The sequence below is a fragment of the Doryrhamphus excisus genome, chromosome 14 (genome assembly GCF_030265055.1).
Source record: "Doryrhamphus excisus isolate RoL2022-K1 chromosome 14, RoL_Dexc_1.0, whole genome shotgun sequence".
Taxonomy (NCBI): Eukaryota; Metazoa; Chordata; class Actinopteri; order Syngnathiformes; family Syngnathidae; genus Doryrhamphus; species Doryrhamphus excisus.
Window position 1 is genome coordinate 6006291 of NC_080479.1, and position 128011 is coordinate 6134301.

Here is a 128011-nt window from a genome sequence, read left to right on the forward strand (position 1 = left end):
ATATAGTACTACCTACTGTATATAGTACTACCTACTGTATAGTACTACCTACTGTATATAGTACTTCCTACTGTATAGTACTACCTATTGTATAGTACTACCTACTGTATATGGTACTACCTACTGCATAGTACTACCTACTGTATAGTACTACCTACTGTATATAGTACTACCTACTGTATAGTACTACCTACTGTATAGTACTACCTACTGTATATAGTACTACCTACTGTATATAGACTACCTCCTGTATAGTACTACCTACTGTATATAATACTACCTACTATATAGTACTACCTACTGTATAGTAATACCTACTGTATAGTACTACCTACTGTATATAGTACTACCTACTGTATAGTACTACCTACTGTATATAGTACTTCCTACTGTATAGTACTACCTACTGTATAGTACTACCTACTGTATATGGTACTACCTACTGCATAGTACTACCTACTGTATATAGTACTACCTACTGTATAGTACTACCTACTGTATAGTACTACCTACTGTATATAGTACTACCTACTGTATATAGACTACCTACTGTATATAGTACTACCTACTGTATAGTACTACCTACTGTATATAGTACTACCTACTGTATAGTATTACCTACTGTATAGAGTACTACCTACTGTATATAGTACTACCTACTGTATAGTATTACCTACTGTATAGAGTACTACCTACCGTATAGTACTACCTACTGTCTATATAGTACTACCTACTGTATAGTACTACCTAATGTATAGTATTACCTACTGTGTAGTACTACCTACCCTATAGTACTACCTAGTGTATAGTACTACCTACTGTATATAGTACTACCTACTGTATGTACTATCCACTGTATATAGTACTACCTACTGTATTTAGTACTACCTACTGTGTATAATAATACCTACTGTATATAGTACTACCTACTGTATATAGTACTACCTACTGTATATAGTACTACCTACTGTATTTAGTACTACTTACTGTGTATAGTAATACCTACTGTATATAGTACTAAATACTGTATATAGTACTACCTACTGTATATAGTACTACCTACTGTATTTAGTACTACTTACTGTGTATAGTAATACCTACTGTATATAGTACTAAATACTGTATATAGTACTACCTACTGTATATAGTACTACCTACTGTATTTAGTACTACTTACTGTGTATAGTAATACCTATTGTATATAGTACTACCAACTGTATATAGTACTACATCCTGTATCGTAATACCTACTGTATATAGTACTACCTACTGTATAGTACTACCTACTGTAAAGTACTACCTACTGTATATAGAACTACCTACTGTAAAGTACTACCTATTGTATATAGAACTACCTACTGTATATAGTACTACTTACTGTATAGTACTACCTACTGTATAGTATTACTTACTGTACATAGAACTACCTACTGTGTATAGTACTACATCCTGTATCGTAATACCTACTGTATATAGTACTACCTACTGTATAGTACTACTTACTGTATAGTACTACCTACTGCATATAGTACTACCTACTGTACACAGAACTACCTACTGTATATAGTACTACCTACTGTATTTAGTACTGTCTACTGTAAAGTACTACCTACTGTATATAGTACTACCTACTGTATTTAGTACTGTCTACTGTAAAGTACTTCCTACTGTATATAGACCTACCTACTGTATATAGTACTACCTACTGTATAGTACTATCTACACTTACAATGCCACCTTTAGGTGACCTTTACAATGCCACCTTTAGGTGACCTTTACAATGCCACCTTCGGGTGACCTTTACAATGCCACCTTCAGGTGACCTTTACAATGCCACCTTCAGGTGACCTTTACAATGCCACCTTCAGGTGACCTTTACAATGCCACCTTCAGGTGACCTTTACAATGCCACCTTTAGGTGACCTTTACAATGCCACCTTTAGGTGACCTTTACAATGCCACCTTTATGTGACCTTTACAATGCCACCTTTAGGTGACCTTTACAATGCCACCTTTATGTGACCTTTACAATGCCACCTTTAGATGACCTTTACAATGCCACCTTTAGGTGACCTTTACAATGCCACCTTTAGGTGACCTTTACAATGCCACCTTTAGGTGACCTTTACAATGTCACCTACTGAGCTTCCACTTGGGGCCACATGACAGGAAGTAGTGGATGACCCTGGCACGGATCTGGTACCTACGATTGTCCCTGCAGCTGCTCTCTCATTAGCTGCTTTAAGCTGTTGTAGCTACCTACTGTATAGTACTACCTACTGTATAGTACTACCTACTGTATAGTACTACCTACTGTATATAATACTACCTACTATATAGTACTACCTACTGTATAGTACTACCTACTGTATATAGTACTACCTACTGTATATAGTACTACCTACTGTATAGTACTACCTACTGTATATAGTACTTCCTACTGTATAGTACTACCTATTGTATAGTACTACCTACTGTATATGGTACTACCTACTGCATAGTACTACCTACTGTATAGTACTACCTACTGTATATAGTACTACCTACTGTATAGTACTACCTACTGTATAGTACTACCTACTGTATATAGTACTACCTACTGTATATAGACTACCTCCTGTATAGTACTACCTACTGTATATAATACTACCTACTATATAGTACTACCTACTGTATAGTAATACCTACTGTATAGTACTACCTACTGTATATAGTACTACCTACTGTATAGTACTACCTACTGTATATAGTACTTCCTACTGTATAGTACTACCTACTGTATAGTACTACCTACTGTATATGGTACTACCTACTGCATAGTACTACCTACTGTATATAGTACTACCTACTGTATAGTACTACCTACTGTATAGTACTACCTACTGTATATAGTACTACCTACTGTATATAGACTACCTACTGTATATAGTACTACCTACTGTATAGTACTACCTACTGTATATAGTACTACCTACTGTATAGTATTACCTACTGTATAGAGTACTACCTACTGTATATAGTACTACCTACTGTATAGTATTACCTACTGTATAGAGTACTACCTACCGTATAGTACTACCTACTGTCTATATAGTACTACCTACTGTATAGTACTACCTAATGTATAGTATTACCTACTGTGTAGTACTACCTACCCTATAGTACTACCTAGTGTATAGTACTACCTACTGTATATAGTACTACCTACTGTATGTACTATCCACTGTATATAGTACTACCTACTGTATTTAGTACTACCTACTGTGTATAATAATACCTACTGTATATAGTACTACCTACTGTATATAGTACTACCTACTGTATATAGTACTACCTACTGTATTTAGTACTACTTACTGTGTATAGTAATACCTACTGTATATAGTACTAAATACTGTATATAGTACTACCTACTGTATATAGTACTACCTACTGTATTTAGTACTACTTACTGTGTATAGTAATACCTACTGTATATAGTACTAAATACTGTATATAGTACTACCTACTGTATATAGTACTACCTACTGTATTTAGTACTACTTACTGTGTATAGTAATACCTATTGTATATAGTACTACCAACTGTATATAGTACTACATCCTGTATCGTAATACCTACTGTATATAGTACTACCTACTGTATAGTACTACCTACTGTAAAGTACTACCTACTGTATATAGAACTACCTACTGTAAAGTACTACCTATTGTATATAGAACTACCTACTGTATATAGTACTACTTACTGTATAGTACTACCTACTGTATAGTATTACTTACTGTACATAGAACTACCTACTGTGTATAGTACTACATCCTGTATCGTAATACCTACTGTATATAGTACTACCTACTGTATAGTACTACTTACTGTATAGTACTACCTACTGCATATAGTACTACCTACTGTACACAGAACTACCTACTGTATATAGTACTACCTACTGTATTTAGTACTGTCTACTGTAAAGTACTACCTACTGTATATAGTACTACCTACTGTATTTAGTACTGTCTACTGTAAAGTACTTCCTACTGTATATAGACCTACCTACTGTATATAGTACTACCTACTGTATAGTACTATCTACTGTATATAGTATTACCTACTGTACATAAAACTACCTACTGTATATAGTATTACTTACAGTATATAGTACTACCTACTGGATATAGTGATACCTAGTATATATAATACTACCTACTGTGTATAGTAATACCTAGTATATATAGACCTACCTACTGTATATAGTACTACATGCTGTTTATATAGTATATACTATACTGTACTACTATACTACTATACTATATATAGTATTACTTACATTATATAGTACTACCTACTGTAAATAGTATACTGCAAATATATAGTGCTACCTACTGTATATAGTACATAGTATATAGTTAGTTATAGAGTTGTGGAGTATCTCCAACAGATGATGAGTTTTTCAGGTCTTGTGTTGCTTTCTGCCATCTAGTGGTGAAGTCAGGGACAGCAGCCTTGGCTAGCAGGTAGCTGCTATCCTATTCATGTTTATGTTAGCTATGGCGTCTCCAAGCATCTTTGACCTTTGACACTTGGTTCACTTGCTTCTTCCTTCTGCCGCTTTGTACGCCATGATGATAGTTTTCGCCTGGTTTGTTCTCAGCAGTCACATTTGGCTCTGACGGCGGTAGAAATCTGTTAGTTAGCTTTAGACGGGTGCGGCAAGTCTACCACAAGAGTCTTTCCAGAGTCTTGGGAAAGAACCAGGATCGTTGCGGTTGGACGTGAGTTTTATCACCCTTTCCTTTGGAGGGAATTGTGGACGTCTTACCACTGGATTCCACCGGGAGCGTTTCATGACGTCCCGTCCTGCCGAGATCAGCTTTCACAGGGAGACTTTGTTTGGATGGCTCCTCTGGACATGTTGAGAGTTGTAGTCTCGGGCTCATCAGAACAATCAACAAAAATGATTCAAAAAGGCTTGTTTCACTTCACAGACAAGGAATTGCAAACGTGGTAGAAGTGTGTAGACGTCTATGTGAGGAAATTGGACACTGCACATAAAGTGTCTGCAGCCATCAAACCAGAAAGCCACCCGGAAGATCTTCCTGTGGGAGGAGGTTTTTGGTAATGGTAATGGTTTTATTTCATTTGAACATGCATCAGATTCCAATTGAGTGCATCCCATAATCAGTTCCCAGTTCCACATGTCCAAAAGGAGTAGGAAGAAGCAAAGCTTATTAAATCCTTCCCTTCCATCTGGTACTTTTACAATCAGTAACTGTTACATTTGTTCACTTCCTGCTTTCCATAACACAGTTTAAGGTTTTTGTTTTGTTTTGGGTTTTTTTGTCCCGTACCGGAGTACGAGGTGATATGAGCATACAATGACATTATGTGTACCATAGTAACTGTCCTGTTTTTCATTGTTACTACATTGTTACTTTTTCATAGCTACTAGCATGCCAGACTGGTTGGTCTGGAGGTGCTCACCAGTCCTTACTGGCAGCATGCAGCCACTAGAGGACCTCATTCTCCACAACAAGGTCAGGTTTACTGCTGCTACTCCAGTCCAATACCAGAACTAGACTGGGAGTCAACAGCAAATGGTGAAGCTACCTGAAATAAAACAATCATATACGTCCACATATGATGAACCACCTGAGGTGATGTAAGGCAGCCTGGTCCAGACCGTAGTACAGTACGTACCGGTCCAATCGTGAACAGTCCTAGCAACAAAGACAATACATCATACCAATACATAATAGCATGTGTGGAGTATAAATCTATCCCCCCGAGAGCCATCTTTCTACGCCCTTTATGGGCATTATTTATTTTCCCAGCGTTACAAATTAGTAGGAAATACAATAAAAACTTTGTTTATAAAGTGCTTTGACTGCATAAAGTATGAAAATATGCAACACAAGTGCCTGACCGAGTTAAAAGCAAACTTCTCGACAAAATAGCACCATTCTCCACGGGAAGGATGGAGGTCGCCTGATGGCAGACAGGCCACTGTCCTTTGTGGGGGCAGGCTTTATGAAATTAATATGCCGCGTGTTGCGTTTGATCGGGGCTGCAAAGCAAGGCACCATGGAGCCCAGGAACATTGCAAGTGGCAGGATTTGATCAGATCGAATTACATCCCAGACGTCCGTGTTCATCTCGCCGCCAATCATGTCTTTGGCACCAGTTTTTCATGAAAGTAGAAGTAACCTGAAACGTTCACTCGTCCCTTCCGTTCTTCAGTTCTATGCATTTTCAATCCTTTGACTTCATGTTTTTTCAGACTGTGCTTGCAAAGAACTACAGAGATCAGTGTGGAGCAGCTTGCAGCATGCGGCGTATTAATAACACGACAAGACGCGGGCCATATTGTACAATAACTGTTGGACCTTTTCCACGTTGAGTGAAAAACAGGCTTACGCTAACCTTCAGGACCAGACTCAGCCGCCCTGAAAGACAAACATCACTCTTTCCAGGACAGCAATGGGCCAGAGAACCCTAACCCTAAAGGGGGGAGGAGGGCCACCTCAGACAAACAGGGGGGTTCCTTATTAAAATCTAAAAGGCAGGAGGGCCCAACATGACTTGTTTTTCATGGGGCCCAGAAATGCCCCCGCTATTGGCTGTATGACATGATAAAGGGAAACCTTCATTGAAATAAAAACATATTTGACTGACGTAGTATATCAATGGTAGTAGTAGTATATCAGTAGTATATCAATGGTAGTAGTAGTATATCAGTAGTATATCAATGGTGAAACCTCCAGAGGATGTGAGAGTACATTGGTGGAGCTCTAGCAGGACTTCCAGGGAACACGGACTAGAGCTATCCATGTGTTAGTCCCACCTCGCCATTGGGCGTGAACCGACAAATGTCGGCCAAATGTCTTCTACGACAACCTCAACCATCCATCAGTTGACATCCAGTCAATAAACTGATAAATAAACTGTCGAGAAACATGATATCTATTCATTTATATTGATTTACTTCATTTATATTGATTTATTTCATTTATATTGATTTTTTCATTTGTATTGATTTTACTTACCATACAGACTGAACTGGGAAGTGAAACAAACAAGCAGTGAAGCACGCAAGGTATTCAACAAACTTATACATGTCGGCAGGTCAGGTCCCCCCCATTTGAGAAGCACTGGGCTTGGGTAACTCTGTACTTATGTGATGTCATAAACCTCCACCCAACCACCCATGCACCCATCCATCCTCCCACCCACCGACCCATCCACCCATCCACCCAATCTATCTATCCATCCATCCACCCACCCAAGTCCACCCATCCTCCCGTCCACCCATCCTCCCACCCACTGACCCATCCACTCATCCACCCATCCATCCACCCATATATCCACCCACCCATCCATCCACCCACGCATCCACCCAAGCATCCACCCATCCATCCACCCATCCATCCACCCACGCATCCACCCCCCCTCCTCCCACCCATCTATCCACCCACCCATCCATCCATCCACCCACCCATCCATGCACCCACGCATCCACCCCCCCATCCTCCCACTCATCCATCCACCCACCCACCCATCCATTCATCCATCCACCCACGCATCCACCCACCCAAGTCCACCATTCCTTCCGTCCACCCATCCTCCCACCCACTGACCCATCCACTCATCCACCCATCCATCCACCCACCCACCCATCCATCCATCCACCCACGCATCCACCCACCCATCCATCCACCCACGCATCCACCCCCCATCCTCCCACCCATCCATCCATCCACCGACCCAATCCTCCCACTCATCCATCCACCCACCCACCCACCCATCCATTCATCCACCCACCCACCCACCCACGCATCCACCCATCCACCCACCCATCCTCCCAGTCACCCACCAGGAAGTACATATATAGATGATTAGATGGAAGGCGGGTAGACATCAAGGAAAGCACCCCCATTGTGTCACAGGAAAGAAGCTGAACTGGATGGCTACACACTCCTGTTTTTCAAGTTCAAATGAACACACCAACATTTTTATATTAGCGCTGTGTTACACAATGTTCTTGCATGGAGGACAGGGCTGGGCAAACACATCCAGCCTGCCACTTGCTTCCAAACTACGTAATATCTTGTGTTTGCCATACAAGCTGTCTGGTCACATTGAAGCCGAGACCACCTCGTGATGGTTGAAGGAGCTTTTTACGTGTCAGCATGCGGCCAGACAACACAAACACAAGTCAACACACGAGTGGACATACACTCTGTCTGGGAAGTTCAGAAGAGGAGGGACATTCACATCCGTGTTTCATCCTTCATACTTCATATTTATATCACATTTCATGCAATATTTACTTGGATTATTTGATTTTAAAGTGCTCCTGAAAAAATGAGCAAAAAAAAGCACATCAAGAAGATTAGACTTTTCACTTTACACCTTACACCTAAAATAAGACAAGTCATTCCAGGTGGACTATTTTTAATTTCTATAAATATGCAATTCTCACGACCAGTCCAGGCCTTTCGCCCGAAGACAGCTGGGATAGGCTCCAGCACCCTAATCCTCATCCAAATCTTAAGAACAGATGAAAAATGTCAAGCATGTACATCATAATGACCAAATGTTGGATCATAAGGAGGTTGGAGAGTAGATCTGGAAAATGAACTGAAAAACATGAGCAGCCTGGACATGTTCAAGATAGGGGTCAATCTTTTCCATGAAGAAATGAAAGTCAGAAAGGTAAGTGGTTTCAGCAACGCCCACTAGGTTGTTCACTGAAACCTCTTGATGGCTCCACATGAAACAATCAAACGTGAACGCCCTGGTGAAACATGTAACCGTTCACGAAACAATTAAGACGTGGTTAGAAATGTTGCTTGACCAGATTCTCCTTTGTAAGGAAACTCGACCTGAACATTAACACCAATTAGCCGCTGAGGACAATAAATAGTCATTCAATAATTGAGTTCTTACCTGCATGAAGGCGTGGCAAGAGTTGATCTCAGGCTATTCATGAAGGCGGCGTGTAATGCTAAGACTGGGGGACCGAAGGCGCGTCACTCCCATCTGGAATCCATCAACAGACGTCATTCAGTGTCGTAAGGCTGTTCTTCATCTTGAATTCCAATATAAAGGTGCGTGTTTGAAAATGTATTGTGCGTCATCGTGGACACCGAGGCATGGTACTTTTGGACTTATGTGGACTATGTCACCATGAGGCTTGTAGAATAAAGATTAGAAGACTATTAAACTGGATGTACTTTGAGATGATTTGCAGCCATCTTTGTTCAGCTTGAGTCTGATTCACTATGGTTTTATGTGGAAGCTCTAACCATCCATGAAAATGTCCTTTCATGGATTTCAGAAGGAACATTTTTCTTGACCAGAAGTTCCAGTGGAGACAGCCAGCTCAGTCCTGGAGGACCAAAGGGTTTCAGTGACACACAATGATGTAACATCACACTGGTAGAGCAAAACATGATCAGTCGTCCTCCTGAGCTCTGACCAACAGGACACCGTCCCCTGATGGACGCCACTTTCTATATGCCATTCAATGTTCCTTCTCCCTGTCTTGTAGGTAAGTCATCAAACACCCCACAAGATGTGGAATATCAAACTATATACTGAGACTCCAGAACTACATACTGATATCTGACTCCATGCTGATATAGGAATACATACTGATATAGGAATATATAGGAATACATACTGATATAGGAATATATAGGAATACATGCTGATATAGGAATATACGTATAGGAATACATGCTGATATAGGAATATACGTATAGGAATACATACTGATATAGGAATATATAGGAATACATACTGATATAGGAACATATAGGAATACATACTGATATAGGAATATATAGGAATACATGCTGATATAGGAATATACGTATAGGAATACATGCTGATATAGGAATATATAGGAATACATGCTGATATAGGAATACGTGCTGATATAGGAATATATAGGAATACATACTGATATAGGAATATATAGGAATACATACTGATATAGGAATATATAGGAATACATACAGATATAGGAATACATACTGATATAGGAATATATAGGAATACATACTGATATAGGAATATATAGGAATACATACTGATATAGGAATATATATAGGAATACATACTGATATAGGAATATATAGGAATACATACTGATATAGGAATATATAGGAATACATACTGATATAGGAATATATAGGAATACATGCTGATATAGGAATATATAGGAATACATACTGATATAGGAATATATAGGAATACATACTGATATAGGAATATATAGGAATACATACTGATATAGGAATATATAGGAATACATACTGATATAGGAATATATAGGAATACATACTGATATAGGAATATATAGGAATACATGCTGATATAGGAATACATACTGATATAGGAATATATAGGAATACATACTTGTCACGATCAGGCTTCTCCCCTTCATGACAGCTTAGTTTTCCTCTGTTCCTCGTCCGTGCCCTTATTTAGTATTCACTTCCTCTGTTGCTCTGTTCTGTTTTCCATTCCTTTCAATTATCTCCAGCACCTGTTTCCTATTTTCTGTTGCCTATTTAGTTCAGGTGCGCGCTTCCCTTTGTTGTCGGTTCATTGCCATTGCTGATTTGGTCATGCCGTTGCGTCGTTCTGCTACATAGCGAAAATAAATATATTTTTACCTGCATTTGGGTCCTTATCTCTGCACCCTGGGGTCGAACCGTAAAACTCACAAGCCGCAACGTGACAATACTGACATAGGAATATATAGGAATACATACTGACATAGGAATATATAGGAATACATACTGACATAGGAATATATAGGAATACATACTGATATAGGAATATATACTGACATGGGAATATATAGGAATACATACTGATATAGGAATATATACTGACATGGGAATATATAGGAATACATACTGATATAAGAATATACGTATACTGACATAGGAATATACAGGAATACATACTGATATAGGAATATATAGGAATACATACTGATATAGGAATATATAGGAATACATGCTGATATAGGAATATATAGGAATACATACTGACATAGGAATTTACAGGAATACATACTGATATAGGAATATATAGGAATACATACTGATATAGGAATATATAGGAATACATGCTGATATAGGAATATATAGGAATACATACTGATATAGGAATACATACTGATATAGGAATATATAGGAATACATACTGATATAGGAATATATAGGAATACATGCTGATATAGGAACATATAGGAATACATACTGATATAGGAATATATAGGAATACATACTGATATAGGAATACATTCCTTTAAAACAGGAACTAAGAGTGTGCAAGCAAAGACTCCAGATGACATGGATGGAGCAGTTGATGTAACAGGAGATGTAACAGGAGATGGAGCAGGTGATGGAACAGGAGATGGAGCAGACCATGTAACAGGAGATGGAGCAGACCATGTAACAGGAGATGGAGCAGGCCATGTAACAGGAGATGGAGCAGGCCATGTAACAGGAGATGGAGCAGGCCATATAACAGTAGATGGAGCAGGCCATGTAACAGGAGATGTAACGGGCGATGTAACAGGAGATGGAGCAGGCCATGTAACAGGAGATGGAGCGACCCAGCAAAGCAGGTTGTTTCTTTGGATGAAGACCAGCAGCTTTGGGTTGGGTTGAGTCCAGGCACATTGGGGCACCACATTGCTATTCATGTTTTGGATGATGTCGTGAAACTTTTTGTGGCCTGCGATACTATGTCCTCCAGTTGTGTCAGAAGTGATCAGTCTTTGAGATGAACTATGTTATTAACTTGACATTTATTTCCTGTTCCACCTGTCTGTCATCAATCACTGACGTCCTGGGGAAGTGTGTTGGTTAGTGATGAAGATGCCAAATAACGGCTAAATGGTAATGCTGGACTATTTTTAATTTCTATAAATATGTAATTCTCACGACCAGTCCAGGCCTTTCGCCCGAAGACAGCTGGGATAGGCTCCAGCACCCCAATCCTCATCCAAATCTTAAGAACAGATGAAAAATGTCAAGCATGTACATCATAATGACCAAATGTTGGATCATAAGGAGGTTGGAGAGTAGAGCTGGAAAATGAACTGAAAAACATGAGCAGCCTGGACATGTTCAAGATAGGGGTCAATCTTTTCCATGAAGAAATGAAAGTCAGAAAGGTAAGTGGTTTCAGCCACGCCCACTAGGTTGTTCACTGAAACCTCTTGATGGCTCCACATGAAACAATCAAACGTGAACGCGAGTCCAGCTACCCTACGGAGGAAACTCATTTCAGCCGCTAGTATCCACCATCTCAATCATTCTTTCCGTCTGTTGACCTCACGGTCCCACCTTCCCTCACTCATGAACAAGACCCCGAGATACTTAAACTCCTCCACCTGGAGCAGGACCTCATTCCCAACCCGGAGGGCGCACGCCACCCTTTTCCAAACTGAGAACAATGATCATCTGCAAATAGCAGAGATGAGATCCTAAGGCCCCGGAACCAGACTCCCTCAACGCATTGGCTGCGCCTAAAACTCTGTCCATGAAAATTGTCAACAGAATGGGTGACAAAGGGCAACCTTGGCAGAGGCCAACGTTCACCGGAAACAGGCTGGACTTACTGCTGGCAATGCCAACCAAGCTCCTCCCCCGTTTGTGCAAGGACCGGCTGGCACGTTGTAGCGTGGCACCAATCCTGTACTCCCAGAGCACCCCCAAAAGGGTGCCGCGAGGGACAGGGTCGAATCCCTTTTCCAAGTTCACAGCACATGTGAAATGGCTAATGCTAGCAGGCCTTAATGTATGGTGAATAGCATTAAGCAGGCTAATGTCAACAGTGTTACTGATATTATTGTACTAAAGATATGTGAAAAGTATACATTGGCTGTGGACATTGTCACTAGATTGACATGAGAAGACAAAGTCTTAACATCACAAATGCTACTGTATGGTAATGGTAATGGTAATGGTAATGGTAATGGTAATGGTAATGGTAATGGTAATGGTAATGGTTTTATTTCATTTGAACATGCATCAGATTCCAATTGAGTGCATCCCATAATCAGTTCCCAGTTCCACATGTCCAAAAGAAGTAGGAAGAAGCAAAGCTTATTAAATCCTACCCCTCCATCTGGTACTTTTACAATCACTAACTGTTACATTTGTTCACTTCCTGTCAATATAGTGATATATATAGCACATCATGACTGGTTCAAGACTCTTCATCCTTGTATTTAGCAAACATCAACTGCTTGTATTGTTTCTTGAATTGGCTCATCGTGCATTGTTTGATTTCCTTACTCAATCCATTCCATAGTTTGATTCCACATACTGAAATGCTATGGCTAGCATAACGTAGTCCTAGCATAGAAGTGTTTCAAATGTACTTCTTCCCTGAGATCATATTTCTCCTCTCTTGTAGAGAAGTATTGGATGACATTTTTAGCTAATTGCTTATTTTTAGCCTTATGCATTATTTTAGCTGTTTGAAGATGAACTATATGTCAGGTTTAAACCCCAACACTTGTAAAAAAAAAACACTGCCTGTACAAAGGAAGACACAGAGAGGTGAGTTTCTTTTTACTTGCAAGGAGAGTGATGGAGACTGCACAGTTACAATCCTCCTACCAACTCTGAAACAGTCACCTTTCTCCTCGCTATTTATTGAATCAGGAACGCCCTAGTTACACGTGGTTTCAACTGTTAAGGGAAGGGGGGTCTAACTATTCCAGTTGAAAGTGCTTCTTTGTACAACATGTTATTCACAGTGTGTAGGTATTTCCCCCTTTAGCATGTTATCTTCTGGACATACTCACACACACACACACACATACATTCTGAGTCACATGCAGCTATTTCCTCTTCACGAGGGTAGGATCTAATGAGAGAACGTTTTGTCACGTTCTGTTTTCTCTAATCATGATATACACCAAATGTGCAAGCGTCACAGCATTAATCTTACTTTTGCCACGTGAGTGATATGAAATGCTTGTAGGTCATAAGAAAATAGGTCATAAGAATATAGTAAAAATAGAATAACTTTATGTACAATTCTTCCAACACTATATCAGCAAGTTGAAGTATTTATGATTTTACAAATAAGGAGTTAGTATGTTCTCTGTAGGCGGCATTATGAATTATCCTTACTGACCTTTTTTGCAGTACATTTAGCCAGTGAAGATTGCTTTTATAGTTATTAGCCCATATTTCCACACAATAAGTAAGATATGGTAGAACCAGAGAGCAATAAAGAGTGTGGAGTGATTTCTGATTGAGGACAAATTTTTTGACCCTTTCAATGTCTACATCGTCTATTTGTATTTGTTGGTACGTGTCCTTTCTGCTGCTACCAAACAGCATGATTTTAGTTTTATTTAGGTTCAAGGACAATCTATTATCATCAAACCATCTTTTTAGTGGGACCATTTCTTCTCTGACCTTTCTAATGATTTTGTCTGTACTCCCTCCGTAACAAAAAGCAGTGGTATCACCCGCCAATAATACCAGCTTTAAGTCTTTTGTGACTTTGGAGATATCATTGATGTACAAGTTGAACAGTTTTGGCCTCGGTATTGACCCCTGGGGACCTCCGCATGTAATATATGAACTTGCAGATGTGTATTCTCCTAGCTGTACGTATTGCTTCCTGTCAGCTAAGTAGCTTTTGACCCAGTTCAGAACTAATGCTCTTATTCTGTACCTTTCTAATGTAGTTATTAGGATGTCATGATTGATTGTATCAAAGGCTTTTGTCAGATCCATGAATACTGCGACTGCACACTTCCTATGATCTATAGCGTTAGTCATTTCCTCCCTAATTTGGATCATCTAATTTGGTGGTCGCCAGCCAATCACAGGGCACATCCTTCAGGTTCCGGTTCCGGTTGAGTGAACGCTGGCGCGACTGGCTGCCGCTACTCTCCCGTAACTTTTAAGTGATTTATGGTTTTATTGCCTCAATATGGCCTAACTATGACTATTGTGTTAGCACTCTGTGTGAGCTGAAGTGTTTTTCCTGCGTTCGATTATCGATCCAGCCACTGCTCCTGTGTTTTTATGTGCCTCCTTGCCAACTTCTCGCCTACCTGCTGGAAGTTAGCACCTGGCCACAGACACTCTGTGGGCCAACAAGCTTGTCACCTGGTCTGCTCTTTTCTGGACTTTCTGTCGTTCTGCCACCACCCAATGGCAGAACCGATCCGGTACACAGCTGCTGAGCTCCTCTAGATACGCTGGCATCTGCCCGTGCCCTCACCGCCACCGCCGGTACTTTGCCGCCACCTGGACATCGCTGTCCTCCCTCATTGGAAATACACCCATCGTGGGTCTCGCAGGAACTTCAATCACGACAACTCCTCCACAGCAATACATTCCATCTGGTCTACCACTCGTCGTCCTCCCAGAAACTCCGACAGGGTAGCGGATAGCAGTGTATTAGCTCGCCCGGTTAGGACGGCTAATGCTAACGCTACCGCTAAGCACGACAATGCCACTGTTCGCTTCGGTCTGCTCAACATCCGCTCTCTCACGAGCAAGGGTCCACTCCTCCAGGATCTACTCACAGACCGTAAGCTCGATTTTTTGTGTTTAACAGAAACATGGCAACAGCCGAATGACTTTTCCACCCTCAACAAATCCACACCGGCTGGCTTTGTTTACATCTGTCATCCCCGTGGCAACGGTCGCGGCGGAGGTCTCGCGGTAATTCACCGCGAGAAGTGGAAAGTCCTGCCGGTGACGGTCTCTGCATTCAGTTCATTTGAATGCACTGTTTTTATGCTCCCTGGACGCTCTCCCACTGTCATCGCCCTAAGCCCCACACTGAATTTTTAACTGACTTTGCCACCCTCCTTACACATGTCTCCACTCTGTCACATAACTTAATACTGCTGGGAGATTTTAACATACACATAGACAATAAAACTCTCCCACTCACCAGAGACTTTCTATTATGCCTTGACAGTTTTGGACTCCACCAATACATTGACTTCCCGACACATACCAAAGGACACACACTGGATCTACTCTGCTGCTCTGGCCTCACCCCCTCCAACTGCACCGCCGACGAACTTCCAATAACGGACCACTTCCTCCTCTCATTCAGCACTACACTCTGCCTCTCCTCAATCAAACCTCCATGTCTCATCTCCTTCAGGAACCTAAAGGACATTAATGTTGACACTCTCCGCTCCGAAATTTCCTGTATCCCAATCCCGGATTTTCTTCCTAACCCCGAAGATCTCACAGCTCTCTACAACACTGGTCTAAACAATATCCTGAACTCTCTTGCCCCACTGAAAACTCGGACTTCTTTTTCATCATCTGCACCTTGGTACACCCCAGCTGACGCCGGTTCACTTTCTATTCTCATCCTCCTTGACCTGAGTGCGGCCTTTGACACCATCTCACACCCCATCCTCCTCAGCAGACTCTCCGAAATTGGCATCTCCCACACCCCCCTCCACTGGTTCCACTCTTATCTCACAGACCGCACTCAGTTCATTCAGCTTAAGTCTTTCTCCTCTGATCCCTCCCCAGTCACCACAGGTGTGCCCCAGGGCTCTGTCCTGGGGCCCCTTCTTTTCATAACCTACCTTCTCCCCCTCGGCCATATCTTCCGTAAATTTAACATTCACTTCCACTGCTTCGCGGATGACACCCAGCTCTACCTCTCTTCCAAACCTAACCCTACACTCCCACCCCCCTCCCTCACCTCCTGTCTCTCTGAAATAAAATCATGGTTCACCTCCAACTTTCTGAAACTTAATAGCAATAAAACTGAATTCTTACTCATTGGCACCAAATCCACGTTATCTAAAGTTGACTCCTTCTCTCTCTCCATCGACAGCTCCTTAGTGTCCCCCTCCCCCCAGGTCAAGAGTCTGGGTGTCATCCTCGACAGCACTCTATCTTTCCAATCCCACATCAATAACGTCACCACGTCAGCTTACTTCCATCTGCGCTCCATTAATCGTCCATTAAACCATTTTCAAGTCTAAACTCAAAACCCATCTGTTCAAACTTGCCTATTCCCTTTAACAGCTTCACATGGTCCCCCCTCTCCCGATTTATTGTATGCTCTTATTTATTGTTTGTTGTCTTTTATCTTGTATTTTATATTGGTGTTTTTATCTCCTGTACAGCGACCTTGGGTGTCCTGAAAGGCGCTTTTAAATAAAATGTATTATTATTATTATTATTATTATTATTATTATTATTATTATTATTATTATTATTATTATTATTATTATTATTATTATTATTATTATTATCAGTGGCATGGAGGTAGAAATGCTAGCTCTGTATCTGTACTGACTTTCTGATAGTAATTCGTTCGCATTAATAAATTCATACAGCCTATTAGAATAGAATTGTGGTAGTAAGGAGACTGGCCGATAGACTGACTATTCAAATATATATAAAAAATATATATAATGCTGGAAACAAATGGGCAACTGTTGGTGTCGTCATTTTATTAGATCTGAAGTTATTGTTCTCAGAGGATACTAAATCCTGCTGGTGATTACACATCAAGTCATTGTGGATTGTCTTCCTTCATTCATTCCACAGGATTTCAGTTCATACCCCTCTCCAGGCTGTGGAGGGGCAACATCCGCAAAGGACATGTAGACCGGTTGGGCAAACTCCCATGCACCCTCCAGCACCCTAGTGAGGGTGTCGAGCTGGTCCAGTGTTTCGCAACCAGGACAAAAACCGCATTGGACCTCTTGTATCAAAGGTTTCGACCAACGGTCGTACCCTTCTCTCCAGCACCATGGAATAGACTTTCCCAGGAAGGCTGAGGAGTGTGATCCCTCTATAGTTGGACCACATCCTCCGGTCACCCTTCTTAAAGAGAAGAGCGGGGCAACCACCCCGGCCTGCCAATCCAAAGGTACTGTTCTTGACTTCCACATAATGTTGAAGAGACGTGTCAGCCAAGATAGTCCCTTAACATCCGGAGCTTTTTGGAAATGCGGGCGCAACTCGTCCACCCCCAGAGCTTTGCCACTGAGGAGCATTTTGACCACCCCAGATACCTCAGCCTCGGTGATGGAACTGCCCGCGTGTCCTCAGACTCTGCTTCCTCTATGGAAGGTATGTTAGTGGGATTGAGAAGGGCCTCAAAGAATTCCTTCCACCATCCAACTACATCCTCAGTCTAGGTCAGCAGGCCCCCGTCCCCACTGTAAACCGCGTGGACCGGGCACTGCTTCCCTTTTCTGAGGCTCCGGACGGTTTGCCAGAACATCTTCGAGGCCGACCGAAAGTTGTGCTCCATTGACTCACCAAATTCTCCCACACCTGAAGTTTTGCCTCGACAACTGCCAAAGCCATGTGCCGCTCGGACTGACGGCACCTGTCAGCTGTTTCAGGATTCCCACAAGCCAGAAGCCATCCATGCTTGATAGGACTCCTTCTTCAGCTTGACCTCTGGTGTCCACCATTGGGTTCGGGGCCTGTTGCCATGACTGGCACCGACCACCTTGTGGCACCAACAACAGTTCCCTCAACCCCCCCTCGGCTGACTCGCTGTCCCCCAACCCTCTCCCATTTCACACCCATCTCACCCGCGTAACTCACTGAAATAGTAACTGGTATCAAGACTCCAACCGGCTACCTGGATCCTATCCCTTCTTTATTCATCAAACCCCGCCTCCACATAATCGCTCCGCTGATTATAATAATTAGAAACTCCTCCCTTACCACTGGTTCCATCCCACAGTCTCTCAAGCTGGCAGCAATCACCCCCACACTCAAAAAGTCTGGTCTTGATTCCGATAACCTCTCCAATTTCCGTCCCATATCCAACCTCCCCTTCCTGTCCAAAATCCTTGAACGTGTCATAGCTGCTCAACTACAAACTCACCTCAACTCCAACAGCCTGTTTGAATCCTTCCAGTCCCAAATATAGCACTGAAACTTCTTAAAATAACTTCTTAAAATATTCTTCTCTCTTCCGACTCTGGCCATCTTACCATCCTCATCCTCCAAGACCTCACCGCAGCTTTTGACACCATCAGCCACTCTGTCCTCGTGTCCCGCCTCAAAACCAGCCTGAACATCACCGACTCTGCCCTGGCCTGGCTCCAATCATACCTCACCAATCATCAACAGTTCGTGCACATCAACAGCTGCTCTTCCTCCATAGCCCCTTTACCTCAAGGTGTTCCCCAAGGTTTGGTGCTTGGCCCTCTTCTCTTCATCCTCTACATCCTCCCACTTGGCAATATCATCTGTTGTCATGGCCTCAGTTTCCACAGCTACGCCAATGATATTCAGTTGTACATCTCCAATATCTAGTCCACCCTTGCCAACCGTTTAACCAACATCAAAACTTGGATGGAACACACTTCCTTAAACTCAACAGTGACAAAAGATGACTACACCATTATCATCATTGGCCCCAAAAACATCACAACATCCACCCATAACTTCTGTCTCCAACTGGATAGCGCCACCCCCATTCCATCTTCTGTCATCCCTAACCTTGGCCTCCTCCTCGACCCTACTCTATAGTAGTATAATAGACCCTATTGAACCCCACGTCAAACAATTAACCCAGACTGCATTTTTTAAATCCTTTTTAATGTCTAACTTTTTATACCCGACTTTTTATACCTTGTTTTTAGCTCTGAATGAATGACCTTCCAGAATCGGATCGCCTTGGATGGACTGCTTGCGCATCAGCAGGGAGTATGCTCCATGTTTGGCGACCAATGTTGCACGTTCATCCCCAACAATACAGATTGTATTGTTATTATTATATTATATATATAGATTATTATAGCGTTAGTTATCACCCGTATATCCGTTTGCTTAGACAATAGAAAGAGTGTTTGAGTGTTTTGAAGCAGGAATGTTCCGTAACCCTGATCAGCAACTCCCAGCGCCACAGGTCTTGGAGGTGCCTGGGAACGCCAGCAGTGACCTTGCAGATGTTCCTGCTCATCATGCAAAAATGTGCCAAGATAAGAACACATGCACAAAAAAGTAATTACTCTCACATACACACACACAGACACACACACATAGACGAACAAGTACAGCTCGTGCAACTGCTTGCTCCATCCTCGCCCCCCTTAGAGTTGCACGACCATGTAGTAGGGACCTCCAAAAAAATAAAAAGAGAGGAGCGTGAACTGCATATTCAGAGTGGAGCTGCATGCAAGTAACTTTGAATTTAGTTGTCTGTCTGTCTGTTTTTAAGTGTCACAGGAGTTTGAACCTGACAGGAGCTTAGGCCACCTGGTCTTTGGCGGCCAAATCTGGTTCTTCGGACATAATAATAAATAATAATAATACTGTCACGAGGTGTCAAGGGTTGGGCCCCAGATGCAGAGGAAGGCCAACAGGAGTTGCAGCTTAAGTCCTTTAATAGGCAAAGTCCAAGAAAAAACTGCCCAGAGGGCAACACAAGATGGTGGCGAGGTAAGACTGTCACAATCTGCATCGCCTCCTGTGTGACAGTTTTGTTTTTCACGTTGTTTGCCTTAGTTCCGGTTTTCATGCTCTTATTTTGTTGTTTTTCCTGTGTTGGTCTGCCCTGTGTCCCGTCACTTTTACTTTCCCTTCTACGCGCACCTGTTTGTAATTTGATTGCCTTATTTAGTTCAGCCGGGTGCGTTTGTCTTTTGTTGGTGCATTGTTGTTTGTTCTTGGTTCTTTGCTACGTGTTGGATGACAGTGCTGATTTTGCCTGTTCTAAAGATAAAGCTAAGCTTTTTCCTCCACCATTCGCTTCATCTATCCATCCTGGGGTCGCATCGCAACACCCGCATGCCGAACCGTGACAAAGACAAGGTGACAAACCAAATAATCTCGCCACTGAGCACAGCTAACAAAAACTATAATATAGTACAGCGGGAGGCTGGCTGGACGGCTAGGGAGTGCTGGGTAGACCGAAGCACCAGTAGGCTAGCAGGATTCAACAACGAGGAACCAGCGACTCCCGCTGCAAGCGGCGGCCTTAAATGGGCAGTTGATTTGATGGGCTTCAGGTGTGCCCAGTCCTCCCGCCTCCAGCCCGCTCCAGGACATCTGGAAAACATGGAAAAGCAAACCAGGAGAAGGCAGGGACTAGCAAGCTGGAGGCAGGAGCAGAACTGTGACAAATACATTTTATTTGTATAGCGCTTTTCAGAGTACTCAAAGACGCTTTACAGTAGAGAAAAAAGAAATAAAAATAGAGTTGAGTAAAAACAGAGTAAACGATGCATTAAAATACAATATCCATACATTCATTCACAGCTAAGACAAGGCTAAAAACGGGGCGCAGAAGTCAGGTATAAAAAGTTATACATTAAAAACGGATTTAAACAGGTGGGTTTTGAGTTGTTTTTTGAAGGTGGGAAGGTCGGGGCAAGCACGTAGTGAATGGGGCAAAGAGTTCCAGAGGGTGGGGGCAGCGATGGAAAATGCTCTGTCTCCCCAGGTTCGGAGCTTGGTCTTACAGGCGAGTGCCAAGAGGTTGGAGTCTGAGGAGCAAGGGGGACGTGGGGGATTGTGTGGAATATATATCCGTTGAGGCAGCGGGGGAGGCTGGATGAGTGGTTGATTCGGACCGTGGAGATGGGAGACGGAAGGTGATGGTGTCCATTAAGAGCTCAGCCTCGCGGACCCTGCACATGGTAGAAATGCGCTCCGCCAACTCATGGATTTTTCCCAGGAGGATCGAGCAGTCGGGGCAGCCGGAAGTAGAGGTGAGTGGGGCCATGGTGGGTAAGGTTGCTGAAAAACAGGCAGACGGCCAGTACAAGGCTGAAAGTGCACAAATCTGCTTACGGCAGGCAGCAGTGGAGTAGTAGCGTGGTGGTTAGCCAAGACAGGGACTTACACGCAAGGGCTCCAATGGAGCCCACTGTGTAGATACGGCGTTGTGTTAGCAACTAAAAGTAGCTACAGTGCAGGATAGGAAGGAGCGAGACTTAGAAGCCCTTTCTGGAGCCAGAAAGGGGCCCAACTGAGAGTACACTTCTGAGATCCACGGAAAGACATTCCGACTAGATATAGTCAGACTCACCTCGACCCACAGTTTGGGTTCCGGAACCCAACTCCTCGAGAGGGGCTGGACCTTGTTCTACTCTGGAGTTGCTCCAGGGGAGAGGCAGCGAGCTGGTGTGGGCTTATTAATAGCCCTCCGGCTTGGTGCCTCTGTGTTGGAGTCATCCCCGGTGAATGAGAGGGTCATTTCCCTACGCCTTCAGGCTGGGGAAAGGTCCTGACTGTTGTTTGTGCGTACACGCCAAACGGCAGCTCAGAGTACTCTGCCTTCTTCGAGTTCTTGGAGGGGCGTGCTGGAGAGCACCCCAGCTGGTGACTCCATCGTTCAACTTGGAGACTTCAACGCCCATGTGGGCAATGACGGTGTGCTGGAGGGGCGTGATTGGGAGGAACAGCTTCCCTGATCTGAACCTGTACGGTGTGATGTTACTGGGCTTCTGTGCGAGCCACAGTTTGTCCATAACTAACACCAAGTTCGAATATAGGGATCCATAAGTGCACTTGGCACCAGGACACCCTAGGCTGCAGGTCTATGATCGACTTTGTCGTCGTATCATCACACCTGCGTCCGCATGTTCTGGACACACGGGTGAAGAGAGGGGCTGAGCTGTCAACTGATCACCAGTTGAAAGTGGTGATGAGCTGGATTAGATGGTGGTGGGGGGGGGGGGGTGCTGGACAGGCCTGGGAGACCCAAACAGGCTGTATGGGTGTGCTGGGAATGTCTGGCAGAGTCTCCCTTTCATCGAGTCTTCAATTCTCACCTCCGGCAGAGCTTCTCCTGCATCCCCGGGGGAGGACCAGGATATTGAGTCTGAATGGGCCATATTCCGTGCCTCCATTGCTGTGGCAGCTGATCGGAGCTGCGGCCGCATGGTGGTTGGTGCCAGTCCTGGCGGCAGGCCCTGAACCCAATGGTGGACACCAGAGGTCTGGGCTGAAGAAGGAGTCCTATCGAGAATAGATGGCTTGTGGGACTCCTGAAGCAGCTGACAGGTACCATCAGGCCAAGGAGCACGCGGCTTTGGCGGTTGTCGAGGCAAAAACTCGGGTGTGGGAGGACTTTCGGTCAGCCTCAAAGATGTTCTGGCAAACCATCCGGCGCCTCAGAAAAGGGAAGTAATAGTAGAATAATAGCATACCAATAGCATATAGACATCAGGGATAAGATGGTAGATTGTGTAGAGAAGCACCCATGTGCTGTGAGGGCGCATATGGAGGTGTGTACTTCTGTTGGTGTGCATATTCATATATGTGTGCATAAGTGTGCTCATATGTGTGAATGCGTGTGTGTGAATGTGTAATTGTCACTGAGAATGACAAAAGGAGAGGGACTGCCTTCTACCACCCAGTAAACCCCGCCCCCGCGCAGCCAGGTCAAGCTCTCACCGCCAGAGATCCACCGGCCCCGTGGGTGCGGACAAAGCCAGGGCCGACTCCCCAAGAAGCATCGCTCCAACGAGACCGGCAAGAGGCCATGGAGGAGCAATCCCGACCAGCAACAGGGCGGCAGGCCGGAGGAGAGCCACACCCCCGAGACCGGTGGGAGACCATACCCCACTAGGGCAGAAGGGCATCAAGGGCCACACACCAGCGGGCACAAGGGCGCCCCCGCCAACTGGAAGGGAGCCTGCCCACGGCCGGAGGCGCCGCTTCCAAGCCCAAGGAGACACGGACCACCAAGGGATAGCACCCCGACCCCGTCGTCGGGGCTATAGCAATGAGGCAGACAAAGGTGCGGCCGAGGCTGGGAGGCCTGCATATGAGCAACCGGAGGGGGCATGCAGGCAAACAGCAAGACAACCCACCATGCCAGCCAACACCCACCGGGCAGCGCACCCCCAGAGAGGAAGTGCCACAACTCCAAGCCATGGGGAGGCCAAGCACCAGAGCCAAGGCGTCAAGACCAGTGCTAGGCCACCAACGGACCCCAATATCCACCGGGAGGCCCGACCCAACCCAACCCCAGAAGCAGCAGCGCACCACCCACGTACCGAAGAACCATCCCCGAAGACAGACCGGGGATGGGCAAAGACAAGGAAAGCGATGCAGCAGAGTATATAGACCAGTGGTAGCAGACACCCAAACGCCCGGGAGAGCATCACCCCCCCAGTAGGCCCGACCCCGAGGCGCATGCCTCCCACTCGCCACACGCCACCCTGGCCCCCGTCCCCACGAGCGAGATCAGGCCCCATCCCAACACACAGCCCGGTCCCCGCAGCAGCCACGACAGCGCAGCAACCCCAAGCCACCACCGCAGACTTCAGGCCACCAGCAGCATGGACCCCACTGCCCGTAGCCCGCTGAATGCCCCCCCAAGGGCACGGAGGTGCCCATGACCCAGGACAGACCAAGGGAGGTACCGCCAACCGTGCCCCTAAGGCAAGCCCCAGCATCAGCTGGTTCCAGCGGGAGTGCATGGGAGTTTGCCCAACTGATCTACATGTGCTTTGTAGACTTGGAAAAGGCATTCGACCGTGTCCCTCGCTGCGTCCTTTGGGGGGTGCTCCAGGAGTACAGGATTGGTGGACGCGCTACTACGTGCCATCCGGTCCTTGTACAAACAGGCAGGAGTTTGGTTCGCATTGCCAGTTGTAAATCGAGCCTGTTTCCGGTGAATTTTGGCCTCAGCCAAGGTGTTGAGGGAGTCAGGGCCTTCGGATCTCATCTCTGCTGTTTGCAGATGATGTGGTGCTGATGGCCTCTTTGGGCTGCGACCTTCAGCGTTTACTGGGACCGTTTGCATCTGAGTGTGAAGCTTCTGGGATGAGACTCAGAACATCCAAATCAGAGGCCATGGTTCTCAGTCAGAAAAGGGTGGAGCGCTCCCTCTGGATTGGGAATTAGGTCTTGCCCCAGGTGGAGGAGTTTATGTATCTCGGGGTCTTTTTCACAAGTGAGGGAAGGTGGGAGTGTAACTATTGTTGTCCATTGTATTTCACACCTCGATCCGAGGTACCTGAGCTGGCAGGTATGCTAGTTTGTGGGTGAAACCTTCCCCTTGGACCTAGGCATTGTTGTGGTTGCTAGGCAACGCCATCGCCCGTAAGCTCGCCTTTACGGCTGTCTTTGGTGTTTAATGTTTGTTGTTATAGCGAATATTGTCTCTCACCACTCGTTGTTACAGCCCGGGAAGTCTCCACAAAGATTCCATGATGTTATGGAGGTCATGGTAGGAGCAGCCACAAGCCATGCTAGCTGGCTAGCCTTGTAACGGCTCTCGGCTCCTTACAGTTCGTTGATGTGGTGAGTTCAGACCTCGCTTGTCCTGAATTAAGACAAAGTTGTCACAGTCCCCCAGAGGTGCTGACAAGTAATGGTTGGGAATTTTCCCAACAAAAGCTTCAAAACTCCGGTAGCAAAGTCCGAGCTCCTGCCATGTATTTCTAACTACATTTATAGGTCAGAGAGTGGAAAAAGCATCATTGAATAAAGAAACCAGAAACGAATGAAATCAAGCCAAAAAATCATTTGGAACTTGTAATTTAAATTATTATAATAGTGAAATGTGTTTTTTCACCTGATCAAAAATTTAAGACCACAGGCTCTAAAAGTCAAAATCTGCTCCAAATGGTCAGCCCCCTGATGGCTAAAGCTAAGAAGCTTTCTCTTCCTGAACATGGTGGGATGGTGGAGCTCCATCAGCCAGGCCTCTGGCAGCATGCCTTTGCTGCTGAGCTTGGACGCAGGAAGACAGTCATTCCACTTTTTGGAAAGATCCTCAGTATTACCGGAGAATAAAGTCAAGCGCTAGTCCTCCAAAAAATGACACCTGCACCGAGCCAAAGGATCCGATGGGCTGTCCGTCAACACATGGGGCGGTCCTGGACCCAAATGAAAGTGTCACAGTACGGCATGTCGGTGTTGCGATGCGACCCCAGGATGCAGAGAGGACAGGTAAAAGAGAGGTGCAGGTAAAAGCTTAGCTTTATTTTAAAAAAAACTATTGCAGCACTGGCATACAACACGTCAACAAGTCAATGCACCAACATGGGGAACACGCACCCGGCTGAACTAAATACAAATCAACAAATTACCAACAGGTGCGTGTAGGAGAGAAAGTGACGGAACACAGGAAATAGTACAAAATAAGAGCATGAGAGTAGGAACTAAGACTGTCACACAAGCAACGGTGTAGATTGTGACAGTAACCCCCCACCCCCTCAAGGACGGATCCCAGACGTCCAAAAAGAGTCCACAAACAAAAAGGGAAGGGAGGTGGGAGGACTGGAGTTGGGTTGCTGGCAAGACCTCTCTGGAGGTCGGCCGGGACGACAAGCCTTGCGGAGCCAGCAGGGCCCCCACGAGATGCAGGGGAAAGGGCTAGGCCGGTGGGGGTGGCCGGGCCACCCTGGAGGGCGGCCTGAATGGTGAGCGGGCCGACGGAGGCGGGACTCCTCTGGAGGTCTCCCAAAACGGCACCTGAATTTCATTCTTCTTTTCAATACACAACTTTTCTAAGTGTTTTTTGTCACACTCACCCTTCATAGTAGAATTCATTCATTCATATGCTGCCACTTTTCCGAAGGTTTCGGGGGTGCTGGAGCCTATCGAGGCGGGGTCCACCCTGGACTGGTGGCCAGCCAATCACAGGGCACATATAGACAAACAACCATTCACTCGACAATTTGGAGTGGCCAATGAACCAAACATGTTTTTGGAATGTGGGAGGAAACCGGAGTACCCGGAGAAAACCCACGCGTGCACGGGGAGAACATGCAAACTCCACACAAAGATGGCTGAGGGTGGAATTGAACCCTGGTCTCCTAGCTGTGAGGTCTGTGCACCAACCACTCATCCGCCGTGCAGCCCCATAGTAGAATTAATAAGAAAAATCATAGGTGAAATGACAATATATACGAAAAATGCTTTGATAAAACCCAAGTCAAAGTAAAAGAATGCTATTTGGTGACACTTGGGTGCAATACCAATAGACAGCGTAGACACTGACAGAGTGAACCAGAATACATTTTTAGGTGTTATAATAGAAAACTGCTTGGGCTGGACTTGTGTATCGCGATCCCGGAGATACTGGATCCGCATTTCGGATCACTTCCCAGTGCTGTTCATTATTTCACTGCACTGTTCTGTGGAGAAGCCCCCTGTTCCAGGGCGCCACAGAAGAACCTTCAACATCCTAACAGTGTCACAATTTTCTGTTACTTTCAATGACACTGCAATGTTTAACACCTGTTCTGAGAGTGTTCTGGACTTGGCTGATGATTTTAACTCAACTTGAAGGGATGAGCTATACCATGATCTGTATCTGTTCTTCTTCGTCTTTCTCTTTGGGCTTTTCCCTTCAGGGGTCGCCACAGCAAGCCAATCTCCTCCATCCAACCCTGTCTTCTGCATCTGTTTCTCTCTCACCAACTACCCTCATGTCCTCCTTCACTACATCCATAAACCTCCTCTTTGGTCTTCCTCTACGCCTCCTACCTGGCAGCATCCTTCTACCAATATATTCACTATCTCCTCCTCCAACCATCTCAGTCTGGCCGATAACTGACTTTATCTCCAAGGCCTCTAACATGTAATGTCCCTCTGATGTACGTACACCTTCCTGATCCTATCCATCCCGGTCACTCCCAATGAGAACCTCAGCATCCTCATCTCTGCTACCTCCAGTTCTGCTTCCTGTCTTTTCCTCAGTGGCACTGTCTCTAGACCAAACAACATGGCTGGTCTCACCACAGTTTTGTATACTATTTTAGCTGAAACTCTATCACACATCACACCTGATCCTTTCCTCCACCCGTTCCATCCTGCCTGCACACACTTCTTCACCTCCTTTTCACAATCTCCATTGTTCTGGACTGTTGACCCTAAGTACTTAAAATGATCCACCTTCTGTATCTCTTCTCGCTGTAACCTCACTCTTCCACTTGGGCCCCTCTCATTCGCACACATTCACACACACTCAGGCCGCCATGCATACTGTTGTTGTCTGACCCCTTTGTCTTGCAAAGGTTATCAAAACTGTTCTGTATTTATTTCAGCCCTTCTCTTTCCTAGTTAGGATGATACAATCTTTGTACACACATCACTCATTGACATGGTTTGGCATCAAAGTTGCCACGGAACAGAGTAAGTCATGTCTTACTTACATATAACCACGTAAACACGATGCCACCATAGTGACAAGCATCCAAAACATACGTTAGAAAACAGCCATATTTTGACGGGGGGGGGCAGGAGAACTTCCGGTGTTGTGCCGCTAGCTGCAAACCCAACTTTATTGAGTTGATCATTCTATTCATCTATTCAAAAGCCGCAACACCGCCTTCAAATCAGGGGACAGGGCCAGCGTGGCCAGGTCTGACCTGAAAAGAGGCGTCAGAGAGGCCAAAGCAGCCTACAAGAGGAAAATAGAGGACCACTTCACTGCAAATGACCCCAGGAGGATGTGGCAGGGAATAAATCACATCACCAACTACAGAAGCAGCATCCTGGTGAGTGCGGAGGCTGATGCCTCGCTGGCAGACAGACCCCCAGCAGTCACTCTACTCACCATCTACTACACCTACTCAACATCTTCCAGCACTATCACACTGACACTTCAAGAGCACAAAGTGAGACGTGTGCTGAAGTCTGTGAACCCCAGGAAGGCGGCTGGCCCTGATGGTGTACCTGGCAAGGTACTCAAAGCGTGTGCTGACCAACTGGCAGGAGTTTTCACCTACATTTTCAACCTGTCTCTGTCACAGGCCATCATACCATCCTGCCTCAAAGCCTCCACCATCATCCCTGTCCCCAAAATGTCAGCAGTGGAGAGCCTTAACGACTACGAGCCTGTTGCACTTACACCTGTGGTCATGGAGTGCTTTGAGCGTCTGGTCTGACAACACATCAGGACCTGTCTGCATGCCTCCCACTCTGGACCCCCACCAGTTGCTATATGCGGATGCTATAACCATAGCACTCCTGGAGGACCTAGGAAGCTACATGAGGATGCTCTTCCTGGACTTCAGCTCAGCCTTCAACCACATCATACCAGAGATCCTTGTCCAGAAACTGTCCCATCTGGCATCTCCATCCCTATCTGCCAGTGGATTGAAGACTTCCTGATGGAGCGCCCTCAGTCCGTCAAACTTGGCCCCTACCTCTCCTCCACCATCACACTCAGCACTGGTTCCCCTGGTTGTGTCTTGAGCCCCCTCCTGTTCACTCTTTACATGCACGACTGCTCTCCGACTCATCTCCATCATAAAGTTTGCGGATGACACCACCGTGGTCGGGCTCATCTCAGGGGGGGACGAGTCGAACTACAGAGGTGAAGTCAACAGACTGACAGCGTGGAGTTCAGCAAACAACCTGCCACTGAACACCACAAAAACAAAAGAGTTAATACTGGACTTTAGGAAGAGCAGAGCCGACCCAGCCCCTCTTTACATCCAGGGGGACTGTGTGGAAAGGGTCAACTCCCATCAGATTCCTGGGCGTGCAGCTCTCTGCCCAGCAGCGACTCCACTTCCTGAGGGTGCTTAGGAGGAACAACCTGAACAACCTGAGTGATCAACACGGCACAGAAGATCACTGGCTGCTCTCTGCCCAGCCTGGAGGACGTTGCCAGCTCTCGCTACCTCAGCAGAGCTGCCGGCATCCCCGATCCGATCCAAAGTAGAAACTGGACAGCCCCAAGTTTCTCAGGAAAATAGTTGGAGTCTCAATGGTAAATAGCTTTAGCATATTAGCATGAGTGAATGTGAGTGTGAATGGTTGTTTGTCTATATGTGCCCTGTGATTGGCTGGCCACCAGTCCAGGGTGTACCCCGCCTCTCACCCAATGACTGCTTGGATAGGCTCCAGCACCCCCACGACCCTCGTGAGGATAAGCGGTATAAAATGAATGAATGAATGAATATTAGCGTTAGGTTTTCTTCAATATCTGTAATGTATAATAAGTGTAATGTGGTAATTAAAAGTTTATTGCAGGATTATCAGTGTTTAAAAAACTCGGGTAGAGCCACTGATTGTGGTGGGAAAAGGCTATTAGCAACACCTTCCTGTATGCACACTCTATAATGCTACACAGACAAGCCCTTCTGCTCCATGACTTCCCCAAAATAAAGACAGTTAGGACCCTGATAAACTGCTACTGACTGCTGACCCTTCTGACCCTTCCACCCTACCAAGTAACGTTGGGAAGGCGTAGGCCTTTAGCAAGTTTGTGGGCTAGTCCAGCTGCATAGTGGCCCATGTTCACTAAACAGTCCAGTGTGAAATGCCCTTGACAGATGAAAATGCATTTCTTTTGCTGGTAGGGAATCAGGAACTCCAACCACTTGTGTCTGACGGTGGCGTCTTTCCCTTTAACCCAAAGAAACATTTCCTGGGTGATATTGCTAACACAGGTGGCACGGCGGTCTAGTGGTTAGCGCGCAGACCCCACAGCTAGGAGACCAGGGTTCAATTCCACCCTCGGCCATCTCTGTGTGGAGTTTGCATGTTCTCCCCGTGCATGCGTGGCTTTTCTCCGGGTACTCCGGTTTCCTCCCACATTCCAAACACATGCTAGGTTAATTGGCGACTCCAAATTGTCCATAGGTATGAATGTGAGTGTGAATGGTTGTTTGTCTATATGTGCCCTGTCATTGGCTGGCCACCAGTCCAGGGTGTACCCCGCCTCTCGCCCGAAGACAGCTGGGATAGGCTCCAGCACCCCCCGCGACCCTCGTGAGGATAAGCGGTAGAAAATGAATGAATGAATGAATATTGCTAACACCATAAACATAGACGCAGTTCTTTTTTGGGGGTGGCGGGCGGAGCTTGGGGGAGGGAAGGGAGCGTATCTGTCCTACAGCCACGCCCATATACGTAAGCCCGCCCATCTGTGCCATCACACACACCTCCTCTGAAACTGAGCATTTAGAACCATCCCAAACGTCTTTCAGGGCTCACTTCCAAATGTACAAACCTCATTATCGGAAACTTCTGCTTTAACACCAGAACACAACATTCTAACTACACGTATAGGTCAGAAAGGGGGAAGAGCATCACAGGTCCCCTTTAAAACGTGAATTGAAGGATAAGCAACTCCGGGGTCATTTCTACTTACCATTTTGTGTTTGAAGCCGACCAAGCTTCATCTGCATGTCTTTGTTATCTCAGCATCAGACATTTAGTCCCATCATCGGTGGTTGGCTTAATTCTATGTTCTCCAAGAAACTTTCCACAAGTGTCAGTCAATAAAATGTTGACAAATCAAATCAGAAAGTAGACTGAGAGCAGTCACACCCACTGGGCTGTTTAATGAGATTGTGCAACAATAACACGGTGAGACATGTAATCATTCATGAAGCAATACTTTAGGAAATGCTGCATGGCAAGATTCCCCTTTTAGTAGTAAGGAACGCACCATGGCATTAACACCAATTAGACAACAAAAAGTACTAATTAAATAATTATGTCCTCTGAGATGACGCCTTTATTGAAGCAGCATATAAAAGTTGGACCAGGACGGAGACCGAAACACTGAGAGTCAAGTCAACCTCCAGTGTGGGTTCTATCAACAGACTTTGCTCAGTGTGGTAAGTCCTTTCTTTGTCAGCGTAAAGATGAGTGTTTGGAAGTGTATTGTGTGTCATCATGGACACACTGGACCATGGCACTTTTGGACATTGTTGGACTTGTAGAATAAAGAGCAATGAAACCAGATGTCCGTCATGGCCTATTTCAAATGGGACTGTGCTTGTACTTGCGCTTGGTGCATTTTCACGTGGAAGCACTAACGAGGGTTGGTGAGAAAATGTCCTTTCATGGATCTCAGAACAGTTGAGTCCAGTCCAAGTTTGGACATCCAACCATGTCCTGCTCACCAAAGCAGGAACATTTTTCTTGACCGGAAGTTCCAGTGGAGACAGCCAGCTCAGTCCTGGAGGACCAAAGGGTTTCAGTGACACACAATGATGTAACGTCACACTGGTAGAGCAAAACATGAACAGGAGGAGAGAGATGTCAGTCGAACCAACAGGACATCATCACTTTCTATATGCCATTCAATGTTCCTTCTCCCTGTCTTACAGGAAGCCATCTGACTTTATCTTGGACATCAGAGGACACAAAGACAACGCAATGATGATCAAGACTTTCATTCTTGTATTTCTGCTCGTAGGTAAGTCATCAAACACTCGACAACACGTGAAATATCAAACTATATACTCAGACTCCAGAACTACACGAGCACTGCCAGGAATTACGGGCGCCATTTTCAAAAAAATCACCCTGGGACCAACCCCTGGGGGGCAGCTGTTGTTACCCACATCTCTAGACTCTAGAGAAAACTACGGCCCGGGGGCCACATTTGGCCCGCCAGTTGCTTCCAAAGCATTTCATTTAAGCTTTGAACATAAAAGCTGGCAACAGGCTTGCAAGTAGTCAGTCAGTCAGTCTGAGATAGCTTTCACATGCGCGACCTCAGCCACGGTGGCCAACACACACAAGTCAACAAATACTTCATCTACCCACTGGACTGTCGAGAAGTCAAAAAGGAGGGACGTTTACCCTTTTTTGTTCAAGTTTTTCTTTAATCATCAATGTTTTATTCTTCATAGTTCATATTGTATGTCACACATCCTTTATTCATGTAATTCCAGATCAAATAAACCTGTCAAATTCAAGTTTATTTGATGCGCTGTAGTATTCGAGCTAACTTTTCCAGTTAAAATGAGACAAATAAATTCAGGTGGATTCTAAGAGTGCCATGTATGAAATAGTCAATAGAAATTTTGAGGCCATATTTTTCAACATCATTTTTATTTTGAAACCCGAATCTGCATTTTCCTCATATGAATCATTTGTTTGGGATATTGGCATAGAGAAACAAATATAAAATGTTTCAATGATAATTTCAAAACGAAAAAGGTAACAAAAGAAAATGTCACCTGCCAAACACAAAGTGCCAACATTCAAAACGGCGTGGAGGCACCTGCCTGGTGTTTCCGGGCGGGAGTTGTCACTGTCTCTCACCCCGGGCACAGTCTATGGTCAACAGAGCCTGTGGCGTCGTGGCGTTCATGCGGGTTTCTGATGGCAGCGTGGGAACAGCCCATACGCCCGGCTATATCACTGTGGCTCAAACCCGCCTCCACCGTGTCGGTGACCGGAGACGTTGTTCACTTGGCACGACGCCGTTCACTGGACTAACAATGCTGGCCTTTTTTGGGCTGCTGTATATACTTCCAAAACCAACACTCAAATGATGCACACACCCGTTGACTATTGCGCAATTTGTCCACTTTTGCTCCACATGGGCCAAGCCATGTGCAATGAACTCCTCACTACCTCAACTACCCCGGCACTAAGTCAGCAATAAATCCACACGGCAGAATGACAACCCGCCTACCAGTACACATGAATACACTTCTCCCGAAAAGTTGCTATTGACAATTCACCAGTTCATGCAACAGAACATAACAGATGTGCTTTTACAGTCTCACTGTTATTTGAATTGGACAATTCCAAATTGTTATTAACATTGATGAAAGATATATCGTGATATTTTACTCCATTTCTTTCAAACAGGAACCAAGACTCTGCCTACTCAAGCAATTGTTGTTACAACTCCAGATGATAATCCCACGACACCACCCACGCCGCCTCCCACGACACCTCCCACGACACCACCCACACCGCCTCCCACGACGCCTCCCACGACACCACCCACACCAACTCCCACGGAGCCTCCCACGACACCTCCCACGACACCACCCACGCCGCCTCCCACGACACCACCCACGCCGCCTCCCAAGACATTACCCACTGATATTGAAGTAACATGTTTAGAGCTAGGCGATATACTCAAGTTTAAGCTTCCCAATCCGATTCCTGCCTATTACTTTGCGGTTGAAGACAACTATATCATCTTTAAGGTGCTCACTCCGCCAACTAAACCCCCAACTAAACCCCCAACAACACCCCCAACAACCCCACCAACTCCTCCCCCAACAACCCCACCAACTCCTCCTCCAACCTCCTCACCAACTCCTCCTCCAAGCTCCTCACCAACTCCTCCTCCAACAACTCCTGAACCAACAACCCCAGACGATGTCTAGCCTCTGGCCTGAATTTGAACTGCAGCGTTATTACTTTGACATTTATTTATCTGCTTATGTTCCTGTTCTACCTTTTAACTGTCATTTTATCACTGACCACTAGGGGAGGTGTGGTGGGGAAGAAGCCACTATAGCACGAGGCGTTGTGTTGTTCCTGAAGAAAATGCCAAATGGCGGATAAAGACTAGTGCGTGCAGCGCTAATGTGCTTGGAGTTGTTATATTTTCTCATATATTTTTAACATCAAGAGAAAGAGGAGGAAGGTGGCCCCACTTTGGTTGAGAAGCTCACTGGTGAAAGGTATAAAGAATATCATGAATATTTTCTGCTCTCTGCTTTTTCTGTCAGCAACCAATCATTAAAAATCTCTGATCAAACTTACAGTTATTACTTATAGTTATTACTTGTAGTTATTACTACATTTATGGCCTGATCCAACCACATGAATCGTGTGTATTGTAATGTGGGGAAGGGTTGGGGCTGGTTTAGGTAAGCCCTCGTGTAAAAGTAACACTTTTGAATTCAAGAAATACCCATCCATCACTTATCCATCAATGGAGGGGTTGTCAGGGCAGCAAACCCAGACGTCCCTCTCCTCAGCTACTTTGTCCAAATCCTCCTGGAGGATCCTGAGGCGTCCCCAGGCCAGCTGAGAGACATAGTCTCTCAGTGTGTCCTGGGCCTCCTCCCGATCGGACGTGTCCTGAACACCTCCCCAGGCAGGCATCCTGACCAGATGGCCGAGCAACCTCATCCGGTTCCTCTCAATGCAGAGTTTCTCCTGAATGCCAGTGCTTCTCACCTGATCTATATGGGAGAAAACCGCTTGTCCTTTGCTCATGACCGTAGATGAGGGTAGGAACATACTTGACCACATCACCACAAGGACTGAGTGTCCAGTGTCGCATCCCTGCAGACACCGCACCAATCCCCCTGTCCATCACACGTTCCCTCCTGCCCTCACTGGTGAACAAGACCTCGAGGTACTTGAACTCCTCCATGTTAACGACGTGTTAACGGAAGTTTCCATTAACGGCGGTATTCTTTTGACAGCTGATTAACGTACGTTCCTCCTGTTTTAACTCTGTGGCCCCAAGCCGGAAAAAAGAGTAGTTTGATTGGTAAAGTTAGCTTCAAAGCCTTAGCAGATGGCTCTTGTAGCAAGACCAAAGTTATTTGGATCTACTGTGGCTGTGTTTGACTTATCACGGATTCCATGGCCTGCCGGAGACTGGAGCAGTGCAGGTATTGTTTTTATTGTCATATCCAGCACCACCTTGGCATAAGAGTGGCCCAACTAACCAGTGCTTTTCACATTTTGACATCTCTCTGATGATTTTGGCATTGAACTGACGGCTAAATTGGAGTTCCAACTTCTATTGGCTGAAGTCTGGTGTTTTGCTTGTGTTAGCCATTTAGCATGGAACTACCACAATGATGCACATTAGCACTCAAAGTCATCAAAACTTACCTTTATGGGTTCCCACATAGTATCAGCATTCAGGAACAAGTATGAGGTGAAAGAAAAAGGGGGGAAATCCATCCAAATACATCCATACAGTCCTCTTTGCATCGGACAAATCACAGCTTACGTTACACATTCAAATACTGGGGAAAATAGTGAGAGTATTGTAATAAAATAATATTTACTGTAATATAACGATGAATTTCTATGGATTTTAATTTGGGCAGCAAGGATGATTCAGATCATTCCAATACCACAATTTTTCCACGTTTTTAAAAATCACCTACGTCACCAACATGCGTATCTCACCCAAGCGGAGCGGGTGTTTGAAGACACGGGAAGATTAAAGCGCCGAGAAAAAATGGCAAGACGACAAAGGGGAAGTAAAAGTAAATGTAAGAAAATGTGGCAAAACAGCAAGTGGACAATGTGACGTCTATCAGTTTTAACGCCGCACTTCACCACCGCCGCCGCACCAACAATGAAATCCCGCGGTTGCTGGTGTGGTTGATGGATAAAACAACTCAGCAGTAAGATGCACACTCCTTTCACCATTGCCACTCGTCGTATTTGAAGCCGCTATGTTGTGTGGAAAATGACTTGTTTGGTTGCGTCGTTCGTGCCATGAACGCCATTGTGATCATGGATTTTTCTCATGGACTTGTTATTTAATAATAATAATAATTATAAATTGTCTGTGATTGGCTGGCGACCAGTCCAGGGTGTACCCCGCCTCTCGCCCAAAGACAGCTGGGATAGGCTCCAGCACCCCCCGCGACCCTCGTGAGGAAAAAGCGGTAGCAAATGAATGAATGAATTATAAATTGTATTTATATTGCACTTTACATCACAGCAATGTGCAGTGATTCCAGGATGGGGGTGATATGATGGTATTTCCGCACCCTCATCAGGATCCTAGCCGCGCTGTTCTGGATGTATTGGAGCTTGTGAATGCTCTTGCTCGGGATCCCGATGAGGAGAGCATTACAATAATCCAGCCTGGAAGAGACAAAGGCGTGTACCAGGTTTTCAGCATCGGGCAGAGAAAGTGTGGGGCGGAGCTTGGCAATGTTCCCAAGGTGGTAGAAGGAGTTCTTACACAGATGCTTGATGTGGGTGTCAAATGTCATGCGGGGAGTCGGCCCTGGCTTTGCCCGCACCCGCGGGGCTGGTGGTTCTCTGGCGGTGGGGGCTTGACCTGGCTGCGCGGGGCGGGGTTTGCTGGGTGGTAGAAGGCAGTCTCTCTCCTTTTGTCATTCTCAGTGACAATTACACATTCACACACACGCATTCACACACACAAGCACACTTACGCACACATATATGAATATATACACAGAACACACCTCCATATGGACACTCACAGCACATGGGTGCTATCTTATCAATTACTGTAACTGTATGGCTGTAATTGTGTTTACTATCATGGTTCATGTCTTCATTGTTACTATTGCTACTGGTAAGTTGGACTGTTTCATTTCACTGATATCATCTCCATTGTGACCCTTAGCCATCATTGACATTTAACTGTTGCAGTCCTGTTTGTCACTGTTGTTGTTATGGGAATTGTTGTTGCTGCAGTTTTTGTCTGTCTCTCTACTGTTCTTCTTCTTGCTCCGGTCCGGTCGCTCCAAATTCGCATAATAGAAACATCAAATAACGGCAAATACAATTTTATAGTACAGGGAAGTTGTAGCTTACATCTTTCCTGACACAGAGCAAATCTGTCTAGCATGTAAGGGCATTTAGATCAACAATACTATCTGCCCCAATGGCTGGACGGGACAAAAAAAAAAAAAAACAAGAAGTCACTGGATGTCATAATAAATTGGACTTTTGGTAAATAAATACTCTAATGCCATCCTGCAGTATGCTCGAGTTTAAGTAGCATTAGCTAATTAGATTAGATTCAACTTTATTGTTATTGCTCATGTCACTAGTAGGGCAACAAAATGCAGTAAGTAAATGTTATTTGCGGGTGATACCACTGCTTTTTGTTCTGGAGGGAGTACAGACGAAATCATTAGAAAGGTCAGAGAAGAAATGGTCCCACTAAAAAGATGGTTTGATGATTATAGATTGTCCTTGAACCTAAGTAAAACTAAAATCATGCTGTTTGGTAACAGCAGAAAGGACACGTACCAACAAATACAAATAGACGATGTAGACATTGAAAGGGTGAAGGAAAATACATTTCTGGGGATCACAATAGATGAAAATATGAGCAAATAAGCCGCAAATAATGCCGCCTACAGAGAACATACTAACTCCTTATTTGTAAAATGACAAATACTTCAACTTGCTGATATAGTTCATCTTTAAACAGCTAAAATAATGCATAAGGCTAAAAAATAAGCAATTAGCTAAAAATGTCATCCAATACTTCTCTACAAGAGAGGAGAAATATGATCTCAGGGAAGAAGTACATTTGAAACACTTCTATGCTAGGACTACGTTATGCTAGCCATAGCATTTCAGTATGTGGAATCAAACTATGGAATGGATTGAGTAAGGAAATCAAACAATGCACAACGATGAGCCAATTCAAGAAACAATACAAGCAGTTGATGTTTGCTAAATACAAGGATGAAGAGTCTTGAACCAGTCATGATGTGCTATATATATCACTATATTGACACGCACTATGGTACCCATTATGGCATTGGATGCTCATATCACCGAGTACTTTGGTACGGGACAAAAAAATTAATTCATTCATTCATTTTCTACCGCTTTTTCCTCACGAGGGTCGCGGGGGGTGCTGGAGCCTATCCCAGCTGTCTTCGGGCAAGAGGCGGGGTACACCCTATACTGGTGGCCAGCCAATCACAGGGCACATATAGACAAACAACCATTCACACTCACATTCATACCTATGGACAATTTGGGGTGGCCAATTAACCTAGCATGTTTTTGGAATGTGGGAGGAAACCGGAGTACCCGGAGAAAACCCACGCATGCACGGGGAGAACATGCAAATGCCACACAGAGATGGCCGAGGGTGGAATTGAACCCTGGTCTCCGAGCTGTGAGGTCTGCGCGCTAACCACTAGACCGCCGTGCCGCCAGGACAAATAAATTACAAAATTTAAAAATAAAAAATAAAAAAAACTTAAACCCTTAAACTGTATTATGGAAAGCAGGAAGTGAACAAATGTAACAGTTAGTGATTGTAAAAGTACCAGATGGAGGGGTAGGATTTAATAAGCTTTGCTTCTTCCTACTCCTTTTGGACATGTGGAACTGGGAACTGATTATGGGATGCACTCAATTGGAATCTGATGAAATGAATGAGGGGAGGGGAATAGCATCCTGCTGGTCTTACACCAGCAGGTTGGTAATGGGGGCAGCGGGGCACGGGTGTGCCCCCTGGAGTGTGTAGGTACATCCACATGCTGTGTTAGATGTCCAGCAGTTGTAGCAACTCAGATGCAGAGTGGCAGGAGGGAGTGTCCACGTGAATATTCATGTCTCCCAGAATAACCATGTTGGTGGATGTTGAGCAGAGTGTGGTAAGGAGGTCATGCAACTCTGGGACAAAGGCTGAGTTTGGTTTGGGAGGTCGGTAAATGACCAGTATTGGCACGGAACGGGAGGGTTGCACTTCGCGGCAAGGCACTCAAATGAGGAGAATTTTGGCAGAGGGAGGGGGGTCAGTTCCATTTCATCACGGCGTAAATTGGCCAGACCACCACCACGGCCAGTGCTGCTGGCTTTCTCATGATAGATGTAGCCGGGGTGTCACAATTGGGCTTCACCCCCTCATGACAGCTCTTAGTTTTCCTTTTTTCCTGAGTTCCTAGTTGCCCTTATTTTGTATTTACTCCCTGTGTGGCTCTGTTCCGTTTTCAGTTGCGTTCAATTATCTCCCGCACCTGTTTCCTATTGTGTTGCCTATTTACTTCAGGTGCGCGCTTCCCTTCTTTGTCGGGTCATTTGTGAGTTGGTCATGCTAGTGCATTGTTCTGCTCCATAGCCATCCATCCATCCATCCATCCATCCATCCATTTTCCTCCGCTTATCTGGGTCTGGGTCGCGGGGGCAGCAGTCTTGCCTAGGTCTGCTCCCGGCTGGGCATGCCCGGAACACGTCACCAGGGATGCATCCGGACTAGATGCCCGAGCCCCCTCAACTGACTCCTCTCGATGTGAAGGAGAAGCGGCTCTACTCTGAGCCCCTCCCGGATGACTGAGCTCCTCACCCTATCTCTTAGGGTGAGTCCAGCTACCCTACGGAGGAAACTCATTTCAGCCGCCAGTATCCGCAATCTCATTCTTTCGGTCATGACCCAAAGCTCATGACCATAGGTGAGGGTGGGAACAAAGATCGACCGGTAAATTGAGAGCTTTGCCCTCCGGCTCAACTCTCTTTTCACCATGACGGTCCGGTACAGCGACCGCATTACTGCCGAGGCTGCACCAATCCGTCTGTCAACCTCACACTCTCACCTCTCACCCCGAGATACTTAAACTCCTCCACCTGGGGCAGGACCTCATTCCCAACCCGGAGGGAGCACTCCACCATTTTCCGACTGAGAATCATGGCCTCGGATTTGGAGGTACTGAGTCTCATCCCAGACGCTTCACACTCAGATGCAAACCGTCCCAGTAAACACTGAAGGTCTCAGCCCGAAGAAGCCATAAGAACCACATCATCTGCAAATAGCAGAGATGAGATTCTAAGGCCCCCGAACTGGACTCCCTCAACACCTTGGCTGCGCCTAGAAATTCTGTCCATGAAAATTGTGAACAGAATCGGTGACAAAGGGCAGCCTTGGCGGAGACCAACGTTTACCTGAAACAGGCTTGACTTACTACTGGCAATGCGAACCAGACTCCTGCCCCGTTTGTACAAGGACCGGATAGCACGTAGTAGCGCGCCACCAATCCCATACTCCCGGAGCACCCCCCAAAGGACGCTACGAGGGACACAAAGCACATGTAGACTGGTTGGGCAAACTCCCATGCACCCTCAAGCACCCTCGTGAGGGTGTAGAGCTGGTCCAGTCTGGGAAAAACGTCTTCCACGACCAAGACGAAAACCGCATTGGACCGTGATCTCTCCAGCACCCTGGAATAGACTTTCCCAGGAGGCTGAGGAGTGTGATCTCCCTGTAGTTGGAACACACCCTCCGGCCACCCTTCTTGAAAAGGGTGACCACCACCCCGGTCTGCCAATCCAAAGGTACTGTTCCCGACTTCCATGCAATGTTGAAGAGACGTGTCAGCCAAGACAGTCCCTCAACATCTAGAGCCTTGAGGAATTCTGGGCGGTTCTCGTCCACCCCCGGAGCTTTGCCACTGAGGAGCGTTTTAACCACCCCAGATACCTCAGCCACGGTGATGGCACTGTCCACGTATGTGTCCTCAGACTCTGCTTCCTCTATGGAAGGTATGTCAGTGGGATTGAGAAGGGCCTCAAAAGTATTCCTTCCACCATCCGACTACATCCCCAGTCGAGGTCAGCAGGCCCCTGTCTCCACTGTAAACAGTGTGGACTGGGCACTGCTTCCCTTTTCTGAGGCGCCGGATGGTTTGCCAGAACCTCTTCGAGGCCGACCGAAAGTCGTGCTCCATGGCCTCACCGAATTCCTCCCAGACCCGAGTTTTTGCCTCGACAACCGCCGAAGCCGCAAACCGTTTGGCCTGACGGTACCTGTCAGCTGCTTCCGGAGTCCCACAAGCCATCAATGCTCGATAGGACTCCTTCTTCTTCTTAATCTTAATATCTTAATCTTAATCTTATGTCCATTTAAGACATATAGTATATATGTTATATAAACATAACCACCACTTACACTATGTACTATGTCCATTTAAGACATATAGTATATATGTTATATAAACATAACCACCACTTACACTATGTACTATGTCCATTTAAGACATAAAACATTCCATTAGCTCCATCATTCAACCAATTGCTCCTTCATTACTCAAATGTTTGATTTTTTTATTCTCAATTTATTATTTCTCTTTAAACAAAAAAATATATTTTTTTTCTGATGACTCCATTTTTGTAATATTAGTAGGTACACCACTATCTGTATCTGTCTGTATCTGTTCAGCCATCTAAATCATCTCTATCCATATCTGTACTCTGAGTGGGTGGGGTATAAAACTGAGGTGGGCATGGTTTAACCGGAAATGGGAGGTGGGGCTTAAATGTACATGATGAAGTTTGAAATGGACATTGACCTATCAGTAGTTGCTACATGTATTGTTTATTATTCAGCTATATGTGTACTGTGAATGTGTGTCAGTGACCCTTGATGCTTTCGTTATTTTTAATGAAGTTGGTGACTCGTGCAAACAGGGAAATAATCTGTTAGCCTTGTTGACTGTATTTTTCTCAAGAGCAAAAGCAATTTTCCAACTGATTTCATATCAGCAGCCAAACCAGCCCAAGCGAGCTGACAAAAAAAACAGGTTATCGTTACCACTGTCTGTGTACTGAAAGTCAAAATGCACAACATTGTTATATTATAGGTAGCAAGCCTGCTTTATAATGACTTCATGGAATAAGGAAAAAGACATTTGAAAGGGAAAAAGCGCTCATGCTACCCCAGTTGAGTTGTTGAGTGTCTGCATAGCGCTGTGCACCATGTACGTTACGGAGCAATTTTACTAAGTAACTTTAGTAACTTTGGACACAAACCCAAAGAGAGGCCAGCTGAAGAAAACCTAATAAAGTGGAGGCATTGTGACACCGTCCCAATTGTTCCGTATAGGTCAGGGGTCGGGAACCTTTTTGGCTAAGAGAGCCATGAAGACCAGATATTTTAAAATGTGTATCTGTGAGAGCCATATACATTTTGAATGCAATAAAATGTGTGCATTTTTATGTAAGACCAACAGTTTTAGATATAACAGGCTCTAATTATGTAGACCAGACACACTACCCCACGCCAAGGGGGTGTGGCCAGCACACTTTCGTGAGCAGCGCAGTGTCCAATAATAAATCAAATACTTGCTGCCATTAATGCAACTTCTGCTGCTGCATGGTTTTGCACCATACTCCGTACATGTATTTCTTTCTTTTGGCCATCTTCGTCAGAAGGCTTGGTTCTGCAGCTTTAGCTAGGTGACTATTTGACTAAAGGAGGAAAGTTTATATTTACATGTTGACATCTCAATGACCGAGGAAGACTACCGCATTACCCAGTAATAATCGCGTTTTGGTGTTTGACCTGGAAAATATCATCAGGAAAGATGGATATGGTTGGCCGTATTGCAGTAGAAAATAGATGGACGGATTAAAATGCATAAGAAAGTTGTTGATTTTGAATATTATTTTCAACAGTCATTTCTGTGATGGTTTACTTTAAAATGCTAGCAAAAATACATTTTTATTGTGGTAAGAAATGCTTGAGAGCCAGATACAGTCATCAAAAGAGCCCTACCTGGCTCCCGAGCCATAGGTTCCCTACCTCTGGTATAGGTGAATGAGACACCACCCAGCTGGTCTAAGGGAGAGGCGCTCGCTCTGTGTGACTGACCAATCACAGACACGTTTCCTTTAAACACCAATAATGAACCATAATGACCAAATGCTGGTTTCGTACTCGCATCATCCGTATCATGAAGCAGAAATCAGGTCTGCCAAGAAAAACATTCTGGCTCATCCCTCGTTAATACCATGAAAATAAAGGAAATACAAACGTGTCCAAAAACTACCTACCTACGCTTTACAAGAAACAAAACAAACAACAGGCTCGGGATTTTCCTGAAATGAACACATAAACCAAAACATTCTATTATTCTATTCTAAATGTTATAATAAATGTTTTTTCACAAGCACTGCCTACCACCACCTACCTGGCTCAGCAGTAGCGTGGATGGCCACCAAAGAGCAAGAGAAGATGAGGCTGACGCTACCTTGGCGGGATGGCATCGGTGTCTCCCCGCCCTGTAAGGGTTCTGGTTCATCCCTCAGTCCACCGTGACCATGTTGAAGAATCCTGAACCCCCATTACCCCCAATGCTGTGTGATCAGGAGCCGAATGGGATTTGAAGGACCAAATAGGTAAGTACTCAAGTGGCAGCCCATTTACTGCGTGAGGGCTCGAGCGCTTATGCACCACGTAACATGTTCGCTGCCAGCTAATGATAGCCATTTGGCAAAGTTTTGCTGCTAACGTTATCTGTATAGCCTCATAAGCGCACAATGACTCCAAGTTGTGCGTGGCATCTCTGCTTTCCTGTACGCCATCAGGCCGCCATCAGGCCGCCATCAGACCGCCATCAGTCAACTCATGGGATTGCTGTGATGTCATTTTCAGCGAGACAAGAACTTTCCCACAGGAACGGTCTCATGGAATGCACCTATGAAGGTCCAATCATGTGAGAACAACAGAGGGTGTGGATTACATGTCCGTGCCCTGACTAAGTCACACTGGTCTTATCCAAAACAAAGACGATACCACTCTATCAAATCTGACATTGAATGACATTTGTAATTCCATTCATTTTATTTGGTAAAAGACCTCAAGCCCATGTCTTCATGGCATGACTTGTCTGACCTTGACCTGAGGATGTTGTCTTCTCAGCACACTGATTGGATAGCCGCTGTCTTAGAAGACGTTTGGCTTCATTGATTCATGTTCAACGACTGGGAGGGTCAGCTCTCGTCTGACTAGATAGGACAGCTCCGGTCTGTTGTCTCTTGTTGCTGGGACAACTTCAGAGAAGCGAGGTATTTGTGCAAACGCCCATTCACATGTCCTATAATGTCCCCTTGTCTGTGAAATGACTAACCGGTGAACGCTGAATCATCCTAATTAAAAGACACTTTACATCTGTTGTGCCACCACTGCGAGGCGTGTTCTTTTAATTATTGGCATTGTTTTGGACAAATGGCTAGCAATGTTACGTGACAAGGTTTGCATTTTTATTCATCAGTCCAGCTGACACTCCAGAGATTCAAAAGAAGACTGTCGAAGCCACCAAGTGAAGGAGGGACCTTTCCGTGTTCATATAAAGTTGGAGCAGGACCCGAAGACCCAAGTCAACCTCCAGTTTTGGGATTTAACAAGGGATCTCATTCAGAGCGGTGAGTCCTTTATTCTTCTCTCAATTGCTAGCCGAAAGATGCTTTTTTTTTCCTGCACCGAGCCCGGTCGTACGGGTGTTCCTGTCCTACCCTGGACCTGCATGTCCATCACTCTTCTCCCTGCATATGACTTGTCTCTTTGCATCCGTGACTGGACCTTCTTCAGTGTCTCCACTACTTTTGTGTTCCTCTTACCCTGGCATACACACTTGTTGGTCTTTTCCAATACTAATACTGCCTCGTGATAACCATTTCAGAAGCTGGAATCCGTGGACTATTTTTCATTCCCACAATAATACGGGGCAAAGCGTCACTTTTCAGCCCATTACCGGACGCAAATACGGGAGAATAATGTTGGCAACGATGTTGTCATTGTGTCATCACATTATGTCTTTTGGTGCAGGAAGGCACCGGCTTTAAACAGGCAACATGACATTGGTTGCCGGCGAAGATGGATGATAGTGGTGTCACTTGGCCAACCGACAGAGATGCCACAGCCCGATTCTTAACTAGACTATATGGTGCATCCTGGGACGTGGTAAAAACCTCCTCCGCCACATACACACGCCCGGTGGCGGTTCTAGCGATGGGCCGTATGGGAAACCGCCTTGGGGGGCATTCTCTTGGGGGGTGCAGAGGGTTCAGCGCTGATCAAGTTAGGATGTGTGGCAGATGGGCGCCCTCCACATGTGGGATATTTGTGCCCCCATGCTGTTCAGACGTGACCAAACCAAATGGAGTATGGGAGGGGCTCACATCGCTGTGCCTCAGGTTAATGATATAGTTTAAAAATTCTACTACAAGCATAATTGCTCAAACATGGGTCAAACATGACTGATGCATCGCAGTAGCGATGTTTTCATTTGAGAATCATTTTTACAGCCTAAAGATCTGGTATCGGAGGTGTCGATACTTCAGTGTGGATCCACACATCACTACTACAGAGAGGTACTAGCACTTTTACCCTCATTTAGAACACATAGAAAAGCTAATTCATTTCCCACATAAGGATTGTGGATGATGGGCAAAATGCCCCCCAAAAAGTCATTCATTCATTTTCTACCGCTTATCCTCACGAGGGTTGCGGGCGTGCTGGAGCCTATCCCAGCTGTCTTCAGGCAAGAGGTACACCCTGGTACACCCTGGACTGGTGGCCAGCCAATCCCAGGGCACATATAGACAAACAACCATTCCCACTCACATTCATACCTATGGACAATTTGGAGTGGCCAATTAACCTAGCATGTTTTTGGAATGTGGGAGGAAACCGGAGTACCCGGAGAAAACCCACGCATGCACGGGGAGAACATGCAAACTCCACAAAAAGATGCCAGAGGGGGGAATCGAAATCGGGACTACTGTGTGGTCTGTGCGCTAACCACTCGTCTGCCCTGCAGCTCTAACATCATTCATTTCTCAAATTATTCATTCATTCATTTTCTACCGCTTATCCTCACAAGGGTTGCGGGCGTGCTGGAGCCTATCCCAGCTGTCTTCAGGCGAGAGGCGGGGTACACCCTGGACTGGTGGCCAGCCAATCCCAGGGCACATATAGACAAACAACCATTCACACTCACATTCATACCTATGGACAATTTGGAGTGGCCAATTAACCTAGCATGTTTTTGGAATGTGGGAGGAAACCGGAGTACCCGGAGAAAACCCACGCATGCACGGGGAGAACATGCAAACTCCACAAAAAGATGCCAGAGGGGGGAATCGAAATCGGGACTACTGTGTGGTCTGTGCGCTAACCACTCGTCTGCCCTGCAGCCCTAACATCATTCATTTCTCAAATTATTCATTCATTCATTTTCTACCGCTTATCCTCACAAGGGTTGCGGGCGTGCTGGAGCCTATCCCAGCTGTCTTCAGGCGAGAGGCGGGGTACACCCTGGACTGGTGGCCAGCCAATCCCAGGGCACATATAGACAAACAACCATTCACACTCACATTCATACCTATGGACAATTTGGAGTGGCCAATTAACCTAGCATGTTTTTGGAATGTGGGAGGAAACCAGAGTACCCGGAGAAAACCCACGCATGCACGGGGAGAACATGCAAACTCCACAAAAAGATGCCAGAGGGGGGAATCGAAATCGGGACTACTGTGTGGTCTGTGCGCTAACCACTCGTCTGCCCTGCAGCCCTAACATCATTCATTTCTCAAATTATTCATTCATTCATTTTCTACCGCTTATCCTCACAAGGGTTGCGGGCGTGCTGGAGCCTATCCCAGCTGTCTTCAGGCGAGAGGCGGGGTACACCCTGGACTGGTGGCCAGCCAATCCCAGGGCACATATAGACAAACAACCATTCACACTCACATTCATACCTATGGACAATTTGGAGTGGCCAATTAACCTAGCATGTTTTTGGAATGTGGGAGGAAACCAGAGTACCCGGAGAAAACCCACGCATGCACGGGGAGAACATGCACACTGCGCACAGAGAAGGCCGAGGGTGGTAAATTAATTATTGATTTACTTCATTAATTAAGTGTCGTAATGTCGTTTACCGCAATGATATCGGATACACAACCTTTTAAAATTTGTCAGACACATTAGTTGAAATTGCAGAAATATTTTTTTTTACTTGTGATAGGATCAGAATCAGACATCGTGGCACATGACTACAATAATGTTTAAATAGAGCATCACACTCTGCGTGCCTTGCACAATATCTCCTTCACGCACTTGTTGCAGGTGGCTGCAGGCAGGAACATTTTTATTGACCAGACGTTCCAGTGGAGACAGCCAGCTCAGTCCTGGAGGACCAAAGGGTTTCAGTGACACACAATGATGTAACATCACACTGGTAGAGCAAAACATGAACAGGAGGAGAGAGATGTCAGTCATCCTCCTGAGCTCTGACCAACAGGACACCGTCCCCTGATGGACGCCACTTTCTATATGCCATTCAATGTTCCTTCTCCCTGTCTTACAGGAAGCCATCTGACTTTATCTTGGAAATCAGAGGACACAAAGACAACACAATGATGATCAAGACTTTCATTCTTGTATTTGTGCTCGTAGGTAAGTCATCAAATACTCGAAATATAAACCACAGTATGTACTTCTGTACAACTACATACTGCGAGATATGAATGCTTACTGATATATGACTATGTTACTTCAAACAGGAACCAAGAGTCTGCCTACTCAAGCACAACATTACACTGCTTCAATGACTGGAACCACTCGAACCAATAAAACCCTTGATCCCGCTGATGAATTCTGTTTGCGGCCCGGACACTTCAAATTCAAGTTTCCTGAAGAAACTCACTTGAGATTGAAGATAATAGAAAACTACCTATTTATTGACGTACTACCTGGTACAAATCCTAAACCTACAGATATGACTCCTCCAGAAAACGACACGACAGTTAGCAACCCAACAGATGGCACTCCTGCAGGAAACGGCACTACAGTTAGCGACCCAACAGACGGCACTCCTGAGATAGATGACACTACAGATAGCAACCCAACTGACGACACTCCTGATGGAGATGCCACTCCAGATAGCAACCCAACAGACAACACTCCTGATGGAGATGCCACTCCAGATAGCAACCCAACAGACGACACTCCTGCCGGAGACGCCACTACAGATAGCAACCCAACAGACGACACTCCTGCCGGAGACGCCACTACAGATAGCAACCCAACTGACGACACTCCTGAGGAAAACACCACTACAGATAGCAACCCAACTGACGACACTCCTGAGGAAAACACCACTACAGATAGCAACCCAACTGACGACACTCCTGACGGAGACGCCACTACAGATAGCAACCCAACAGACGACACTCCTGCCGGAGACGCCACTACAGATAGCAACCCAACAGACGACACTCCTGCCGGAGACGCCACTACAGATAGCAACCCAACTGACGACACTCCTGAGGAAAACACCACTACAGATAGCAACCCAACTGACGACACTCCTGCCGGAGACGCCACTACAGATAGCGACCCAGCAGACAACACTCCTGACGAAAACGCCACTACAGATAGCAACCCAACTGACAACACTCCTGACGGAGACGCCACTACAGATAGCAACCCAACTGACGACACTCCTGCCGGAGACACCACTACAGATAGCAACCCAACAGACGACACTCCTGCCGGAGACGCCACTACAGATAGCAACCCAACAGACGACACTCCTGCCGGAGACGCCACTACAGATAGCAACCCAACTGACAACACTCCTGCCGGAGACGCCACTACAGATAGCAACCCAACTGACAACACTCCTGACGGAGACGCCACTACAGATAGCAACCCAACTGACGACACTCCTGCCGGAGACGCCACTACAGATAGCAACCCAACAGACAACACTCCTGACGAAAACGCCACTACAGATAGCAACCCAACTGACGACACTCCTGAGGAAAACACCACTACAGATAGCAACCCAACTGACGACACTCCTGCCGGAGACGCCACTACAGATAGCAACCCAACAGACGACACTCCTGCCGGAGACGCCACTACAGATAGCGACCCAACAGACGACACTCCTGCCGGAGACGCCACTACAGATAGCGACCCAACAGACAACACTCCTGACGAAAACGCCACTACAGATAGCAACCCAACTGACGACACTCCTGAGGAAAACACCACTACAGATAGCAACCCAACTGACGACACTCCTGAGGAAAACACCACTACAGATAGCAACCCAACTGACGACACTCCTGCCGGAGACGCCACTACAGATAGCGACCCAGCAGACAACACTCCTGACGAAAACGCCACTACAGATAGCAACCCAACTGACAACACTCCTGACGGAGACGCCACTACAGATAGCAACCCAACAGACGACACTCCTGCCGGAGACGCCACTACAGATAGCGACCCAACAGACGACACTCCTGCCGGAGACGCCACTACAGATAGCGACCCAACAGACAACACTCCTGACGAAAACGCCACTACAGATAGCAACCCAACTGACGACACTCCTGAGGAAAACACCACTACAGATAGCAACCCAACTGACGACACTCCTGCCGGAGACGCCACTACAGATAGCAACCCAACAGACAACACTCCTGACGAAAACGCCACTACAGATAGCAACCCAACTGACAACACTCCTGACGGAGACGCCACTACAGATAGCAACCCAACTGACGACACTCCTGCCGGAGACGCCACTACAGATAGCAACCCAACAGATGACACTCCTGCCGGAGACGCCACTACAGATAGCGACCCAACAGACGACACTCCTGCCGGAGACGCCACTACAGATAGCGACCCAACAGACAACACTCCTGACGAAAACGCCACTACAGATAGCAACCCAACTGACGACACTCCTGAGGAAAACACCACTACAGATAGCAACCCAACTGACGACACTCCTGAGGAAAACACCACTACAGATAGCAACCCAACTGACGACACTCCTGCCGGAGACGCCACTACAGATAGCGACCCAGCAGACAACACTCCTGACGAAAACGCCACTACAGATAGCAACCCAACTGACAACACTCCTGAGGAAAACACCACTACAGATAGCAACCCAACTGACGACACTCCTGACGGAGACGCCACTACAGATAGCAACCCAACAGACGACACTCCTGCCGGAGACGCCACTACAGATAGCGACCCAACAGACGACACTCCTGCCGGAGACGCCACTACAGATAGCGACCCAACAGACAACACTCCTGACGAAAACGCCACTACAGATAGCAACCCAACTGACGACACTCCTGAGGAAAACACCACTACAGATAGCAACCCAACTGACGACACTCCTGAGGAAAACACCACTACAGATAGCAACCCAACTGACAACACTCCTGACGGAGACGCCACTACAGATAGCAACCCAACTGACGACACTCCTGCCGGAGACGCCACTACAGATAGCAACCCAACAGATGACACTCCTGCCGGAGACGCCACTACAGATAGCGACCCAACAGACGACACTCCTGCCGGAGACGCCACTACAGATAGCGACCCAGCAGGCAACACTCCTGACGAAAACGCCACTACAGATAGCAACCCAACTGACAACACTCCTGACGGAGACGCCACTACAGATAGCAACCCAACAGACGACACTCCTGCCGGAGACGCCACTACAGATAGCGACCCAACAGACGACACTCCTGCCGGAGACGCCACTACAGATAGCGACCCAACAGACAACACTCCTGACGAAAACGCCACTACAGATAGCAACCCAACTGACGACACTCCTGAGGAAAACACCACTACAGATAGCAACCCAACTGACGACACTCCTGAGGAAAACACCACTACAGATAGCAACCCAACTGACGACACTCCTGCCGGAGACGCCACTACAGATAGCGACCCAGCAGACAACACTCCTGACGAAAACGCCACTACAGATAGCAACCCAACAGACAACACTCCTGACGGAGACGCCACTACAGATAGCAACCCAACTGACGACACTCCTGCCGGAGACGCCACTACAGATAGCAACCCAACAGACGACACTCCTGCCGGAGACGCCACTACAGATAGCAACCCAACAGACGACACTCCTGCCGGAGACGCCACTACAGATAGCAACCCAACTGACAACACTCCTGACGAAAACGCCACTACAGATAGCAACCCAACTGACGACACTCCTGAGGAAAACACCACTACAGATAGCAACCCAACTGACGACACTCCTGAGGAAAACACCACTACAGATAGCAACCCAACTGACGACACTCCTGCCGGAGACGCCACTACAGATAGCAACCCAACAGACGACACTCCTGCCGGAGACGCCACTACAGATAGCAACCCAACTGACGACACTCCTGCCGGAGACGCCACTACAGATAGCGACCCAACAGACAACACTCCTGACGGAGACGCCACTACAGATAGCAACCCAACAGACGACACTCCTGCCGGAGACGCCACTACAGATAGCAACCCAACTGACAACACTCCTGAGGAAAACACCACTACAGATAGCAACCCAACAGACACCACTCCTGAGGAAAACACCACTACAGTTACCCCCACTACTACTAAATACTACTACTACTACAAAAAAAAGCACCCCTATAAATACTTCTACTACAAAAAGTACTCCATGGATACTACTCCCACTGATAATACTACTGTTTACTACTCGCACTGATGGTACCCCACCCCCCCAGAGTAAATGCCACAAGCAGTAGTAGTAGTAGTAGATAGTAGTCCTGCATGTACTATGCATAGTTGGGACTTTTCAACCTTGATGGTTATGGTATGGGTATGTAGTTACAGTTTGCAGTACATGTATTCTGTGTATTGTGGACCTTGTTCGGACTATTCTTGCTAGGGTTGCCAAAATAAAAATGTGCATTCAAGTCTGTTGATTTTTTTTGTTTTTTTTTGTTTTTTTGCTGAAGGTAGAAATGTAAGGCGCTGTTTGCATGGTTGCCTTTTGCAAACACAAATCCTGGGAATGTGCCAATCAGTACTAGTCATACATTAGAAATACTACAATCCTTCATTGGCAATTATTATCTATATAAGACCTGATCAAAGGGTTAGGCTTATGGGACCTATGATGCTCATTTTTGGGATCTTTGTATTGAGTTGTGGACTGCTATAGACCAGCTACACACCATAACCAGCACACAAAACTTAGTAGATCTTCCAGAATCTGCACCTATTCCAGTTGTATTTCTTTGGATTCCGTGCTTGCTGCAAAAACGTTTCAAGTCTGCTTCATGTACTGTGCCAATGATCACCTCCAGGCACGTTTAAACTAACAAAGTCATCCTTGATTCCACCTTGAAAATGATTTAGCTGAGCTTATATGATCTAAAACTGTACCAACTCTTCGGACTGCGACCTTCAGCGTTTGCATCTGAGTATGAAGCTTCTGGGATGAGACTCAAATCAGAGGCCATGGTTCTCAGTCGGAAAAGGGTGGAGTGCTCCCTATTGGTTGAGAATGAGGTCCTGCTCTAGTATCTCGGGGTCTTGTTCACGAGTGAGGGAAGGTGGGAGCGTGAGGTCGACAGACGGATCGGCGCAGCCTCGGCAGTAATGTGGTCGCTGTACCGGACCGTCGTGGGGAAAAGAGAGCTGGGCCGGAAGGCAAAGCTTTCAATTTACCGGTCGATCTATGTGCCCACCCCCACCTATGGTCATGAGCTTTGGGTCATGACCGAAAGAATGAGATGGCGGATACAGGCGGCTGAAATGAGTTTCCTCCGTAGGGTAGCTCAGCCATCCGGGAGGGGCTCAGAGTTGAGCCGCTACTCCTTCACATTGAGAGGAGTCAGCTGAGGTGGCTCGGGCATCTAGTCCGGATGGCTCCCTGATGCCTCCCTGGTGAAGTGTTCCGGGCATGCCCAGCCGGGAAAAGGCCCCGGGGCAGATCTAGGACACGCTGGAGGGATTATGTCTCACAGCTGGCCTGGGAACGCCTTGGTGTCCTCCCGGTGGAGCTGGAGGAGGTGGCCGGGGATCGGGAAGTCTGGGCTTCCCAACTGAGACTTCTGCCCCCGTGACCTGGACCCGGATAAGCGTAGGAAAATGGATGGACGGATTCTGCGCTCTATCTTTACAAGCCTTCCAGGTCCGGCTGCTGAGAAACATCCCCACAGCTTGATGCTGCCACCACTATGCTACCGTGGGGATGGTGTGTTTTTGGTGACGTGCAGTGTTTGGTTTCTACCAGACATAACGTCCTGTCGGATGGCCAAAAAGCTCCATTTTGCTCCATCAGACCAAAGAATCTTTTTCCACTTGACCGTGGAGTCTTCCACATGCTTCTCTTCAACAGTGGCTTCCCTTTGCCACCTTCCCATGAAGCTTTGACCAGCGAAGAACCCGGGCAGCAGTTGCTATATGCCATCTCTCCCACCTCAGCAGCTGAAGCTTGTCACTGCTTCAGAGTCTTCGTATGGGTCTTGGTGGCGTCTCTCACTAGTCTCCTACTTGCACGGTCCCTCAGTTTACGAGGGTGGTCTGATCTAGGCAGATTCACACAAGCCATATTCCTTCCATTCTTGATGATTGATTTCACGGAACTCCGGGGAACATTCAATGAACTGGAAACGTTTTTGTGTCCATCCCCTGAATTGTACTTCCAATAACTCTTCCCCTGAGTCTCTGGACCCTTCAGATGCTGGTGTTTGATACCCCAATCACTTGAAACACCCTCACACCACTCAGGTCATCTTCATTTCAGAATTGTGAGACTATTGGCAACAATTTATGGACCTCTATTGAATTAGACCAGGGGTGCTCACACTTTTTCAGCATGCGAGCTACTTTTAAAATGGCCGAGTCAAAATGATGTACCCACTACAAAAATGCAAAACATCTATTTATTTTCAAATGTATTGAGGATTATTTGTACGTACAATGTATGTTGATGTACCTTACATAACCAAATGAGCCAATATTGCAAAACACACATAATTAACTATTAACATTTTTTGTAATTACCTCCACATTACTCCACATTTCCCTTCTTTGGTACTGCGATGGTAGAATGGCATATGAGGCAAACGCACTTCGAAAAAGACATTGTGGAAAAAAAAGTCCACCTCCCATTCCGTATGGAAGTGATATGTTTTTGCCTTTTTACTTGGTCCAGTTTTTGCCTTTTTACTTGGTCCAGCTCCTTCACTCATTTTAGTGACCATAAACTTTAGCGAGGGCTTGAAATCTGACGCAATTCGCCGACTAGCTTAGCACTTTGCATCGTTGTTTACGCATGAGCGGTGACCTAAAGGTCAAAATTCAGTTGTCATCTGACTGGTTGTCCTGTATGTCAATCAAGTAACGGGGATGGATGATAGGCTGACATCGTAAGTTCTGCTGCACTTAGAGACGTTGTTTGATTTGATTGGTCGCCCGAAGGGCAACATTCAGTTGTCATCTGAATGGCTGCCCTGTATGTCAATCAAGTGACGGCATTGATGCTGGGATGATATTTTTTTAATGTCACGCCGCGGTCGACCAGCGATCGACCAGTACCACCTCCGCGATCGACCGGTAGCTCGCGATCGACTTAATGAGCACCCCTGAATTAGACCATTCAATTCAAAAGGGGGTGAATAATTATGCAAACAATGATATTTCTTTGTATATTTTTATTTCTTTGACATTACATGACATTACGGAGTACCCGGAGAAAACCCACGCATGCACGGGGAGAACATGCAAACTCCACACAGAGATGCCCGAAGGTGGGATTGAACCCTGGTCTCCTAGCTGTGAGGTCTGCGCGCTAACCCTGTGCCGCCCTTGGCAACAATTTATGGACCTCTATTGAATTAGACCATTCAATTCAAAAGGGGGTGAATAATTATGCAAACAATGATATTTCTTTGTATATTTTTATTTCTTTGACATTACTTTGTAGAAGTCTGTTTTCACTTTGACACTAAAGAGTTTTTTTCCAATACATTTTTGTGTAAAAAAAGCCAAATAGTTTTGACCATGGTTGATTTATGAAAGCAATAAGTGTTCAACATCCAAGGGGGTGAGGCAGGGGGAGATAGTCAGGCCTAATGCAAACAGGCTCTTGTTGCAGCAAAAAACTTTCATTCATTCATTTTCTACCGCTTATCCTCACGAGGGTCGCGGGGGTGCTGGAGCCTATCCCAGCTGTCTTTGGGCGAGAGGCGGGGTACACCCTGGACTGGTGGCCAGCCAATCCCAGGGCACATATAGACAAACAACCATTCACACTCACATTCATACCTATGGACAATTTGGAGTCAATGAAGCTAACATGTTTTTGGAATGTGGAGGAAACCGGAGTACCCGGAGAAAACCCACACATAGACGGGGAGAACATGCAATGGAATTGAACTCGGGTCTCCTAGCTGTGAGGCCTGTGCGTTAACCACTCGTCATGCAGCCCTAGCATTGACCATTCATGGTAAAATGTGGGCGTGTTGAGTGTCCAGGGCGGGATGAGAGGTGAATCCACCTGCACAATCTCCCGGGGGGGATTTAGGAAAGGGAAAATTGGGCGTGAAGCCCCAGATGGCCGAGCCACCTCATCTGGCTCCTCTCAAGCACTTGGGCTTTTGAGTTTCTCCCAGATGAGCGTGCTAGCCATCGAGCCTAGCCATCCCATAGACCAGTGGTTTCAACCTGTTTTGAGCCACAGCACATTTTTTACATTGGAAAAAATTGACGGGACACCACTAACCAAAAATGTTACAAAATGACACTTTTACAGTATTTAATTATTAAGTAATTATAATATAATTTCTCAATTTCTTTATACTCAGTGTGGAACCCGGGCCTGTTTAGATGGCAGGAATAGAAGCAAGATATTTTTTAAAAGTGATATTGGATCCGGAACACGCACGGGGAGAACATGCAAACTCCACAGAGATGCCCAAGTGGAGGTTGGAACCCAGGTCTTCCCATCTCCTGACTGTGTGGCCTTCATGCTAACCACTCATCCACCGTGCAGACCCATCATTGGTTGTTTCAATACAAGGGGAATTTTTTCTTAATTCTTGGTGTCCCCTAGAGACCAGGGTGCATTTGAACCGGGGCCTATATTGCCTAGTGGACCAGCCCACTGTCCACCTTGCATGGAAAAGCAGAACTGCATGATGCAGAGACTTGAGACGTTGAAGCCACATCTGTACTTCTTTCCATCTGCTAGCATTGAAAGTACTTCATAGCTTAAGTATTACTCAAGCTCATCTCACTTGAGGCGTATTAGCATTTTCCACATGACATTGGTGCTTGTGCTTAATGACACTAAAGTGCTATCTGGTCAAACTGGCTGCTGCCAGGTAGGAGGCGTAGAGGAAGACCAAAGAGGAGGTTTATGGAGGTAGTGAAGGAGGACATGAGGGAGACAGATGAAGAAAGGGTTGGATGGAGGAGATTGGTTTGCTGTGGCGGCCCCTGAAGGCAAAAGCCCAAAGAGAAAGGTCAAACTAGATTAAAAAGGCTGCAACCATAACCCAGTCCAGTTAGCCGTGCTAGCTGGGGCGCCAGACCTGACAGATGCCCAGCAAACGCGTCCCTGTAAGAAAGGCTCCATAAGTCATGAGCAGGGTTTCTTCTGCAGCAGTGGAGTGTTTGCAATGAAACCCCGCCAGAAACCACGATGCAAGACTTAAATCCCCGTTACGGGATGACTAGTGATGTTACAAGAGGCGCCGGGGCTTCAAAGCGTGTGTCGATAATCGAGTGGGCACTTCCGCGAACCGTGTACCGAGGCTTGATTCATTGGGGGGGGGGGTCGGACTTGATGACGTCCAAAGCCTCGCTGCCCGGATGTACCACGTGACGGCTTCGGGAAAAGGTTCAGAATTTGCCGCGATGTATGCCTATCACTCAGCGAAATATGTATCACATGATACATGGCATTTATGGACAACAAAACATTCAGTATTTTATACATACTGTATATTTTATCTTACGCTTTGTAGATTAATCATTTGCTGATACAATTTTTTGGTAGTGCATAATCATTTCCTAGAGCCAAAACAGATCAGCATTCAGTGCATCACATGAAGATCCAGCCGTCTGTAATTCTATCCAAAGCCAGCAGGTGGTTTCGTGTGTACATGAAGCTTCAAGAATTGAATCAATTCTCTAACCAGTTGACTGAAATGGTTCAAAACCTCATGGGGCTTCATCTCACCATCACTAGGGATGACACTAGCTTTGTGCGGTGCAGCTGGGTCTCCGGCAGCACAACAGAAAGAACATTTGGGGTCCAACTTATTTTTCAGATGCCGACGCAGGAGCTCACCACAGTGTCTATCAGAGTCTGTGTGAGTCCGGATTCAGTGTGGTCAGGTCAAGGTGCCTTCACTTCCATTTGGTAGAACAAATGGCGTTTGGCTGATTCCTTGTACAGCGCGTGCTTTTAAAAAACCACCAAGACGAGCCTGACGCGTTCCATCGCTGTAGTGTTGGCAGGTGCGGAAGAATCACAATGAAAGAAGTGAATGTGGTTTATTGAAAGCAAAGGATGCTGGGAGTTTACTTCTTCTTGGACACACCCACAGTGCGACCACGGCGCCCGGTGGTCTTGGTGTGCTGACCACGCACACGCAGGCTGGAAGAGGAGAGACGGGATGTTAAAGATGACCATGTTAGAGACGACAGTCAACACCTCAGTGCTCGGCTCACCCCCAGAAGTGTCTGAGACCACGATGGGCTCTGATCTTCTTCAGCCTCTCCAGGTCTTCTCTCAGTTTGTTGTCGAGGCCGTTAGCAAGCACCTGGAAGCAGCGCATGGTCGTCAGTGTGCAATTTACCAGAACCGCTCCGTCCTTTCCTTGCATGTCAACAAGTCAGACATCAGCGTTCACCCACCTGACTGAATTTACCGTCCTTGACGTCCTTCTGCCTGTTTAGGAACCAGTCTGGGATTTTGTACTGGCGAGGGTTCTGCATGATTGTGACCACACGCTCCACCTGCAACCAGGACCCACAGCATGAGGTTACTTTGGGGAGCGATGGGTCAAGAAGGCCGAACACCAACCTCAGCTTGCCAATAATTTGGTTTGGGGCAAGATTTTGCCAACAAAATACCACCAGTGTTCTTTGTGGGTTATTGTACAATAAGAGCAGCGCTATATTGAGTCAAGTACCACAATAAACACGAAAGCCAGTGACAACTAGTCATTTAGTCACAATAAGGAACAAACAAACACGTCTCCTTTCCATCCAACCGCCACAAGATAGCGGCTTCAAATACTGCTTTTATCCATCAGCCACACCGGCAAGTGCTGAGAATTCATTGTGGCCGCACATCGTCGACAGCCAATCAGGATGCTATTGTGGATGTAAGCGGCACGTTCCAATGGATACACATCAGTGTTTCGCCATGTTTTTTTTTTTACTTGTTTTCCTGCTTTCATTGCCTTGTTGCCTGCCTCTTCAAACTACCCGCGTCTTTAAACACCCGCTTCCTTCGTCCTCTGCGTGGGTGACGCACGCTCGGTCACGAAAGCGATTCTTCGAAGCAGAAAAATAACTAATCGTTTTTGTAATCGAGGTGCTCAAATTATTCGAATCATCATTGCAGCTCTGATATTGTGTAACCAAGTGTTGGATTTGACATCATATGGTATTAGTAAAAGTCATGACCATACAGCCAGCGTTGCTTGTTTATTGTCCTTCAGGTGATACTTGGTGTACGCAACAACACAGTATCCTTCAGGTGATACTTGGTGTACGCAACAACACAGTATCCTTCAGGTGATACTCGGTGTACGCAACAACACACTATCCTTCAGGTGATACTCTGTGTACGCAACAACACAGTATCCTTCAGGTGATACTCGGTGTACGCAACAACACAGTATCCTTCAGGTGATACTCTGTGTACGCAACAACACAGTATCCTTCAGGTGATACTCGGTGTACGCAACAACACAGTATCCTTCAGGTGATACTCGGTGTACGCAACACCACCGTATCCTTCAGGTGATACTCGGTGTACGCAACACCACCGTATCCTTCAGGTGATACTCGGTGTACGCAACACCACCGTATCCTTCAGGTGATACTCGGTGTACGCAACACCACCGTATCCTTCAGGTGATACTCGGTGTACGCAACACCACCGTATCCTTCAGGTGATACTCGGTGTACGCAACAACACAGTATCCTTCAGGTGATACTCGGTGTACGCAACAACACAGTATCCTTCAGGTGATACTCGGTGTACGCAACAACACAGTATCCTTCAGGTGATACTCGGTGTACGCAACAACACAGTATCCTTCAGGTGATACTCGGTGTACGCAACAACACAGTATCCTTCAGGTGATACTCTGTGTACGCAACAATACACTATCCTTCAGGTGATACTCGGTGTACACAACAACACAGTATCCTTCAGGTGATACTCTGTGTACACAACAACACACTATCCTTCAGGTGATACTCTGTGTACACAACAACACACTATCCTTCAGGTGATACTCTGTGTACACAACACAGTATCCTTCAGGTGATACTCGGTGTACACAACACAGTATCCTTCAGGTGATACTCGGTGTACACAACACAGTATCCTTCAGGTGATACTCGGTGTACACAACACAGTATCCTTCAGGTACATCCAACATCCTGGCCAAGGGAGACGCAATGGTCCTGTCAGATAAGGGTGCTAAATCACCAATCACGGAAGATGTCCACAAGTTGTTGGTGTGAATCCTCCTCCTCATCGTCGTCGTCGTCGTCGTCTCCCCCAATGAGATTGTTCAATAGAGGTTACTTCATCCGTGTTAGTCATATATCATTTGCTTAAGTGAATGGAAAAACTAATTACGTATGTTGCATAATCAGCGGCCTCCAATGTTGTCTTGTGAGAACTACTTTTACGAAATGAAAACGGCAAAGAGGCACTCCTTTTAGGAACCTTTGCATAGCCTGTTTCAACCCAGGCATTTAGCACAATGACTGCTAAATGCTGCTATTCACAACTGACTATGCCTTTCCTAATCCATTTCCTGTGCTCAAAATACTGACAGAACATGTGGGCACAAATGGGACTCCAAAGACCACGTCTCGGGACATGTGGGCACAAATGGGACTCCAAAGACTACGTCTCGGGACATGTGGGCACTTATGGACTCCAAAGACTAAGTGTGAGTACGTAAACGCACCAAGGCGCCACCAAAGATCTTGCGAGCACCCTGCTTACCTCCTCCTCAGTCAGCTCCCCAGCCCTCTTGTTGAGGTCGATGTCCGCCTTCCTCAGGACCACGTGGGCGTACCGCCTGCCGACACCCTGAGACAGGAACAAACAGGGGCTACACAAAAGCACGATAAAACAAGATGGCAAATCCTCAGCTTCTTTTATTTACCTTTATGGCAGTAATGGCGAAGGCAATCTTTCTCCTTCCATCAATGTTCGTGTTGAGAACACGCAGAATGTGCTGGAACTTCTCAGGGATGACCAGAGACTGCAGAAATAACAAATAAACAATAATTGGTCTTAAGTGACATGGCAGCAGCCCTCACAAAGAATGGCCAGGTGAACGTTGTCGGTGTCAACTGTGACGCTCCTCACGATTCCAAGCTGCAAACGGGACGATGCAACATCTGAGCGCACCGGGACATCGCCAACGCTGCTGAGGCTAACGACGCTACATTAGCTTCCACGCTAAGTGGAAGGGTTTATAATCCAGGCGCTTGTCAAAACAGCATAACGTACAAGTCGGTATGGAAAAGGTGCTTTAGACTCTCTTGACACCAAATAAAGGCGAACATTGACGACTTGTTACGGGCTTCGAAGGACCGGCGCCGACTCGAAGACACCTTTATATATCCATTAATGACCCTTACTTGCCATCAATTCTGCGTTTGAGCGCTCACACACGATGTGCATGTTTCATAAAACGTCCAAAGAAAAGAATTGATACACGCTTGCGCCAGATGAGGACAGATATCAATAACATGCCGGGTTGCTAGACAAGGTACTCACCATCTTGGAAGCTTGTTCAGCGCAGAAAGGAAGTGGGCGAGATCTCGCGATAGTTTGACAGTGCCGAGGGCGGAAGTCATTCCAGTACTTTAAACGTGTCCGACAAGAAACGAATGGCCAATTTTACTATATGTGAAACACCAAATAAGAACGACATTACCCAAGAGGTACAACTTGTTTAGAATCTAGGGTAAATCATGGCTACAGGGACGTTTTCCGGTAGAACTTGACTGTGTGCTTTCAACGTTGGCGAAAAGAAATTGCATTTTTAAGAGGACGCTGACGTCACCTGAGCAATGGCGGAGGCGGCTTTAGTCTCCTCTTGTGTGGATGTCAACATTGCTGAGACTCCGACACAACTCGCCATGGCCTACTTTCAAGACGAGGTGAGATTTGTTAGTATCGTTGTTTGTGTGGCTACCCTTGTCCGTGTTCACAAGCTTTCTTTTCGCTCTTTTCCCCCGAAACGCATTAGCATTAGCATTCCGTTGCACTTACAAATAATGACGTGACCAACGAATGTCCGTATCTACGTATGTTTGTACCCCTTCGCTGGCGGGATGGATGGATGGTCAATTGTGTGTCTCATGCTGACAGAAAGGAATACGCAATGAAAATGATTCAGACAGAATGTGTTTTTGCCTGAGCAATGTTGACGTGAAGATAGGTTCCTATTTCCTGCATCCTACATCCTGGCTATTGTGTAACTCTCAGATGAATGATGGGGAAAGTGCCCAGCTCAACCTGGGAGAACTGGACCTGACCACTGATGAGTTCATCTTGGACGAAGTGGACCGTAAGACTCCTTCATCTATTCCTGATCAGTCCCTTGTGCACAAGCAACGGATGGCGAGGTGTCATGGTGACCGTGTGATGTGTTGTTCCTCTAGTGCACATCCAGGCCAATCTGGAAGACGACCTTGTCAAGGAGGCCCTTAAAACTGTGAGCGCCAACATCAGACAGAGGAAGGTGGACTGAATTCAGTTTGTGGATCTCCATCCCGATTGTCATCTCTTGTGATTCCAGGGTGTTGACCTGCGTCAGTACTCCAAACAGGTGGAGGCAGAGCTTCAAAAGATCGAACAGGCCTCTATCAAAGACTGTATCCTCTATGTCTTGTTTTGTTTTTCTCTCCTGATGTCATGTAACGTCCTATGTGCGTGGATGCGTGGATGGCTCAGCGGGAGCGTGGCTGCGCTACTGCAGAATAAAAGACGGCCAGATGGCACAGCCAATTAGGATGTCCACACAGGAGGCTCATGTGTCGGCGTGAAGTAAGGAAAAGGTTCTCAAGTTGCAGTGGGACTTGCACACTTTCCTTTTCCTGAGCGCTAATGTGTCAGACATTAAGGAGAGCCAGAACATCGCTCTGCTGCACCAGCAGATCAGCGCTTGTGATGCCATCCTGGAGGTGGGAAGATCCTCAAAAGTTTGCTTTGTTCTATGTCTGAACCTGCGTGTGTTCCCCACCAGAGGATGGAGGAGATGCTGAGCGGCTTCCAGAGCGACCTGTCGTCCATCAGCAGCGAGATCCACACGTTGCAGCAGCAGTCCCTCAGCATGAATGTCCGTCTAAAGAACCGCCAGGCGGTCCGCAGCAACCTCAGCCAGTTGGTGGACGAGCTGCTTGTGCCCGCCGCCATGATCTCGTACGCCCGCACAGCTTTCATCATCCTGTTGTTTCTTTGTCGCAGACAAACTAGCGCCTCATGGAAACCCGTGTGACGTCTTTTTCAGAATCATCCTGGAGAGTCCAGTGACGGAGCAGGACTTCTTGGAGCAGCTCCACGAGCTCAACAACAAGATCAACTTGGCCAAGGAGCTCAGCTTCCGAGAGACGTTGGCCTGCTCTGACATCCAGGACATCGTGGACCGCCTCAAGGTCAAGGTGGGGTCACGAGTGAGCAACATGAGTTTGTTACACTTCAATGTTTCAGATCATCAAACTAATCTTGAAATTAGGCAATGACAACACAACTCAACACTTGATGCAGTTTTTCAAATAAACCTTTATGATGGAGAAAACGTGCAAAACTACATGCCCCTGAGTGCCCCCCCAAACATAACTGAGATGTATTGAGATGCGTCAGTGTGGAAAAAGTTCCAAAGCCATTTCTAAAGCTTTGGGACTCCGCCCAACTACAGTGAGAGCCATTAGCCACAATTAGCCCAAACATGGAGCAGTGGTGAACCTTCCTAGGTGTGGCCGTAGAGTCTGCTCATGCTCTTCTTGTAGACGGCATTGCTGTTGTCCTTCCAGTCCAGTCTGCCGTTCATGTGGACTCCCAAGTACTCCAGCTCCTTGGTCTTGTCCACATTCAGGAGCAGGCGGTTTACCTGGGATCAGTCTACAAAGTCGGCAATCACTGTCCTGTACTCTACCTCCGGTCCATCTCTGATACACCCGACCACTGCGCAGTCGTCAGAGAACATCTCCGGAGACTGGCGTGACCATAACCATCTTGTTTTAAATGTGAACGAGACCGAGGAAATGGTGGTTGACTGCTCGGGTGCAGTCATACAAGTATCCAGGTGTCTTCATTGACGACACACTCACCTGAAGTACACACGGCGACAGCATTTGCTGCAGGTTACAACAACAGTCGCATTTCCTTCGTCGTCTTTGAGTCCATGGCGATGATCAAAATTCATGTTACATGCCACGATGAAAGAGAATACGTAGATGATTGGAATGGATGCACACCTTGCATCAGATGTTTTTCCATGGGGGTTAAACAGCAGCTTGCTACTTGTTGATGTCCAAGCAGAAGCTGTAGTCCTTCTACGTGTCATCAACTTCCCTTCAAGATCTGTCAGATTAACTCATGTAGATGTTGGGATCAGAGCACTTTCATTCCAGCTGATGACATTTGGCTCAGCGCCAACTTCCCTCTGCTTCCAACACACCCCAAAGATCCATGGGACAATGGAGTGACATGCTGACTATATTTAGCAAGTAAGGGTGTGTGCATGAAGTGTTTATTGGCTCATTAAGAACAAGCCATCAGAGGTGAAGAATCTGCCGAGCCGGTGCACAAAGTAGAGCAACCAGGCTTGTTATTGCTGTAATATTCAGACGTTATTGCCCTTGTCATAACCTCCTTTCTTTGTTTCCCGTATTGCAACTATTAAAGGTAATGTCATTTTCTTTCATGCAACGAGAATGATGTTGTTTTTACTCATATTAATATCTATTTATATTATTCATACATGTTATTGTAAAAGTTTTTTTCTTCATATTTGGACTTTATTCCAAAGAAATGTTTTTTCATGTGTGTTTCAGCTTTATTCCAGCATGACGTCAGGGTTTCACTTCATCTTGGAACATTTTCTGCAACCTCATTTTAAAAATGACAGCTTTGGTTTGTTTCTCATAATGTTATGACTTCATAAAAAACAGTGTTAATATTAGGCCGTTATTCTTGTCAATTGTGACTTTGGCTTTCCATGGCTGCTGTGGTGGTGGTCTATCATTCTAAGGCTGCTTTCTCCACGCCAGGCAGTGTCAAAGATCCGAGAGTTCATTCTGCAGAAGATCTACTCCTTCAGGAAGCCCATGACCAACTACCAGATCCCACAGAACACGCTACTCAAGTCCAGGTGCGCCCCGCTCCCACCCCCTCTTCCGCCCCCCCTCCACTTAACACCCGCCCCGTGACTGTGGTGGTGCTCCAGGTTCTTCTACCAGTTCCTGCTGGCCAACGAGAGAACGGCAGCCAAAGAGGTGCGTGACGAGTATGTGGACACCATGAGTAAGATCTACTACAGTTACTTCAAGTCGTACAGCGGTCGGCTGCTGAAAGTGCAGGTGAGGGCGCAGCCTCTGTGACTCAGTGGGACACACCCAGCAACATGCTAATTAGCAAATGACTTGTACATGGGTACATTGTGTATACACAACACAAAGCATGGAACCACTGGTGGATTCCAGAAGACTGACGGTGACTCTGCAAAGTCATATGCAGGTTTTCCATGCGCTATGAAAATATTCCATTTATTAACATTGAATCCTACTTGGCAGAAATGCACCAATTCACTAACTGATAAATGGGGGGGGGGCGTACCCCCAGGCAGCATTGTCACGTGTGTGTGTGGTTGCAGTACGAAGAAGTCGCAGACAAGGATGACCTGATGGGGGTGGAAGATACCGCCAAGAAAGGTATGTTGTGTCCTTGTGTGTGTGTGTGTCACACGCATCCGCCCTCTTTTAATGAGTCTGGGTGTTGGAGTCAAGGACCACACCTTCATGGGTGGCAGTGCAGGTGTGGCTGCTGTGAAAGTGCCGTGTCACCCTGCTGAGGCATTTCCATGGCCACAAACATCACAGCTCAAACGGGCTCCTTCCTGAAAGAACAACAAGTACTCATTCATCATGTCGTGAGAATAATTCATGCACGACGGCCGAGTGGTTAGCAGCTAGGAGACCCGAGTGTGGAGTTTGCATGTTCTCCCCGTGCATGCGTGGCTTTTCTCCGGGTACTCCGGTTTCCTCCCCCATTCCAAAAACATGCTAGGTTAATTGGCCACTCCAAATTGTCCATAGGTATGAATGTGAGTGTGAATGGTTGTTTGTCTATATGTGCCCTGTGATTGGCTGGCCACCAGTCCAGGGTGAACCCCGCCTCTCGTCCAGACAGCTGGGATAGGCTCCAGCACCCCGGTGACCCTCGTGAGGATAAGCGGTAGAAAATGAACGAATGAATGGCTCACTTGGTTTCAGCAAATAATACTCCATCCATCCACCCATCCTCTGTGGCGAGGGTCACAGGGCCATGCCGGAGCCTATGCCAGCTGCATTTGGGCGAGAGGCGGGTGCAGATGATCGTCAATAATAATGTCAAAATTTGCTAACCATCTTCAGATACTTGAATGCCTTTGTGCTTGGTCCCCGCAGGTTTCTTCTCCAAGCCGTCTCTGAAGAGCAGGAACACCATCTTCACACTCGGCCAGAGGGGGGCGATACTAAGTCCCCCAGAGCTAGAGGGCCCCATTCTGGTTCCTCACACGGCTCAGAGAGGCGACAGCAGGGTGAGGCCGGCTGGTTCTTCTGTCAAGTGGCGACACCTAGTGGCGTGTGGTGCCCCGTCAGGAACGTTCTAGTAACCAAGCTGTCCTCCCTCAGTACCCTTATGAGACGTTGTTCCGCAGCCAACACTATGCCTTGCTGGACAACGGCTGCAGAGAGCACCTCTTCCTGTCCGACTTCTTCATGGTGGCCGGAAACTCCGCCCTCGACCTGTTCAACAGCATCATGGGAAAGACGCTCAGCATGTTCCTGGTGGGCTCTGTTCCACTGCTCGCGTAGAACACGCACAGCTTCCCCATGTGGCAAAAAAATTCAGTGTGCGTGTGTGTGTGTGTGTGTGTGCACAGAGGAGCATGTCTACGTACGTGTCTGACTGCTACGACAGCATCGCCATCTTCCTGTGCATCCACGTCATCCTCCGCTTCCGAGCTATCACCACCAAGAGGAACATTCCCGCTCTTGACAAGTCAGTGTCAGTCAGTCAGTGTACGCAAGGGCATACGTCTGTGACAGTGTGTGTGTGTGTGTGTGTGTGTGTGTGTGTGTGTGTGTCAGGTACTGGGAGGCCGTGCTGGAACTGCTGTGGCCTCGCTTTGAGCTCATCCTGGAAATGAACATCCACAGCATCAGAAACACAGACCCTCAGAAACTGGGAGTGCTGGACACCAGACCCCATTATGTATGTCACACACACACACACACACACACACACACACACAAGCACCTACATGCTGTGTGTTGGGGTTTCAGATCACACGTCGTTATGCTGAGTTCTCTTCAGCCATCGTCAGCATCAACCAGACGTTCCCCAGTGAGAGAACCAACGCTCTGCTGGCTCAACTTCAGGTAACATTCCCCTCTCTGCCCCCTTTCCTTTCCATGTCCACCAACCACCACGCTTGCCGACACGTTCTGGAAAGTACACCCGCCGACATTGCAGGCAGTTTGGAGGCCAAAAGGTGGATGGGGACGTTTGCTATGAATTCACAGCACAAATCTTCTCCCATTTGACACCCTGTTAGTACCTGTACTTCCACGGTAACACCCCCTCACTTTGGGCAAGCCACACCCTGCTCCTAAATGCTCCCTACACATCTCCTGGCCCCCTTTCCTACACGACACCTTGCCCCCTCCTGCCCTCCTTTCCTACACATCTTCTAGCCCCCTTTCCTACACATCTCCTCGCCCCCTTTCCTACACGACACCCTGCCCTCCTTTCCTACACATCTCCTGGCCCCCTTTCCTACACGACACCTTGCCCCCTCCTGCCCTCCTTTCCTACACATCTCCTAGCCCCCTATCCTGTACATCTACTAGCCCCCTTCCCTACACTCCATTTCAGGACTAGGTGAGCTGTATAGAAGTCATTTGAGAGTAGAACCAGATGATGATGATGATGATGGAGGCGCAGAGGCTACCGGTCGTTTATATTCTGCTTGAGCACAAGCGTGTGATTGGTCCAGCCATCGCTTCTTGGTGACCTTTCAGGTGGAGGTGGAAAACTTTGTGCTGAAGATGGCGGCAGAGTTTCCGTCCCGGAGAGACCAACTCATCTTCCTCATCAACAACTACGACATGATGCTCAGCGTCCTCATGGTAAGCCCCGCCCACAAACACTGTCCATCTTCAAAGGGAGGGAGGATGCCAACGTCCTGCCAGCATTGTGTCCCGCTCCCTTCCTGCTCTCCTTATACTCACGTGACACGCACTTGTTAGGTTTGCAGTTGGTCATTATGTAAGATATGCTAGCTGCCGCTGGCGTTCTGATGTTGGTAGTCGCTACGTTCCCTTGAAGCGCAGGAAGTTGATGGCTGTGTTTGTGCAGGAGAGGGCAGCGGATGACAGCAAAGAGGTGGAAGGTTTCCAGCAGCTGCTGCTGGCCAGGACGCAGGTGAGAACTTCCTGTGTGCGTTGGCAGCTTCCATTGTGAAATACTGGCAGGATAATACAACAACAATACAACCCCCTCCCCACAGGAGTTTATTGAGGAGATCTTGTCACCGCCCTTCGGAGGGATGATCTCCTTTGTGAAGGAGGCCGAGGCACTGGTGGAGAAAGGGCAGCTGGAGCGACTGAAGAACGAGGAAGGTGACAACGTCCATTTTGGTCCACTTACACCAGTGCTTCTCAAATATTTGGGGGGGGGGTCAGTTCAATGCCGCCCTGCCAACATGTACACATGTTGACTCCTGCTCGTATGCTCTTCCCTGCTTCCACCTTCAGTGTGTCCCAGGGTTGGGTGACATCTTTTCTAGAGCGCTTTAGATTCCTCCATCATAAGAAAATGGCTTGATGACCGTGTGCCGTGGCGCATATATAAGATGAATGAATTGCATTGGTGTGAGGAAGTATTTACTCAGTTGTGGCACCAGATCATTCTAAACACAGAACAACCCCCACCCCACAGCTGAATCTCCTCTCCCAGAGCGTGAATGGAAGCTAGCAGGGTTAGCGTGGATGAGTATATTTCCACCGGCTTGTGATTTCGGGCTATAACGTAAGGAAGGTTTTACACTGCCCTGTGACCACGTGGAAGTCCTCTGTAAAAAAATATGAAAAGCATGTTTATTTTTTTACGTAGCTCATCTTAGCCGTGAATACACATTCTCCACACACAGGACACTTCCTTGACCATTCTTCAAAATAAGAGCGTGTGACGAAACCATTTCCATATGCAGATGGAATGGCATGGTTGGTTGGAGATGTAGTAGCAACAGTTAGCCACTTACCAATAAATGCTTGTGCTTTACCATTGGTCACATGGTGATGTATGCTAAGGCCCATATCACCAACCCTCGTCTGTACAGTACAGATCAATGAATAAATATGATCACTTCCGCTAGTATTTCTAATCAACGTTCCAGAAGAAGCACTGGTCTATCACACAGTAATGCAAGACATTTTCATCAGGATTTTATAGCCCAGGCTGTGCATTAGTGACCATGTAGCCACGCCAGGAAGAAACCTCCTCACTGAAGGGAAAAACCTGCTCCGTGTTTTTGTGCTTCAGCTCGGATCTGTCAGCTGGTCCGAGGATTCTCCAGCTCGTGGAAACAGTCAGTGGAGGCCATGAGTCAGGACGTCATGCGGTCCTTCACCAACTTCAAGAACGGTACCAGCATCATCCAGGTGAGGTTGCGGGGAATCCATCACCTTCCTGGTTCCGACACACATGGTGACTCCTCCTCTTCCCGCCTGCAGGGCGCCCTCACCCAGCTCATCCAGTACTACCACGGCTTCCATAAGATCCTCAACCAGCCCACCTTCCGGAGCCTGCCGGTCCGCTCCGAGCTCATCAACCTGCACCATCTCATGGTGGAGGTCAAGAAGCACAAGCCCAACTTCTAATCGGCATCTCTTCTCATCTTCTTCCACCTGGAAAGTTGCTGTGGACAATGAAGAACGTTGCATTTGATTTTCCAGCTCTTTCCAACTTGTCCGTGAGACCCCTTAAAAGTAAAAGTGGTGATTCCAAGCAGAAGTTCTTCTTCTACTTTGTGCTGACCGCCAGCTCCTGCGCCGGCACATGCGTCAGCGTAAGGACAGCAGGCATGTGGCCGGCACACTTGTGTCTCTTCAGCTGCGAGCTCCAGGAGAAGGCCCTGTTGCAGACGCTGCAGTGAAACGGCTTCTCCCCCGTGTGGGTCACCATGTGCGTGCTGAGGCCGCCCTTTCGAGAGAAGCTCTTCCCGCAGAGGGAGCAGTCGAAGGGTTTCTCCTGCGTGTGCGTCCTCACGTGCTGCTCCAGCGTGTGGCGCAGCGTGAAGCGGCACTGGCACACCGGGCAGGCGAAGGGCTTGATGCCGGAGTGCTTCTTCATGTGCTGCAGCAGCGCCGGGTGGCGCGTGAAGCTGGCCTCGCAGCTCGAGCAGCTGAAAGGTTTTTCTCCCGTGTGCGTGCGCAAGTGCGCGTCCACAGCCGAGCGGTGCCGGAAGGTCCTGGTGCATAGCGAGCAGCTGAAAGGTTTCTCCTGGCTGTGCACCTCCATGTGGCGCCTGAGGTGGTACTGGTCGTAGAAGGCCTTGGCGCACACGGAGCACGCAAAGGATTTGGCGCGCTCGTGCGTGGCCACGTGTCGCAGCAGGCTGTCGTGCTGAGTGAAGGAGGAGCCGCACACGGAGCAGCTGAAAGGTTTCAGGCCGCTGTGAGTGCTCACGTGTCGGCTCATGTTCTCTTTCCGGGAGAACCTCTTCCCGCACAGCGAGCAGCCGAACGGCTTCTCTCCCGTGTGGATCTTCTTGTGCAAGTTCAGGTTGGACTTGGAGTAAAAGGTCTTTCCGCACTGCGAGCATGTGGTGGACGTGTCGCGGGCTGCCTGTGCTCCTCCACGGCGGTCTCCATCAGCCTCGCCTGGAGCGTCGTCTTCGCCCCCTGCCGCCACCCGGACCTCTGTCGCGTCCTCCTCCTTGATGCGGGGGGTCTCCGGCCGGGGCGGTGCACCTACAATCACCTTGAAGACGTCTGACGGCAACACTGCAACGCAACATTCATCGTGACGGCTAGAAGCAGTGGCAGTACTTCCAATAATCAACTCTTACATAGCCGCCATTCTGGGCAGGGTTTTCAGGTAAGCACGTCACGGCAAAAAGCCCTCCAAAAACCAGTCCTGACTTGGAAGCCCCCTTGGAGCCTCCAGTGAGGACACTAATACCACAAAGACTTGCATTCACCTTTGAGGCAAAGAAGCTTAGCAGCTAGCTGACGCTAATGTTAGCCAACAATCAGATCACCAACCTTCCGCTTTCGTCGCGGTTTCGTTCCGCTGTTCCATCGCTCCTGGATGTAGACACGTCCCGGTGAGGGTGATCCGTCTGCCTACTTTGTTTAGGTCTAGAGTAAGCCAACCTTCGGCTTCCTTCGCGTTTTCCTGCTCGTCATTGGCAGACAAAAGTGGCTGCGAGTCGTATACAGCCCCCTAGTGGACTGGAGTTTGCAAACGGGGTCTCCCTGTGACGTTGAACACCTGTGATCTTGGATCAAGCCTAAATGACGTGTGCAATATATCAGGCAATAATTAGAAACATAGCATAGATGGACGTGCACACAGCAGAGCCATAAATGTAATCAATGACGGTGTTAGCTTAGCGGCCATGACACCTGGGTTCCCTCTTTTCACGGTGAGGCTTTTTCAAAATAATAGCAGAATATGGATGGTGGTGATGCACAGCAGCTGCCGGTCCTCATGGAAGGCCTTTATTGACAGGGACAGGCACAAGAACCACAAGACACTCCACAGTAGAGCTTTAGAACTTTGCCCACGTGGACTCAAACATGGAAAGGGAAAGTCATTGGTCGGGCGGCGCCCTTCCGGCACACTTGTGACTCAGCAGGTTGACCTTCTGAGTGAAGCCTTTGTCGCAGACGCTGCAGCTGAAGGGCTTCTCCCCCGTGTGCGTCCTCATGTGGATCCTGACGTTGCCCTTCACCGAGAAGCTCTTGTCGCAGATGGAGCAGGAGTACGGCTTGTGTCCCGTGTGGACTCTCATGTGGGACGTCATGTTCACCCTCTGCCGGAAACTCTTTCCGCAGAAGGGACAGGAGAAGGGCTTCTCTCCCGTGTGTCTCCTCATGTGCGTCTTCAAGTAGTCCTTGCGGGCGAAGGTCTCGTCGCACACGGAGCAGCTGAAGGGCTTCTCCTGGGTGTGCGTCCTGGTGTGCTGGACCAGCGCCTGGCTGTGGATGAAGCTGCTCCCGCACACCGAGCACGAGAAAGGCTTCTCGCCCGTGTGAGTCCGCATGTGTTTGATCAGGTCTCCTTTCTGCCGGGAGCTCTTTCCGCACACAGAGCACACGTACGGTTTCTCTCCCGAGTGCGTCTTCTTGTGTCTCTTCAGGCGCAAGGCGTTCAGGAAGCTTTTTCCGCACTCGCAGCAGGTGGTGGACACGCCGCCGCCGCCACCAACCACTTGGGACCCTTTCACCGGCGCGTCGTCGCCGGACCCCATCCAATCCTCATCACTGCCCTCGCTCTCGTGGCGGGGGGAGGGAGGAGCTGCCTCTTCATCGTCTCGGCCCTCCTCTTCCTGTTTAACGCGGGGGGGCTCCGGCTTGCTCTGCACCTCTTTCCCCACCACCAGCTGCCGCACGTCCTCGGGACTCTCTGGAAGACAGGCAGTGCAAGCGTGAGCGCCGTGGCCGCCACCCACTTCAACCAAAGACAGCCAGCAGCGCCACCTTATGGGCCAAGGCCCCAACTACAAGGTGACTCCAGTCAGGCCACCAGTGGATATGTAGAGCAACACCTGTGGATGTTGTATTCCTCGTAATACCACTAAACTAACTAACCATATCCGATATATGGGCTGATGGGCCGATGTATGAAAGAAGACCATTAATATACACAGAATATAATACTGTACATGAACATAAATATAATAGCCAAAATATCAAATAATATTACTGTGGCTTTCATGCGTTGGTCTGTGCCATTGCAGCCTGTGTGTCATGATATGTCATTTTTAGCTGTTGCCACAAATTTGTCATTTTCTTTGCTTTACTGGTGCTGGAGGCCTGGCTAACTTGGTGACATGGGAGTTAACACATGCATGTTCACCTTAAAACGCTGTAGTAGTCTTAGATAGTGGTGGTTATGGGAGTTAACACTTGCATGTTCACCTCAAAACGCTGTAGTCTTAGATAGTGGTGGTTATGGGAGTTAACACATGCATGTTCACCTTAAAACGCTGTAGTAGTCTTAGATAGTGGTGGACGTGGGAGTTAACACATGCATGTTCACCTTAAAACGCTGTAGTAGTCTTAGATAGTGGTGGTTGTGGGAGTTAACACTTGCATGTTCACCTTAAAACGCTGTAGTAGTCTTAGATAATGGTGGTTATGGGAGTTAACACTTGCATGTTCACCTCAAAATGCTGTAGTAGTCTTAGGTAATGGTGGACGTGGGAGTTAACACTTGCATGTTCACCTTAAAACGCTGTAGTAGTCTTAGGTAATGGTGGACGTGGGAGTTAAATCTTGCATGTTCACCTCAAAACGCTGTAGTAGTCTTAGATAATGGTGGACGTGGGAGTTAAATCTTGCATGATCACCTTAAAACGCTGTAGTAGTCTTAGATAGTGGTGGTTATGGGAGTTAACACATGCATGTTCACCTTAAAACGCTGTAGTAGTCTTAGATAATGGTGGACGTGGGAGTTAAATCTTGCAGGTTCACCTTAAAACGCTGTAGTCTTAGATAGTGGTGGTTATGGGAGTTAACACTTGCATGTTCACCTCAAAACGCTGTAGTCTTAGATAATGGTGGTTATGGGAGTTAACACATGCATGTTCACCTTAAAACGCTGTAGTAGTCTTAGATAGTGGTGGACGTGGGAGTTAACACATGCATGTTCACCTTAAAACGCTGTAGTAGTCTTAGATAGTGGTGGACGTGGGAGTTAACACTTGCATGTTCACCTTAAAACGCTGTAGTAGTCTTAGATAATGGTGGTTATGGGAGTTAACACTTGCATGTTCACCTCAAAATGCTGTAGTAGTCTTAGGTAATGGTGGACGTGGGAGTTAACACTTGCATGTTCACCTTAAAACGCTGTAGTAGTCTTAGGTAATGGTGGACGTGGGAGTTAAATCTTGCATGTTCACCTCAAAACGCTGTAGTAGTCTTAGATAATGGTGGACGTGGGAGTTAAATCTTGCATGATCACCTTAAAACGCTGTAGTAGTCTTAGATAGTGGTGGTTATGGGAGTTAACACTTGCATGTTCACCTCAAAACGCTGTAGTAGTCTTAGATAGTGGTGGACGTGGGAGTTAACACTTGCATGTTCACCTTAAAAGCTCAGAGAGAGAATGGGAGCAAAAGTGAATATCGGCTCAATTTTCACCGATATAGATTAATCTGTGATATGTGATAATCAGCCCAATTAATCGCCCCCCCCATACTAAATGACATTCCCAAACTCCTTCCTGAAAGCTACTATTTCTTCCTTTCAGCTACGACAATGATCTTTTCGATACAAGTTTATTCTTCTCAAATAGATTTGTTCTTGTTAGAAAACTTTGTCATAAAATCACAGCCGATCTGCTGTCTTTTTTCTTGGAAATGTTTACATACTTGACTTCATTCTCAAAGCATTATAGCCCCCCCAAACGAATCTACACGAAACTAAAAGATGACATCTCATGCTACTAAGATGAGTTAGCGTTCCTGCTATTTCGTTCTTCGCCATTAACGCCAACCCTTTCAGGAGAAATAGCTTCTTTTTCATATGTTGACTTTCTCACGGTCAAACTACTGCTGATGTTTTAAGTTTTTGACGCGGGCCACACTTCCGGCGCGAGAGCGTCCAAGCGGAAGTCAAGAAACCTGCCTGACGGCGTCCGGCTTGACTGCGCGGGACTCTGCGTCTTGGCATCCAGCAGCTTCCTCTGGCGGCAGAGTTCCCACTCGGACCGCTTCATCCTCACCTCGTAGTCGTTGACGAAGTCCTCCAGCAGGACCACGATGTCGTCCGCGGCCGCCGCGAGCCGCTCGGTGAGCAGTGACCTCAGCAGCGGAAGTCGAGAGGCTTCTTCTTCTCTTTGCAGCCGCAGCAGGAAGTCCTCCACGGCGGCGGTCATCCGCTGGCGAACCGACACCCGCAGAAGCTGCACGGCGCACATGCGGGCGGCTTTTTCGGAGCGGCTTTGTGCAGACACCGCCGCACACCACCGCAGTTCCGCGTCGGAAAAGATGCACTTCCGGCAGCGCGTGGTGGCGCCGGGGGAGCAGCGACACGTGCAGGAAGGGAGGACAAATGACAAACTTGGACCGGGATGAAGTTTTTGTCAACTTGAAGAGCGTCTGACGTTTGGAGGACATGAAGATGAAGATGAAGATCCAGGATGGTCTTTTTCGTTTGAACTTTGACCTTTCCTTTCAAGGAATCTGTGCTCTTACTAGCCTGTTTATTTGTTTGGAAATTGTGTCAAAATAGAAATACACACCAATGACACACAAACGACGCAAATACTAAAAGCCAAAAGGAAGAGTTGGGTCATGTGACAGGAAACAAGTCAAGGAAGACTCTGACTCAGGCTTGATCGACGCCGTCGTCTGGAGCGGCCTCCGATTGGTTGTCAGCTGACGTCGGCCCCTCCTCCCCAGACCTACGTCTCCCTGGAGACACAAAGAAGCCGCCAATCAATCGTCAGTTTTCCTCCTCCTGACCCTTTCTGGTACGCGCTTAGCACGCTAGCCAGCACGCTAGCCAGCACGCTAGCCAGCACGCTAGCCAGCACGCTAGCCAGCACGCTAGCCAGCACGGCTAACGTTTAGCAGCTAACCGGAGGGGGCCTGAGGGTTCCGCACGTCGGCGGGGAGGGACTTGGCGCGTTCCCGCTCCTCTTCACACCTCCAAGGGGGGCGGGCACACCTCTTCAGCGATGACCACGCCCTATCGCCCCCGCCGGGGTCGCTCCTCGAGGCGGGAAGATCCAAGACGTCCCCAGAAGAAGCCGATACTTCATCACACCAAAAAAACACAAAGTCACACCACTGCTGGAGTACAATAGTACAAGTACAGCAGCAGTAGTAGAGTATAATTACTGCAGTAGTATTATAGTACAAGTACAGCTGCAATACAAGAGTAAAAGTATAGCAGCAGTCCTTGAGAAGTACTGTAGTACTGTAGGAGTACAGCAAAAGTACAAGACAAGTACCACAGTAGTACTAAAGCAGAACTACAGCAGTAGTACCAGAGTAGAAGTAGAGCAGTAGTACTAGAGTGGAAATACAGCAGTACTACGAGAGTAGAAATACAGCAGTAGTACCAGAGTAGAAATACAGCAGTAGTACCAGAGTCGAAGTAAGGCAGTAGTACTAGAGTAGAAATACAGCGGTAGTACAAGAGTAGAAATACAGCAGTAGTACCACAGTAGAAGTACAGCAGTAGTACCAGAGTAGAAGTACGGCAGTAGTACTAGAGTAGAAATACAGCAGTAGTACCAGAGTCGAAGTAAGGCAGTAGTAGTAGCGTAGAAATACAGCGGTAGTACAAGAGTAGACGTACAGCAGTAGTACTAGAGTAGAAGTACAGCAGTAGCACCAGAGTAGAAGTAAGGCAGTAGTACTAGTGTAGAAATACAGCAGTAGTACTAGCGTAGAAATACAGCAGTAGTAATAGAGTAGAAGTACAGCAGTAGCTCCAGAGTAAAAGTAAGGCAGTAGTACTAGAGTACTAGAAGTAAGGCAGTAATACTAGCGTAGAAATACAGCAGTAGTAATAGAGTAGAAGTACAGCAGTAGTACTAGAGTAGAAGTACAGCAGTAGTACTAGCATAGAAATACAGCAGTAGTACTAGTGTAGAAGTAAGGCAGTAGTACTAGGGTAGAAATACGGCAGTAGTACTCGTGTAGAAGTACAGCAGTAGTACTAGCGTAGAAATACAGCAGTAGTACTAGAGTAGAAGTACAGCAGTAGTACTAGCGTAGAAATACAGCAGTAGTACTAGCGTAGAAATACGGCAGTAGTACTCGCGTAGAAGTACAGCAGTAGTACTAGTGTAGAAATACAGCAGTAGTACTAGAGTAGAAGTACAGCAGTAGTACTCGCGTAGAAGTACAGCAGTAGTACTAGCGTAGAAGTACGGCAGTAGTACTAGCGTAGAAATACAGCAGTAGTACTAGCGTAGAAATACAGCAGTAGTACTAGCGTAAAAGTAAGGCAGTAGTACTAGCGTAGAAATACGGCAGTAGTACTCGCGTAGAAGTACGGCAGTAGTACTAGCGTAGAAATACGGCAGTAGTACTAGAGTAGAAGTACAGCAGTAGTACTAGCGTAGAAGTAAGGCAGTAGAACTAGCGTAGAAGTACAGCAGTAGTACTAGCGTAGAAATACAGCAGTAGTACTAGAGTAGAAGTACAGCAGTAGTACTAGCGTAGAAGTAAGGCAGTAGAACTAGCGTAGAAGTACAGCAGTAGTACTAGCGTAGAAATACAGCAGTAGTACTAGAGTAGAAGTACAGCAGTAGTACTAGCGTAGAAGTAAGGCAGTAGTACTAGCGTAGAAGTACGGCAGTAGTACTAGCGTAGAAATACAGCAGTAGTACTAGCGTAGAAGTACAGCAGTAGTACTAGCATAGAAATACAGCCCCCATCACCTCCATCGTGGCACTCGGGTTCCGGTGCAGACGGCAATCTCTTCAGGCGAGGAGCAGGAATGGGACCTTTGAGAGCTTCAGGAGTGGAATTCTCTGACAGGAAGTTTGTACGCAGCACTTCCTGTTCCTCCAGTGGGGTTTTGCAGAGTTGAGGGGGGGCTGCTTTGGGGTTAACAGTGGGGGTTTTGGACCTGGGGGCGGCCACTGGTCCAGGTTGTGAGACGTCTGAGATGATGCGGATGCATGAAGGCGTTAGCATTAGCATGTAGCCAATAATGCTGCCAAGGTGACGACCAACTTACCCAGGTGTCCATCTTCTTTGGAGGACGGCTACAAGGACAGGTGACGTTATGGTGAAGTTGTTTCAAAGACCCGCCCACCACATCATCACCCACCTTCTGAGCCACCATCTTCTCCTGTCGCGCCTTCATCTCAGCCAGAAGGTCAGAGGCCATGACCGGAATTCCAAGGTGACGCGGGACGACCGGATGGTCCGACTCCATGCTGTCCTCCTTCTCTCCCTCCTCCTTCTTGGCCACCCCAGCAGGGCCCGGTGAGGCATCCGTGTCGGAATAGCTGTCATCCCTATGCAGCGCCCCAGGGGACATGGGCGGAAGCTCCTTGCTGACAGAGGATAAGGGGGGAACAAAGGTGGGGGACACTGGCGGAGGCGGACTGATTGAGGCCGTCCCCTGGCTCTTCTCTGAGCGGGACGTCCGAGATTTGATCAGGTTGAAGAAACCACTCCTCCTGGATTCCCGCTTCTTTTCAGGCGCCTCCTGCGTGCTCGCTGGCACCACTTGTGCGACGGGACGTCTGAGGGTGAACAAGAGGACGTTTGATTGGCTCGCAGCGTTCGTTGACATGTGCATGCTAACAGAGCTTCTCACTTAAAGCTGACTTTCATGATGTTCTTGGAGAAGAACTCATCCACGCCCTCGTCAACCTTTGCCATGATGCCCTGATGCTCCGCCCCTTGAGGTGCTGAAGTGGCTGCGACGTGCTGAAGGGAAGACACGTCACCAGATCTGCTCAAGGTATCGGACGTTTTGCTTGCGACCTACGGCGACTCTGCTGGGTTTGTTTCTCTTCTTGGGCCGAGGTCGCACTTTGGTGTGATGCTGCAGTGTCTGGTGCTCCATGTGTGGCAGCTCCTCCAATGCAGGGGTGGATGAGGGCATTTTTTCAGGCTGGGAGGGAGGCGGGTCCACCACATGGATGGGCACCTCCTCCAGAGCCTTGTCCAGGTCAAACTCCATCTCTGAGCAACAGACAATGAGAGGGACCTCCAGGTATTTGATTGATACTTGATGCTCATGAAGACTTACCAAAAGCCACCGAGACGGGCCGCAGCATCCGAACCAGAATACTCTTCCTCTTGGACTGGGCCATCATCTGGAGAGGAAAACATTTTTGTTTTTGCGTGTTTGTCTTCATCAACAACAAGTCCAACCAAGGGCGGTACAGCGGTCTAGTGCTTAGCGTGCAGACCTCACAGCCAGGAGACCAGGGTTCAATTCCACCCTCGGCCATCTCTGTGTGGAGTTTGCATGTTCTCCCCGTGCATACGTGGGTTTTCTCCGGGTACTCCGGTTTCCTCCCACATTCCAAAAACATGCTAGGTTAATTGGCCACTCCAAATTGTCCATAGGTATGAATGTGAGTGTGAATGGTTGTTTGTCTATATGTGCCCTGTGATTGGCTGGCCACCAGTCCAGGTGTACCCCGCCTCTCGCCCAAAGACAGCTGGGATAGGCTCCAGCCCCCCCGCGACCCTCGTGAGGAAAAAGCGTTAGAAAATGAATGAAGTCCCACCAAGCCAGTGTCTGCGTCCTCCAGCTGACGGTCACCTTCCTCCTCGAGGCGCTCCGGTTGCAGAACCATCTCGTCTAGAACCTCTGTCTCCTGAGACTCGGGACGCAACACAGGCTGGCCTTTCCTGGTCACATGCTCAGCCTGGAGACAGCCGGAGTGAGGGACAGGAGGACGAAGGGAGGGACAAAAGGACTAACCAGCGTGTGCTGCCATGTGGACAAAGAGTCCAGGATCTCGTCCACAATACGATCGGAGACAAAGGACGCCGCGCTGAGCTTCACTTCACTGGTGACAAAGAACAGCCACGCTAATTAAAGGTGATGCGGCCAAACAAATCCGAGGCTGGCTAAGGTTTGCGCGGACACACACCTAATTTTGTTAACGATGTCAACGCCCGACTGCTCCAGCAGTGTGGCGGTGACAAAGCTGCGAGGGACTATCATCCTCTCGGCCCCCGCCCTCAGCAACTCCTGACGAAGGCCGCTCCTCTTAATGACATGAGGACACAGACCCTCTGCGGCGTCCAACATGGATGCCAGCATCATCTGCAGTGCATGAGAAAGGGCTCAAAGGTTGCGGTTCAAAGCCTCGTCCTTTGCTCCAATTGCGGTACCTGCAACTCATCCTCCATTGTGGCTGCCACCTCTCCTGCCAGCGACTTCAGTTTGTCCTGGATGGCCCCATGTAGGGCGCCGCTCTTCACATGGTACAGGCTGGGGAGCAGCTGGACGCCCCAAAGACAGAAGGAGCAATTTTCAGTTTGACTCAAGTGCACCTGTCCAGCCTACCAGTCCAGTTCAAGTCCACTCACGGTCTTGGAGTTCCTGGCATCGTTCATCAGATTCTCTGCAACCTTCATGTCATCCTGGATTACGTGGCTCTGGGAGAACATCAGTGAGTTCAGGTGATCCTGAACCTTGACACACATGGTGTCCATCATCTACAAAAAGATGAGAGCTCAGTCAGAAAGAAAGTGGCAGAGGGACACGGTGCGGACAACGGTCGCCTGCCTGTTGGGTGGTGCTGGTGACGATGCCCTGCTGCAGCCGGTACGCCTGCTCCTGGAGGTACTTCCGGGTTTCGTGGTTCCTCAGCAGGAAGCGCTCCATCTGCACACAAGCACACCACGTGAGTCAGCGTCTCGCAACCTGCAGCCACCATTTGAACTCACCTTCAGCAGGGCATCTTCCGTCTTTTCCGGGTTGATCTTGAGCGCCTGAGCAGCATCAACGATGGGAATCGGCATGAATCGGATGGTGAAGTTCCTGACGGGAACAAAAGACAGCCCATCTTTCAGATTAAACACCGTCACAGGAAGACGTCATCCAAACTCACTTCTCCAAAGCGGACGCCACTTCCTGCAGACCTTGAGGGTTGGCGTTGTTTCTGTCCCAGATAAGCGTCCTGTGCACCAGCGACACACCAGGCCACGTTCAAAGCACCGAGGAGAAAGAGGTGCCATCTTTTGGTCAGTGGAGTGTGGCTCACCTGAGCTTGGTGTTGATCTGCAGGGCCTTGGCCAGCATCTTGGCGCCCATGTCGCCCATGGCGTTCCCGCTGATGTCCAGCTTGGTGAGAGAGGCGTTGCTACCCAAAGCGTTGAGGACGATGGTGAGCTCGCCCTTCAGCTTGGAATCTGCTAGCGACAGCGAGGTCAGCGGCTGTGGAGTGGAAAGGAATGTCAAACTTCCAGAAGCCATGCAAGTCCGGCTGAGTCAATGTGTCACTTACTGACTCTTCCTCCTGGATCATGTGGACCAGGTTGTCCAGGACCGGAGCCACATTCCTGACAGAAACAAGGAAACGGAGTGAAGACTGAGCCATGCCCACGCTTGCTGCTTGCTAACCCACTTTGACTTGATGTTCTGGAAGTTTCTTCCCAGTGAAAGATGGCGGACAGAGCGGTTCTTGGCCAGCCAGACCAACAGCGTGCTCAGGTCTCCATCCAGACCTGCCAACAGTCGACACGATGGCACAGTGACTACTAATGTTTGGAACATTTTAATTTCATTCTTTCATTCATTTTCTACCGCTTTTCCTTCACAAGGAGGGGGGTGCTGGAGCCTATCCCAGCTGTCTTTGGGCGAGAGGCGGGGTACACCCTGGACTGGTGGCTAGCCAATCCCAGGGCACATATAGACAAACAACCATTCACACTCACATTCATACTTATGGACAATTTGGAGTGGCCAATTAACCTAGCATGTTTTTGGAATGGAGGAGGAAACCCACGCATGTACGGGGAGAACATGCAAACTCCACACAAAGATGGCCGAGGGTGGAAATGAACCCTGGTCTCCTAGCTGTGAGGTCTGCGTGCTAACCACTGGGCCGCCGTGCAGCCCCATTTAAATTTTCACGAGACAACATTTCATTCCAGGACTTTCCCGTAGTGACCGCTGGGGGCACAGGAATGGGATTCCCAGGGGTGGAATATTCCCATCCCAATCCGATTGAGGTATCTTGTACCTTGTGTGTAAGTTGTCAGGGTGCGTTCTTCTTCGTCTTGTTTTTCTTCTGTTGTTTATTGGCGGTTGGCAAGCAGCTTTTGTGTGCATTAGCGCCATCTGTGGAACAGAATCTAAACCTGTCTATACGCCATTCACTAGTCCAGTTTTTCTTTGAAAAGAACATATATATATCTATATAAAAATCTATATTAAAAAATGTCCCAAGTTTGATTATAAAATATTAGCAAGATTGAATTTGATCTTTTCCTGTTTAAATTGATCCCGGGTGCGTTCTTTCAGCGCATGCTCAGATATGACGTAACACGCAGCTCCAGACGTTCTTCACTTTTAAAAATGGAGGCCAGCAATCGGCACTGGACTAAGCAAAGTTTGTTTTTGATCCAAACTAAATTTCAAGACTGGATGAATGAAAAACTGGCAATACGGAGTTTTTCCAACAAGTGGAAGAAAAACTCTGGGAAGCCGATATCACATGATGTTGATGTTTACGCTTTACTGGGCATGCCCCATTGACTATTCTGGTTGATTATAGCGGCGCATGTAGACAAGAGATTGGAATATTCCTTGCCATGGATGCCATTGTTTTCGGAAAAGTCATTTGGAAAGAAATGGGAATAAACGTGGCTAGTGGTTACCGAGCAACAACAGACATAGCATAGCAGCATTTAGGTTCATAAATATTTGTACGGACACAAAGTTTTTCTCATTTTGGTACTGTACACTAGGTCACAGGTCAGATGAAGGTCAAGTGCAGACTTTCAGCTTTAATTTAGCGGCTTGAACAAAAAGATTGCATAAAAATGCCAGGAATTTAAAACACAATAAAATTATTATAATTACTGAAAACTAAATGTTCATTTCTAATACTTGGTTGAAAACCCCTTGCTGGCAATGACTTATTGAAGTCTTGAACTCATGGACGTCACCAGGAGCTGTGATTCCATCCTCCATTCAATGTTCTGCCAGGCTTTGACTGCAGCAGCTTTCATTTGCTGTTTGTTTGTGGGCCTTTCTGTCCTACGTTTAGTCTTTAACGAGTGAAATGCAGGCTCAGTTGGGTTGAGATCAGGTGACTGACTTGGCCATTCAAGAATATTCCACTTCTTGGGTTGCTTTTGCTGTGTGTTTTGGGTCATTGTCCATCTGTATTATGAACCCCACCCAATCAATTTGGCTGAATTTGACTGGATCTGAGTAGAATGTCTCTGAACACCGCAGAATTCATCTTTGTCACATTATCAATAAACACTAGTGACCCAGTGCCACTGGCAGCCATGCAGGCCCAAGCCATCACACTGCCTCCCCTGTGTTTTCCTCAGGATGTAGTGTGCTTTGGATCATCGCCATACTTTTTTCTCGCCATCATTCTGGTAGAGGTTGATCTTGGTTTCATCCGTCCAAAGAATGTTCTTCCAGAAACATTTAGGCTTTTTTAGATCTTTCTCAGCAAATAGCAAGTCTAATCTAGCCTTGCTATTCTTCAGACTTATGAGCGGCCTGTACCTTGCAGTGAACCTTCTCTATTTACTTTAGTGCTACTTTAGTCTTCTCTTTATGGTAGACTTGGGTATTGTTTCTATTCCTGGAGAGTGGTATTCATGTCACTGGCTGTTGTGGAGAGGTTTCTCTTCACCACGGAAATCATTCTGCCATCATCTACCACCATTGTCTTCTGTGGACGTCCGGGTCTTGCATTGCTGAGTTGACCAGTGGCTGCTTTCTTTGTCAGGATGTACCAAACTGGAGATTTGGCCACTCCTAATATTGTAGCCATTTCTCTGTTCTCACAGCCTAAGGATGGCTTGGTTCACCTGCATGGAGATCTCCTTTGACCTGCATGGAGAGCTCCTTTGACCTGCATGGAGAGCTCCTTTGACCTGCATGGAGAGCTCCTTTGACTGCATGTTGTCTTCACAGCAACATTTTCTGAACGCAAACACCTCACCTCAGATCAATTCCAGGCCTTTTGTCTGCTTCATTTCTATTGATATGATGAATGAATTGCCCAAACCTGCCCATGAAATAGCCTTCAGGTCAATTGTCCAATTACTTTTGGTCCCTTTAAAAAGAGGTTGGCCGATGTTAAAGAGCTGAAACTCTGAAAACCCTTCATCCAATTTGACTGTGGATGCCCTCAAATGAAAGCTGAGAGTCTGCACTTTATGTCCACGATGTCACCATCTTTGGAGTATGTTTCAGTAGAAGGGTAGAAAAACCAAACTTGTGTCAGTGTCCAAATATATATGGACCAACTGCAGACTGGTACCGACCGTTGTCTGAGATGTCCAGACTGGAGATGTTGGGAATCTCAGCGATGCAGCCCTCCAAGATCTGAGATCCTGCTGAGCGCAACTGAAAGTCAAAGCAGACGTGATTGCAATTTTGCGACAAGCCCCGCCCTCTTTGTGTCTGTGACAACGCTTTTACCTCGCAGCTGCTCAAATCCAGAGACACGTCGCTGAGGTTGGGGTTGCAGCCCAGACCCAGCAGCAGCGCCCTGAAGACACCAAGACATGAGGAAATGTGCCGGAGCCTCCATTTTTTTTACCCGCCTTACTTGAGTGCTTCCGCAGGAAGTCTGGTTCCCGACACGTTGACCGCAGTCAGAGCCAAAGACGAGCTGAAGAACTGTTTGAAGGATGGAGGAACCTCTTTGCACTTCCTGTACAAACGTGTACTCTCACAGCTTCATCATTCCATAATACTACATACTGCGTACTGTGTACTACGAGGGATACTAAAGTGAGGACAACGACCTGTGAGAGAAGACAGTCTTTGACATGTTGAGAACACTGAGGTGCTTCAAACATCCTTTGAGCAGAGACGCTGATGTCTGGCAGACAAACAACATCAATCAGTTTATTCTGCGCTTCCTGTGTGTGTGGGGGTGGGCGGGGCGTGCGGGGGGGGGGTTCACCTGCTCCAGTGAGCAGTCACTGCAGGACAAATCCAGGAGTTGTAAGTGGTTGTCATGACTCAAAAAGTTGTGTAGGTTCTGTGAGGAAAAAGACAGTCAGGATGGCGATGTCCTGCAGGAGGACAAAGGAGACCCACGGTACCTGCAGGTCGTCTCCTCTAAGCGAGTTTCCCGACAGTTCCAAGTGTGTGAGGGTGGCGGCCATGCTGGGGTTTACACACAGAGCCTGACACAGGAAGTTGATGCCTGACACACACACACACACACGGTGAGTTGAGTGGAGATCATTGTCTCCAGCTGTGAGGGCCTCGTCCTCACCTTTGGGAGACAAGGAGTTCCTGCTGAGATTCAACTGCTTCAGACCTGTCGCAAGTTTGGTCAGCTGACCACTCAGAAGACACACGCCTGCAAAACACAAACACACACAGTTGCCTTCTTCTGATGTGTCCCGTGGCGCGTGCGCATGAGAACCTTTGTCTTCCAGAGCGTTGTTGCTGAGGATGAGGGTGTGCAGCGAGGAGGCGGGGTTATGAGACAAGGCCAGCGACATCCTGTGAGCAAAGTCACTGAAGAAGACAACAAGTCAGGATGTCTCCAACATGTACCAGCGGGACTTTCATCTGGGACATCTGACCTTTTGAGCCCGGCGTTGTCCAGAACCAGCTCCTCAAGGCGACCGGATCGGGATACGACTCGCAGGATCTGCTCGCACACGTCTGTGGACTACAAGCGGCAGGACGCATGAATTCGCCAAAGTTCAGCGTGACAAAGACTGTTACCAGTTTGACGTCCTTGGAGACCAACTTTGTGAACCACTGGTTGAACTCCAGCACGCCCACGATGGCCACCAGATCCCTGCGCACACACACAGCTGGAACATCTGCTTGCTGGGGCGAATGATGGGCGGGGCTACAAGCGGCCTCACCTGCTGTCCAGGTGACTGAAGTCCTGAAGGTTGAGCTCTCTGGTGTCCTGGCTCAGGTAGATGGTGTCCACATCCTGGTGGACCCAAAACCACAACCACCAAAGCAACTACTGAATACCGTGTATTAAAATATCCTTTTACTTCATACTAACTCATTATTTACTACTACTGTCTACTTCATAATAGCTACTTTCTACTTGTAAGCCTAAAAAGGATTCAGCACCGACCCACTGGACCTCGTCCCTGTAGGGCAGGTTGAGGTGCTCACACACACAGCGGTACTGATGAGAGAATCCTCCTGCAAGACATCAGCATCTCAGCAGCTTGGCCACACCCCCTCGTGCCCCCTCAAAGTTCTGTACCACATGGTCCCAGGTCCAGCGGGCCCTGCTGCTCCCAGATGGCGCGCAAGGTGGCGGCTCGCTCCGGAGGCTTCACGCTCACCTTCTTCATCAGCTTCCTGTTGGGATGACATCACAGGAGGACGCTGAGCCGGGAAGTTTCCGGTCGCAGGTTCTGACTCGACTCTGACTGGACGGGGCAGGCGGTACCTACATGGCCGGGCAGATCCTCAGCAGACAGAACCCGACATGAGCGATCACTTCATCCACTTCCTCCAGTGAGCTCAACCAAAGCGTCCACGGGCCGCGCTCGCATTCCAGCACCACCTGGGGGGGGGGGGCGCCTCCCGTCACCAACCACCAATGAATGGATGTGTCCTCTTTGCATTTCTTCTCACCTGCGTCGCCTTGTTGCTATGGATACCCTGGATGTCCAGGTAGCTGAGGGACTGCTCCACCTGCGCACACGCGTCCTTCCGTGAAACTCGTCCTGGTCTGTCATTCAGCACACGTGAACATGCACACCCACCTTGGAGGGGACGCGTGCTGACAGCAGGAAGGCTCGATGCGACGCTAAGGCCTGCACGCACACACGGACCAGACATGCAGAGCTTTATTGGTTATTGATGAGAAGTTGTTGTTTCCATGGCGATGTGAACAATCAGTTCTCTTAACATGTACGCTTTCACCCCACCACGACGCAGGGGGCGTGCTGACACATGTCTGTGTGGAATGCAGTGTGTGTGTGTGTGTGTGTGTGTGTGTGTGTGTGTGACAAGTCTGCACAAGTCCACAGGCTGACACGGTGATGTGTGTGCACAGGGTGCGGATCGCAGCAGAAAGCTCCCAGGTTTGATACTCACCAGCACTTTGTTCTCCACCTTTTCACCTTTGACCTCCAGCTGCACCTTGCGCCTCAGGGTCAGCTTGACCCCGCGCCCCACAGCGTCCCGCACGCTCTCTACATGACATGTTAGCATGTTAGCACAATGTTTGGATGCAGCATATAGATACATGTAGCACAGAGAAAAGCTGCTCCTGGATGCACAACAGGAATTTGTCAGGCCACGCCCACTCTCACATACGGAAGTAGCAGGTACGCCCCCGCCCTCAGGGGAGACAAACAAAACTTTTTTTAGTCCAAAAGGATTTCAACTAAAGCAACTTGAAACTGGCGAAATGAAAATGAATCGTATTAAAAGAATCCATAAGCAGTTTTTGACGTGAAGACCATCAGAACGCCCCCACCCGTCCCCCAGACCTCCCCCCAATAACACACACTCCTTACCGAACAGTTCCGGCTGGTCCATTACTCCAGCTCCACCTTCACGCCTTTCCCCAGCTCAGCTCCCGGTACCGGACATTGCCGCCGCGACACAGGCGGGATCCACACGGTGTTGCTGTCCGGCGGGGGGAGACGAGCCCAGCACAAAAGTGGGAGGTCCAACATCGAGAGGCCAGAACAGAACGGTGCCTGGGAGGAACCACAGTGACACCTGGCGGGCAAACAGGCCGATGCACTCCAAAACTGGTCCGAACTGTTCTGATGGATCCCACTTCCTGCACGCTGGTCACCGAGACCACCTGAGTCGTGAGTGTCACGTGACTCAAGAGGAAGTCCAGCACACGATGAGGTTGAAGATGAGGATGTTTGAGTATTCCTGAGGTAGCAAATGGGTCACGTGATTCACCTGTTGCTACTTTTTTTTTACAGGAAGTGACGTCAGGGGCCTTATCTGCATGTCCTGCTAATCAGTTACTGGAGTCACGCCTGGTCCGGAGGTCACCATCGTAAGCGTCAGCGTCTCAGTCGGCCTGATGATGAAGAAGAAGAATGTTGTTCTTGTGAGTAGCGCACAAACTACACACGTTCTTTTTTTTTGTTTTTTCAAGTTTTCCTCCATGTTTTTTTGAGGTCAGCAGTGTTGCCATGGTTACATATCGCTTTTTGTCACATGTTGCTAAATAGATTCACAAGGGACTAAGAAGCTGGAGCCTACCCCAGCTGATGTCGGTTCACCTGTCAGTCACGGGGTGCCATGCTAATGCTAATGCTAGCAAATCTTCTACTTCCTGCTTTTCACAGGTTGGCGTCTTGGCCGTGTCCGTGGTGACCCTGATCCTTGGACTTGGACTTGGACTCGGACTGGACCTGCAGCGTTGCCAAAACCAAGGTACTCTCAAACTTGCACGTGCACGCTCCTCCTGCGCACCTCACACAACGCAGCCAGCCTCAAGGGGTGTTGTCATGGCAACACAGGATGCTGACTCAGCATGACTCACGTGGAAACATCTTTGAAGACCGTCCCTGCCCACAGAGCAAATTCCAGAAGTTTCCTATGAGCACGGCGGTGGACTTTGGAAGTTTGTCGTGTCCTAAATGGTGTTGTCACCCCCCAGTGGCACCGCAGACGTCATGCAGGAATCGCTGCTACGAGCCGTACGATGCCGCCGCCCCTGGCTGCAGATGTGACACCGGCTGCAGTTCCGGCGGCAGCTGTTGCCATGACTACCACGACCTCTGCACTGCCCCCGGTGAGAGCGCTACCGTGTGCCCCGGCCCTTCTCGTGCGCACCGACGCTAACCCAGAAGGCCTGGCTTGTGTGCAGGTGAGCTGTGGGAGTGCACAAGGGTGCGCTGCGGCGAGGCGCGGCTGCCGACCAGCCGGTGCCACTGTTCGCACGACTGCGCGTCGACACGGGACTGCTGCAGCAACTATCAGCACGTCTGCCTCGGTGAGACGCCGCAATGCATTGGGGGTCAGCAGCGGGCATGACCCGATGACCTTTGTCTTCTTAGGCCAAACACAGTGGGTGGAGGATGAATGCGAGGACCTGTCGCGCCCCTCGTGCCCACCAGGGTACCAACAACACACACACTCCAACATGGGGCAGCATAAGAATGGACTGGCTCACTGCTGCCTCTACGGGCGTCAGGTGGCATTACAACACACTCAGCCTCTCTTGCTTTTGCTCGTAGTTTCAAGCGGCAGCCGCTTCTTCTGGTTTCTCTGGACGGCCTTCGGGCCGAGTATCTGCGCACATGGAGCGCTCTCATCCCTGTGTTGACCAAACTCAGTGAGTGAGAACGCATCCCGGGTGCCTCCCAGCCAAAGGTTCTCGGTCGGAGTCTTACAGCTTGACTTAGCGGCTGCAAGTGGGTCCTGGGTTAGACTCCAGCTGTGGTCATCAGTGACAGGAAGTTGTTGTCTTCTTTCAGAGACGTGCGGAACGTCAGCGTCATACATGCAGGCGGCTTTTCCCAGCAAGACCTTCCCAAACCACTACACCATCGTGACGGCAAGTAGTGCTTAAACGTGACATTGCCTAGGACATTCTTAATTAAGCCACGCCCCTTTCCGAACCTCACAGGGTCTGTACCCCGAGTCCAACGGTTTGGTTGACAACATCATGTACGATCCCGTGATGGACGCCACCTTCACTTTGTCCAGTTCGGAGAAAGACAACCCGGCCTGGTACCTGGGACAACCAGTGAGTAGTGGGGGTGTGAGGACTTGGACCTGAGTGAAGTTTAGAGTTTCATGAGGAATGGTCACATGACCTGCGGTCTTCCAACTGCAGCGCTGACTTGTTGACTTTGTTCTGAAGATTTGGCACACGGCAAAGTCCCATGGGCTGAAGTCCGGAACCTTTTACTGGCCTGGGTCCGACGTGAAAATAAACGGCAGCTTCCCGGACTTATACCGGCCTTACAACGGGTATGCGTGTGTTCTGTGGCTCTGCACAGGAAACAAAAGTCATGTTCTTCTATTTTTGCCTTTATTTCCGCAGGAAAATCCCATTTGAGGAGCGAGTCCTGACGGTGTTGACGTGGCTGCAGCTGCCGGAGCATGAGAGGTGAATGGACCGGATCCAAGTTCCAAGTCCATGGGCCACATAGAACCTGAGCTGTCTTGTCACTGTGTGTTCTTTTCCCCCCAGACCGGACTTCTTCACCCTCTACTTGGAGGAACCGGACAAATCAGGACACAGCTTCGGCCCTGTCAGTGGGGGGGTGCGTCGTCTTCACTGAATCCAACACGTGATGTTTTTGTCTCGCTTGGCTTTTTTTACCTTCCCCATCATCAGGAGGTCTTATCTAGACCTCACTCTGGCTCCTAGCCAAAAGTTTTATTGCATCTTATCGCACGCCTCATCCAAATCAACGCACCGTGTCCTCCGTCCAACGACCGCTACGTCCACGAACAAACCAGATCACCTTCTCCACCTCCGACACGTACCAACATGTGTCATGTGACTGTGGTCCAGGTGGTGTCGGCCATAATGGCGGTGGAGAAGATTGTGGGTCAGCTGATGAACGGCCTCAAGCAGATAGGACTTCATCGCTGCGCCAACATCGTCATCCTTGCCGATCACGGTAATGTCACATGATCAATCTGGTTGGTCAATCTGATCAGTCAGCAGGTGGAAGTCATGTCACGTGACCCAACAGGTATGGAAGAGACCAGCTGCAACAGGAAGGAGAACCTGGAGGACCTGCTTGGTGATGTGAGCAGATATGTGGTTAACGAGGGACCCTTTGGGCGGATCCGCGCCAAGGACAAGGATGCCGTCTGTGCGTAAATCTTTTTGGTCTCGTTCAGTCCTGTTTGTGGGAGGGGGGGGTCGGGGCCTGAAGTGATCAGTAACAATAACAGAGTGGTAGCGCAGGTACCAGCACTATACCGGTACCGCTTGCTAATAGTTTGTGGTGCGGCGAAGGAGGTGTGGCCTGAATGACATCATCCTGTTTTGGTCTTGCAGTGAACACGGCGGAACTTGTTGCCAACATGACGGTGAGCATGTGACATGCAGCTTACAACGTAGCATGTCATGTAACACGTGTCGCGTTTGTCATTCCTCGTTTTAGTGTAAAAAAGACAATCAGAAGCTCCGCCCTTACTTGAAGTCCCACCTGCCTAAGCGTCTCCACTTTGCCAACAGCCGTCGCATTGAGGACGTCAACGTCCTGGTGGAGCCCAAATGGCTGTTTGAGAGGTATCCATCACAAACCTGTGGCACTAGCTACAGCCATCTGTCATTGTGGCGTTAGCTACAGGCATCTGTAATTGTGGCATTAGCTACAGGCTTCTTTGTCATTATGGCTTAACCTACAGGAGTCTTTGTCATTGTGGTGCTAGCGACAGGCATCTGTTATTGTGCATATTTGTCATTGTGGCATTAGCTACAGGCTTCTATTATTCTGCATATTTGTAATTGTGGCATTAGCTACACGTATCTGTAATTGTGGTGTTAGCTACAGACGTCTCTGTCATTGTGGCGTCAGTTACAGCCGTCTTGTCATTGTGGCATCAGCTTCAGACTTCTTTGTCATTATGGCGTTACCTACAGGAGTCTGTGTTATTGTGGTCTTAGCGATAGGCATCTGTAATTGCGCATATTTGTCATTGTGGCATTAGCTACCGGCATCTCTGTCATTGTGGTATTAGCTACAGGAGTCTCTGTCATTGTGGCGTTAGCTACAGACGTCTCTGTCATTGTGGTGTCAGTTACAGCCGTCTTGTCATTGAGCATTGTGGCGTTAGCAACAGGTTATCGACAGGCATCTGTCATTGTGTATATTTGTGATTGTGGCATTAGCTACTGGTGTCTTTGTCATTGTTGTGTTGGCTTTCAGGCGCCCCGGATCCCTCAGCTTCTGCTCTGGTGGCGCACATGGCTACGACAACGATGTGGAGAGTATGCACGTGAGTGCGAGAGCAGACAAGGCTTCCATCTGGCAAAACAGACTGAAGGCTGTTTTTGTTCCTGTCAGGCCATGTTTGTCAGCTACGGCCCAAAGTTCCTTTCCCGAGTTCAAGTGGAACCCTTCGCCAACATCGAGCTGTACAATCTCATGTGTGGTGAGTCGGCGCGTGCTTCAGTGGCACGGACGTGTGCTTGCATGAGTGCTTGACCGCATGTCCGTCTACAGACTTGCTGCAGATCTCCCCCAGCGACAACAACGGGACGCACGGCAGCATGAACCACGTCCTCCGAGAGCCCTTCTACTCACCACTGCCCCCGTTGGAGCAGAGTGGACCTGTAGAGTGCCACCTCACTAACCTGGAGCCCGCCGACGACCTGGGCTGCTCCTGTCCCGCCCTGGTGCGTACAAGTCACGTGACACGTATCGGTCACCAAACAAAGTCACAACACAAAGTGGGTTCTTCCTCAGAGTGAAGGCGCCGTGGTCACTGCCAACCGCCGGCTCAACCTGACATCTGAGGAAGGTGCACGCGTTTCACCGCACTGTCGCTAGTGCGTTGCACCTTCAGCTAAACGAGCTCTCTCTCCGTAGAGTCCGCATCCGACATGAAGCACGCCATGTTCGGGCGACCTCGCCTGCTGCGGCGGTCGGAGCGTTACTGCATCCTGCGCCACGAGGACTTTGTGAGCGCCTACAGCCAGGATGTCATGATGCCCCTGTGGAGCTCCTTCACGCTCGACAAGCCGGTACACCTCACACTTAAGGTCAAAGGTCAAGGTCAGCCAACGCTCACGTCGAGTAACCTTGACCTCTGTTAGAGCAACTTGGACCCCTTGCCGCCTGTTCAACCCAACTGTCTGCGAGCTGATGTCAGAGTTCCTGCATCTCAGAGTCGGCGGTGTGACCATTACAGCGACTTCCAACATGGCTTCTTGTACCCCCCCCGTACGCATGGGAACCACATGACACCCTGCGCTGTGACCCCTAATGATCTTGTGTTGTTGTCGTAGAACTGAGCGCCAGTGAGGAGCAGCAGTACGATGGCCTGCTGAGCAGCCACGTGGTGCCCATGTACCCCCAGTTCAGCAGTAATGTGGACCTCGTGCAAACCACCTCCACAGTGGACTTGTTGCTTCTTATGTCATCTGCTGTTCTTTCCCACCTCAGGGATCTGGTCCTACTTCCACGGCACGCTACTTAAGAAGTACGCTTCCATCTACAACGGCATCAACGTGCTGATGGGCCCCGCCTTCGACTATGACCACGACGGGCGCTATGACTCATTCGAGCTGATCTCCCAGTAAGACTTGCGTGCTCCTTGTTTGCATCCCAGCTGGGTTCAAGTGAAAGTCACCTGTGACCATCTTGTCCGAGTCCAGGTCGGCATCTGCTGGCAACATCTCCATCCCGACGCATTACTTTGCTGTGCTGACCAGCTGCAAGAACGTCAGCCACCCGGTGAGCTCCTGTGTTGGCGAGCTGCACACCATCTCCTTCCTGCTGCCTCACAGACCAGACAACTCGGAGAACTGCAAGGTACTTTTGCTTCAATGCTTTCCATTTAAGGGGGATGCCAAGACAGGAGGAAGTAGGAAGAGCATTGAAAAGGATGAAGAGTGGGAAGGCACTTGGTCCAGGAAGTGTGTTGGTGGCCATTTTTAAGAGCAAGGGTGCTGTGCAGAGCTGTGGCAACTACAAAGCTATAAAGCTAATGAGCCATACCACGAAATTATGGGAAAGAGTAGTTAGAAGCTAGACTAAGGCCAGAAGTCTGCATATGTGAGCAGCAGTATGGTTTCATGCCAAAAAAAAAGTTCAAGCCCCTTCTAGTTTGCTATGGTGATGGACAGGCTGACAGATGGACTATGATGTTTAAAGATGACATTGGGATTTGTAGTGAGAGTAGGGAACAGGTGGAGGAGATGCTAGAAGAGTGGAGGTTTGCCCTGGAAAGGAGAGGAATGAAGATTAGCCGCACCGAGACAGACTATACGTATGTGCATGGTGCATGAATGAGAGGGACCCAAGTGGAAGAGTGAGGTTACAGGGAGAAGAGATACAGAAGGGGGAGAATTTTAAGTAGACCAGCCATGTTGTTTGGTCTAGAGACAGTGCCACTGAGGAAAAGACAGGAAGCAGAACTGGAGGTAGCAGAGATGAGGATGCTGAGGTTCTCATTGGGAGTGACCAGGATGGATAGGATCAGGAAGGAGTACATCAGAGGGACATAACATGTTAGAGGCCTTGGAGATAAAGTCAGTTATCGGCCAGACTGAGATGGTTGGGACATGTCCAGAGGAGAGATAGTGAATATATTGGTAGAAGGATGCTGCCAGGTAGGAGGCGTAGAGGAAGACCAAAGAGGAGGTTTATGGATGTAGTGAAGGAGGACATGAGGGTAGCTGGTGTGAGAGAGACAGATGCAGAAGACAGGGTTGGATGGAGGAGATTGGTTTGCAGTGGCGACCCCTGAAGGGAAAAGCCAAAGAAAAAGGATACGATTAACAAGGAGGTAGTGGTTCTTAAAGAGTTGGGGCACCATGGAAAGATTCCAGGCAGATCATGGACACTTCATACTCAACAAGCAGGATCCAAACTAGCAAACTAATTTCAGTGCTGCTCCAGCTTTTTCTAAAATGGTGCATTCAGGTGCATCACCTAACCCAGAGGTAGGGAACCTATGGCTCGGGAGCCAGGTAGGGCTCTTTTGATGACTGTATCTGGCTCTCAAGCATTTCTTACCACAATAAAAATGTATTTTTGCTAACATTTTAAAGTAAACATCACCGAAATGACTGTTGAAAATAATATTCAAAATCAACAACTTTCTTGCATTTTAATTCGTCCATCTATATTCTGCTGCAATACGGCCAACCATATCTATCTTTCCTGATGATATTTTCCAGGTCAAACACCAAAACTTGATTATTACTGGGTAATGCTGTAGTCTACCTCGGTCATTGAGATGTCAAAAAAACATGTAAATGTAAACTTTCCTCCTTTAGTCAAATAGCTAAAGCTGCAGAACCAAGCCTTCTGGTGAAGATGGCCAAAAGAATGAAATACGTGTACTGAATACGGTTCAAAACTATGCAGCAGCAGAAGTTGCATTAATGGCAGCAAGTATTTGATTTATTATTAGACACTGCGCTGCTCACGAAAGTATGCTGGCCACACCCCCTTGGCGTGGGGTAGTGTGCCTAGTCTACGTAATTAGAGCCCATTATATCTAAAACTGTTGGTCTTACATAAAAATGCACACATTTTATTGCATTCAATGTTTAAAAAAATGTATATGGCTCTCACAGATACACATTTTAAAATATCTGGCCTTCATGGCTCTCTTAGCCAAAAAGGTTCCCGACCCCTGCATTAGATGATTAGATGTTCACACTTTGTGTGTCAAATTGTGTGTCTAGAGTGCACAAGATGAAGCCTTCTGGGTGGAAGACCACATGTGGTTCCACCAATCACGAGTCCGAGATATCGAGTGGATCACAGGACTAGACTTCTACCAGGACAGTCGTCGACCACTCCCTGAGCTGCTGCAGCTCAAGACCTGCCCCACAGCTGCCAATCAAAAACCATAAGTGTTTGTCTTCAATGTATTTATTTGCTGTGATCATGTGATCGTTTAAAGTTGTATGCTTGAGGAATTACAACACAAGATATGAGTTGGACTTTTATTAACCATCCAGAAGCAACCTAAAGAGAGAGGGGGGGAGGGGGGGTTAATTTAAAGCAACTCGCTGTTTGTTCATATCAACATACCTGCCAACGAGCATCACCATGGTAACCACGAAACATCTCTGGATCTCCTTTTCCACTCATCTGGGGCCACCAAATTGCTTGGCCATTTGGGCTCGTACCTTGGTAGCCCCCGTGCCGCTTTTTCATACCTCTGTGGCATCAGAACCGGTCTTCTTTCAAAGCTGCGTGAATTCTGCAGCTGTGGCCGTTTGGGTTTGTACGTCTGTGGCATGAGAGCAGCCACCATCTGGATCCCGCCGCTGGAAACTATGGTAGCTTCTGGTCGGTGTTGAGGGGAGGCTTTGGCGTCGACCGTGTCGGGTCGGCCTTGACGCTGCCGCTGCAGAATCCATGTTGGTTTGGGCGGCATCTGCCGATCAGGTCTGTAAAAGGGAACACTTCCTGCTGGAGCATAGCCATCTGTCCATCCACCAAAGGACCGACGAGGACCTCCGGTGTTTAGTACGGGTTTCAGGTTGTGTGGAACACCTGCAGGGTACTTTGGACCATAGTGAGCAGCAGAAGGTCCAGACAGCACAGAACCTCGGAGGCCAGCGAGAGGTCCATTAGCGTTGCGGCTCTGAGAAGCTGCATGGATCACATAACACATCAAGTAGAATCAGAACCGAAAGTACTGCTCCTCACCTTTGACGTGTTGTCCCAGGACCAGCAGGACCGGCAAGACCAGCAGCCTGAGGGCAGAAGTGGTCACTATGGATCTAAAGTCATTAAGGTGCACAACATGTTACCTCAAGCTTGAAGACGTTTGAACGCACCACCCACGTCTTGTCCACATCGTCACAGCAGCTGCTGCCATCTTGCTGCTGGCTTTTAAGCTGAGCAGCGGATTGGACCCAGGTGTGCAGCAGCAGCAGCAGCAGGCGTTCGCTTTCGCATTTAGCCTCGTCATAAGGACCGCTCAGACAAGTGGTTCAGTAATAAAGACATTTTCTGGATATGAATATCATTTTTATTTTGAGCGTTAAATAAAACATGGCAGTCAGTGATGTTAAAACTAGGAGCAATGGCGCCCTCCCATGGCTGAAACGGAACATTACACTCAAGTGAACAGTTCATCGAGTTCCAACATGGAATTGCATCGTGTACTAAGATCAACACGTGTGTGTATGTGCGTCTCCAACATGTCACCTTTAATCTGGCCACGCCCACTCAGGTGAGAGTGCTGTTGCTGTGCTAGCGGTCATGGATGAACAAAAACAGACGACGGGGCTGCGGTGGTCTAGTCGTCACTCTCGAAGGTGTGCATGTAGGTTTTGAGGCTCAGGGTGCTGCTGTAGGTCTGGTTGGTGGAACGATACAAGTCCAGACCCGTCAGGATCTCCACGTCTCGGACTCGGGCCGTATGAAGCTTGAGGAGGTCCTCCACCCACTGTTGCTCGTCGTCTTGGTTCTGCACACATTGTCCACCTGTTAGCCACGCCCCCTCAGGATAACCACGGCTGTCGGAACAGACTCACGTTGCACGTCTCGCTGTTGTCAGCTCGGTGCGGGATCAGGAAGGAAAAGACGCTCAGCTCTCCGTCACACTCGTCCAGCGTCTTGTTGGGCTGGCGGCAGCTCGTCACCACGGTGAAGAAATGGGTGGGCATGGGTCGCGCGCCGGGAGACCATCTGCACGCGTCACTCACGTTAGACACGGCATCACTCCGTGACGTGACGCACACTCACACTCTTATGTCCTCAAGGGCGTCACGGTGGCCATTGTAGTCGTAGTCGAACACAGGCCCGGCGAGGACGTTGATGCCGCCGTTCTCTTGGGAGTAGCGTCTCAGCAGCGCCCCCTGCAGGTAACGCCACACTCCTGCAGGCACCCAGACAACACCATGTGACCACCGTACAGTGAGGGAAGACGTCACGTGATCAAATGACAGCGTGGCGTCACACTGTGAAAGCACACAGAGAGCGTCGCAGGACAGCCACGTCTTTGTCCCGCCCAGCGGAGACGAGTGCCTGGCGCCGACATCACGGCGCGTGAGTGCCGGACAAAGGCAGCATGTGACTCACTGGTGAAGGCGGGGAACATGGGCACGGTGTTGGTAATGAGCGACGCCTCGTATTTGGACTCGGGAGATGACGCCAACTCTGCCACACAAAGAACACATGCTGACCTCAACCTTTGACCTTTGACTGTTGACCTTTGAGTGTCTTCGCCGCTTACCAGGCGGGAAGAGGAAGCCGTAGGTGAGGAGACGGTTCTGCTGGTAGGCGGTGCAGCTCGGACTGTGATCCGCTGACACGCGTGGGTCCATCCGGACACAGGGGCTGCCGGTAGAACCACCTGGAAGAGGCGTGACGTCCTCCTGGGGAAGACAACACATTTGGCAGCCAAGCCACACCCACTTTCCCTCCCTCATCACCATCCAACCACAGCAGGAAAGGAAAGTGACGGCGCCTTTTATGTTGATGTCGCCATAGAAGATTACCGCACACAGGGGGCGGGCCATGTGGAGTTCGGAAGTTTGCGGGGGAGGTACCTGCAGCGGCGGCAGCGTGAAGGACGTCCACAGCGGCATGGCGAGCTGGCGGCTGTAGGCGCTGATGAAGTCTGTGTGATGAAGCAAACCGTAGTGGGCATCGAACATGACGGCGGGGCGGCCAAAGGGCAGCAGCGTGCTGTCTGCGGGGACAAAGAGCACATTTGTGACCTCATGGCCACCTGACGCCAGCACGTGGGCGGCGGCCATACTGTAGTCGTAGATGTTGTCCTGAGCGGGGCTGAAGGTCGCCGTCACCTCGTCCACTTTGTTCTGAGACACGATAAGAAAATCATTCTCACACACGACCAACTTCCTCATCGTGGGCGGAGTCAAACCCTCTGTTGACCTCGTCGTCGCAGCTGCAGCCGAGGTCAGAGGTCGCCACCACCTCTGTGTCCAGCGACGGCGGCGTCACTTCATCTGGCATGACGGGCTCAAACGGCGGTTCTTTCAACATGTCGTTCAGGCTCCCGTGCGTCCCGTTGTTTGGTGCCGGCTTCAGGCCCAGCAGGTCTGCGGCAGGATGAGGGGGCGGAGTCAGGTCGCGTGTGCGCGTGCGTGCTGACCGTTGGACTCACCACACATGACGTTGTAAAGCTCGATGTTGTCAAACTCCGCCACTTGAGTCTGGAAGCGGAAACTGGGCCCGTGTCCCATGAAGATGGTCTGCAGAAACAGGAAGTGGAGCAATGGCACGTGTCATGTGACATGATGGCATGCGTAGCAGCGTACGAGGTACCCTCATGCTGGTGATCTTGTTGTCAAAGCCGTGGTCGCCATAGAAACCGCACCGAGTCCGCATCTTTTCTGGCATTTTCCTGCAGGCACCGCCGGCGTGTTAGTGGCGCCCGGTGACAACGCTTGTACGTGGCGTTACCTGGCGATGTGCCACTTCCTCTCCATCAGCAGGTGCACGTCCTCGATGCGGCGGTTGTTGGCGTAGTGAAGCCTCTTGGGCAGGTGCTGCTTGAGGTACGGCTTGAAGTGCTGCGTGGCCATCTTGCACTGCAACAAACCACAGTCAGCCGCCGCCACGCACCGTCGGGAGGCGGTCCTTACTCACCGTCAGGTTGGCGACCACCTCCTGGGGGTCATCTGCAAGCAAGACACAAGTGGTGAGAAACAGACAGTGCTGGGGGCGGGGCCTACAACACACAGACTCACATAAGCCTGACTTGGGCTCGCGGGGTCGAATCCTGCCCAGCGATCCCGGAATGAGCGTGATGTCATCGATGTTGAGCGGGTAGCTGCTCAGGAACTCCGTGCGGTCGCAGTGGGCCTCCTCCATGCCTGCGAGACCTTCATCATCATCACCCTCACCGCACCCTACAAGGCTTTGATACCTGCCGCCTCCCCCCACCGTGGTCTCCAACGATGATGACGTTGACACAGCGATGAAGATTCATCTGCTTCAAGCCGTTCATCAGCTGACCGATGATGTTGTCGATCTCCCTCAGGGGGTTGTCCAGCTGCGTACACGCACACACGGGGGCTGGCATCAGGCCCTCGCCCCGAGCGCTCTGCTCATGGCGTCGCTTACCTCACTGCTCAGCGGGCCCAGGCGGTGTCCGAAGGTGTCGGGCTGTTCCGAGTGCACGGCGTACACGTACGGCCTGGACACAGAGCGTGCACGTCAAGCACACATCAGCACATGACAAGCGTGCGCGCACCTGTGGTGGTCGGGCAGATGCAGCCAGTGCAGGATGGTCAGGATGCGGCGCTCTAGCGGGATGACCCTGGAAACAAGGTGAGGACGTCACTGCTGCCGGCCTGGTCGTCATGGTGACCAGCCATCACCTACCAGGGCCAGAAGAAGGTTCCGGCCTTTACGCCTTGCTCCTCGGCCGTGATCCAGATCTGCCGGCGACATGGCAATGTGACACAAACAGGAAGCGAGGTTGCAGGGGCCAGTCGCCCCTTTGCAGACACTCACCGGTTGCCCCCCCCACCAGCGGTGGTTGAGCTTCTCACGGGAACGCAGGCTGAAGGTGGCGTTGAAGACCGGGTCATGCATGGTGTTCCCCACAATCCCATGGGATTCCGGGTAGAGGCCCTGCGGGCAGAGTGGACAGATGGGAGCTGAGTGGGTCTCACCCCCCCCCCCCCCAGCACTGTTGACACAGTCTACACATTAACAGGTCACATGATGCCCTCACTCACCGTGGCCAGCGTGTACAAGTTAGGAAAGGTCTTGGTCGGGTACACGGGACGCATGTACGGCGCTGACGTCCCGCAAGACCCTGACAGGAAACACATGTTAGCGGAAGTGGGTAGAGTCTATGAAAAGGCGGGGTGCCGACCTACTGAGTTTTTGGATGTTGGGGATGATGGACACACCCTTCTTCAGGTAGGACGCCCTGAAGCCATCCACAGACAGCATGATGAGGGGGGGCCGGACGAAGCTGCGAGGGCAACGAGTCACGCTGCTCATTTGCATATCGGACACCACTTCCTGTTTGAACAACATAGAGCTACTCACCCGGCGGGACACTCGGCGCCACCAATGTGCTCGCAATCTCCTTGGACCCACGACGTCTCGCCTCCAAAAGACAGAACGAGTTAGCCCAAGGGCGCCACCGCCAGGTGGGGGAGGGGCGTGTACCTTTGCAAGCTGACTTGTAGTTGGAGCAGCAGTCTCCTCGCTCCAGGCAGTCATCCGAGCAATGGCACGCATGCTCCTCCTTCCTCGACTCGCCACAACGCTCCTGACGGCACTCGAAACCTCCCGCTGCTCACAGCAGATGCCGCTAAGCTAAGCTAAGTTAAGCTAAGCTAAACTAAGCTAAGCTAATGGGACTGACCTGTTTTCAGACAGTGGTGGTCAAAGTCAGAGCAGCAGCTGTAGTACGTTTTACACAAGTTATCACACCGACATCCTGGTGGCTCCGCCTCCTCCAGCTCGAAGCACCGCCCCTTGCACGACCCCGCCGAGCTGACCCACTCTGACACCACTGGGGGGACACCAAACGGCCGTGTGAGCAGCACCCTGGCTGAAGAGGCATGATGGCAGCATGAAGGGTGTTCTCACCTTTGGTGTGGGGGGGCGGGGCATCGCCGCCCTCCGCGGGTCGGCTGGCCTGGAAGACGTACGCCCTGATGACGTCACAGCGCCACAAGCCCGACGCCAGCAGCACCTGCGCACATCACATCAAACACACTGTTGGATGTCACCGTGACGTCACAGCAAAATGGGGACGCGCGTGAACGGAGGGGTCAGAAATGTCCATCTTCGTCTTTTCAACACGGCAACAAACACCATCATCATCATCAGCAGCAGCAGCAGGTCATCAGATGTCTCGCGCTCCACGAACACGCGCGTGCTAGTGATTCGTGAAGTCCGCTCGCGGGTCGACTGCTCGTGAGAAGAAGAAGTTACGTACCCAGAACGTGAGCAGCATGTTCCTCACAAACACGCAACACAACAAACACAAAGTGGAACAACTTTGTCCAACGTCCACGAGCAGATCCTATGTGCGCATGCGCAGATCGATGCATACTCTTGCTCTCTCTCTCCCGCCCCCGCCAAGCACCCCCCCCCCCCCCCCCCCCCCCATTTGTGTCATTGTTTGTTTTGTCCTGGCCAATGAGCATGAAGTCACGCTCAGGGGGTCTGGGTGGTAAGGGGGGATGGAGGGGGGGGGCACTCTCACAATTCACCTGAGAAATGACCTCTGACCTCTGCACTGTGTGTGATGTCAACACATCTAAGCTGACAACATCCTGCCGGAACCCTCCGCTCTTTCTCCAACATCATCCGCCTCGGCATGGACCACACACACACACGCACGCACGCACACACGCACACACGCACATGCACACACGCACATGCACACACGCCCCTGGCACAGATTAGCGTCTAAGCCATCTCAGGATCTGATTGGCCGGGTTGGCGGCCATCACCTGAGGCTAGGCTTAGTGCCGTCATCCCAGCAGGAAGTTGGGGCGCCACCACGGCCGCCTTTTCACATCTTTGTTTTGTCTGCTGCCGAGATGCGAGCACACAGCAGGAAGGCACGCTTTGGTGGCCTCGTTCGTACCAGCAAGCGCCATCATGCACAGGATGGGGGTGGGGGTGGGGGGGTAGCAGAGTCAAGGCGGTTAGCCTTGCTGTTAGCATCCATCTTCCCCCAAAAAACATAGTATCCGTGAGTAAAAATAAAGGCAAGTATCACCTAGAAATGTAGTAAAATACAAGGAGTACTGGATTACAAGGATTGCGTCACATGTTGCCAACATGCTAATAAACACGCTAACATGCTAATCACCCACACACTGCTGACAATTACGAGAATGAAATACTTATTTGGACTTTCCATTCTACAGTAGAAGTAGAAGTACTAATGTACTTTGGACAGTTAATATTTGTCTCACACACACACACACACACACACACACACAGTTCCAATGTTCATGCGTCAATGAACAACTTTATGCAAATAATGTCTCTTATGGGGAAATATGACATTATTCACTGCTGCCTCCTGTTGGTCGACAAGAATACTTCCTGTGTCCTGCGTGGTTGGCCAGCAGGGGGCGGCACCACATTTTTAGACAAACGGCTGTGTGTGTCTGGGCGTGCATGGTTGACTCAGGAAGTGTTGGTGTTGCCATGACGACCGCGCTGTTGTTTTGGTGACTGCAATGAACGCACCTAGCATGCACATGTTTCTTCTAAGCGACGAGCTGGCACATCACACGTTCCTGTCTCGTCTGATTTGTGTTACTGTTCTATTTTGATCAACCTGCCAGCAGATATCTTCAACAGGCTAATTAACCTGCTAGCAAGGCTGCCGCGGCACAGCGACATGCTAATGTTGTTAGCCCAGCAGGCTAAAATCAACATGCTAATATTTTCCACAATAAAGACAAAGTTACATGAGACCAAAAGAATTATCAATATGGGGACGAAGGAGGACATCCACTTGGACCAACACATTAATGTGACTGAAAAGCTCAAACTAAAACTAATATCACATTAGCATCCCAGCTAACTATAGCGTCTAATCTCCTCTTGCTATCTCTAGGTCCCCTCAAGTCACGTCTACACTCCTCTAGTGACGCCTAAACATCTCTAGTCATATCTAGTCTCCTCTACTCACGTCTAGTCTCCTCTAGTCACACCGAGTCTCCTCTAGTCACTCCTAGTCTCCTCTACTCACATCTAGTCACGCCTAGCCTCCTCCATTCACGTCTAGTCTCCTCTAGTCGCATCTAGTCTCCTCTAGTTATATCTAATCTCCTCTACTCAAGTCTAGTCACTCCTAGTCTCCTCTATTCACGTCTAGTCTCCTCTAGTCACTCCTAGTCTCCTCTACTCACATCTAGTCACTCCTAGTCTCCTCTATTCACATCTAGTCTCCTCTAGTCGCATCTAGTCTTCTCAAGTCACTTCAAGTAACCTCTAGTGACATCTAGGCCCCTCTAGTCACTCCCTAGTCTCCACTAGTCACGTCTAGTCTCCTCTAGTCACGGCGAGTCTCCTCTAGTCACTCCTCGTCTCCTCTAGTCATATCTAGTCACGCATAGTCTCCTCTACTCACATCTAGTCTCCTCTATTCATGTTTGGTCTCCTCAAGTAGCGTTTAGTCTTCTTTTTTCTTTTTTTTAGCTTAGTCTTCTCAAGTCACTTCAAGTAGCCTCTAGTTACATCTATGCCCCTCTCGTCACTCCTAGTCTCCTCTAGTCACGTCTAGTCACTCCTAGTCTCCTCTAGTCACGGCTAGTCACTCCTAGTCTCCTCTAGTCACTTCTAGTAGCCTCTCGTCTCATCTGGTCTCCTCTGGTCATGTCAAGTCCCCTCTATCCCTCATTAACTCACTAGCAAGATCTCATAGTGTATGACTGGTCATATATTTCATCTCATTTTATATTATCTGCTAACTGTATTTGTATATAACTCTGGGTAAAATGGTTGATTTGTTCATTTGTTTATATTTATTTTTTTATTGTGTATTTTGTACTTTGTACTGCTTAATTGATTCTGTACTCTTGCTGCTGTGCAATGCAGATTTCCCCACTGAGGGACGAATAAAGACATATCTTATCTTATCTTATCTTATCTTGTCTTATCTTATCCACGCCTCGTCTCTGCTACTCACGTCCAGCTACTCCTAGTCTCCTCTGGTCACATCTAGTCATGTCTAGTCTCCTCTGGTCACGTCTAGTCATGTCTAGTCTCCTCTGGTCACATCTAGTCATGTCTAGTCTATCGCGACTAGTGACCTTTAGTCATGTCTAGTTTCCTCTACACAAGTTTAGTCCTTTCCAGTCACGTCCAAACTCCTCTACTCAGGTCTCATCCCCTCAAGTCACGTCTAGTCTCCTCTAGTCACGTCTAGTCTCCTCTAGTCACGTCTAGTCTCCTCTAGTCACGTCTAGTCTCCTCTAGTCACGTCTAGTCTCCTCTAGTCACGTCTAGTCTGTCACGACTAGTCTCCTCTACTCATGTCTCGTCACGTCCATTCTGTCACAACTAGTGTCCTCTAGTCACATCTGGTCCTCTCTTGTCACGTCTTGTCCTCTCTAGTCACGTCTAGTCTCCCCTAGTCACGTCTAGTCTGTCACGACTAGTCTCCTCTACTCATGTCTCGTCACGTCCATTCTGTCACAACTATGTAGTGTCCTCTAGTCACATCTGGTCCTCTCTAGTCACGTCTAGTCTCCTCTAGTCACGTCTAGTCTCCTTTAGTCATGTCTAGTCTCCTCTAGTCACGTCTAGTCTTCTACACTAACGTCTAGTTTCCTCTAGTCACTCCTCGTAGCCTGTAGTCAAGTTTAGTCTCCTCTAGTAGCCTCTAATCTCCACTAGTCACGTCTTGTCCTCTCTAGTCACGTCTAGTCACGTTTAGCCTCCTCTAGTCATGTCTAGTCTCCTCTAGTCACTCCCAGTAGACTAGTCACGTCTTGTCACATCTAGTCACGTCTAGTCTCCTCTAGTCATGTCTAGTCTCCTCTGGTCACGTCGAGTCTCCTCTGGTCAAATCTAGTCTCCTCTAGTCACGTCTAGTCTCCTCTAGTCACTCCCAGTAGCCTCTAGTCATGTCTAGTGTCCTCTAGTCACTCCCGGTAGCCTCTAGTCATGTCTAGTCTCCTCAGGTGCAGGTGCCAACATGCCCCCTGGCGAGGGGGAGGGGGACTCCGCCTTCTTGTAGGAGGAATGAGGCCTGCAGGGCACCATGGCAAAGGAGGTGGGACACGCCCTTCAATGTGCAACAAGTCCAAACTGACTTAAAAGTCAAGCTCGTGTGAAGCTACAAGACACAAGAGAGGAAGTAATGCTCGCACGCTTACAAAATAAAAGTAGCAGTTTGAATCGGAATAATTTCATTCGACGTGATGATGATGAAGTGGTGACGTCACATCACGCATAAATAATGATAACATTATCATATAACATATTTGAACGCATGTTCACTAGGTTCATATGAAGCCGCCCTCTGTAACGAGCGACACAGCTGTTGTATTGTGAAAAGACTTCCGGGGTCTCGTGTGGCTGCGTGCTGGTGGTCGGGGGTTCAGAGGACGAAGACGCGCGCGGCGGAGCGGACGCTTCCTGCGGTTCTGTCGACTTCCGACACGCGCGACCAGGCGGTGCACTCTCCAACGACTGGCACGTGCCAGCTCACCTGCGCGCGTACCTTCTACCTGCTTCATCAGGTAAGCGCGTGCACACGTCAGACAAGAGCGTCAACGCGTACCTTGTTTTGGCGCCAAGCTATTCTGTCCTTTGCGTGCAGGATGACGTCACACACACGACGACCGGCTGCGCCCTCACGGTCACGCGTCCTTATGGTCAGGATTGTCAGGTGGTTCCTGGCGATGGGCTTCCTCCTGGTCTCCCTGCACCCCCACCCTGCGGGGGGCCAAGGTAAGACCATGTATGAGCAGGTGATCCCGTGATGGTGACCTATGGATCCTGTGTTGTGTCCAGTGTCCTCTCCGAGAAGGTTCCGGAGTAAGTTGGTGAGTCCCAGTGAGCTCCTTGTGTCCTGGAAGGAACCCAGAGGTCTGTTTGATGGCTACGCGGTGGTCTACAGCACGCGTCCAGGTATGCCCACATGCCAAACTTTGTTATGCACGTGAAGAGCGGCGTCAGTCTGAGCATGCTCACTTGTGTGCGGTGATCAGGTGGAGAAGAGACAGAGGTGGATGTCCCCAAAGAGGAGCCAGAGCTGCTCATCAGCAACTTTGAGCCTGACACCGAGTATACCTTCAAGATCTTTGCCCTGAGGGGGGCGCTGAGGAGCAAACCCTTGGAGGCCAAACACCAAGGTGAGACAGGTCCTGACCTCAGTGGGACGGTAAAGGTCACTAGGTGGTTCTGTTTTCAGCTCAGCCTTCGGGACCACAGACGCTGCAGTCCCAAAGTGGAAAGGATGGCGGCGCCGAGGACACCAACGACATCTCAGACGGTGAGACAGCCTTACCTCGGCCTCAACGTGTCCACGCGCCGCACGTACTTCCTGTATTCAAGGTGTACACTCATGTACCACAATTCAAGACACGCCTCTACCCCCCCCAACATTCAAATGTCTTCTCCACACGCCCTGACGCCATCTTGTCCACACCTGATCCCTCCTCATTCTGCAACCTGTCAATCACCCACACATCCATCTGCTCGGATTTCTCCCTGACTTTTGTAGGTTCTACGACCTTCCAACCTTTAATGTCTGCTAAAGGTTCTGATGTCTTCTGATGGTTCTGCTGACTTGATGTTGTCATGGCCTTCACTGTCACCTTCATCCGTATTTGATGGTGTTTAGCTGCAGGAAGCTGGAAGAACATTCCAGACGCCAAACGTGACATCATCCGTCTCCAATAAAACAAGCTGCATCATGTCGGAATTCCCGCTCGGTTGAGCAGCTGGAATGCACAACGGCATCACTGAGCAAAGGAATCACAAGCAGCTGACCTTTGAACTTGTGTGTTACCTTAGCATAGATGCATGTGCAACCTGAAGGCCTGAGGTGGAATTTCTCTCACCATTGAAGGTCCTTCCACCACCTGGTGAGCTCCCTGATGACCTGGACATTCATGTGTGTGTGTGTGTGTGTGTGTGTGTGTGTGTGTGTGTGTGTGCGCGTGTGCGTGCCCGGGCAGCTGACGAAGGCTTCATGTGTCAAACGTCAGCCACCGCAGACATCGTGATCTTGGTGGATGGATCGTGGAGCATCGGGCGCTCCAACTTCAGACTGGTCAGAACCTTCCTGGAGAAGCTGGTGGAGGCCTTCACGGTGGACTTTGACAAGACGCGCATCGGTGAGCACCGCTAATCAAACGCTGTTGAAATGGTGGGCGGTTCCAAGCGCGTGACGAGTGTGACGTGTGTGAAGGCTTGGCACAGTTCAGCGGGGAACCGAGGATCGAGTGGCACCTCAACACTCACATGACCAAGGCGGCTGTCCTCGATGCCGCCAGGAACCTGCCGTACAAAGGCGGAAACACCCTGACTGGTACCTGGAACATGCGAAGGTTACGCCCCCTTCTGGTGATGCTCACTGAAACCTTCACGTAGGTCTGGCGCTGACCTTCATCCTGGAGAACAGCTTCAAATTGGAATCTGGATCCAGACCTAACGTTCCCAAGATAGGCATCCTGATCACAGATGGGAAGTCCCAGGATGATGTGGTTCCATCCGCACAGAGCCTGCGGGACGCTGGAGTAGAACTGTTCGCCATCGGTACAGACATCGGTCCTCACACATAACCGACACGCCGACATTGTTTGCCCTAATGCCTCTGTCGCCATGCAGGTGTGAAGAACGCAGACGAGAACGAATTGAGGGCCATCGCTTCACCACCCGAGGACACTCACGTGTACAACGTGGCCGACTTTAACGTGATGAGTGACATTGTGGACGTTCTCACCAGAAGCATCTGTCAGAGGGTGGAGCGGCTCCACCAGCAGCTCACAGGTTGGTGGTCCTCACCAACCGCTTTTAAGGCGTGATGGTCACCTCCATTCCTTTGTTTTCCAGTGGGAATAGATCCCGGCTCCCCACCCGCTGTTGTGGCTCCTCCCCATAGCCTGGCGACCTCTGACATCACAGCTCGAAGTTTCAAAGTGTCATGGACGCCGGCATCCGGCCAGGTGGAGCGCTACCGTGTGGTCTACTATCCTGCTCAGGGTGGACAGCCTGAAGAGAAGGTAAGACTTCTCTTTACCTGAATGCCAGGTGCAGCAGACGTTTTGGGTTCTGGTTCCAGGTGGTTCACGGGACGGAAAGCAGCGTACTCTTGGACCACCTCAACTCTCTGACCGAGTATCAGGTGGCCGTGTTCGCCGTGTACCGCAGCGCTGCCAGCGAGGCACTGAGAGGGAGTGCCACCACATGTAGGAGACCGCCGGTGTTGTCATGTGACATCTTTGTGTCTCATTTGCACACTCTCACCTGCAGTGGCACTGCCCACTGTGGAGCACCTGGACCTCTCTGACCCAACCCACAGCACCATGACCGTCCGCTGGAGGACCGCCCCTGGTGCTTCGGGCTACATGATCCTCTACGCGCCGCTCAGCCATGGCGAGCCAGCTGATGCCAAAGAGGTGGGTGCTCATCTTTAGGTTTTGATGAAGATGATGGTGATTATGTCATGGCGTGTGCAGGTGAAGGTGGCGTCTTCGGTGAAAGAGGCGGAGCTTGAAGGCCTGACACCGGCCACAGAGTACACGGTGACGGTGTATGCCCTGTATGGCGAGGAAGCCAGCGACCCTGTGACCAGCCAGCTTAGCACACGTGAGTGTTGTGATGTCATGCATAACCACGTGGCACCAAGATCCACACATGGTGGCCATGGTCGTCGTGGTGACAGCGGCGTGTCCAGACACGCTGGCAGCTTGCAGTAAAGCCAACTTCCTGCCCTGGAGCTACATATTTTTGCACTTTTATCTTCAATGGGACCCGTTTCCCGCTAGATCCGCCCCGAAGACAGTCTCAGTCTCTAATTAGAGTGAAAGCCGGCCTGATCCGGTTCCTTCAGCGCCATGTTGTTCTCCTCATCGCGTTCATCTTCATGAACCTCATCACCTCCATGTCCATGCCCACATGCTGATTGTTGACTTTTGCTTAGGTGAGCTTTGATTGGCTGTTAGATGTGCTTGCTAATGTTTTCCCCGCCCACCTCAGTGCCGCTGACCTCGGCGAGGAACCTGCGTTTCTCAGATGTGGACCACAGCTCTGCCCGGCTCAGCTGGGACTCCGCCTCCAGGAAGGTGGCAGGCTACCGCGTCATGTACGCCAAGACCAACGGCGTAGAAGGCAGCGAGGTGCGCTGATGATTGACAGCTGCCTTGACGAACGTGTGTGACGCCTCACTCCGTGTCTTGTCCGTAGGTGGATGTGGGTCGTGTGACCACCTGGTTACTAAGCAACCTAACCTCTCTGTCCGAGTACACAGTGGGCGTGTTTGCCCTGTATGAGGAGGGCCAAGCGGAGCCCGCGACCGCCAGCTTTGTCACAGGTAAATCTCAGTGTTGTGGAGTCTCTGGAAGGTCGCGTAGGGTCGTTCACGTTATTCCGTGTGCACAGCGCACGTTCCAGAACCGCTGCACGTCAGGAGCAGCGAAGCCTCCACAAGCAGCTTCCGGGTGTCATGGCGGACCCCTGCCACTGATGTGGTGCTGTACCGACTCAGATGGATGCCCAGCGATGGCGGCCATGATGGCAGCGGCGTTGACAGTGACGAGGTTTGTGTGGGAATTTTGGGAAGTTGTACAAACAAATGTGAGACTTGTGTGCATGTGCACGTGCCCTCAGGTGCTCCTAAATGCCAACGCAAACACCTATTTGCTCGCTGGACTCCGCCCCTCTACCCGCTACCAGGTGGTCCTGAGCGCCATCTACAGAAATGAGGCGGAGAGCGAGGAGGTTGTCCTGCTGGAATCGACCGGTACAATCATGCACATGACACGTGGTTCCTTTCTTGTGCATGTTGACATAGAAGCGTTGTCTTTTTTTAGTGGAGACGACAACCGCTGTTGCCATGACAACCACCACCACCACCGCAGGTGAGCGCTCTGTCTGGCCCCCTTTTTAGTGTAGGTCCTCCTCCTCCATGGAAACTTTGTTTCTTCAGCTCCTCGCCACGGCGTGACAGGCTTGACCATTGACCAGGAAACTACGTTCAGCATTCGGGTGTCATGGCAGCAGGTCGACACTCACAACGTCCACCATTATCGCCTGAACTACATCAGCACCAGGGGTGACCGAGCCGAGGAGACGGTAACCAGCGTTGCGGCTGTTCGATTTCGATGAGATCAAATACGTTAGCTTCTTTTGTTTTGGTTGCACAGAGGACGGTTCCAAGCACACAGAACAGTTTGGACCTGCAGCCGCTGTTGTCTGACACGGAGTACAGAGTGGCGGTCACGCCCGTGTACCTGGACGGAGACGGGCCCACAATCGTGGGAACAGGACGAACACGTACGTTTGTTAACATGGTTCCAGGGGAACTTGCTAATTAGCGAGGTGCTCATTAACATTTTCTCTTTCAGTGGCGCTCTCGCCTCCCAGGAACCTGCGGGTGTCTGAGGAATGGTACAACCGCTTCCGGATCAGCTGGGATGTCCCGCCATCTCCCACCATGGGGTTCCGGGTTGTGTACCAGCCGCTGTCGGGTCAGTGGATGTACCGGTGGCAGTTGTTTTCATGAACGTGACTAGAACGTTGTTCGCCCTGCAGCCTCTGGACCCGCCCTGGAGACCTTTGTGGGCGAGGACGTGAACACCATGATGATCGTCAACCTGCTGAGCGGGACCGAATACGCTGTGAAGATCCTTGCGTCCTACAGCACAGGGTCCAGTGAGATGTTGTCGGGACGGGCCAGGACACGTGAGTCTTTCCAAGCGCTGCCTGTTGGCCATCTTGAAACCTGTCTCCACGCCGTGGCATCCGAGTGATTGATAGCAAGGGAGGGCAGGCCGATGCTCCTTGGACATGTTCCACCAATGAGGTTCATCACATGTTGCTCCTCCTCTTCTTCTTCTTCCTCTCCCCATCCCTTGAAGATGTTTGAATGGACGTCATGCGTCCAAAGTGTGGAGGTGCAGGAGGTGATGATGATGTTCCACAGGGTTCCTGTGGTAGTTAGCTAAATGAAAAGGTTGCCTTCACTTCATTTCTTCCCAGTCAATCCTTCATCTCCATGGGCTGGGCTTCTTCTTGCTGGGATGACTCCACCCGCATGAAGGTGTTGTAGTAACAAATTCCCTTCTTAACAGACATAACAGTTTCCTGCGACGTTCCATTCTTCCTCCGTTTTTCATTCATCATTCACCTTATTTCTACTCATCGTCTTCATGTTGGCTGAATTAGCAATGCTATCAACACCAATGACTGCTTTTAGTGACTTCCAGAGGTTCTATTTCATGTTTTTGGTTGAAATTGTCAGTTTTTTGTTTTGTTTTCCAAACGTCTTCATCTGTCGCTTTTCAAGAGGGGTGTTCCAGTTTCTAAAAAGGAAACGCACAGGGACAAACGCAGCAACATCACACAAGAATGCTGCAGGTCATGGGACATAATGGAAGTTAGCCAGGATACCAGGAATCTAGCCAGGATACCAGGACGTTAGCCAGGCGAGCAGGACGTTAGCCAGGCGAGCAGGACGTTAGCCAGGCGAGCAGGACGTGTCTCAGTGCCTAAGTGTCATACGTATTACTGGCACACATTCATCACACATAAATGGGAGAAATAATCCATAAACTTTGCTTCTATCTATTTTGGACTGCATTGTTTGTTTTTGAAAGCAAAGGTAAAATTAACAAACGTGACATTTATAGTTGATGCCAGGCAATACCAACTAGCTAGCAGCTGGAAGTGACGTCGTCGGGGTGATATCGCTCAGGTGAATGACATGGAGGATGTTTCCAGTGATTAGAGCAAAGATTTCAGCCATGTGTCAATAGTTTGGGGGGAGGAAGAAACATTTGGAGACGAAAAGGAGAACTTTTAGAAGATGAAAATTGGTGCCTTCAAAACACACCATGTGTACATTACATGAGGAATTTAGCAACAAAGCTCACATGCTAACTGTTAGCACGCTAGCATCTGGCAAGATGGCACTCCATGATATAAAAAATAGCCAAAATTCCTAAATGCTAACAGTTAGCATGGTGGCGCCTAGCAAGTTAGCATTAAGTGGCGAAGTGCCAAGGCAGTTATATAGTGTCCATACATCATGCCATGTGTGTATTTTCATTTAAATATGCATAAAAAAAGTCAAAATGCTAACATGGTAACAGTTAGCATTTACAAAACAAAAAGATGGCGTCTTTAACATGGGAGTCAACGGGAGGATTTTGTCTACTTTTGTCGCTTCTTGGGGCCACAGAAGGCAATCTGTACATCTCTCAGACATAAAAGTGACACTTTTGGAAAGGGGACGGAGATTCATACGTTTTGACCAAAAGAAATCAAGCTAGCTAAAACGGTGTGGCCAGGAGGAGGAGTTGTTATTTAATGTAAGTTATTTTTCACCCTCCAACGCTCTGGCACTAAAGTGAGAGTTGAGGTGGATTTCGGCCCTGCGCACACCTCCTTCTGACGAAGATAGAGCCAAAACTAAAAAATAATTAGCCACAGAGAAGTCTGAGAAGTCTGTCTAAAAAATGAGCCATTAATCACGTTTCTACGTGACTGTATGGCTGAGCTACAAGGCTGTGAAAAGTCTGTAAATTCTCGTTTTTTCTCTGGCATGTTGTGTTTCTAAAAATAGAACAGGTGCACCTAATCTAGTGGCCCATTTTTGAACGTTTTTGTTAATAGGTCCCCTTAAAATCTTCCTCTGTGGGAAAAGACAACAAACTGGGAAACTAAACATCCAGCAGCAATGCAATGTTTTGGCACAACTACTATTTGGATGAAAAATGTACTGAACCCAATTGTCACCCCGATGCCGTCACTTCCGGAAATGAGGCTGAATTTTTTTTATCTGCGTATTGCCTGAGGCTTTAAAATTTCAAAAACATCCTCATGTTAGTTTTTATTATCATGTCTTATATCCATATTCAACCTCAATATATAGTATGTATGTGTGTGTGTGTGTATAGTATGTGTATATATATATATATATATATATATATATATATATATATATATATATATATATATATATATATATATATATATATATATATATATATATACACATACTATACACACACACACACATACATACTATATATTGAGGTTGAATATATATCCTGTAGGATACTATATATATATATATATATATATATATAGTATGGGATTACAGCCTCAGACACATTTGTAGGTTAAATAAAAGGTAAATAAAGTAAAGAAACAAAAAAGTGTTTTTATTTTCGAAAAGTACATATAATGATCATCCTTATGTTTTAAAAAGGGATGCAAAGCCGACCGCTTGATTTTGGTTTCAATGCAGATCCAGTATGTGAAGTTTGTAACCATAACAAGATGGTTTCCAGCTGCTACGGGATCATGTCTACTAAGATTGAAGTGCAAACGGAGCACTCGTTGTGTTGCAGTTACAGATTAGTTTGTTCTGATAAACGTTTCCACAATGAAAGCGCCACGCTCACCAGTCCAATTCATGGCAGCGATTGGAAAAAGAAACGAAAAACAATGGCATTATAAAGAAACAAAGCAAAATGGCATTATATGAATATATTATTATGCTTACTTGATTTGCCTTTTATTTAACCTACGAATGTGTCAAATCGTATCCATATTCAACCTAAATATATGGGGATGTAGTACATCTTATATCCATATTCAACCTAAATATATGGGGATGTAGTACATCTTATATCCAAATATATGGGGATGTAGTACATCTTATATCCATATTCAACCTAAATATATGGGGATGTAGTACATCTTATATCCATATTCAACCTAAATATATGGGGATGTAGTACATCTTATATCCAAATATATGGGGATGTAGTACATCTTATATCCATATTCAACCTAAATATATGGGGATGTAGTACATCTTATATCCAAATATATGGGGATGTAGTACATCTTATATCCATATTCAACCTAAATATATGGGGATGTAGTACATCTTATATCTAAATATATGGGGATGTAGTACATCTTATATCCATATTCAACCTAAATATATGGGGATGAATGTCTTGTATCCAAATTCAGCCAAAAAATGTACGTCTTATGTCCATATTGAACGTAAAATATGTGGGGATGTATGTCTTTTATCAATATTCAACCTAAAGATGTACGTCTTATGTCCATATTCAACCTAAATATGTGGGTAGGTATGTCTTATATCCATATTCAACTTCAATATATGGGGATGTACGTCTTATATCCATATTCAACCTTAATATATGGGGATGTATGCCTTATATTCATATTCAGCCTCAATATATGGGATGTACGTCTTATATCCATATTCAACTTCAATATATGGGGATGTACATCTTATATCCATATTCAACCTTAATATATGGGGATGTACACCTTATATTCATATTCAGCCTCAATATATGGGATGTACGTCTTATAGCCATATTCAACTTCAATGTATGATGTGTACTTCTTATATCCATATTCCTACCTAAATATGTGGGTAGGTATATCTTGTATCCATATTTAACCTCAATATATGGGGATGTACACCTTATATCCATATTCAGCCAAAATATATGGGATATATGTCTTATATCCATATTCAACCTAAATATATGGGATGTACGTCTTATACCCATATTCAACCAAAATATATGGGATATATGTCTTATACCCATATTCAACTTCAATATATGATATGTACTTCTTATATCCATATTCAACCTAAAGATGTATGTCTTATATCCATATTCAACCTCAATATATGGTATATGATTTATGTTTGGGTGTATAGCGGCCATCCCTGCTTGTACGTCCTGTCACTGCAGGTGGGCAAGTGTGAAAATGACAATGAAGTTGTTCTGGTGTCTCGCAGTCCGTCTAGCCGTCACCAACCTGAGTCTGCGCCAAGTGGGTCCGACCAACCTGTGCGCCCAGTGGCATCCACAGCGACATGCCAGTGCCTACAGGGTCCTCCTGGAGTCTCCAATCAGTGAGTCCACATGGAGGTCACTGCCCCGACTCCTGCGTGAAATAAGATGATTAGATGACTAAACTAACACATCTGAGAATGTGAGACGTGAAGGTGGGCTGACGGAAGGTGTAACCAAGCTGGCGTTTCAATCACAGGTGGTCACAAGGAGGAGGCCACGTTGAACGGAGGAACGAGTCGACACTGTTTCAGCAAGCTGAGGCCCGACACGCTGCACAAGGTCAGCGTCTACACACAACTTCCCGACGGAACAGAAGGCCCGGCGGTGTCGAGCACAGCGAAGACCCGTGAGTACATGTGGGCTGAAGCAGGTCTGAAAATGTTTGTGGCATCACAAGCATGTTTGTGTATATGACTGCTCATGCAGAACCTGTCCCCACCCCGGCACCGACCACCCCCCCGACCACCACCCCGCTACCCACAATCCCCCCTGCCAAGGAAGGTGAGGAGACATTATTCCTGGTTCTGCTCTAACATAACATGCATGACGTGGAAGCAACAGAGTAAGAAAACATGAAGATGACTCCACCTCCACCCCCCCAATCCAGTCTGTAAGGCTGCGAAGGCTGACCTGGTGTTCTTGGTTGATGGGTCTTGGAGTATTGGGGATGACAACTTCTTGAAGATCATCGCTTTCTTGTTCAGCACTGCTGGAGCGCTGGACCAGATTGGACCTGACGGCACACAGGTGGGCTTGCCTTGTCGGGTACCAGAACCGATGGTGGACAGGTGGTGACTTGTGTCGTGTGTGACAGGTGGCCATTGCTCAGTTCAGTGATGACGCGCGCACCGAGTTTTCACTGAACGCACACCACGACAAAGAGCGTCTCCTGGATGCCATCAACAGGATCTCCTATAAGGGAGGAAACACCAAGACGGGTAAGGCCGATGATCACATGACCCCCCCCCCCGCACTCTGACGCCTTGCAGTTACGTGTGTCTGTCCACTCAGGTCGCGCCATCCAGCATGTGAAGGACAGCATCTTCACACCGGAGGGCGGAGTCAGGAGGGGAGTTCCCAAGGTTCTGGTGGTCCTTACAGATGGCCGATCACAGGATGATGTCATCAAGGTCTCCAAGGAGATGCAGATGGAAGGTCAGCTGACCTCTCGGCTGGTTTCTTCCTGTTGTCACATCATTGATGCAATGACGTCCTCTTAGGCTTCATCGTCTTCGCTATTGGCTTTGCTGACGCCGACTACGGCGAGCTGGTCAGCATCGCCAGTAAACCCAGCGACAGACATGTCTTCTTCGTGGACGACCTGGACGCCTTCAAGAAGATTGAAGAGAAGCTGGTGACCTTTGTGTGCGAAGCGGCCACAGCCAGTGAGTGGCCGCCAGCCACCATGTTCTCGTGGCCACCATTTGCTCTTTTCTTGCTGAAAATGTCTTTGTCTCCAGCGTGTCCCCTGGTGGCCATGAATGGAGGCACCGCACCCGGTAAGGCTTCAGCTGTCTTCTCATGTCAGACATTTTAGCTGCTGAGGTTCACGTGCCCGTGTGTTGCCAGGCTTCCGCATGATGGAGGTGTTTGGGCTGGTGGAGGAGCGCTACAGCAGCCTTGCAGGTGTTGCCATGGTACCAGGAACCTTCAACACGTTCTCGTGTTTCCACCTGCACAGTGACGCTCTACTGGCTCAGCCAACCAGGTAGTCCCTCATTTGAGGAGGGGCGGGGCTCCAGGGCACAGCAAAAAAACATTTGGCTTGCCTCCCACAGGTTCCTCCACCCTGAAGGTCTACCGTCAGACTACACCATTACACTGCTGTTCCGTTTGCTACCCGACACCCCCCTGGAACCTTTTGCTCTCTGGGAGGTCCTGGACCAGAACCAGGAGCCACTGGTGGGCGTCATCCTGGACAGTGAGTCGGGACTCCGGTTTGCACAACAAAATGGCTCACAGTTCAGAGCTCATGCTTGCTGTTGGTGTAGATGGAGGGAAGACGTTGACTTTCTTCAACAACGACTACCAAGGACACTTTCAAACCGTCACCTTCGAGGGACTACAAATCAAGAAACTTTTCCATGGAAGTTTTCATAAGGTCAGTGATGTTTTGTGCTTCTGTGGCGTATGTTAAAGTCACATGAAAGCATCTCTGCAGGTTCACGTGGTGATTAGCAAGACCAGTGCCAGTGTGCTAGTCGACTGTCAGGTGGTGTCCACCAAGACCGTCAATGCGGCAGGAAACATTAGCACGGCTGGGACCGAAGTTCTGGGCAGGATGGTTCGCTCCAGAGGGAACAAGGACAGCTCAGCACCAGTAAGTTGAAACATGGTGGACGTTATAAGAGCGCTGATGTTTGCGCCTGAAAGCTGCGCACCGTTGTGTGTTGCAGTTTGAGCTCCAAATGTTCGACATCGTGTGCAGCACTTCCTGGGCCGCCAAAGATCAGTGCTGCGAACTTCCTGGTTTGGTGAGTCCTCCTTGTGGTTATGTGGCTATGTGCTAAAAGTCAACATGTGTTCCTCCCTCTGCATCATGTCACATGACCATGCAGCGCAACGAGGCCCAGTGTCCCGCCATGCCCAAAGCCTGCACCTGCACCCAGGACAGCAAAGGTCCCGCAGGACCCGCTGGACCACCTGTGAGCTCAGTCACACATCTGTGAAGCACTTGAAGTTGACTACAAGGCAGCATCTCCTGCTCTTTTCCAACAGGGTGGCCCAGGAATACGAGGAGCACGAGGTGATCGTGGAGAGCCTGGTCCAGTGGTGAGTTGTGGTCCAGAGTCCAGATCCCCGCTACTTGTGCGGGTTACTTTCCGAGACCACCTGCAAACAGCAAATAAATGAGAGTAGTTGAAGACAGCCATTAACAAAAGTATTTCTGACAGTCTAATAAAGCCTGGATTATGCTGCTGTGTGGTGGCGCCGCCCTCCTTTGAGCCGTCCCAAACGTCTTTCAGGGCTCACTTCCAAATGCGCAAACCTCATTGTCTGAAAAGTTGGTGTTGTTTAACACCAGAATACAACATTCTAACTACATTTATAGGTCAGAAAAGGGGAAAAAGCATCTTTATTTACTTAAAGTTGACCTATGATGAGTTTGGCTTCTCAAAACAATATGCATTCAAAAGCATCGTACATTTGCATCACAAAAATGCCCACTAGAAAAAAAACTCACAAATCTCCCTGTCCTTTGTCCCCAGCAGCTAGCTGGAACTACTTTCCTCAGCACCCAAATCCCACCAGAACTGGGCTCAGGACACCAAGTGGGGAGTGACTTCACTGCTTATGGGCGTGTCTTTATGTCAACTTCATGTCAAAACATCCCAACTATCCCTTTTAAACAAGCTAAACTTGCCTGCAACCATTTCCTGTGGGACTCGAGCGCGTCGCAGTATGTTATATTATTATGCTAATATGTAAACAATTAATGCTTAACTATCACACATTTATAAATGATTGCCCCTTCAGGGTGAAAGAGATGCGTTGTCTGCAAAGAAATGGCCTGGAAAGAAAAAGCACCCATTGACCGGGTTGTCCTGTAAATACAAAAGTAGGCACCGCTGGTGCTCCTCCAGTCTGCCCGAGTAGGAGCACTCATTGTCAGACACACTTTGTCACGGGCACCGCTGGTGCCATGGAGCTTGGAAGCTGAACATGAGGGCACGACGTTTACTAAGTGCAGACAATCTTGGTACAACATCAGATGTTTTTTGCCGGACCACCATGTTTCCAGACAGTGAGCGCTGTGGTTCTCCCGCACAGCATGTCCGACATTAATACACCTCTCCTGGCAAGAGCACACCGCTTCTGGCTTCAGCAAGTTTGGCAGATACTTCTTGCTCATGTTCACATAGACAGTCCTGTTTGAAATGCTGTTGACAGATGAAAAGACTTTTCTCTTGCTCCAATAAGTAAACAGAGAAGCAGAGCTTAGGGGTGGGCTTGCCTCTATATTCCATATAAGGAATTTCGCCCCTCTGTGACATCACAAAGGGACAGTTTTACCACACCTTCTGAAACAGAGCGTTTTGAGCCGTCCCAAACTTCTTTCCGAGCTCACTTCCAAAATGTGCAATCCTCATTATCTGAAACTTTGGCATGGTTTAACACCAGAATACAACTTTCTAACTACTACTGCATTCTAACTACATTACATGGGTCCCCTTTACTTTATTACTCTAATATTTAAGATTCTTCTTCACCTGGTGACCTGGTGGTCATCCATGTATCCCTCCCTCCAGGGTGCCTCTGGTCCAGTTGGTGACCCTGGAATATCTGGCCCCCAGGGACCCCCAGGACCACTGGGGCCCAGTGGACGTTCTATCAGGGGCCCCCCAGTAAGAGCCCCATTCATGTTACCATGTCGCATGTTGTGTGTCTTTGTCACGTGCACATGATGACGTGTTGCATGTGTTGGTGTTCAGGGTGCTCCGGGGGAGCGAGGCCAGAAAGGAGAGGCGGGTCAACAAGGTCTGCAGGTAACCAACCTAATGCATGGATGGCGGTATCTCCCAACTGAGCAGGCTGGTGACCTCGAATGACCTTTGTTTTCAGGGCGTGACCGGCCGAGGAGGTGTTCCAGGCAGGGAAGGACTTCCAGGCCCCCGAGTGAGTTGTGCTGAAAAGGGGGTGAAATCAACATACTTTCTATCTCATAACCTTTTGTTTTCCACAGGGGCTGCTGGGTAAAGATGGCCCACCCGGCCGACCAGGCCCCCCCGGAATAATTGTAAGTTGTTTTTTTGAAATGCAGCTCCCTGAGAGATTAAAACTCCCATTGCACTGCGGCTGTTCATCGTCAGTTGTTGTGCTCTGTGGTTATGGGTGATGTTAGCACATGCTGTCTCCATGTTGGAAAAGAAACTACATTGAGGTTTCTGGGTCTTTGGGATAAAGACCACTGTCTTCCTCTCGCTCGCAGGGCAGTCCAGGAGCCCCGGGGGCCCCTGGAAACACAGGTCCCCCAGGAAAACAGGGAGAACTGGGACCGCCGGTGAGTGAAAGCTTAGAAATCGACGCAGCAACTATATTTTCCCAAAGCTGTACTTCCTGAAACTTTCTGGACAGGAATTGGACGTCACAGACTGTTGTTTAATTATTTAAGTGGGGTCTCAAGGCTCAGTCTTCATGTTTTCGCTCCCCTCCTTGCAGGGTCCGCCTGGAAGCAAGGGCGACAAAGGTGAACGGGTAGGTGTCTTCTCTCAAACTCACCAGCATTTTGGGACTCCTCCCACTTGAATGAGTGTATGTGTGTGGGTGTGGGTGTCTGTTCCCAGGGAGACCTGCAGTCCACAAACACGGTGCAGGCTATCGCAAGGCAAGTGTGTGAGCAGCTGATCCAGAGTGAGTATGTTGGCGTGGCATGGAGATGTTAGCATGGACACACACACTCAATCCCTCCCCTGCTGATTGCAGGTCACATGGCTCAATATAACTCCATCCTGAACAATGCCCCGAGCCCCTCAGTGACCATCCGCACTGTACCAGGACCGCCTGGAGAGCCCGGTCGAAATGGAGCACCTGGGCCCCAAGGAGAACAGGGCCCCCCCGGAAGGCCAGGTTTCCCCGGACAAAATGGCCAGAATGGCCAACCTGGAGAACGAGGTGCGGCATGCTCAACAGGTACCAGCGGGAATATTGTTGGATCATTTCAACAAGCTGAGTATGTGCAGGTCCCCCAGGGGAGAGGGGGGAGAAGGGCTCTGCTGGTGTGGGGGTTCAAGGTCCCAGAGGACCCCTGGGACAGCCTGGTAATCAACAACCAAGAAGCGCACATTGGTGTTTTTGCACGTTATCTGAAAAGGGTCCTCACATGGCGGGCGTCATATTCCTCCAGGTGTTCCAGGACAAGGTAGACCTGGCAGCCAGGGCCATTCAGGACGACCTGGAAATCCAGGAGCACCGGGTCGTCCTGGTGTTCCTGGTGCGGTGGGCCCTGCAGGGCCTCCTGGTTATTGTGACCAGAACACGTGTCTCGGGTACAACGTTGGAGGTACGCCGTGGATGTCCACTTTGAATGGATGAGGATGATGTGTGAAAAGCATGCCTCTTTCCCACATTGTGGAAATCTCAAGGGTTACAGCTTGTGGTCCTATCTCGCTAACCTCTTCCAAATATGTCTTTGGTGTCGGGGTGGCAGCCATCTTGGTTTGGGGCTATCATTAATGAGAGGCGCTCTGAGGTGGCTGTGACTGATGGGGCCGTTGTTCCCGCAGTCCAGCTGCCGTCCAACATATTCCAGAACTATGGTGAGGCTGAGGAGGAAGACCCTTACCGCTACTACCAGCCCGACTACCTGCCGCCACGACCTGTGGACGACCCCGAGCTTGGTGCCGACCACTCAGAGCTCAGCCCCGAGGAAGAGGGGGTGCGACCGGTGTGACCATGAAGGGACAAGAAGTGATGGAGTCGTAGGTTCCGGTGGAGGGAGCGTACCTAATGCATTTAGTCTTTGTTTTCTTGTCCAGTCCAACAGAACTTTCTGGAGACCAGGTCTTCTTTGACAGGCTGGCTGGTTGCCATGGTAACCAATGCTACCAGTAACTCTGCCCCCAGCTGTCATCACCCTCACCATTAGGTGGCACTAATGCTTTTTGGGAGCCATTGCGTTGGACTGGACGCCAGCGGAAAGCTAAAGAAAGAGGCATTTCTTCTTTGGTTGCTTGCTTGGCATCCAGGAAGTGTGATTTGGATTACTTCCTGTTGAACAATAAAACAATACAACCAAGTCTCCTTTGTCAAAGTCAAGCAGGAAGTCTGCACGGCTCGCATGCTTCACTTCTTGGTCACCTGCGTCTGCGATAAAGTCCAGCTCCAGAGGGTGCTTGGTTGCTGAGCAATGTTGGCCCAAACGCTTCTTCCTATTGGCTGCCTAGCAACCTCCTCTGACCGGTCACCAGAGACCACGCCCACCTCAGTACCTGCCGCATGTTTTTTTTTTTTTTTTTACTGGATGACACCAGAACCTTTTTTATTGTGCCTTTAAATGAATTGATGGAATGTATGGGATAAAACAAAACAGGTTTATGAAAAAATGATAAAAAATGTACTGCTGCAAGGGTAGTTCTGGTAGCCACGTGCAGGTGACAAAAAACACTTCCTGAACAAATGAGCTTTTATTCTGCAAAATAGTGCAATCATCAGTCCGTACATACAAGACATACTATGCACTGAGACCAGGGGTGACAGGACAGGATGATTGGTCCTGTACTGCTGCACGGTAGTTCCGGTAGCCACGTGCAGGTGTCTCCCTTTGCATACGCCAGCGGCTTCACCAGATCACGTGACCAGGAAGCAGGACATCGCGGGGTTGGTCCGTGACGACACAGCGTAGCACGAGGTTAGTTGTTACGTCACTGCCAAATCCAAAAGATCAAACACGCCGGGCCGCGAGGGGGAGGGGGAGAACCACGAGGGAATTAACTTGCAAATGATGATGACGTAATGTGACGTGGCTTATAGCCCCCCAGCAGTGAGGAGCCTTTAGTGATTAGGCTCGCCATTAAAAGAGGAAGAGGAGGAAGAAGGTGTTCATCTTCACCATCTTTCGATCTTGACAGCACGCGCACCTCCAGCTCCCAGCAGCCAGCATACGCGCCCACGCAGGCGGGCAGGCAGGACACTTGGAGAACTTTTTCAGACCCATTTGGACCGAACTCGTTGAAGTTTGACAAGCGGACAGACGAGCAGCCGCCGCTAGCCTCCTCCTCCTCCTCCGGGTTGGTTCCGCTGCTGTTGGACCCGACTTGTCAGGCAAGTGTCGTCATGCCGTCACCGGCGTGTTTGTCCTACTTCGAACTTCAAACAACACCCCGGCCACCCGAACCTGCTCCCCACCTACCCACCCCGTCGGTGAAAGTGCATCCAAATGTTAGCCGTTAGCAGCTATTCAGGCTAAGTTGTTTAGCTTTAGCTTGGGCGACATTTCTGGGACCGGTCCTGGATCTCTGTTGTCTGTTTTGGAGGTTCCGAAGTTCGAAGTTGCGGTTCGAGCAACCCATAACGACGGTTGGGTTGCTAAGAAGCTAGCTATCAGAGAGCAGGGTCATCCGAGGTGAAGCTCCTTCAGCGGCTTCGGGATGAAAACACAGTGGCCCATTTGAGCGGAACCAGCAAAACTTATCTCTTGTGAGGGTGTGAGACATTCCCCATGAGGTACTTCTTAAACCAGCAGAGGTCGTGACCTGAGGGCCACTTGTGGAATGTTTATTTGGGAATGAAGGGGGCTTGGTCATGTGATCAGACCCCATCACATGTCTTACTCCTTTCCCTCTCTTTTGCTGCCATCTGCCTCAGCAAGACTTAAGGTGTTCAGTGATGGCAGAAAAATGGAACAAAGGGTGGGGCTTGCCGCCAGCGCCATTGTTCCAAGAGTCCCACTGGGGTCTTGCAGGCACGGGAAAGCTGCACGTTGGGAAAAGTTGGACTGCAAGGATGACAATTTGACTTTGTGGTCATTTTGCCTACAGAAGCTGATGAATATTCAGCAGCCACTCCCAACTTCTCCAGGCGCTGCAAGGACGTTCTAGAGGAGAACCCAACCGCTCCCCCCCACACACATGCACACACTGTGGGATTGTCACCAAGGATACAAATAATACTATACACAGTACTCGTATAGAGTAGTGGTGTACATGTTTTGGTGGAGAAGCTCTGGTTCCATACAGATGCATACACGTTGGCCACAGGACAGGGCCTCGCCATATTGTAAAGATACAGTGAATTGGGTATGAATGAGACATTTTATATATATATATATATATACGTATATATAACGTCTATCTTTCATTGATTACACTGGTTGTACTGCAGATCGATCAACTTTAGATTGCTTTGATCAGCCGTCATGTACAAATTCATGTACATGTATCAAAGTGGCCCATCAGCCTTTCATTTTTGGCTACACTTGATCTATATTTGAAAATTACATTTCATCAAGAGACCTGATTTGCAGTTTTTTATGTTTCATTTGCAGTTGTTAAATCTTTATCTTCTTCATTTATTGTAGTCATACCAGCCCAACTGCGACCTTAAAGCGGACCTATGATGCTCATGTTGGGCCCTTTTGTATTGAGTTGTGGACTCTATAGAGCAGCTATACACAACAACCTACACACAAAGCTTTCCAGGTCTTCCAAAATCTGCACCTATTCCTGGATTTCCTTGAATTTCCAAAACAGCTGTTTTCATTTATTCGACATACGAAAGAGCGGACAGTTGTTTTGGAAATTCAACATCAGTCCGCGTGCAGACAATCTTGACACAACATATATGGCAATAGTGGCAATATGTTCTTACATGGTTTTTGAGGGACTACCGTGTTTAAAAAAAACTCGCTAGACCACTGACTGGTGGTGGAAAAGGCTATTAGCAATTCCAGACATGGGTGAGCTTGTCATTAGCATGCATGCAGATAAGACACTCCTGTATGCACACCCTATAATGCTACACAGGCAAGAGCTAACTTACACAACATAAACACACTTGGGGCACTGATCAGCTGTTACTTCCAGCTTCTGACTCTTCACATGACCAAGTAACCTTGGAAAGGCATCGGACTTCAGCAACAGTTTGGCGTATAGTCCAGCTCCGCCCATGTTCACAAAACCTTCTCATATTCTCTCTCGTTTGTCATCAGCTCCAACTACTTCTGACTCTGATAACTTCTGATAACTGACTCTTTAGACATTTAGCTGTCCCTCACACCTGAACAAACATGTCCTGGAAGAAGCCAACGCTCCATGCTCACACCCTGAAATCTAGCGATGGGCGAGGTGGGGGCGGGGCTTACAGTGTGTGCTCACTGTGATGTCACAGGGAGCTGGTGTTAGAAAAAAACTCTCTGAAAGTAAGCATTCAAGCCATCCCTAACTTCTTTCAGGGCCACTTCCAAATGTGCAAACCTCATAATGTCAAACACTGGCATGGTTTAACACCAGGATCCAACATTCTAACTTCATTTATAGGTCAGAAAAGCTTCATAGGTCCCCTTTAACCCCGGCGTCACACTGAATCCATTGCTGCCACCGGAAGCATTCCGTAAGATCAAAATCCCTGTTGTAAGGCTCACACTAGCGCCATGCGGTGCAGCTCCAGCAGCCGTACACCACAAAGGACCGATTATGTTTGGCGTCTATCTTTTTTTGTTGGAAGCCGCAGACGCCGGCGCACTCTCTGTTGTCCACTCAGAGCTGGGGTAGGCTCCAGCACCCCCACGACCCTTGTGAGGATAAGCGTGAGTTTTGTATGTACTCATTGTAGAAAAACACATAAATCAGGCAAATACGGCTATTGTTTACACGAACCTCCTGACCATAAGGTCAGTTATCACATGAACATCTGCTCGAGTGAGCACGGTTTCTGCAGCCAGAGCAGATGTGAGCCTGGCCTGAAACCAAACTACTTACCCAATATACCATTAGACGCATGTACGATGTACCGCACTGCAGTATTACACCTGTACGACCTACTACACTACAGTATTACAACCGTACTATGTACTGTACTGCAGTATTACACCCATTGTATGAAAAACTGTGATATAAAGTGCCAAGTGGTGAGGGACTGTACTGCTGTCATGCTAACATGCTAATGCTAGCATGAGTAAGGCTACTTGAGCGGCGGGCTAAGCGATGTTTGCATGGTTTCTATCACTCTGCTTCCAAATGCAGCACAAGCGTGAGTCCAAACATCACGCGCTCCCTTGAGGGTGCTGGGCCGATGCTACGTTGAACCGCAACGGCAAACTGTTGGCAAGCTTGGTGCGACACGCCAGGAGCGCCTTTTCCAGACAAACCCGTTAAGTGATTTAGCCAGAAGCAAACGCCACCTAAAAAGAATCCAAGAGGAGGAGACACGCTGCCATGGCGGTACGCCATGTTGTCCTGTTTGGACCTGATCTCCGTTCGGCCCGGGAAGCCTGCATACATTAGCTAACATGAGCTAACCGTGAGGGGGCACACGGGATGTGACATGATGATGAGAACATGTTCTTCCTCCTCTGCCTGATTTCACTTTCCCTCATCACCTTTCACAATAAAAGACATGCTTGGTCACACGGCCTTTGGCTTCCCTCCACAGGCGTGTTAAGACGGAGCAGGTGGACACGCTCAACAACTCCTGTTGGTGTGAAGCTCCTCCCCTTTGAGGAAGTTGTGTGAATAGCAGTCTTTAATTGTGGCGGGGTGGCATACATCTATGTACGTGTGAGAGATGGAGAGAGAGGGAGAGAATGTCAGTCATGCGTTAGGAATGTGGGCGTGGCTGAGGCCGGAGGTGGGATAGTATCTTGTTCTTCCCAAGGTGCTGCTCCGTCAGGCAGCACCTGTTTTGTGTTGGTATCCCGCTGGCATGCACACTTCCTGCTGGAACAGGAAGAGGAGGAGGAAACAATTGCCCCTTTTAATGTCAGACCCTGTTGGCCACCCCGACCACACCCTCTCACGTGCTGCGGCGGGGTGAAGTTTTCATCACTGACGTCATGTTTTCATCACTGCTTTTCTCACACACACACACACACACACACACACACACACACACACACACTAACATTTGTAGTGGCTTACACTGGGATTGCATCACACAGCAACACAACCAGCATGTTCCTTTTAGCACCTATAGATGATATCTAATCTACTTCCTTTTCTACCACCAACACATTCACACCCCTGCACATTATACACACACTAAGTCGGGCATTAGGCTTGGGTGGTATGGACCTTAGCAGACGTCAGGATATACAATATTTAGGATGTATGACCATATAAAAGGGTATCAAATGTAAATTCAGCAGAGTCTTATGTAAAAAGCTCCAAAGCTTAAGCCATATCACAAAATGGATGTGTGTCAAATGGTAAAGCACATGTATTTATTGGTAACAATCTGGCTAACTGTTCTATTGGATGTCAGCCTCTGCTCCATTGCTACTAAACCTCCAACCAACTGTAATGCCTGTGGCTGTCATGAAGGAAGATGTAGCCACCCATGCCATTTCACCTGCATAAGGAACATATTCATCACACTCAGACACGGGGCCACCGGCGCTCTTATTTTGAAGGACGGTCAGAGACAGTCAGAGAATGTGTAATTACGACTAAGACAAGCTACGTTGAAAAATAAAGGTGCTTCTCCTATTTTGTCACTCCGAATCTGTACATCTTCATGGGACATTGTAAGGCCTTCCTGACATTGAACACCACATGGTGTAAATATACTCATCCAGCTGGAGTCACCAGCTAACCCTGCTAGCTTCCCTTCGCCAGCATTTATCACCATTTCAACCTGTTTAGGTCGGGAGGTCCGCTGAGTAAATACTTTCCCACTGGTAGGATTCTTCTCACCATGACAGCATTTCATTCATCTTCTGTGTACGCAGTCATCAACTCTGCTCGTTTGTGTTGATATCATGCTAGGTCATTTTCTTATCATGGGAAGAATCTATTCCAGTGTCCTGGGTCTGCCCCGGGGCCTTCTCCCGGGTGGGCATTCCGGAACACCTAACCAGGGAGGCATCAGGAGTTGGGACTAGATGCCTGAGGTGCCTGGACTGGCTCCTCTCCATGTACTACTCTGAACACCTCCCAGATGAGAGTCCAGCTACCCTACGGAGGAATCTCGTTTATTTCAGACAATACACCATTTTTTCTCTTGTTCTTTCAGTCATGACCCAAAGCTCATGACCATAGGTGAGAACATAGATGGGGGTGGGGGTGGGGGGTAAATTAAGAGCTTTGCCTTCCAGCTCAGCTGTCTTTTCACCATGACGGTCATGACCACATTACCTCAGACGCTACAGTGAAACTAACCACCATGATGGCAGATGATGCTACCCAGGGGAAGAGGAGGGGGCTGAGCACCCATCCTGGGGGACCCCTTGAGAAGGGACCAGTGGTTGATGTATGCATTGATGAATGCATGAGTGATGACTGAATCCGGCTGGGTGCGTTTTCAGGGATGTTGAGGGCAGAGAGGGGACAGAGGATGGCGTGACGGATGGCGTCCAAGGCTGCAGTGAGGTCTATGAGGATGAGGATGGTCGTTGGTGATACTGTTTGTGTACTGACTCTCCCGCTACATTGTCAGTAAAGCAATACTCTCTAGGAAGGCTTTCTTCTTGCTGTGTGTGTGTGTGTGTGTGTGTGTGTGTATGTGTGTGCGGATGAGAATGAGACTGAGACAAAGAGGGTGTGAAAGAGAGAGAGTTAAGGAAGTACAGAATGTGCAGCCAAACTATTTTCCCTGGTTGGGTGCACGTACACGTGCACATGCACATAAGAGAAACAAAAACAACCAATAGGAATTTCTTTTACTTTTCACATGACCATTTTCCCTGCAAATAGTGTGTGTGTGTGTGTATGTGTGTGTGTGTGTGTGTGTGTGTGTGTGTGTGTGATAACGTCTCTT

The 128011-nt window shown here is 48.4% G+C and overlaps 10 protein-coding genes across 13 annotated transcripts; 4 read left to right on the forward strand and 6 right to left on the reverse strand.

Annotated features, from left to right (window-relative positions):
* Positions 1-31516: 31516 nt before the first annotated feature.
* On the forward strand, positions 31517-34391 carry LOC131101916 (spore coat protein SP85-like). The gene is made up of 3 exons (XM_058047323.1): positions 31517-31558; positions 32054-32142; positions 33552-34391. Exons 2-3 carry the CDS (start codon positions 32103-32105, stop codon positions 34079-34081), a joined length of 570 nt encoding a protein of 189 aa, XP_057903306.1. The 5' UTR covers positions 31517-31558; positions 32054-32102; the 3' UTR covers positions 34082-34391.
* Positions 34392-57550: 23159 nt separating this feature from the next.
* On the reverse strand, positions 57551-61165 carry LOC131102170 (small ribosomal subunit protein uS13-like; the record flags this gene model as incomplete). Its single annotated transcript, XM_058047676.1, has 6 exons — positions 57551-57667; positions 57742-57833; positions 57928-58029; positions 60269-60355; positions 60432-60530; positions 61052-61165. Coding segments are annotated over 6 exons (570 nt in total), but the record flags the coding sequence as incomplete, so codon positions are not given.
* LOC131101921 (vacuolar protein sorting-associated protein 52 homolog) lies at positions 61104-69574 on the forward strand. The gene is made up of 20 exons (XM_058047331.1): positions 61104-61437; positions 61766-61847; positions 61942-61994; positions 62079-62154; positions 62396-62463; positions 62526-62701; positions 62790-62940; positions 64552-64652; positions 64728-64860; positions 65154-65211; positions 65947-66080; positions 66175-66330; positions 66426-66544; positions 66634-66757; positions 66829-66924; positions 67567-67674; positions 67904-67969; positions 68055-68166; positions 69089-69207; positions 69280-69574. The coding sequence occupies exons 1-20, from the start codon at positions 61348-61350 to the stop codon at positions 69424-69426; spliced, it is 2169 nt and encodes a 722-aa protein (XP_057903314.1). The 5' UTR covers positions 61104-61347; the 3' UTR covers positions 69427-69574.
* Positions 67448-70939, reverse strand: LOC131101922 (gastrula zinc finger protein XlCGF8.2DB-like). The gene is made up of 2 exons (XM_058047332.1): positions 70813-70939; positions 67448-70551 (listed from the first exon to the last, which is right to left on the reverse strand). The coding sequence occupies exons 1-2, from the start codon at positions 70847-70849 to the stop codon at positions 69569-69571; spliced, it is 1020 nt and encodes a 339-aa protein (XP_057903315.1). The 5' UTR covers positions 70850-70939; the 3' UTR covers positions 67448-69568.
* Positions 70940-71237: 298 nt separating this feature from the next.
* Positions 71238-75037, reverse strand: LOC131101886 (zinc finger protein 32-like). 2 transcript variants are annotated; one of them, XM_058047285.1, is made up of 2 exons: positions 74501-75037; positions 71238-72178 (listed from the first exon to the last, which is right to left on the reverse strand). In XM_058047285.1, exons 1-2 carry the CDS (start codon positions 74892-74894, stop codon positions 71364-71366), a joined length of 1209 nt encoding a protein of 402 aa, XP_057903268.1. In that variant the 5' UTR covers positions 74895-75037; the 3' UTR covers positions 71238-71363. The 2 variants fall into 2 exon arrangements, with proteins under 2 accessions (XP_057903268.1, XP_057903269.1); XM_058047286.1 differs by having other exon boundaries at positions 74404-74836.
* LOC131101881 (F-actin-uncapping protein LRRC16A-like) lies at positions 74966-87096 on the reverse strand. The gene is made up of 37 exons (XM_058047274.1): positions 86931-87096; positions 86506-86603; positions 86172-86222; positions 86041-86100; positions 85857-85969; positions 85664-85761; positions 85529-85599; positions 85302-85375; positions 85156-85231; positions 85011-85099; positions 84848-84942; positions 84695-84781; positions 84519-84622; positions 84377-84454; positions 84216-84292; positions 84017-84121; positions 83887-83956; positions 83730-83811; positions 80840-80939; positions 80720-80774; positions 80477-80649; positions 80324-80392; positions 80160-80253; positions 79999-80097; positions 79800-79928; positions 79602-79712; positions 79358-79533; positions 79186-79273; positions 78989-79129; positions 78502-78568; positions 78238-78434; positions 78064-78176; positions 77569-77989; positions 77476-77503; positions 77174-77398; positions 75359-75535; positions 74966-75191 (listed from the first exon to the last, which is right to left on the reverse strand). Exons 1-37 carry the CDS (start codon positions 86950-86952, stop codon positions 75106-75108), a joined length of 3999 nt encoding a protein of 1332 aa, XP_057903257.1. The 5' UTR covers positions 86953-87096; the 3' UTR covers positions 74966-75105.
* Positions 86956-94950, forward strand: LOC131101893 (venom phosphodiesterase 1-like). Its single transcript, XM_058047294.1, has 26 exons — positions 86956-87276; positions 87357-87487; positions 87729-87816; positions 88043-88177; positions 88253-88378; positions 88443-88503; positions 88623-88720; positions 88863-88942; positions 89015-89134; positions 89252-89361; positions 89435-89500; positions 89585-89657; positions 89912-90020; positions 90096-90218; positions 90407-90438; positions 90513-90640; positions 91281-91350; positions 91419-91506; positions 91578-91750; positions 91821-91875; positions 91944-92098; positions 92171-92297; positions 92363-92440; positions 92520-92652; positions 92732-92888; positions 94772-94950. The coding sequence occupies exons 2-26, from the start codon at positions 87461-87463 to the stop codon at positions 94940-94942; spliced, it is 2583 nt and encodes an 860-aa protein (XP_057903277.1). The 5' UTR covers positions 86956-87276; positions 87357-87460; the 3' UTR covers positions 94943-94950.
* On the reverse strand, positions 94931-96012 carry LOC131102171 (uncharacterized). Its single transcript, XM_058047677.1, has 4 exons — positions 95852-96012; positions 95748-95794; positions 95124-95690; positions 94931-95057 (listed from the first exon to the last, which is right to left on the reverse strand). Exons 1-3 carry the CDS (start codon positions 96010-96012, stop codon positions 95137-95139), a joined length of 762 nt encoding a protein of 253 aa, XP_057903660.1. The 3' UTR covers positions 94931-95057; positions 95124-95136.
* Positions 96013-96049: 37 nt separating this feature from the next.
* On the reverse strand, positions 96050-101093 carry LOC131101892 (ectonucleotide pyrophosphatase/phosphodiesterase family member 2-like). Its single transcript, XM_058047293.1, has 25 exons — positions 100981-101093; positions 100629-100734; positions 100402-100551; positions 100203-100328; positions 100080-100140; positions 99905-100002; positions 99761-99840; positions 99534-99653; positions 99402-99457; positions 99271-99336; positions 99141-99213; positions 98961-99069; positions 98765-98890; positions 98664-98695; positions 98478-98605; positions 98340-98418; positions 98179-98266; positions 97947-98113; positions 97810-97870; positions 97598-97740; positions 97282-97423; positions 97128-97205; positions 96792-96924; positions 96581-96734; positions 96050-96513 (listed from the first exon to the last, which is right to left on the reverse strand). The coding sequence occupies exons 1-25, from the start codon at positions 100996-100998 to the stop codon at positions 96343-96345; spliced, it is 2565 nt and encodes an 854-aa protein (XP_057903276.1). The 5' UTR covers positions 100999-101093; the 3' UTR covers positions 96050-96342.
* A 4025-nt stretch (positions 101094-105118) lies between these two features.
* Positions 105119-121332, forward strand: LOC131101879 (collagen alpha-1(XIV) chain-like). Of its 3 annotated transcripts, none has more exons than XM_058047271.1 (48): positions 105119-105256; positions 105337-105467; positions 105531-105647; positions 105728-105871; positions 105931-106011; positions 106700-106858; positions 106933-107052; positions 107115-107279; positions 107352-107513; positions 107577-107746; positions 107806-107932; positions 107997-108142; positions 108203-108332; positions 108723-108862; positions 108930-109056; positions 109125-109282; positions 109353-109485; positions 109556-109603; positions 109672-109817; positions 109889-110018; positions 110090-110212; positions 110277-110426; positions 114544-114660; positions 114798-114947; positions 115028-115102; positions 115209-115348; positions 115416-115539; positions 115613-115756; positions 115822-115986; positions 116062-116100; positions 116171-116309; positions 116380-116522; positions 116593-116702; positions 116763-116921; positions 116998-117075; positions 117160-117246; positions 117320-117373; positions 118852-118947; positions 119035-119088; positions 119165-119218; positions 119286-119339; positions 119532-119603; positions 119762-119797; positions 119887-119953; positions 120026-120214; positions 120283-120360; positions 120447-120602; positions 120826-121332. In XM_058047271.1, the coding sequence occupies exons 2-48, from the start codon at positions 105338-105340 to the stop codon at positions 120990-120992; spliced, it is 5553 nt and encodes a 1850-aa protein (XP_057903254.1). In that variant the 5' UTR covers positions 105119-105256; position 105337; the 3' UTR covers positions 120993-121332. The 3 variants fall into 3 exon arrangements, with proteins under 3 accessions (XP_057903254.1, XP_057903255.1, XP_057903256.1); XM_058047272.1 differs by having other exon boundaries at positions 120750-120918; XM_058047273.1 differs by lacking the exons at positions 105119-105256; positions 105337-105467; positions 105531-105647 and having other exon boundaries at positions 105730-105871; positions 106591-106858.
* The last annotated feature ends 6679 nt before the right edge of the window (positions 121333-128011 follow it).

Bases quoted from the DNA above. Each gene is read 5' to 3' on its own strand.
- LOC131101881 (XM_058047274.1), bottom strand. From the start codon at position 86,952: ATGGACCAGCCGGAACTGTTCG. The intron at 84,122-84,215 runs GTCGTTGTCCTC...ACGTTTGTACAG, and splicing joins AAGACTGTCTTCTCTCACAG to GAAGTGCAAAGAGGTTCCTC. The intron at 79,274-79,357 runs GTGTGTGTCCGC...CTTTGTCACCAG, and splicing joins GACATCGTTAACAAAATTAG to TGAAGTGAAGCTCAGCGCGG.
- LOC131102171 (XM_058047677.1), bottom strand. From the start codon at position 96,012: ATGACGAGGCTAAATGCGAAAGCGAACGCCTGCTGCTGCTGCTGCTGC. The intron at 95,795-95,851 runs GTAACATGTTGT...TTCTGCCCTCAG, and splicing joins CAAACGTCTTCAAGCTTGAG to GCTGCTGGTCTTGCCGGTCC. The intron at 95,691-95,747 runs GTGAGGAGCAGT...TGATCCATGCAG, and splicing joins CCTGGGACAACACGTCAAAG to CTTCTCAGAGCCGCAACGCT.
- LOC131101886 (XM_058047285.1), bottom strand. From the start codon at position 74,894: ATGTCCTCCAAACGTCAGACGCTCTTCAAGTTGACAAAAACTTCATCC. The intron at 72,179-74,500 runs GTGAGGATGAAG...CCTGTCTTCCAG, and splicing joins ACTTCGTCAACGACTACGAG to AGAGTCCCGAGGACGTGCGG.
- LOC131101922 (XM_058047332.1), bottom strand. From the start codon at position 70,849: ATGGAACAGCGGAACGAAACCGCGACGAAAGCGGAAG. The intron at 70,552-70,812 runs GTTGGTGATCTG...GTTGCGTTGCAG, and splicing joins AACCGCGACGAAAGCGGAAG to TGTTGCCGTCAGACGTCTTC.
- LOC131101892 (XM_058047293.1), bottom strand. The intron at 100,141-100,202 runs GTACACGCCCCT...TGTCTTTTGGAG, and splicing joins CTACAAGTCAGCTTGCAAAG to GCGAGACGTCGTGGGTCCAA. The intron at 98,696-98,764 runs GTGAGTCTGTGT...TCTTGCTTGCAG, and splicing joins CGAGCCCAAGTCAGGCTTAT to ATGACCCCCAGGAGGTGGTC.
- LOC131101893 (XM_058047294.1), top strand. From the start codon at position 87,461: ATGATGAAGAAGAAGAATGTTGTTCTT. The intron at 91,351-91,418 runs GTGAGTGCGAGA...TGTTCCTGTCAG, and splicing joins ACGATGTGGAGAGTATGCAC to GCCATGTTTGTCAGCTACGG. The intron at 91,876-91,943 runs GTGCACGCGTTT...CTCTCTCCGTAG, and splicing joins CAACCTGACATCTGAGGAAG to AGTCCGCATCCGACATGAAG.
- LOC131101921 (XM_058047331.1), top strand. From the start codon at position 61,348: ATGGCGGAGGCGGCTTTAGTCTCCTCTTGTGTGGATGTCAACATTGCT. The intron at 61,438-61,765 runs GTGAGATTTGTT...TGTAACTCTCAG, and splicing joins TGGCCTACTTTCAAGACGAG to ATGAATGATGGGGAAAGTGC. The intron at 62,702-62,789 runs GTACGCCCGCAC...CGTCTTTTTCAG, and splicing joins GTGCCCGCCGCCATGATCTC to AATCATCCTGGAGAGTCCAG.
- LOC131101916 (XM_058047323.1), top strand. From the start codon at position 32,103: ATGATGATCAAGACTTTCATTCTTGTATTTCTGCTCGTAG. The intron at 32,143-33,551 runs GTAAGTCATCAA...TCTTTCAAACAG, and splicing joins TCTTGTATTTCTGCTCGTAG to GAACCAAGACTCTGCCTACT.
- LOC131101879 (XM_058047271.1), top strand. From the start codon at position 105,338: ATGACGTCACACACACGACGACCGGCTGCGCCCTCACGGTCACGCGTC. The intron at 105,648-105,727 runs GTATGCCCACAT...TGCGGTGATCAG, and splicing joins GGTCTACAGCACGCGTCCAG to GTGGAGAAGAGACAGAGGTG. The intron at 107,747-107,805 runs GTAAGACTTCTC...TTCTGGTTCCAG, and splicing joins GTGGACAGCCTGAAGAGAAG to GTGGTTCACGGGACGGAAAG.